General features: G+C 59.9%; 29 non-coding genes across 29 annotated transcripts; all 29 read left to right on the top strand.

Annotated features, from left to right (window-relative positions):
* The first annotated feature begins 2,380 nt into the window (after nt 1-2,380).
* LOC129459113 (5S ribosomal RNA) lies at nt 2,381-2,499 on the top strand. The gene has a single exon (XR_008649917.1). It is a non-coding gene; the product is annotated as a 5S ribosomal RNA (ribosomal RNA).
* A 3,165-nt stretch (nt 2,500-5,664) lies between these two features.
* LOC129459112 (5S ribosomal RNA) lies at nt 5,665-5,783 on the top strand. Its single transcript, XR_008649916.1, has one exon. It is a non-coding gene; the product is annotated as a 5S ribosomal RNA (ribosomal RNA).
* Nucleotides 5,784-8,962: 3,179 nt separating this feature from the next.
* On the top strand, nt 8,963-9,081 carry LOC129459111 (5S ribosomal RNA). Its single transcript, XR_008649915.1, has one exon. It is a non-coding gene; the product is annotated as a 5S ribosomal RNA (ribosomal RNA).
* Nucleotides 9,082-12,238: 3,157 nt separating this feature from the next.
* Nucleotides 12,239-12,357, top strand: LOC129459110 (5S ribosomal RNA). Its single transcript, XR_008649914.1, has one exon. It is a non-coding gene; the product is annotated as a 5S ribosomal RNA (ribosomal RNA).
* A 3,179-nt stretch (nt 12,358-15,536) lies between these two features.
* Nucleotides 15,537-15,655, top strand: LOC129459108 (5S ribosomal RNA). The gene has a single exon (XR_008649912.1). It is a non-coding gene; the product is annotated as a 5S ribosomal RNA (ribosomal RNA).
* A 3,159-nt stretch (nt 15,656-18,814) lies between these two features.
* LOC129459107 (5S ribosomal RNA) lies at nt 18,815-18,933 on the top strand. The gene has a single exon (XR_008649911.1). It is a non-coding gene; the product is annotated as a 5S ribosomal RNA (ribosomal RNA).
* A 3,169-nt stretch (nt 18,934-22,102) lies between these two features.
* Nucleotides 22,103-22,221, top strand: LOC129459106 (5S ribosomal RNA). The gene has a single exon (XR_008649910.1). It is a non-coding gene; the product is annotated as a 5S ribosomal RNA (ribosomal RNA).
* Nucleotides 22,222-25,380: 3,159 nt separating this feature from the next.
* Nucleotides 25,381-25,499, top strand: LOC129459105 (5S ribosomal RNA). The gene has a single exon (XR_008649909.1). It is a non-coding gene; the product is annotated as a 5S ribosomal RNA (ribosomal RNA).
* Nucleotides 25,500-28,658: 3,159 nt separating this feature from the next.
* Nucleotides 28,659-28,777, top strand: LOC129459104 (5S ribosomal RNA). Its single transcript, XR_008649908.1, has one exon. It is a non-coding gene; the product is annotated as a 5S ribosomal RNA (ribosomal RNA).
* A 3,179-nt stretch (nt 28,778-31,956) lies between these two features.
* LOC129459103 (5S ribosomal RNA) lies at nt 31,957-32,075 on the top strand. Its single transcript, XR_008649907.1, has one exon. It is a non-coding gene; the product is annotated as a 5S ribosomal RNA (ribosomal RNA).
* Nucleotides 32,076-35,254: 3,179 nt separating this feature from the next.
* Nucleotides 35,255-35,373, top strand: LOC129459096 (5S ribosomal RNA). Its single transcript, XR_008649903.1, has one exon. It is a non-coding gene; the product is annotated as a 5S ribosomal RNA (ribosomal RNA).
* Nucleotides 35,374-38,544: 3,171 nt separating this feature from the next.
* Nucleotides 38,545-38,663, top strand: LOC129459085 (5S ribosomal RNA). The gene has a single exon (XR_008649893.1). It is a non-coding gene; the product is annotated as a 5S ribosomal RNA (ribosomal RNA).
* A 3,175-nt stretch (nt 38,664-41,838) lies between these two features.
* On the top strand, nt 41,839-41,957 carry LOC129459074 (5S ribosomal RNA). Its single transcript, XR_008649883.1, has one exon. It is a non-coding gene; the product is annotated as a 5S ribosomal RNA (ribosomal RNA).
* A 3,175-nt stretch (nt 41,958-45,132) lies between these two features.
* On the top strand, nt 45,133-45,251 carry LOC129459062 (5S ribosomal RNA). Its single transcript, XR_008649874.1, has one exon. It is a non-coding gene; the product is annotated as a 5S ribosomal RNA (ribosomal RNA).
* A 3,169-nt stretch (nt 45,252-48,420) lies between these two features.
* On the top strand, nt 48,421-48,539 carry LOC129459049 (5S ribosomal RNA). Its single transcript, XR_008649865.1, has one exon. It is a non-coding gene; the product is annotated as a 5S ribosomal RNA (ribosomal RNA).
* Nucleotides 48,540-51,720: 3,181 nt separating this feature from the next.
* LOC129459038 (5S ribosomal RNA) lies at nt 51,721-51,839 on the top strand. The gene has a single exon (XR_008649854.1). It is a non-coding gene; the product is annotated as a 5S ribosomal RNA (ribosomal RNA).
* Nucleotides 51,840-55,012: 3,173 nt separating this feature from the next.
* LOC129459027 (5S ribosomal RNA) lies at nt 55,013-55,131 on the top strand. The gene has a single exon (XR_008649845.1). It is a non-coding gene; the product is annotated as a 5S ribosomal RNA (ribosomal RNA).
* Nucleotides 55,132-58,312: 3,181 nt separating this feature from the next.
* On the top strand, nt 58,313-58,431 carry LOC129459015 (5S ribosomal RNA). The gene has a single exon (XR_008649835.1). It is a non-coding gene; the product is annotated as a 5S ribosomal RNA (ribosomal RNA).
* Nucleotides 58,432-61,592: 3,161 nt separating this feature from the next.
* Nucleotides 61,593-61,711, top strand: LOC129458949 (5S ribosomal RNA). The gene has a single exon (XR_008649777.1). It is a non-coding gene; the product is annotated as a 5S ribosomal RNA (ribosomal RNA).
* Nucleotides 61,712-64,894: 3,183 nt separating this feature from the next.
* Nucleotides 64,895-65,013, top strand: LOC129459003 (5S ribosomal RNA). Its single transcript, XR_008649825.1, has one exon. It is a non-coding gene; the product is annotated as a 5S ribosomal RNA (ribosomal RNA).
* Nucleotides 65,014-68,196: 3,183 nt separating this feature from the next.
* LOC129458993 (5S ribosomal RNA) lies at nt 68,197-68,315 on the top strand. Its single transcript, XR_008649819.1, has one exon. It is a non-coding gene; the product is annotated as a 5S ribosomal RNA (ribosomal RNA).
* A 3,183-nt stretch (nt 68,316-71,498) lies between these two features.
* On the top strand, nt 71,499-71,617 carry LOC129458990 (5S ribosomal RNA). Its single transcript, XR_008649818.1, has one exon. It is a non-coding gene; the product is annotated as a 5S ribosomal RNA (ribosomal RNA).
* Nucleotides 71,618-74,796: 3,179 nt separating this feature from the next.
* On the top strand, nt 74,797-74,915 carry LOC129458979 (5S ribosomal RNA). The gene has a single exon (XR_008649808.1). It is a non-coding gene; the product is annotated as a 5S ribosomal RNA (ribosomal RNA).
* Nucleotides 74,916-78,096: 3,181 nt separating this feature from the next.
* On the top strand, nt 78,097-78,215 carry LOC129458967 (5S ribosomal RNA). The gene has a single exon (XR_008649796.1). It is a non-coding gene; the product is annotated as a 5S ribosomal RNA (ribosomal RNA).
* Nucleotides 78,216-81,395: 3,180 nt separating this feature from the next.
* On the top strand, nt 81,396-81,514 carry LOC129458955 (5S ribosomal RNA). The gene has a single exon (XR_008649784.1). It is a non-coding gene; the product is annotated as a 5S ribosomal RNA (ribosomal RNA).
* Nucleotides 81,515-84,699: 3,185 nt separating this feature from the next.
* On the top strand, nt 84,700-84,818 carry LOC129459132 (5S ribosomal RNA). Its single transcript, XR_008649935.1, has one exon. It is a non-coding gene; the product is annotated as a 5S ribosomal RNA (ribosomal RNA).
* Nucleotides 84,819-88,001: 3,183 nt separating this feature from the next.
* On the top strand, nt 88,002-88,120 carry LOC129459120 (5S ribosomal RNA). Its single transcript, XR_008649924.1, has one exon. It is a non-coding gene; the product is annotated as a 5S ribosomal RNA (ribosomal RNA).
* A 3,185-nt stretch (nt 88,121-91,305) lies between these two features.
* Nucleotides 91,306-91,424, top strand: LOC129459109 (5S ribosomal RNA). The gene has a single exon (XR_008649913.1). It is a non-coding gene; the product is annotated as a 5S ribosomal RNA (ribosomal RNA).
* A 3,181-nt stretch (nt 91,425-94,605) lies between these two features.
* Nucleotides 94,606-94,724, top strand: LOC129459055 (5S ribosomal RNA). The gene has a single exon (XR_008649868.1). It is a non-coding gene; the product is annotated as a 5S ribosomal RNA (ribosomal RNA).
* The last annotated feature ends 23,856 nt before the right edge of the window (nt 94,725-118,580 follow it).

Genomic DNA, 118,580 nt, shown 5'->3' with positions numbered 1-118,580 from the left:
CCAGGACAACCGTCCCTGTGCACCCGGATTCCCAATGCCCCCCACTTCGTGTCAACTCCAGTCCCGAGGACACGCCAGAGCCCCAGGCCTCCGGCCGCGCCCGGTGCCAGGGCTCCCGCCAAACGGGCGGGCGCACTCTGCAAATCTCGGGGCGCCCCCGCAAGGCAGCGAGAGCACGGGGAGCTGCCAAGAAAGGAAGGAGCCTACGAAACCCACCTGCAAAGCAAGCAGTTCATCCAGGAAGCAGCCCGTCTCAGCGCTCCGTTGGTCCTCTCGCATGGACCTCCTGGCCCCCATGTTCTGGCGCAGCCCAAGCCCCCTCCACCCTCTCCCGGCCTGCTCAAAAGGGCGCCGCCTACTACGGGAGCCCGGCGCCTCCCCTCTAAGGCTCTATCGCGCTCTCTCGCTCTCTAGCTCCCTCCGCCTCTATCTTCTAGGTTTCCCCCTGGACCTCGCGCTACTTCTGTCGTCTTCCCTCGGCCTCTCTGTCTCTCGCTCTTTCTCCGTCCCTCTCTCTCAGCCTCTCCGTCTGTCTCTTACCGCCTCCCCTGAGGGCGGCAAGCCACCCAGGCGCCGAGGCAAGAGATCGACGACACGAACTGTTCCAGGGTAATAACATACAAAACAAGAAGAGTTATACCAGATACAGATCTCCGATACGAGGAGATGTGAATAGCAGTCATCATTAGTTTGTAGCAATTACTCTTTATTCCAATATTCTAATAATCCTCGCTGTATACTCATAACCTAGGAAAAACCAGGCCATGCAGAGTTAGGAGCTGAGAGGGCACAGTGAGGCGTGACCAGAAGACAAGTGTGAGAGCCTTCTGTGATGCCCAGACAGGGCCACCAGAAGGGCTCCTTGCTCTAGCGGTGACGCCGGCGTCTGGGAAGACGCCCGTTGCCAGGCGGACCGTGGTCTACCGGTAGCGAAAAGTGTCAAGGAACAACACGCGCTGCTTAGCAGACCGGGAAAGGGAGTCTCCTTTCCCCCGGGGGAGTATAGAGAAGACTCTGCCCCTCCACCTCTGCTGCAGGGCCTGACAGCAGTCACTTATCCAGATGCGTAACCGTCTCCCGGTGATGTTCTGCTTCAGTGGTCACGCTCCTAGTCCGCCTTCACGTTCCGTCCTCTACACCTGGCTCTGCCTTCTACGTAGCAGTAGAGACTTAGTGAAATTACTAAAAGTCTGTAATATGCATAAATCATGGCGTAAGCTGTCTTTCTCTTTGTCTCCTCTCTCTCTCTCTCTGCCTCAGTTCCCCGGCAGGGAAGGGCCCCCCCGTCCAGTGGACACGTGACCCACGTGATCTTACCTATCATTGGAGATGACTCACACTCTTTACCCCGCTCCTTTTCTTTGGATCCAATAAATAACAGCGCAGCCAGACATTCGGGGACACTACCGGTCTCCGCGCATTGGTAGTGGTGGAACCCCGGGGCCAGCTGTCTTTTCTTTGATCTCTTTGTCTTGTGTCTTTATTTCTACAACCTCTGGTCTCCACACACGGGGAGAGACCCTGTGGGGCTGGACCCTACACTCCCCCTCCACTGTCTTTCTCGATGGCTGTCTCTCTCATGCCCTCGGTTTCTATCTCTCCATCCATCTCGTCCATGCTCTCCTTCAAGCCGTGTGTGTGTGTGTGTGTGTGTGTGTGTGTGTGTGCGTGTGTGCGGGCGTGTGTGGGTGTCTCTGTGTCTTTGTGTGTGTGTCTGTGCCTGTGTCTCTGTGTGTGTGTGTGTGTGTGTGCGTGTGTGTGTGTGTGCCGGTGCGCGAGCCCGCGTGCGAGGGCCCCCGTGTGTGTCTGTGTGTGGGCGAGTGGATTTGAGCCTGGTGGTGGTGGGGTGTGTCTGGGTTTCTCTCAGCCCCTCTCACCCAGGATCAGGCCGCCGCCTCTAGTGCCAGCCCGGGGCAAAGCAGGGCAACCCACCGACCCGCTACGCCCCACGCCCTCTTGTCCACCGGCCGGGTCTTGGTCGGGACAAGCGAGCGCGGTCGGGGCGTTGTGAGAGAAAGGCCCCGCGCGGCTGGGCCGGCTGTTCGACCTTGGCCAGCCCTGACGGCTCTGGGTGGGTGGGGCAAGAGGGGACCTCGCAGGAGCCCCTGAGCGGCGAGGGATCCAAAACGCTACCTCCGCGGCAGGGCGGAGGACCGGAGCGTGTCGCAGGATCGTGGGCCCTGGGCCCTGACGCCTCGGAGCACTCCCTGTTCGGAGCGGGCCCGATGTGGTGGAAGCGCGGGAGCCTGGGGTAGGCCGCGAGCGAGCGGCCCTCGGGTTCCGCGATCCTAGCCCCGCGGCCCCGGGCTGGCGGTGACGGCTGGCATCCGGCGGGCGTGGCTGGGCCGGGCTCTTGGGGCAGCCGGGCGCCTCTCTCGGCGTCTACGGCCATACCACCCTGAACGCGCCCGATCTCGTCTGATCTCGGAAGCTAAGCAGGGTCGGGCCTGGTTAGTACTTGGATGGGAGACCGCCTGGGAATACCGGGTGCTGTAGGCCTTTTCCTTGGCTTTTTGCTTTTTCTTTCCTTTTCTTCCAGACGGGGAGTCTCGCTCTGTCGCCCAGGCTGGAGTGCAGTGGCGCCATCTCGGCTCGCTGCAAGCTCCGCCTCCCGGGTTCACGCCATTCTCCTGCCTCAGCCTCCCGAGTAGCTGGGACTGCAGGCGCCCGCCACCACGCCCGGCTCATTTTTGGTAGTTTCCGTAGAGACGGGGTTTCACCCCGTTAGCCGGGATGGTCTCCATCTCCTGACCTCGTGATCCACCCGCCTCGGCCTCCCAGAGTGCTGGGAATACTGGCGGGAGCCACCGTGCCCGCCCGGCCTGCTGTAGGCTTGTTTGGCTTCCCCGTGGCCTCCCTTCCCATTACAGTCGCCATGCTTCCCAACCTCCCCTGACTCTGCTCAACCTTCATCGCCCTCCTACACCCCCGCCGCCGCCGGGGACCTCCCGCAGGGGGTCCGCCCCTACTGCACGCCGGGCAGCAGCATCCCACCGCTTGCGCCTCGCCGCCGCCCCGCCAGGAGCCCGGCTCCAGCCTGGGAGGGCAGGGGGCCGGACCCCAAAGGCGCAGACGCGGGTTCCCTGCCCTTCGCGGTGCCTTCCCGCTCCCGGAACGCCCAGGCGATTCGATTCACTCATCGAGCGCCAGCGCCGTCGTCGCAACCTTCCGAACCGGGGGAAGGGGCGGCCAGGGGCAGCGGGTGCCACAGACGCCAGCCGAGACCTCGGCTCCAGAACGCATGGGCTGCTTTCTCCGGGGGAAGGACATTCCTTGGCCAGCCACCAGGACAACCGTCCCTGTGCACCCGGATTCCCAATGCCCCCCACTTCGTGTCAACTCCAGTCCCGAGGACACGCCAGAGCCCCAGGCCTCCGGCCGCGCCCGGTGCCAGGGCTCCCGCCAAACGGGCGGGCGCACTCTGCAAATCTCGGGGCGCCCCCGCAAGGCAGCGAGAGCACGGGGAGCTGCCAAGAAAGGAAGGAGCCTACGAAACCCACCTGCAAAGCAAGCAGTTCATCCAGGAAGCAGCCCGTCTCAGCGCTCCGTTGGTCCTCTCGCATGGACCTCCTGGCCCCCATGTTCTGGCGCAGCCCAAGCCCCCTCCACCCTCTCCCGGCCTGCTCAAAAGGGCGCCGCCTACTACGGGAGCCCGGCGCCTCCCCTCTAAGGCTCTATCGCGCTCTCTCGCTCTCTAGCTCCCTCCGCCTCTATCTTCTAGGTTTCCCCCTGGACCTCGCGCTACTTCTGTCGTCTTCCCTCGGCCTCTCTGTCTCTCGCTCTTTCTCCGTCCCTCTCTCTCAGCCTCTCCGTCTGTCTCTTACCGCCTCCCCTGAGGGCGGCAAGCCACCCAGGCGCCGAGGCAAGAGATCGACGACACGAACTGTTCCAGGGTAATAACATACAAAACAAGAAGAGTTATACCAGATACAGATCTCCGATACGAGGAGATGTGAATAGCAGTCATCATTAGTTTGTAGCAATTACTCTTTATTCCAATATTCTAATAATCCTCGCTGTATACTCATAACCTAGGAAAAACCAGGCCATGCAGAGTTAGGAGCTGAGAGGGCACAGTGAGGCGTGACCAGAAGACAAGTGTGAGAGCCTTCTGTGATGCCCAGACAGGGCCACCAGAAGGGCTCCTTGCTCTAGCGGTGACGCCGGCGTCTGGGAAGACGCCCGTTGCCAGGCGGACCGTGGTCTACCGGTAGCGAAAAGTGTCAAGGAACAACACGCGCTGCTTAGCAGACCGGGAAAGGGAGTCTCCTTTCCCCCGGGGGAGTATAGAGAAGACTCTGCCCCTCCACCTCTGCTGCAGGGCCTGACAGCAGTCACTTATCCAGATGCGTAACCGTCTCCCGGTGATGTTCTGCTTCAGTGGTCACGCTCCTAGTCCGCCTTCACGTTCCGTCCTCTACACCTGGCTCTGCCTTCTACGTAGCAGTAGAGACTTAGTGAAATTACTAAAAGTCTGTAATATGCATAAATCATGGCGTAAGCTGTCTTTCTCTTTGTCTCCTCTCTCTCTCTCTCTGCCTCAGTTCCCCGGCAGGGAAGGGCCCCCCCGTCCAGTGGACACGTGACCCACGTGATCTTACCTATCATTGGAGATGACTCACACTCTTTACCCCGCTCCTTTTCTTTGGATCCAATAAATAACAGCGCAGCCAGACATTCGGGGACACTACCGGTCTCCGCGCATTGGTAGTGGTGGAACCCCGGGGCCAGCTGTCTTTTCTTTGATCTCTTTGTCTTGTGTCTTTATTTCTACAACCTCTGGTCTCCACACACGGGGAGAGACCCTGTGGGGCTGGACCCTACACTCCCCCTCCACTGTCTTTCTCGATGGCTGTCTCTCTCATGCCCTCGGTTTCTATCTCTCCATCCATCTCGTCCATGCTCTCCTTCAAGCCGTGTGTGTGTGTGTGTGTGTGTGTGTGTGTGTGTGCGGGCGTGTGTGGGTGTCTCTGTGTCTTTGTGTGTGTGTCTGTGCCTGTGTCTCTGTGTGTGTGTGTGTGTGTGTGTGTGTGCGTGTGTGTGTGTGTGTGCCGGTGCGCGAGCCCGCGTGCGAGGGCCCCCGTGTGTGTCTGTGTGTGGGCGAGTGGATTTGAGCCTGGTGGTGGTGGGGTGTGTCTGGGTTTCTCTCAGCCCCTCTCACCCAGGATCAGGCCGCCGCCTCTAGTGCCAGCCCGGGGCAAAGCAGGGCAACCCACCGACCCGCTACGCCCCACGCCCTCTTGTCCACCGGCCGGGTCTTGGTCGGGACAAGCGAGCGCGGTCGGGGCGTTGTGAGAGAAAGGCCCCGCGCGGCTGGGCCGGCTGTTCGACCTTGGCCAGCCCTGACGGCTCTGGGTGGGTGGGGCAAGAGGGGACCTCGCAGGAGCCCCTGAGCGGCGAGGGATCCAAAACGCTACCTCCGCGGCAGGGCGGAGGACCGGAGCGTGTCGCAGGATCGTGGGCCCTGGGCCCTGACGCCTCGGAGCACTCCCTGTTCGGAGCGGGCCCGATGTGGTGGAAGCGCGGGAGCCTGGGGTAGGCCGCGAGCGAGCGGCCCTCGGGTTCCGCGATCCTAGCCCCGCGGCCCCGGGCTGGCGGTGACGGCTGGCATCCGGCGGGCGTGGCTGGGCCGGGCTCTTGGGGCAGCCGGGCGCCTCTCTCGGCGTCTACGGCCATACCACCCTGAACGCGCCCGATCTCGTCTGATCTCGGAAGCTAAGCAGGGTCGGGCCTGGTTAGTACTTGGATGGGAGACCGCCTGGGAATACCGGGTGCTGTAGGCCTTTTCCTTGGCTTTTTGCTTTTTCTTTCCTTTTCTTCCAGACGGGGAGTCTCGCTCTGTCGCCCAGGCTGGAGTGCAGTGGCGCCATCTCGGCTCGCTGCAAGCTCCGCCTCCCGGGTTCACGCCATTCTCCTGCCTCAGCCTCCCGAGTAGCTGGGACTGCAGGCGCCCGCCACCACGCCCGGCTCATTTTTGGTAGTTTCCGTAGAGACGGGGTTTCACCCCGTTAGCCGGGATGGTCTCCATCTCCTGACCTCGTGATCCACCCGCCTCGGCCTCCCAGAGTGCTGGGAATACTGGCGGGAGCCACCGTGCCCGCCCGGCCTGCTGTAGGCTTGTTTGGCTTCCCCGTGGCCTCCCTTCCCATTACAGTCGCCATGCTTCCCAACCTCCCCTGACTCTGCTCAACCTTCATCGCCCTCCTACACCCCCGCCGCCGCCGGGGACCTCCCGCAGGGGGTCCGCCCCTACTGCACGCCGGGCAGCAGCATCCCACCGCTTGCGCCTCGCCGCCGCCCCGCCAGGAGCCCGGCTCCAGCCTGGGAGGGCAGGGGGCCGGACCCCAAAGGCGCAGACGCGGGTTCCCTGCCCTTCGCGGTGCCTTCCCGCTCCCGGAACGCCCAGGCGATTCGATTCACTCATCGAGCGCCAGCGCCGTCGTCGCAACCTTCCGAACCGGGGGAAGGGGCGGCCAGGGGCAGCGGGTGCCACAGACGCCAGCCGAGACCTCGGCTCCAGAACGCATGGGCTGCTTTCTCCGGGGGAAGGACATTCCTTGGCCAGCCACCAGGACAACCGTCCCTGTGCACCCGGATTCCCAATGCCCCCCACTTCGTGTCAACTCCAGTCCCGAGGACACGCCAGAGCCCCAGGCCTCCGGCCGCGCCCGGTGCCAGGGCTCCCGCCAAACGGGCGGGCGCACTCTGCAAATCTCGGGGCGCCCCCGCAAGGCAGCGAGAGCACGGGGAGGTGCCAAGAAAGGAAGGAGCCTACGAAACCCACCTGCAAAGCAAGCAGTTCATCCAGGAAGCAGCCCGTCTCAGCGCTCCGTTGGTCCTCTCGCATGGACCTCCTGGCCCCCATGTTCTGGCGCAGCCCAAGCCCCCTCCACCCTCTCCCGGCCTGCTCAAAAGGGCGCCGCCTACTACGGGAGCCCGGCGCCTCCCCTCTAAGGCTCTATCGCGCTCTCTCGCTCTCTAGCTCCCTCCGCCTCTATCTTCTAGGTTTCCCCCTGGACCTCGCGCTACTTCTGTCGTCTTCCCTCGGCCTCTCTGTCTCTCGCTCTTTCTCCGTCCCTCTCTCTCAGCCTCTCCGTCTGTCTCTTACCGCCTCCCCTGAGGGCGGCAAGCCACCCAGGCGCCGAGGCAAGAGATCGACGACACGAACTGTTCCAGGGTAATAACATACAAAACAAGAAGAGTTATACCAGATACAGATCTCCGATACGAGGAGATGTGAATAGCAGTCATCATTAGTTTGTAGCAATTACTCTTTATTCCAATATTCTAATAATCCTCGCTGTATACTCATAACCTAGGAAAAACCAGGCCATGCAGAGTTAGGAGCTGAGAGGGCACAGTGAGGCGTGACCAGAAGACAAGTGTGAGAGCCTTCTGTGATGCCCAGACAGGGCCACCAGAAGGGCTCCTTGCTCTAGCGGTGACGCCGGCGTCTGGGAAGACGCCCGTTGCCAGGCGGACCGTGGTCTACCGGTAGCGAAAAGTGTCAAGGAACAACACGCGCTGCTTAGCAGACCGGGAAAGGGAGTCTCCTTTCCCCCGGGGGAGTATAGAGAAGACTCTGCCCCTCCACCTCTGCTGCAGGGCCTGACAGCAGTCACTTATCCAGATGCGTAACCGTCTCCCGGTGATGTTCTGCTTCAGTGGTCACGCTCCTAGTCCGCCTTCACGTTCCGTCCTCTACACCTGGCTCTGCCTTCTACGTAGCAGTAGAGACTTAGTGAAATTACTAAAAGTCTGTAATATGCATAAATCATGGCGTAAGCTGTCTTTCTCTTTGTCTCCTCTCTCTCTCTCTCTGCCTCAGTTCCCCGGCAGGGAAGGGCCCCCCCGTCCAGTGGACACGTGACCCACGTGATCTTACCTATCATTGGAGATGACTCACACTCTTTACCCCGCTCCTTTTCTTTGGATCCAATAAATAACAGCGCAGCCAGACATTCGGGGACACTACCGGTCTCCGCGCATTGGTAGTGGTGGAACCCCGGGGCCAGCTGTCTTTTCTTTGATCTCTTTGTCTTGTGTCTTTATTTCTACAACCTCTGGTCTCCACACACGGGGAGAGACCCTGTGGGGCTGGACCCTACACTCCCCCTCCACTGTCTTTCTCGATGGCTGTCTCTCTCATGCCCTCGGTTTCTATCTCTCCATCCATCTCGTCCATGCTCTCCTTCAAGCCGTGTGTGTGTGTGTGTGTGTGTGTGTGTGTGTGTGTGTGTGTGTGCGTGTGTGCGGGCGTGTGTGGGTGTCTCTGTGTCTTTGTGTGTGTGTCTGTGCCTGTGTCTCTGTGTGTGTGTGTGTGTGTGTGTGTGCGTGTGTGTGTGTGTGCCGGTGCGCGAGCCCGCGTGCGAGGGCCCCCGTGTGTGTCTGTGTGTGGGCGAGTGGATTTGAGCCTGGTGGTGGTGGGGTGTGTCTGGGTTTCTCTCAGCCCCTCTCACCCAGGATCAGGCCGCCGCCTCTAGTGCCAGCCCGGGGCAAAGCAGGGCAACCCACCGACCCGCTACGCCCCACGCCCTCTTGTCCACCGGCCGGGTCTTGGTCGGGACAAGCGAGCGCGGTCGGGGCGTTGTGAGAGAAAGGCCCCGCGCGGCTGGGCCGGCTGTTCGACCTTGGCCAGCCCTGACGGCTCTGGGTGGGTGGGGCAAGAGGGGACCTCGCAGGAGCCCCTGAGCGGCGAGGGATCCAAAACGCTACCTCCGCGGCAGGGCGGAGGACCGGAGCGTGTCGCAGGATCGTGGGCCCTGGGCCCTGACGCCTCGGAGCACTCCCTGTTCGGAGCGGGCCCGATGTGGTGGAAGCGCGGGAGCCTGGGGTAGGCCGCGAGCGAGCGGCCCTCGGGTTCCGCGATCCTAGCCCCGCGGCCCCGGGCTGGCGGTGACGGCTGGCATCCGGCGGGCGTGGCTGGGCCGGGCTCTTGGGGCAGCCGGGCGCCTCTCTCGGCGTCTACGGCCATACCACCCTGAACGCGCCCGATCTCGTCTGATCTCGGAAGCTAAGCAGGGTCGGGCCTGGTTAGTACTTGGATGGGAGACCGCCTGGGAATACCGGGTGCTGTAGGCCTTTTCCTTGGCTTTTTGCTTTTTCTTTCCTTTTCTTCCAGACGGGGAGTCTCGCTCTGTCGCCCAGGCTGGAGTGCAGTGGCGCCATCTCGGCTCGCTGCAAGCTCCGCCTCCCGGGTTCACGCCATTCTCCTGCCTCAGCCTCCCGAGTAGCTGGGACTGCAGGCGCCCGCCACCACGCCCGGCTCATTTTTGGTAGTTTCCGTAGAGACGGGGTTTCACCCCGTTAGCCGGGATGGTCTCCATCTCCTGACCTCGTGATCCACCCGCCTCGGCCTCCCAGAGTGCTGGGAATACTGGCGGGAGCCACCGTGCCCGCCCGGCCTGCTGTAGGCTTGTTTGGCTTCCCCGTGGCCTCCCTTCCCATTACAGTCGCCATGCTTCCCAACCTCCCCTGACTCTGCTCAACCTTCATCGCCCTCCTACACCCCCGCCGCCGCCGGGGACCTCCCGCAGGGGGTCCGCCCCTACTGCACGCCGGGCAGCAGCATCCCACCGCTTGCGCCTCGCCGCCGCCCCGCCAGGAGCCCGGCTCCAGCCTGGGAGGGCAGGGGGCCGGACCCCAAAGGCGCAGACGCGGGTTCCCTGCCCTTCGCGGTGCCTTCCCGCTCCCGGAACGCCCAGGCGATTCGATTCACTCATCGAGCGCCAGCGCCGTCGTCGCAACCTTCCGAACCGGGGGAAGGGGCGGCCAGGGGCAGCGGGTGCCACAGACGCCAGCCGAGACCTCGGCTCCAGAACGCATGGGCTGCTTTCTCCGGGGGAAGGACATTCCTTGGCCAGCCACCAGGACAACCGTCCCTGTGCACCCGGATTCCCAATGCCCCCCACTTCGTGTCAACTCCAGTCCCGAGGACACGCCAGAGCCCCAGGCCTCCGGCCGCGCCCGGTGCCAGGGCTCCCGCCAAACGGGCGGGCGCACTCTGCAAATCTCGGGGCGCCCCCGCAAGGCAGCGAGAGCACGGGGAGGTGCCAAGAAAGGAAGGAGCCTACGAAACCCACCTGCAAAGCAAGCAGTTCATCCAGGAAGCAGCCCGTCTCAGCGCTCCGTTGGTCCTCTCGCATGGACCTCCTGGCCCCCATGTTCTGGCGCAGCCCAAGCCCCCTCCACCCTCTCCCGGCCTGCTCAAAAGGGCGCCGCCTACTACGGGAGCCCGGCGCCTCCCCTCTAAGGCTCTATCGCGCTCTCTCGCTCTCTAGCTCCCTCCGCCTCTATCTTCTAGGTTTCCCCCTGGACCTCGCGCTACTTCTGTCGTCTTCCCTCGGCCTCTCTGTCTCTCGCTCTTTCTCCGTCCCTCTCTCTCAGCCTCTCCGTCTGTCTCTTACCGCCTCCCCTGAGGGCGGCAAGCCACCCAGGCGCCGAGGCAAGAGATCGACGACACGAACTGTTCCAGGGTAATAACATACAAAACAAGAAGAGTTATACCAGATACAGATCTCCGATACGAGGAGATGTGAATAGCAGTCATCATTAGTTTGTAGCAATTACTCTTTATTCCAATATTCTAATAATCCTCGCTGTATACTCATAACCTAGGAAAAACCAGGCCATGCAGAGTTAGGAGCTGAGAGGGCACAGTGAGGCGTGACCAGAAGACAAGTGTGAGAGCCTTCTGTGATGCCCAGACAGGGCCACCAGAAGGGCTCCTTGCTCTAGCGGTGACGCCGGCGTCTGGGAAGACGCCCGTTGCCAGGCGGACCGTGGTCTACCGGTAGCGAAAAGTGTCAAGGAACAACACGCGCTGCTTAGCAGACCGGGAAAGGGAGTCTCCTTTCCCCCGGGGGAGTATAGAGAAGACTCTGCCCCTCCACCTCTGCTGCAGGGCCTGACAGCAGTCACTTATCCAGATGCGTAACCGTCTCCCGGTGATGTTCTGCTTCAGTGGTCACGCTCCTAGTCCGCCTTCACGTTCCGTCCTCTACACCTGGCTCTGCCTTCTACGTAGCAGTAGAGACTTAGTGAAATTACTAAAAGTCTGTAATATGCATAAATCATGGCGTAAGCTGTCTTTCTCTTTGTCTCCTCTCTCTCTCTCTCTGCCTCAGTTCCCCGGCAGGGAAGGGCCCCCCCGTCCAGTGGACACGTGACCCACGTGATCTTACCTATCATTGGAGATGACTCACACTCTTTACCCCGCTCCTTTTCTTTGGATCCAATAAATAACAGCGCAGCCAGACATTCGGGGACACTACCGGTCTCCGCGCATTGGTAGTGGTGGAACCCCGGGGCCAGCTGTCTTTTCTTTGATCTCTTTGTCTTGTGTCTTTATTTCTACAACCTCTGGTCTCCACACACGGGGAGAGACCCTGTGGGGCTGGACCCTACACTCCCCCTCCACTGTCTTTCTCGATGGCTGTCTCTCTCATGCCCTCGGTTTCTATCTCTCCATCCATCTCGTCCATGCTCTCCTTCAAGCCGTGTGTGTGTGTGTGTGTGTGTGTGTGCGTGTGCGGGCGTGTGTGGGTGTCTCTGTGTCTTTGTGTGTGTGTCTGTGCCTGTGTCTCTGTGTGTGTGTGTGTGTGTGTGCGTGTGTGTGTGTGTGTGCCGGTGCGCGAGCCCGCGTGCGAGGGCCCCCGTGTGTGTCTGTGTGTGGGCGAGTGGATTTGAGCCTGGTGGTGGTGGGGTGTGTCTGGGTTTCTCTCAGCCCCTCTCACCCAGGATCAGGCCGCCGCCTCTAGTGCCAGCCCGGGGCAAAGCAGGGCAACCCACCGACCCGCTACGCCCCACGCCCTCTTGTCCACCGGCCGGGTCTTGGTCGGGACAAGCGAGCGCGGTCGGGGCGTTGTGAGAGAAAGGCCCCGCGCGGCTGGGCCGGCTGTTCGACCTTGGCCAGCCCTGACGGCTCTGGGTGGGTGGGGCAAGAGGGGACCTCGCAGGAGCCCCTGAGCGGCGAGGGATCCAAAACGCTACCTCCGCGGCAGGGCGGAGGACCGGAGCGTGTCGCAGGATCGTGGGCCCTGGGCCCTGACGCCTCGGAGCACTCCCTGTTCGGAGCGGGCCCGATGTGGTGGAAGCGCGGGAGCCTGGGGTAGGCCGCGAGCGAGCGGCCCTCGGGTTCCGCGATCCTAGCCCCGCGGCCCCGGGCTGGCGGTGACGGCTGGCATCCGGCGGGCGTGGCTGGGCCGGGCTCTTGGGGCAGCCGGGCGCCTCTCTCGGCGTCTACGGCCATACCACCCTGAACGCGCCCGATCTCGTCTGATCTCGGAAGCTAAGCAGGGTCGGGCCTGGTTAGTACTTGGATGGGAGACCGCCTGGGAATACCGGGTGCTGTAGGCCTTTTCCTTGGCTTTTTGCTTTTTCTTTCCTTTTCTTCCAGACGGGGAGTCTCGCTCTGTCGCCAAGGCTGGAGTGCAGTGGCGCCATCTCGGCTCACTGCAAGCTCCGCCTCCCGGGTTCACGCCATTCTCCTGCCTCAGCCTCCCGAGTAGCTGGGACTGCAGGCGCCCGCCACCACGCCCGGCTCATTTTTGGTAGTTTCCGTAGAGACGGGGTTTCACCCCGTTAGCCGGGATGGTCTCCATCTCCTGACCTCGTGATCCACCCGCCTCGGCCTCCCAGAGTGCTGGGAATACTGGCGGGAGCCACCGTGCCCGCCCGGCCTGCTGTAGGCTTGTTTGGCTTCCCCGTGGCCTCCCTTCCCATTACAGTCGCCATGCTTCCCAACCTCCCCTGACTCTGCTCAACCTTCATCGCCCTCCTACACCCCCGCCGCCGCCGGGGACCTCCCGCAGGGGGTCCGCCCCTACTGCACGCCGGGCAGCAGCATCCCACCGCTTGCGCCTCGCCGCCGCCCCGCCAGGAGCCCGGCTCCAGCCTGGGAGGGCAGGGGGCCGGACCCCAAAGGCGCAGACGCGGGTTCCCTGCCCTTCGCGGTGCCTTCCCGCTCCCGGAACGCCCAGGCGATTCGATTCACTCATCGAGCGCCAGCGCCGTCGTCGCAACCTTCCGAACCGGGGGAAGGGGCGGCCAGGGGCAGCGGGTGCCACAGACGCCAGCCGAGACCTCGGCTCCAGAACGCATGGGCTGCTTTCTCCGGGGGAAGGACATTCCTTGGCCAGCCACCAGGACAACCGTCCCTGTGCACCCGGATTCCCAATGCCCCCCACTTCGTGTCAACTCCAGTCCCGAGGACACGCCAGAGCCCCAGGCCTCCGGCCGCGCCCGGTGCCAGGGCTCCCGCCAAACGGGCGGGCGCACTCTGCAAATCTCGGGGCGCCCCCGCAAGGCAGCGAGAGCACGGGGAGCTGCCAAGAAAGGAAGGAGCCTACGAAACCCACCTGCAAAGCAAGCAGTTCATCCAGGAAGCAGCCCGTCTCAGCGCTCCGTTGGTCCTCTCGCATGGACCTCCTGGCCCCCATGTTCTGGCGCAGCCCAAGCCCCCTCCACCCTCTCCCGGCCTGCTCAAAAGGGCGCCGCCTACTACGGGAGCCCGGCGCCTCCCCTCTAAGGCTCTATCGCGCTCTCTCGCTCTCTAGCTCCCTCCGCCTCTATCTTCTAGGTTTCCCCCTGGACCTCGCGCTACTTCTGTCGTCTTCCCTCGGCCTCTCTGTCTCTCGCTCTTTCTCCGTCCCTCTCTCTCAGCCTCTCCGTCTGTCTCTTACCGCCTCCCCTGAGGGCGGCAAGCCACCCAGGCGCCGAGGCAAGAGATCGACGACACGAACTGTTCCAGGGTAATAACATACAAAACAAGAAGAGTTATACCAGATACAGATCTCCGATACGAGGAGATGTGAATAGCAGTCATCATTAGTTTGTAGCAATTACTCTTTATTCCAATATTCTAATAATCCTCGCTGTATACTCATAACCTAGGAAAAACCAGGCCATGCAGAGTTAGGAGCTGAGAGGGCACAGTGAGGCGTGACCAGAAGACAAGTGTGAGAGCCTTCTGTGATGCCCAGACAGGGCCACCAGAAGGGCTCCTTGCTCTAGCGGTGACGCCGGCGTCTGGGAAGACGCCCGTTGCCAGGCGGACCGTGGTCTACCGGTAGCGAAAAGTGTCAAGGAACAACACGCGCTGCTTAGCAGACCGGGAAAGGGAGTCTCCTTTCCCCCGGGGGAGTATAGAGAAGACTCTGCCCCTCCACCTCTGCTGCAGGGCCTGACAGCAGTCACTTATCCAGATGCGTAACCGTCTCCCGGTGATGTTCTGCTTCAGTGGTCACGCTCCTAGTCCGCCTTCACGTTCCGTCCTCTACACCTGGCTCTGCCTTCTACGTAGCAGTAGAGACTTAGTGAAATTACTAAAAGTCTGTAATATGCATAAATCATGGCGTAAGCTGTCTTTCTCTTTGTCTCCTCTCTCTCTCTCTCTGCCTCAGTTCCCCGGCAGGGAAGGGCCCCCCCGTCCAGTGGACACGTGACCCACGTGATCTTACCTATCATTGGAGATGACTCACACTCTTTACCCCGCTCCTTTTCTTTGGATCCAATAAATAACAGCGCAGCCAGACATTCGGGGACACTACCGGTCTCCGCGCATTGGTAGTGGTGGAACCCCGGGGCCAGCTGTCTTTTCTTTGATCTCTTTGTCTTGTGTCTTTATTTCTACAACCTCTGGTCTCCACACACGGGGAGAGACCCTGTGGGGCTGGACCCTACACTCCCCCTCCACTGTCTTTCTCGATGGCTGTCTCTCTCATGCCCTCGGTTTCTATCTCTCCATCCATCTCGTCCATGCTCTCCTTCAAGCCGTGTGTGTGTGTGTGTGTGTGTGTGTGTGTGTGTGTGTGTGTGTGCGTGTGTGCGGGCGTGTGTGGGTGTCTCTGTGTCTTTGTGTGTGTGTCTGTGCCTGTGTCTCTGTGTGTGTGTGTGTGTGTGTGTGTGCGTGTGTGTGTGTGTGCCGGTGCGCGAGCCCGCGTGCGAGGGCCCCCGTGTGTGTCTGTGTGTGGGCGAGTGGATTTGAGCCTGGTGGTGGTGGGGTGTGTCTGGGTTTCTCTCAGCCCCTCTCACCCAGGATCAGGCCGCCGCCTCTAGTGCCAGCCCGGGGCAAAGCAGGGCAACCCACCGACCCGCTACGCCCCACGCCCTCTTGTCCACCGGCCGGGTCTTGGTCGGGACAAGCGAGCGCGGTCGGGGCGTTGTGAGAGAAAGGCCCCGCGCGGCTGGGCCGGCTGTTCGACCTTGGCCAGCCCTGACGGCTCTGGGTGGGTGGGGCAAGAGGGGACCTCGCAGGAGCCCCTGAGCGGCGAGGGATCCAAAACGCTACCTCCGCGGCAGGGCGGAGGACCGGAGCGTGTCGCAGGATCGTGGGCCCTGGGCCCTGACGCCTCGGAGCACTCCCTGTTCGGAGCGGGCCCGATGTGGTGGAAGCGCGGGAGCCTGGGGTAGGCCGCGAGCGAGCGGCCCTCGGGTTCCGCGATCCTAGCCCCGCGGCCCCGGGCTGGCGGTGACGGCTGGCATCCGGCGGGCGTGGCTGGGCCGGGCTCTTGGGGCAGCCGGGCGCCTCTCTCGGCGTCTACGGCCATACCACCCTGAACGCGCCCGATCTCGTCTGATCTCGGAAGCTAAGCAGGGTCGGGCCTGGTTAGTACTTGGATGGGAGACCGCCTGGGAATACCGGGTGCTGTAGGCCTTTTCCTTGGCTTTTTGCTTTTTCTTTCCTTTTCTTCCAGACGGGGAGTCTCGCTCTGTCGCCCAGGCTGGAGTGCAGTGGCGCCATCTCGGCTCGCTGCAAGCTCCGCCTCCCGGGTTCACGCCATTCTCCTGCCTCAGCCTCCCGAGTAGCTGGGACTGCAGGCGCCCGCCACCACGCCCGGCTCATTTTTGGTAGTTTCCGTAGAGACGGGGTTTCACCCCGTTAGCCGGGATGGTCTCCATCTCCTGACCTCGTGATCCACCCGCCTCGGCCTCCCAGAGTGCTGGGAATACTGGCGGGAGCCACCGTGCCCGCCCGGCCTGCTGTAGGCTTGTTTGGCTTCCCCGTGGCCTCCCTTCCCATTACAGTCGCCATGCTTCCCAACCTCCCCTGACTCTGCTCAACCTTCATCGCCCTCCTACACCCCCGCCGCCGCCGGGGACCTCCCGCAGGGGGTCCGCCCCTACTGCACGCCGGGCAGCAGCATCCCACCGCTTGCGCCTCGCCGCCGCCCCGCCAGGAGCCCGGCTCCAGCCTGGGAGGGCAGGGGGCCGGACCCCAAAGGCGCAGACGCGGGTTCCCTGCCCTTCGCGGTGCCTTCCCGCTCCCGGAACGCCCAGGCGATTCGATTCACTCATCGAGCGCCAGCGCCGTCGTCGCAACCTTCCGAACCGGGGGAAGGGGCGGCCAGGGGCAGCGGGTGCCACAGACGCCAGCCGAGACCTCGGCTCCAGAACGCATGGGCTGCTTTCTCCGGGGGAAGGACATTCCTTGGCCAGCCACCAGGACAACCGTCCCTGTGCACCCGGATTCCCAATGCCCCCCACTTCGTGTCAACTCCAGTCCCGAGGACACGCCAGAGCCCCAGGCCTCCGGCCGCGCCCGGTGCCAGGGCTCCCGCCAAACGGGCGGGCGCACTCTGCAAATCTCGGGGCGCCCCCGCAAGGCAGCGAGAGCACGGGGAGCTGCCAAGAAAGGAAGGAGCCTACGAAACCCACCTGCAAAGCAAGCAGTTCATCCAGGAAGCAGCCCGTCTCAGCGCTCCGTTGGTCCTCTCGCATGGACCTCCTGGCCCCCATGTTCTGGCGCAGCCCAAGCCCCCTCCACCCTCTCCCGGCCTGCTCAAAAGGGCGCCGCCTACTACGGGAGCCCGGCGCCTCCCCTCTAAGGCTCTATCGCGCTCTCTCGCTCTCTAGCTCCCTCCGCCTCTATCTTCTAGGTTTCCCCCTGGACCTCGCGCTACTTCTGTCGTCTTCCCTCGGCCTCTCTGTCTCTCGCTCTTTCTCCGTCCCTCTCTCTCAGCCTCTCCGTCTGTCTCTTACCGCCTCCCCTGAGGGCGGCAAGCCACCCAGGCGCCGAGGCAAGAGATCGACGACACGAACTGTTCCAGGGTAATAACATACAAAACAAGAAGAGTTATACCAGATACAGATCTCCGATACGAGGAGATGTGAATAGCAGTCATCATTAGTTTGTAGCAATTACTCTTTATTCCAATATTCTAATAATCCTCGCTGTATACTCATAACCTAGGAAAAACCAGGCCATGCAGAGTTAGGAGCTGAGAGGGCACAGTGAGGCGTGACCAGAAGACAAGTGTGAGAGCCTTCTGTGATGCCCAGACAGGGCCACCAGAAGGGCTCCTTGCTCTAGCGGTGACGCCGGCGTCTGGGAAGACGCCCGTTGCCAGGCGGACCGTGGTCTACCGGTAGCGAAAAGTGTCAAGGAACAACACGCGCTGCTTAGCAGACCGGGAAAGGGAGTCTCCTTTCCCCCGGGGGAGTATAGAGAAGACTCTGCCCCTCCACCTCTGCTGCAGGGCCTGACAGCAGTCACTTATCCAGATGCGTAACCGTCTCCCGGTGATGTTCTGCTTCAGTGGTCACGCTCCTAGTCCGCCTTCACGTTCCGTCCTCTACACCTGGCTCTGCCTTCTACGTAGCAGTAGAGACTTAGTGAAATTACTAAAAGTCTGTAATATGCATAAATCATGGCGTAAGCTGTCTTTCTCTTTGTCTCCTCTCTCTCTCTCTCTGCCTCAGTTCCCCGGCAGGGAAGGGCCCCCCCGTCCAGTGGACACGTGACCCACGTGATCTTACCTATCATTGGAGATGACTCACACTCTTTACCCCGCTCCTTTTCTTTGGATCCAATAAATAACAGCGCAGCCAGACATTCGGGGACACTACCGGTCTCCGCGCATTGGTAGTGGTGGAACCCCGGGGCCAGCTGTCTTTTCTTTGATCTCTTTGTCTTGTGTCTTTATTTCTACAACCTCTGGTCTCCACACACGGGGAGAGACCCTGTGGGGCTGGACCCTACACTCCCCCTCCACTGTCTTTCTCGATGGCTGTCTCTCTCATGCCCTCGGTTTCTATCTCTCCATCCATCTCGTCCATGCTCTCCTTCAAGCCGTGTGTGTGTGTGTGTGTGTGTGTGCGTGTGTGCGGGCGTGTGTGGGTGTCTCTGTGTCTTTGTGTGTGTGTCTGTGCCTGTGTCTCTGTGTGTGTGTGTGTGTGTGTGTGCGTGTGTGTGTGTGTGTGCCGGTGCGCGAGCCCGCGTGCGAGGGCCCCCGTGTGTGTCTGTGTGTGGGCGAGTGGATTTGAGCCTGGTGGTGGTGGGGTGTGTCTGGGTTTCTCTCAGCCCCTCTCACCCAGGATCAGGCCGCCGCCTCTAGTGCCAGCCCGGGGCAAAGCAGGGCAACCCACCGACCCGCTACGCCCCACGCCCTCTTGTCCACCGGCCGGGTCTTGGTCGGGACAAGCGAGCGCGGTCGGGGCGTTGTGAGAGAAAGGCCCCGCGCGGCTGGGCCGGCTGTTCGACCTTGGCCAGCCCTGACGGCTCTGGGTGGGTGGGGCAAGAGGGGACCTCGCAGGAGCCCCTGAGCGGCGAGGGATCCAAAACGCTACCTCCGCGGCAGGGCGGAGGACCGGAGCGTGTCGCAGGATCGTGGGCCCTGGGCCCTGACGCCTCGGAGCACTCCCTGTTCGGAGCGGGCCCGATGTGGTGGAAGCGCGGGAGCCTGGGGTAGGCCGCGAGCGAGCGGCCCTCGGGTTCCGCGATCCTAGCCCCGCGGCCCCGGGCTGGCGGTGACGGCTGGCATCCGGCGGGCGTGGCTGGGCCGGGCTCTTGGGGCAGCCGGGCGCCTCTCTCGGCGTCTACGGCCATACCACCCTGAACGCGCCCGATCTCGTCTGATCTCGGAAGCTAAGCAGGGTCGGGCCTGGTTAGTACTTGGATGGGAGACCGCCTGGGAATACCGGGTGCTGTAGGCCTTTTCCTTGGCTTTTTGCTTTTTCTTTCCTTTTCTTCCAGACGGGGAGTCTCGCTCTGTCGCCCAGGCTGGAGTGCAGTGGCGCCATCTCGGCTCGCTGCAAGCTCCGCCTCCCGGGTTCACGCCATTCTCCTGCCTCAGCCTCCCGAGTAGCTGGGACTGCAGGCGCCCGCCACCACGCCCGGCTCATTTTTGGTAGTTTCCGTAGAGACGGGGTTTCACCCCGTTAGCCGGGATGGTCTCCATCTCCTGACCTCGTGATCCACCCGCCTCGGCCTCCCAGAGTGCTGGGAATACTGGCGGGAGCCACCGTGCCCGCCCGGCCTGCTGTAGGCTTGTTTGGCTTCCCCGTGGCCTCCCTTCCCATTACAGTCGCCATGCTTCCCAACCTCCCCTGACTCTGCTCAACCTTCATCGCCCTCCTACACCCCCGCCGCCGCCGGGGACCTCCCGCAGGGGGTCCGCCCCTACTGCACGCCGGGCAGCAGCATCCCACCGCTTGCGCCTCGCCGCCGCCCCGCCAGGAGCCCGGCTCCAGCCTGGGAGGGCAGGGGGCCGGACCCCAAAGGCGCAGACGCGGGTTCCCTGCCCTTCGCGGTGCCTTCCCGCTCCCGGAACGCCCAGGCGATTCGATTCACTCATCGAGCGCCAGCGCCGTCGTCGCAACCTTCCGAACCGGGGGAAGGGGCGGCCAGGGGCAGCGGGTGCCACAGACGCCAGCCGAGACCTCGGCTCCAGAACGCATGGGCTGCTTTCTCCGGGGGAAGGACATTCCTTGGCCAGCCACCAGGACAACCGTCCCTGTGCACCCGGATTCCCAATGCCCCCCACTTCGTGTCAACTCCAGTCCCGAGGACACGCCAGAGCCCCAGGCCTCCGGCCGCGCCCGGTGCCAGGGCTCCCGCCAAACGGGCGGGCGCACTCTGCAAATCTCGGGGCGCCCCCGCAAGGCAGCGAGAGCACGGGGAGCTGCCAAGAAAGGAAGGAGCCTACGAAACCCACCTGCAAAGCAAGCAGTTCATCCAGGAAGCAGCCCGTCTCAGCGCTCCGTTGGTCCTCTCGCATGGACCTCCTGGCCCCCATGTTCTGGCGCAGCCCAAGCCCCCTCCACCCTCTCCCGGCCTGCTCAAAAGGGCGCCGCCTACTACGGGAGCCCGGCGCCTCCCCTCTAAGGCTCTATCGCGCTCTCTCGCTCTCTAGCTCCCTCCGCCTCTATCTTCTAGGTTTCCCCCTGGACCTCGCGCTACTTCTGTCGTCTTCCCTCGGCCTCTCTGTCTCTCGCTCTTTCTCCGTCCCTCTCTCTCAGCCTCTCCGTCTGTCTCTTACCGCCTCCCCTGAGGGCGGCAAGCCACCCAGGCGCCGAGGCAAGAGATCGACGACACGAACTGTTCCAGGGTAATAACATACAAAACAAGAAGAGTTATACCAGATACAGATCTCCGATACGAGGAGATGTGAATAGCAGTCATCATTAGTTTGTAGCAATTACTCTTTATTCCAATATTCTAATAATCCTCGCTGTATACTCATAACCTAGGAAAAACCAGGCCATGCAGAGTTAGGAGCTGAGAGGGCACAGTGAGGCGTGACCAGAAGACAAGTGTGAGAGCCTTCTGTGATGCCCAGACAGGGCCACCAGAAGGGCTCCTTGCTCTAGCGGTGACGCCGGCGTCTGGGAAGACGCCCGTTGCCAGGCGGACCGTGGTCTACCGGTAGCGAAAAGTGTCAAGGAACAACACGCGCTGCTTAGCAGACCGGGAAAGGGAGTCTCCTTTCCCCCGGGGGAGTATAGAGAAGACTCTGCCCCTCCACCTCTGCTGCAGGGCCTGACAGCAGTCACTTATCCAGATGCGTAACCGTCTCCCGGTGATGTTCTGCTTCAGTGGTCACGCTCCTAGTCCGCCTTCACGTTCCGTCCTCTACACCTGGCTCTGCCTTCTACGTAGCAGTAGAGACTTAGTGAAATTACTAAAAGTCTGTAATATGCATAAATCATGGCGTAAGCTGTCTTTCTCTTTGTCTCCTCTCTCTCTCTCTCTGCCTCAGTTCCCCGGCAGGGAAGGGCCCCCCCGTCCAGTGGACACGTGACCCACGTGATCTTACCTATCATTGGAGATGACTCACACTCTTTACCCCGCTCCTTTTCTTTGGATCCAATAAATAACAGCGCAGCCAGACATTCGGGGACACTACCGGTCTCCGCGCATTGGTAGTGGTGGAACCCCGGGGCCAGCTGTCTTTTCTTTGATCTCTTTGTCTTGTGTCTTTATTTCTACAACCTCTGGTCTCCACACACGGGGAGAGACCCTGTGGGGCTGGACCCTACACTCCCCCTCCACTGTCTTTCTCGATGGCTGTCTCTCTCATGCCCTCGGTTTCTATCTCTCCATCCATCTCGTCCATGCTCTCCTTCAAGCCGTGTGTGTGTGTGTGTGTGTGTGTGTGTGTGTGTGTGTGTGCGGGCGTGTGTGGGTGTCTCTGTGTCTTTGTGTGTGTGTCTGTGCCTGTGTCTCTGTGTGTGTGTGTGTGTGTGTGTGTGCGTGTGTGTGTGTGTGTGCCGGTGCGCGAGCCCGCGTGCGAGGGCCCCCGTGTGTGTCTGTGTGTGGGCGAGTGGATTTGAGCCTGGTGGTGGTGGGGTGTGTCTGGGTTTCTCTCAGCCCCTCTCACCCAGGATCAGGCCGCCGCCTCTAGTGCCAGCCCGGGGCAAAGCAGGGCAACCCACCGACCCGCTACGCCCCACGCCCTCTTGTCCACCGGCCGGGTCTTGGTCGGGACAAGCGAGCGCGGTCGGGGCGTTGTGAGAGAAAGGCCCCGCGCGGCTGGGCCGGCTGTTCGACCTTGGCCAGCCCTGACGGCTCTGGGTGGGTGGGGCAAGAGGGGACCTCGCAGGAGCCCCTGAGCGGCGAGGGATCCAAAACGCTACCTCCGCGGCAGGGCGGAGGACCGGAGCGTGTCGCAGGATCGTGGGCCCTGGGCCCTGACGCCTCGGAGCACTCCCTGTTCGGAGCGGGCCCGATGTGGTGGAAGCGCGGGAGCCTGGGGTAGGCCGCGAGCGAGCGGCCCTCGGGTTCCGCGATCCTAGCCCCGCGGCCCCGGGCTGGCGGTGACGGCTGGCATCCGGCGGGCGTGGCTGGGCCGGGCTCTTGGGGCAGCCGGGCGCCTCTCTCGGCGTCTACGGCCATACCACCCTGAACGCGCCCGATCTCGTCTGATCTCGGAAGCTAAGCAGGGTCGGGCCTGGTTAGTACTTGGATGGGAGACCGCCTGGGAATACCGGGTGCTGTAGGCCTTTTCCTTGGCTTTTTGCTTTTTCTTTCCTTTTCTTCCAGACGGGGAGTCTCGCTCTGTCGCCCAGGCTGGAGTGCAGTGGCGCCATCTCGGCTCGCTGCAAGCTCCGCCTCCCGGGTTCACGCCATTCTCCTGCCTCAGCCTCCCGAGTAGCTGGGACTGCAGGCGCCCGCCACCACGCCCGGCTCATTTTTGGTAGTTTCCGTAGAGACGGGGTTTCACCCCGTTAGCCGGGATGGTCTCCATCTCCTGACCTCGTGATCCACCCGCCTCGGCCTCCCAGAGTGCTGGGAATACTGGCGGGAGCCACCGTGCCCACCCGGCCTGCTGTAGGCTTGTTTGGCTTCCCCGTGGCCTCCCTTCCCATTACAGTCGCCATGCTTCCCAACCTCCCCTGACTCTGCTCAACCTTCATCGCCCTCCTACACCCCCGCCGCCGCCGGGGACCTCCCGCAGGGGGTCCGCCCCTACTGCACGCCGGGCAGCAGCATCCCACCGCTTGCGCCTCGCCGCCGCCCCGCCAGGAGCCCGGCTCCAGCCTGGGAGGGCAGGGGGCCGGACCCCAAAGGCGCAGACGCGGGTTCCCTGCCCTTCGCGGTGCCTTCCCGCTCCCGGAACGCCCAGGCGATTCGATTCACTCATCGAGCGCCAGCGCCGTCGTCGCAACCTTCCGAACCGGGGGAAGGGGCGGCCAGGGGCAGCGGGTGCCACAGACGCCAGCCGAGACCTCGGCTCCAGAACGCATGGGCTGCTTTCTCCGGGGGAAGGACATTCCTTGGCCAGCCACCAGGACAACCGTCCCTGTGCACCCGGATTCCCAATGCCCCCCACTTCGTGTCAACTCCAGTCCCGAGGACACGCCAGAGCCCCAGGCCTCCGGCCGCGCCCGGTGCCAGGGCTCCCGCCAAACGGGCGGGCGCACTCTGCAAATCTCGGGGCGCCCCCGCAAGGCAGCGAGAGCACGGGGAGGTGCCAAGAAAGGAAGGAGCCTACGAAACCCACCTGCAAAGCAAGCAGTTCATCCAGGAAGCAGCCCGTCTCAGCGCTCCGTTGGTCCTCTCGCATGGACCTCCTGGCCCCCATGTTCTGGCGCAGCCCAAGCCCCCTCCACCCTCTCCCGGCCTGCTCAAAAGGGCGCCGCCTACTACGGGAGCCCGGCGCCTCCCCTCTAAGGCTCTATCGCGCTCTCTCGCTCTCTAGCTCCCTCCGCCTCTATCTTCTAGGTTTCCCCCTGGACCTCGCGCTACTTCTGTCGTCTTCCCTCGGCCTCTCTGTCTCTCGCTCTTTCTCCGTCCCTCTCTCTCAGCCTCTCCGTCTGTCTCTTACCGCCTCCCCTGAGGGCGGCAAGCCACCCAGGCGCCGAGGCAAGAGATCGACGACACGAACTGTTCCAGGGTAATAACATACAAAACAAGAAGAGTTATACCAGATACAGATCTCCGATACGAGGAGATGTGAATAGCAGTCATCATTAGTTTGTAGCAATTACTCTTTATTCCAATATTCTAATAATCCTCGCTGTATACTCATAACCTAGGAAAAACCAGGCCATGCAGAGTTAGGAGCTGAGAGGGCACAGTGAGGCGTGACCAGAAGACAAGTGTGAGAGCCTTCTGTGATGCCCAGACAGGGCCACCAGAAGGGCTCCTTGCTCTAGCGGTGACGCCGGCGTCTGGGAAGACGCCCGTTGCCAGGCGGACCGTGGTCTACCGGTAGCGAAAAGTGTCAAGGAACAACACGCGCTGCTTAGCAGACCGGGAAAGGGAGTCTCCTTTCCCCCGGGGGAGTATAGAGAAGACTCTGCCCCTCCACCTCTGCTGCAGGGCCTGACAGCAGTCACTTATCCAGATGCGTAACCGTCTCCCGGTGATGTTCTGCTTCAGTGGTCACGCTCCTAGTCCGCCTTCACGTTCCGTCCTCTACACCTGGCTCTGCCTTCTACGTAGCAGTAGAGACTTAGTGAAATTACTAAAAGTCTGTAATATGCATAAATCATGGCGTAAGCTGTCTTTCTCTTTGTCTCCTCTCTCTCTCTCTCTGCCTCAGTTCCCCGGCAGGGAAGGGCCCCCCCGTCCAGTGGACACGTGACCCACGTGATCTTACCTATCATTGGAGATGACTCACACTCTTTACCCCGCTCCTTTTCTTTGGATCCAATAAATAACAGCGCAGCCAGACATTCGGGGACACTACCGGTCTCCGCGCATTGGTAGTGGTGGAACCCCGGGGCCAGCTGTCTTTTCTTTGATCTCTTTGTCTTGTGTCTTTATTTCTACAACCTCTGGTCTCCACACACGGGGAGAGACCCTGTGGGGCTGGACCCTACACTCCCCCTCCACTGTCTTTCTCGATGGCTGTCTCTCTCATGCCCTCGGTTTCTATCTCTCCATCCATCTCGTCCATGCTCTCCTTCAAGCCGTGTGTGTGTGTGTGTGTGTGTGTGCGTGTGTGCGGGCGTGTGTGGGTGTCTCTGTGTCTTTGTGTGTGTGTCTGTGCCTGTGTCTCTGTGTGTGTGTGTGTGTGTGTGTGCGTGTGTGTGTGTGTGTGCCGGTGCGCGAGCCCGCGTGCGAGGGCCCCCGTGTGTGTCTGTGTGTGGGCGAGTGGATTTGAGCCTGGTGGTGGTGGGGTGTGTCTGGGTTTCTCTCAGCCCCTCTCACCCAGGATCAGGCCGCCGCCTCTAGTGCCAGCCCGGGGCAAAGCAGGGCAACCCACCGACCCGCTACGCCCCACGCCCTCTTGTCCACCGGCCGGGTCTTGGTCGGGACAAGCGAGCGCGGTCGGGGCGTTGTGAGAGAAAGGCCCCGCGCGGCTGGGCCGGCTGTTCGACCTTGGCCAGCCCTGACGGCTCTGGGTGGGTGGGGCAAGAGGGGACCTCGCAGGAGCCCCTGAGCGGCGAGGGATCCAAAACGCTACCTCCGCGGCAGGGCGGAGGACCGGAGCGTGTCGCAGGATCGTGGGCCCTGGGCCCTGACGCCTCGGAGCACTCCCTGTTCGGAGCGGGCCCGATGTGGTGGAAGCGCGGGAGCCTGGGGTAGGCCGCGAGCGAGCGGCCCTCGGGTTCCGCGATCCTAGCCCCGCGGCCCCGGGCTGGCGGTGACGGCTGGCATCCGGCGGGCGTGGCTGGGCCGGGCTCTTGGGGCAGCCGGGCGCCTCTCTCGGCGTCTACGGCCATACCACCCTGAACGCGCCCGATCTCGTCTGATCTCGGAAGCTAAGCAGGGTCGGGCCTGGTTAGTACTTGGATGGGAGACCGCCTGGGAATACCGGGTGCTGTAGGCCTTTTCCTTGGCTTTTTGCTTTTTCTTTCCTTTTCTTCCAGACGGGGAGTCTCGCTCTGTCGCCCAGGCTGGAGTGCAGTGGCGCCATCTCGGCTCGCTGCAAGCTCCGCCTCCCGGGTTCACGCCATTCTCCTGCCTCAGCCTCCCGAGTAGCTGGGACTGCAGGCGCCCGCCACCACGCCCGGCTCATTTTTGGTAGTTTCCGTAGAGACGGGGTTTCACCCCGTTAGCCGGGATGGTCTCCATCTCCTGACCTCGTGATCCACCCGCCTCGGCCTCCCAGAGTGCTGGGAATACTGGCGGGAGCCACCGTGCCCGCCCGGCCTGCTGTAGGCTTGTTTGGCTTCCCCGTGGCCTCCCTTCCCATTACAGTCGCCATGCTTCCCAACCTCCCCTGACTCTGCTCAACCTTCATCGCCCTCCTACACCCCCGCCGCCGCCGGGGACCTCCCGCAGGGGGTCCGCCCCTACTGCACGCCGGGCAGCAGCATCCCACCGCTTGCGCCTCGCCGCCGCCCCGCCAGGAGCCCGGCTCCAGCCTGGGAGGGCAGGGGGCCGGACCCCAAAGGCGCAGACGCGGGTTCCCTGCCCTTCGCGGTGCCTTCCCGCTCCCGGAACGCCCAGGCGATTCGATTCACTCATCGAGCGCCAGCGCCGTCGTCGCAACCTTCCGAACCGGGGGAAGGGGCGGCCAGGGGCAGCGGGTGCCACAGACGCCAGCCGAGACCTCGGCTCCAGAACGCATGGGCTGCTTTCTCCGGGGGAAGGACATTCCTTGGCCAGCCACCAGGACAACCGTCCCTGTGCACCCGGATTCCCAATGCCCCCCACTTCGTGTCAACTCCAGTCCCGAGGACACGCCAGAGCCCCAGGCCTCCGGCCGCGCCCGGTGCCAGGGCTCCCGCCAAACGGGCGGGCGCACTCTGCAAATCTCGGGGCGCCCCCGCAAGGCAGCGAGAGCACGGGGAGCTGCCAAGAAAGGAAGGAGCCTACGAAACCCACCTGCAAAGCAAGCAGTTCATCCAGGAAGCAGCCCGTCTCAGCGCTCCGTTGGTCCTCTCGCATGGACCTCCTGGCCCCCATGTTCTGGCGCAGCCCAAGCCCCCTCCACCCTCTCCCGGCCTGCTCAAAAGGGCGCCGCCTACTACGGGAGCCCGGCGCCTCCCCTCTAAGGCTCTATCGCGCTCTCTCGCTCTCTAGCTCCCTCCGCCTCTATCTTCTAGGTTTCCCCCTGGACCTCGCGCTACTTCTGTCGTCTTCCCTCGGCCTCTCTGTCTCTCGCTCTTTCTCCGTCCCTCTCTCTCAGCCTCTCCGTCTGTCTCTTACCGCCTCCCCTGAGGGCGGCAAGCCACCCAGGCGCCGAGGCAAGAGATCGACGACACGAACTGTTCCAGGGTAATAACATACAAAACAAGAAGAGTTATACCAGATACAGATCTCCGATACGAGGAGATGTGAATAGCAGTCATCATTAGTTTGTAGCAATTACTCTTTATTCCAATATTCTAATAATCCTCGCTGTATACTCATAACCTAGGAAAAACCAGGCCATGCAGAGTTAGGAGCTGAGAGGGCACAGTGAGGCGTGACCAGAAGACAAGTGTGAGAGCCTTCTGTGATGCCCAGACAGGGCCACCAGAAGGGCTCCTTGCTCTAGCGGTGACGCCGGCGTCTGGGAAGACGCCCGTTGCCAGGCGGACCGTGGTCTACCGGTAGCGAAAAGTGTCAAGGAACAACACGCGCTGCTTAGCAGACCGGGAAAGGGAGTCTCCTTTCCCCCGGGGGAGTATAGAGAAGACTCTGCCCCTCCACCTCTGCTGCAGGGCCTGACAGCAGTCACTTATCCAGATGCGTAACCGTCTCCCGGTGATGTTCTGCTTCAGTGGTCACGCTCCTAGTCCGCCTTCACGTTCCGTCCTCTACACCTGGCTCTGCCTTCTACGTAGCAGTAGAGACTTAGTGAAATTACTAAAAGTCTGTAATATGCATAAATCATGGCGTAAGCTGTCTTTCTCTTTGTCTCCTCTCTCTCTCTCTCTGCCTCAGTTCCCCGGCAGGGAAGGGCCCCCCCGTCCAGTGGACACGTGACCCACGTGATCTTACCTATCATTGGAGATGACTCACACTCTTTACCCCGCTCCTTTTCTTTGGATCCAATAAATAACAGCGCAGCCAGACATTCGGGGACACTACCGGTCTCCGCGCATTGGTAGTGGTGGAACCCCGGGGCCAGCTGTCTTTTCTTTGATCTCTTTGTCTTGTGTCTTTATTTCTACAACCTCTGGTCTCCACACACGGGGAGAGACCCTGTGGGGCTGGACCCTACACTCCCCCTCCACTGTCTTTCTCGATGGCTGTCTCTCTCATGCCCTCGGTTTCTATCTCTCCATCCATCTCGTCCATGCTCTCCTTCAAGCCGTGTGTGTGTGTGTGTGTGTGTGTGCGTGTGTGCGGGCGTGTGTGGGTGTCTCTGTGTCTTTGTGTGTGTGTCTGTGCCTGTGTCTCTGTGTGTGTGTGTGTGTGTGTGTGCGTGTGTGTGTGTGTGTGCCGGTGCGCGAGCCCGCGTGCGAGGGCCCCCGTGTGTGTCTGTGTGTGGGCGAGTGGATTTGAGCCTGGTGGTGGTGGGGTGTGTCTGGGTTTCTCTCAGCCCCTCTCACCCAGGATCAGGCCGCCGCCTCTAGTGCCAGCCCGGGGCAAAGCAGGGCAACCCACCGACCCGCTACGCCCCACGCCCTCTTGTCCACCGGCCGGGTCTTGGTCGGGACAAGCGAGCGCGGTCGGGGCGTTGTGAGAGAAAGGCCCCGCGCGGCTGGGCCGGCTGTTCGACCTTGGCCAGCCCTGACGGCTCTGGGTGGGTGGGGCAAGAGGGGACCTCGCAGGAGCCCCTGAGCGGCGAGGGATCCAAAACGCTACCTCCGCGGCAGGGCGGAGGACCGGAGCGTGTCGCAGGATCGTGGGCCCTGGGCCCTGACGCCTCGGAGCACTCCCTGTTCGGAGCGGGCCCGATGTGGTGGAAGCGCGGGAGCCTGGGGTAGGCCGCGAGCGAGCGGCCCTCGGGTTCCGCGATCCTAGCCCCGCGGCCCCGGGCTGGCGGTGACGGCTGGCATCCGGCGGGCGTGGCTGGGCCGGGCTCTTGGGGCAGCCGGGCGCCTCTCTCGGCGTCTACGGCCATACCACCCTGAACGCGCCCGATCTCGTCTGATCTCGGAAGCTAAGCAGGGTCGGGCCTGGTTAGTACTTGGATGGGAGACCGCCTGGGAATACCGGGTGCTGTAGGCCTTTTCCTTGGCTTTTTGCTTTTTCTTTCCTTTTCTTCCAGACGGGGAGTCTCGCTCTGTCGCCCAGGCTGGAGTGCAGTGGCGCCATCTCGGCTCGCTGCAAGCTCCGCCTCCCGGGTTCACGCCATTCTCCTGCCTCAGCCTCCCGAGTAGCTGGGACTGCAGGCGCCCGCCACCACGCCCGGCTCATTTTTGGTAGTTTCCGTAGAGACGGGGTTTCACCCCGTTAGCCGGGATGGTCTCCATCTCCTGACCTCGTGATCCACCCGCCTCGGCCTCCCAGAGTGCTGGGAATACTGGCGGGAGCCACCGTGCCCGCCCGGCCTGCTGTAGGCTTGTTTGGCTTCCCCGTGGCCTCCCTTCCCATTACAGTCGCCATGCTTCCCAACCTCCCCTGACTCTGCTCAACCTTCATCGCCCTCCTACACCCCCGCCGCCGCCGGGGACCTCCCGCAGGGGGTCCGCCCCTACTGCACGCCGGGCAGCAGCATCCCACCGCTTGCGCCTCGCCGCCGCCCCGCCAGGAGCCCGGCTCCAGCCTGGGAGGGCAGGGGGCCGGACCCCAAAGGCGCAGACGCGGGTTCCCTGCCCTTCGCGGTGCCTTCCCGCTCCCGGAACGCCCAGGCGATTCGATTCACTCATCGAGCGCCAGCGCCGTCGTCGCAACCTTCCGAACCGGGGGAAGGGGCGGCCAGGGGCAGCGGGTGCCACAGACGCCAGCCGAGACCTCGGCTCCAGAACGCATGGGCTGCTTTCTCCGGGGGAAGGACATTCCTTGGCCAGCCACCAGGACAACCGTCCCTGTGCACCCGGATTCCCAATGCCCCCCACTTCGTGTCAACTCCAGTCCCGAGGACACGCCAGAGCCCCAGGCCTCCGGCCGCGCCCGGTGCCAGGGCTCCCGCCAAACGGGCGGGCGCACTCTGCAAATCTCGGGGCGCCCCCGCAAGGCAGCGAGAGCACGGGGAGCTGCCAAGAAAGGAAGGAGCCTACGAAACCCACCTGCAAAGCAAGCAGTTCATCCAGGAAGCAGCCCGTCTCAGCGCTCCGTTGGTCCTCTCGCATGGACCTCCTGGCCCCCATGTTCTGGCGCAGCCCAAGCCCCCTCCACCCTCTCCCGGCCTGCTCAAAAGGGCGCCGCCTACTACGGGAGCCCGGCGCCTCCCCTCTAAGGCTCTATCGCGCTCTCTCGCTCTCTAGCTCCCTCCGCCTCTATCTTCTAGGTTTCCCCCTGGACCTCGCGCTACTTCTGTCGTCTTCCCTCGGCCTCTCTGTCTCTCGCTCTTTCTCCGTCCCTCTCTCTCAGCCTCTCCGTCTGTCTCTTACCGCCTCCCCTGAGGGCGGCAAGCCACCCAGGCGCCGAGGCAAGAGATCGACGACACGAACTGTTCCAGGGTAATAACATACAAAACAAGAAGAGTTATACCAGATACAGATCTCCGATACGAGGAGATGTGAATAGCAGTCATCATTAGTTTGTAGCAATTACTCTTTATTCCAATATTCTAATAATCCTCGCTGTATACTCATAACCTAGGAAAAACCAGGCCATGCAGAGTTAGGAGCTGAGAGGGCACAGTGAGGCGTGACCAGAAGACAAGTGTGAGAGCCTTCTGTGATGCCCAGACAGGGCCACCAGAAGGGCTCCTTGCTCTAGCGGTGACGCCGGCGTCTGGGAAGACGCCCGTTGCCAGGCGGACCGTGGTCTACCGGTAGCGAAAAGTGTCAAGGAACAACACGCGCTGCTTAGCAGACCGGGAAAGGGAGTCTCCTTTCCCCCGGGGGAGTATAGAGAAGACTCTGCCCCTCCACCTCTGCTGCAGGGCCTGACAGCAGTCACTTATCCAGATGCGTAACCGTCTCCCGGTGATGTTCTGCTTCAGTGGTCACGCTCCTAGTCCGCCTTCACGTTCCGTCCTCTACACCTGGCTCTGCCTTCTACGTAGCAGTAGAGACTTAGTGAAATTACTAAAAGTCTGTAATATGCATAAATCATGGCGTAAGCTGTCTTTCTCTTTGTCTCCTCTCTCTCTCTCTCTGCCTCAGTTCCCCGGCAGGGAAGGGCCCCCCCGTCCAGTGGACACGTGACCCACGTGATCTTACCTATCATTGGAGATGACTCACACTCTTTACCCCGCTCCTTTTCTTTGGATCCAATAAATAACAGCGCAGCCAGACATTCGGGGACACTACCGGTCTCCGCGCATTGGTAGTGGTGGAACCCCGGGGCCAGCTGTCTTTTCTTTGATCTCTTTGTCTTGTGTCTTTATTTCTACAACCTCTGGTCTCCACACACGGGGAGAGACCCTGTGGGGCTGGACCCTACACTCCCCCTCCACTGTCTTTCTCGATGGCTGTCTCTCTCATGCCCTCGGTTTCTATCTCTCCATCCATCTCGTCCATGCTCTCCTTCAAGCCGTGTGTGTGTGTGTGTGTGTGTGTGTGTGTGTGTGTGTGTGTGTGCGTGTGTGCGGGCGTGTGTGGGTGTCTCTGTGTCTTTGTGTGTGTGTCTGTGCCTGTGTCTCTGTGTGTGTGTGTGTGTGTGTGTGCGTGTGTGTGTGTGTGTGCCGGTGCGCGAGCCCGCGTGCGAGGGCCCCCGTGTGTGTCTGTGTGTGGGCGAGTGGATTTGAGCCTGGTGGTGGTGGGGTGTGTCTGGGTTTCTCTCAGCCCCTCTCACCCAGGATCAGGCCGCCGCCTCTAGTGCCAGCCCGGGGCAAAGCAGGGCAACCCACCGACCCGCTACGCCCCACGCCCTCTTGTCCACCGGCCGGGTCTTGGTCGGGACAAGCGAGCGCGGTCGGGGCGTTGTGAGAGAAAGGCCCCGCGCGGCTGGGCCGGCTGTTCGACCTTGGCCAGCCCTGACGGCTCTGGGTGGGTGGGGCAAGAGGGGACCTCGCAGGAGCCCCTGAGCGGCGAGGGATCCAAAACGCTACCTCCGCGGCAGGGCGGAGGACCGGAGCGTGTCGCAGGATCGTGGGCCCTGGGCCCTGACGCCTCGGAGCACTCCCTGTTCGGAGCGGGCCCGATGTGGTGGAAGCGCGGGAGCCTGGGGTAGGCCGCGAGCGAGCGGCCCTCGGGTTCCGCGATCCTAGCCCCGCGGCCCCGGGCTGGCGGTGACGGCTGGCATCCGGCGGGCGTGGCTGGGCCGGGCTCTTGGGGCAGCCGGGCGCCTCTCTCGGCGTCTACGGCCATACCACCCTGAACGCGCCCGATCTCGTCTGATCTCGGAAGCTAAGCAGGGTCGGGCCTGGTTAGTACTTGGATGGGAGACCGCCTGGGAATACCGGGTGCTGTAGGCCTTTTCCTTGGCTTTTTGCTTTTTCTTTCCTTTTCTTCCAGACGGGGAGTCTCGCTCTGTCGCCCAGGCTGGAGTGCAGTGGCGCCATCTCGGCTCGCTGCAAGCTCCGCCTCCCGGGTTCACGCCATTCTCCTGCCTCAGCCTCCCGAGTAGCTGGGACTGCAGGCGCCCGCCACCACGCCCGGCTCATTTTTGGTAGTTTCCGTAGAGACGGGGTTTCACCCCGTTAGCCGGGATGGTCTCCATCTCCTGACCTCGTGATCCACCCGCCTCGGCCTCCCAGAGTGCTGGGAATACTGGCGGGAGCCACCGTGCCCGCCCGGCCTGCTGTAGGCTTGTTTGGCTTCCCCGTGGCCTCCCTTCCCATTACAGTCGCCATGCTTCCCAACCTCCCCTGACTCTGCTCAACCTTCATCGCCCTCCTACACCCCCGCCGCCGCCGGGGACCTCCCGCAGGGGGTCCGCCCCTACTGCACGCCGGGCAGCAGCATCCCACCGCTTGCGCCTCGCCGCCGCCCCGCCAGGAGCCCGGCTCCAGCCTGGGAGGGCAGGGGGCCGGACCCCAAAGGCGCAGACGCGGGTTCCCTGCCCTTCGCGGTGCCTTCCCGCTCCCGGAACGCCCAGGCGATTCGATTCACTCATCGAGCGCCAGCGCCGTCGTCGCAACCTTCCGAACCGGGGGAAGGGGCGGCCAGGGGCAGCGGGTGCCACAGACGCCAGCCGAGACCTCGGCTCCAGAACGCATGGGCTGCTTTCTCCGGGGGAAGGACATTCCTTGGCCAGCCACCAGGACAACCGTCCCTGTGCACCCGGATTCCCAATGCCCCCCACTTCGTGTCAACTCCAGTCCCGAGGACACGCCAGAGCCCCAGGCCTCCGGCCGCGCCCGGTGCCAGGGCTCCCGCCAAACGGGCGGGCGCACTCTGCAAATCTCGGGGCGCCCCCGCAAGGCAGCGAGAGCACGGGGAGCTGCCAAGAAAGGAAGGAGCCTACGAAACCCACCTGCAAAGCAAGCAGTTCATCCAGGAAGCAGCCCGTCTCAGCGCTCCGTTGGTCCTCTCGCATGGACCTCCTGGCCCCCATGTTCTGGCGCAGCCCAAGCCCCCTCCACCCTCTCCCGGCCTGCTCAAAAGGGCGCCGCCTACTACGGGAGCCCGGCGCCTCCCCTCTAAGGCTCTATCGCGCTCTCTCGCTCTCTAGCTCCCTCCGCCTCTATCTTCTAGGTTTCCCCCTGGACCTCGCGCTACTTCTGTCGTCTTCCCTCGGCCTCTCTGTCTCTCGCTCTTTCTCCGTCCCTCTCTCTCAGCCTCTCCGTCTGTCTCTTACCGCCTCCCCTGAGGGCGGCAAGCCACCCAGGCGCCGAGGCAAGAGATCGACGACACGAACTGTTCCAGGGTAATAACATACAAAACAAGAAGAGTTATACCAGATACAGATCTCCGATACGAGGAGATGTGAATAGCAGTCATCATTAGTTTGTAGCAATTACTCTTTATTCCAATATTCTAATAATCCTCGCTGTATACTCATAACCTAGGAAAAACCAGGCCATGCAGAGTTAGGAGCTGAGAGGGCACAGTGAGGCGTGACCAGAAGACAAGTGTGAGAGCCTTCTGTGATGCCCAGACAGGGCCACCAGAAGGGCTCCTTGCTCTAGCGGTGACGCCGGCGTCTGGGAAGACGCCCGTTGCCAGGCGGACCGTGGTCTACCGGTAGCGAAAAGTGTCAAGGAACAACACGCGCTGCTTAGCAGACCGGGAAAGGGAGTCTCCTTTCCCCCGGGGGAGTATAGAGAAGACTCTGCCCCTCCACCTCTGCTGCAGGGCCTGACAGCAGTCACTTATCCAGATGCGTAACCGTCTCCCGGTGATGTTCTGCTTCAGTGGTCACGCTCCTAGTCCGCCTTCACGTTCCGTCCTCTACACCTGGCTCTGCCTTCTACGTAGCAGTAGAGACTTAGTGAAATTACTAAAAGTCTGTAATATGCATAAATCATGGCGTAAGCTGTCTTTCTCTTTGTCTCCTCTCTCTCTCTCTCTGCCTCAGTTCCCCGGCAGGGAAGGGCCCCCCCGTCCAGTGGACACGTGACCCACGTGATCTTACCTATCATTGGAGATGACTCACACTCTTTACCCCGCTCCTTTTCTTTGGATCCAATAAATAACAGCGCAGCCAGACATTCGGGGACACTACCGGTCTCCGCGCATTGGTAGTGGTGGAACCCCGGGGCCAGCTGTCTTTTCTTTGATCTCTTTGTCTTGTGTCTTTATTTCTACAACCTCTGGTCTCCACACACGGGGAGAGACCCTGTGGGGCTGGACCCTACACTCCCCCTCCACTGTCTTTCTCGATGGCTGTCTCTCTCATGCCCTCGGTTTCTATCTCTCCATCCATCTCGTCCATGCTCTCCTTCAAGCCGTGTGTGTGTGTGTGTGTGTGTGTGTGTGTGTGTGTGTGTGTGTGCGTGTGTGCGGGCGTGTGTGGGTGTCTCTGTGTCTTTGTGTGTGTGTCTGTGCCTGTGTCTCTGTGTGTGTGTGTGTGTGTGTGTGCGTGTGTGTGTGTGTGTGCCGGTGCGCGAGCCCGCGTGCGAGGGCCCCCGTGTGTGTCTGTGTGTGGGCGAGTGGATTTGAGCCTGGTGGTGGTGGGGTGTGTCTGGGTTTCTCTCAGCCCCTCTCACCCAGGATCAGGCCGCCGCCTCTAGTGCCAGCCCGGGGCAAAGCAGGGCAACCCACCGACCCGCTACGCCCCACGCCCTCTTGTCCACCGGCCGGGTCTTGGTCGGGACAAGCGAGCGCGGTCGGGGCGTTGTGAGAGAAAGGCCCCGCGCGGCTGGGCCGGCTGTTCGACCTTGGCCAGCCCTGACGGCTCTGGGTGGGTGGGGCAAGAGGGGACCTCGCAGGAGCCCCTGAGCGGCGAGGGATCCAAAACGCTACCTCCGCGGCAGGGCGGAGGACCGGAGCGTGTCGCAGGATCGTGGGCCCTGGGCCCTGACGCCTCGGAGCACTCCCTGTTCGGAGCGGGCCCGATGTGGTGGAAGCGCGGGAGCCTGGGGTAGGCCGCGAGCGAGCGGCCCTCGGGTTCCGCGATCCTAGCCCCGCGGCCCCGGGCTGGCGGTGACGGCTGGCATCCGGCGGGCGTGGCTGGGCCGGGCTCTTGGGGCAGCCGGGCGCCTCTCTCGGCGTCTACGGCCATACCACCCTGAACGCGCCCGATCTCGTCTGATCTCGGAAGCTAAGCAGGGTCGGGCCTGGTTAGTACTTGGATGGGAGACCGCCTGGGAATACCGGGTGCTGTAGGCCTTTTCCTTGGCTTTTTGCTTTTTCTTTCCTTTTCTTCCAGACGGGGAGTCTCGCTCTGTCGCCCAGGCTGGAGTGCAGTGGCGCCATCTCGGCTCGCTGCAAGCTCCGCCTCCCGGGTTCACGCCATTCTCCTGCCTCAGCCTCCCGAGTAGCTGGGACTGCAGGCGCCCGCCACCACGCCCGGCTCATTTTTGGTAGTTTCCGTAGAGACGGGGTTTCACCCCGTTAGCCGGGATGGTCTCCATCTCCTGACCTCGTGATCCACCCGCCTCGGCCTCCCAGAGTGCTGGGAATACTGGCGGGAGCCACCGTGCCCGCCCGGCCTGCTGTAGGCTTGTTTGGCTTCCCCGTGGCCTCCCTTCCCATTACAGTCGCCATGCTTCCCAACCTCCCCTGACTCTGCTCAACCTTCATCGCCCTCCTACACCCCCGCCGCCGCCGGGGACCTCCCGCAGGGGGTCCGCCCCTACTGCACGCCGGGCAGCAGCATCCCACCGCTTGCGCCTCGCCGCCGCCCCGCCAGGAGCCCGGCTCCAGCCTGGGAGGGCAGGGGGCCGGACCCCAAAGGCGCAGACGCGGGTTCCCTGCCCTTCGCGGTGCCTTCCCGCTCCCGGAACGCCCAGGCGATTCGATTCACTCATCGAGCGCCAGCGCCGTCGTCGCAACCTTCCGAACCGGGGGAAGGGGCGGCCAGGGGCAGCGGGTGCCACAGACGCCAGCCGAGACCTCGGCTCCAGAACGCATGGGCTGCTTTCTCCGGGGGAAGGACATTCCTTGGCCAGCCACCAGGACAACCGTCCCTGTGCACCCGGATTCCCAATGCCCCCCACTTCGTGTCAACTCCAGTCCCGAGGACACGCCAGAGCCCCAGGCCTCCGGCCGCGCCCGGTGCCAGGGCTCCCGCCAAACGGGCGGGCGCACTCTGCAAATCTCGGGGCGCCCCCGCAAGGCAGCGAGAGCACGGGGAGCTGCCAAGAAAGGAAGGAGCCTACGAAACCCACCTGCAAAGCAAGCAGTTCATCCAGGAAGCAGCCCGTCTCAGCGCTCCGTTGGTCCTCTCGCATGGACCTCCTGGCCCCCATGTTCTGGCGCAGCCCAAGCCCCCTCCACCCTCTCCCGGCCTGCTCAAAAGGGCGCCGCCTACTACGGGAGCCCGGCGCCTCCCCTCTAAGGCTCTATCGCGCTCTCTCGCTCTCTAGCTCCCTCCACCTCTATCTTCTAGGTTTCCCCCTGGACCTCGCGCTACTTCTGTCGTCTTCCCTCGGCCTCTCTGTCTCTCGCTCTTTCTCCGTCCCTCTCTCTCAGCCTCTCCGTCTGTCTCTTACCGCCTCCCCTGAGGGCGGCAAGCCACCCAGGCGCCGAGGCAAGAGATCGACGACACGAACTGTTCCAGGGTAATAACATACAAAACAAGAAGAGTTATACCAGATACAGATCTCCGATACGAGGAGATGTGAATAGCAGTCATCATTAGTTTGTAGCAATTACTCTTTATTCCAATATTCTAATAATCCTCGCTGTATACTCATAACCTAGGAAAAACCAGGCCATGCAGAGTTAGGAGCTGAGAGGGCACAGTGAGGCGTGACCAGAAGACAAGTGTGAGAGCCTTCTGTGATGCCCAGACAGGGCCACCAGAAGGGCTCCTTGCTCTAGCGGTGACGCCGGCGTCTGGGAAGACGCCCGTTGCCAGGCGGACCGTGGTCTACCGGTAGCGAAAAGTGTCAAGGAACAACACGCGCTGCTTAGCAGACCGGGAAAGGGAGTCTCCTTTCCCCCGGGGGAGTATAGAGAAGACTCTGCCCCTCCACCTCTGCTGCAGGGCCTGACAGCAGTCACTTATCCAGATGCGTAACCGTCTCCCGGTGATGTTCTGCTTCAGTGGTCACGCTCCTAGTCCGCCTTCACGTTCCGTCCTCTACACCTGGCTCTGCCTTCTACGTAGCAGTAGAGACTTAGTGAAATTACTAAAAGTCTGTAATATGCATAAATCATGGCGTAAGCTGTCTTTCTCTTTGTCTCCTCTCTCTCTCTCTCTGCCTCAGTTCCCCGGCAGGGAAGGGCCCCCCCGTCCAGTGGACACGTGACCCACGTGATCTTACCTATCATTGGAGATGACTCACACTCTTTACCCCGCTCCTTTTCTTTGGATCCAATAAATAACAGCGCAGCCAGACATTCGGGGACACTACCGGTCTCCGCGCATTGGTAGTGGTGGAACCCCGGGGCCAGCTGTCTTTTCTTTGATCTCTTTGTCTTGTGTCTTTATTTCTACAACCTCTGGTCTCCACACACGGGGAGAGACCCTGTGGGGCTGGACCCTACACTCCCCCTCCACTGTCTTTCTCGATGGCTGTCTCTCTCATGCCCTCGGTTTCTATCTCTCCATCCATCTCGTCCATGCTCTCCTTCAAGCCGTGTGTGTGTGTGTGTGTGTGTGTGTGTGTGTGTGTGTGCGTGTGTGCGGGCGTGTGTGGGTGTCTCTGTGTCTTTGTGTGTGTGTCTGTGCCTGTGTCTCTGTGTGTGTGTGTGTGTGTGTGCGTGTGTGTGTGTGTGTGCCGGTGCGCGAGCCCGCGTGCGAGGGCCCCCGTGTGTGTCTGTGTGTGGGAGAGTGGATTTGAGCCTGGTGGTGGTGGGGTGTGTCTGGGTTTCTCTCAGCCCCTCTCACCCAGGATCAGGCCGCCGCCTCTAGTGCCAGCCCGGGGCAAAGCAGGGCAACCCACCGACCCGCTACGCCCCACGCCCTCTTGTCCACCGGCCGGGTCTTGGTCGGGACAAGCGAGCGCGGTCGGGGCGTTGTGAGAGAAAGGCCCCGCGCGGCTGGGCCGGCTGTTCGACCTTGGCCAGCCCTGACGGCTCTGGGTGGGTGGGGCAAGAGGGGACCTCGCAGGAGCCCCTGAGCGGCGAGGGATCCAAAACGCTACCTCCGCGGCAGGGCGGAGGACCGGAGCGTGTCGCAGGATCGTGGGCCCTGGGCCCTGACGCCTCGGAGCACTCCCTGTTCGGAGCGGGCCCGATGTGGTGGAAGCGCGGGAGCCTGGGGTAGGCCGCGAGCGAGCGGCCCTCGGGTTCCGCGATCCTAGCCCCGCGGCCCCGGGCTGGCGGTGACGGCTGGCATCCGGCGGGCGTGGCTGGGCCGGGCTCTTGGGGCAGCCGGGCGCCTCTCTCGGCGTCTACGGCCATACCACCCTGAACGCGCCCGATCTCGTCTGATCTCGGAAGCTAAGCAGGGTCGGGCCTGGTTAGTACTTGGATGGGAGACCGCCTGGGAATACCGGGTGCTGTAGGCCTTTTCCTTGGCTTTTTGCTTTTTCTTTCCTTTTCTTCCAGACGGGGAGTCTCGCTCTGTCGCCCAGGCTGGAGTGCAGTGGCGCCATCTCGGCTCGCTGCAAGCTCCGCCTCCCGGGTTCACGCCATTCTCCTGCCTCAGCCTCCCGAGTAGCTGGGACTGCAGGCGCCCGCCACCACGCCCGGCTCATTTTTGGTAGTTTCCGTAGAGACGGGGTTTCACCCCGTTAGCCGGGATGGTCTCCATCTCCTGACCTCGTGATCCACCCGCCTCGGCCTCCCAGAGTGCTGGGAATACTGGCGGGAGCCACCGTGCCCGCCCGGCCTGCTGTAGGCTTGTTTGGCTTCCCCGTGGCCTCCCTTCCCATTACAGTCGCCATGCTTCCCAACCTCCCCTGACTCTGCTCAACCTTCATCGCCCTCCTACACCCCCGCCGCCGCCGGGGACCTCCCGCAGGGGGTCCGCCCCTACTGCACGCCGGGCAGCAGCATCCCACCGCTTGCGCCTCGCCGCCGCCCCGCCAGGAGCCCGGCTCCAGCCTGGGAGGGCAGGGGGCCGGACCCCAAAGGCGCAGACGCGGGTTCCCTGCCCTTCGCGGTGCCTTCCCGCTCCCGGAACGCCCAGGCGATTCGATTCACTCATCGAGCGCCAGCGCCGTCGTCGCAACCTTCCGAACCGGGGGAAGGGGCGGCCAGGGGCAGCGGGTGCCACAGACGCCAGCCGAGACCTCGGCTCCAGAACGCATGGGCTGCTTTCTCCGGGGGAAGGACATTCCTTGGCCAGCCACCAGGACAACCGTCCCTGTGCACCCGGATTCCCAATGCCCCCCACTTCGTGTCAACTCCAGTCCCGAGGACACGCCAGAGCCCCAGGCCTCCGGCCGCGCCCGGTGCCAGGGCTCCCGCCAAACGGGCGGGCGCACTCTGCAAATCTCGGGGCGCCCCCGCAAGGCAGCGAGAGCACGGGGAGCTGCCAAGAAAGGAAGGAGCCTACGAAACCCACCTGCAAAGCAAGCAGTTCATCCAGGAAGCAGCCCGTCTCAGCGCTCCGTTGGTCCTCTCGCATGGACCTCCTGGCCCCCATGTTCTGGCGCAGCCCAAGCCCCCTCCACCCTCTCCCGGCCTGCTCAAAAGGGCGCCGCCTACTACGGGAGCCCGGCGCCTCCCCTCTAAGGCTCTATCGCGCTCTCTCGCTCTCTAGCTCCCTCCGCCTCTATCTTCTAGGTTTCCCCCTGGACCTCGCGCTACTTCTGTCGTCTTCCCTCGGCCTCTCTGTCTCTCGCTCTTTCTCCGTCCCTCTCTCTCAGCCTCTCCGTCTGTCTCTTACCGCCTCCCCTGAGGGCGGCAAGCCACCCAGGCGCCGAGGCAAGAGATCGACGACACGAACTGTTCCAGGGTAATAACATACAAAACAAGAAGAGTTATACCAGATACAGATCTCCGATACGAGGAGATGTGAATAGCAGTCATCATTAGTTTGTAGCAATTACTCTTTATTCCAATATTCTAATAATCCTCGCTGTATACTCATAACCTAGGAAAAACCAGGCCATGCAGAGTTAGGAGCTGAGAGGGCACAGTGAGGCGTGACCAGAAGACAAGTGTGAGAGCCTTCTGTGATGCCCAGACAGGGCCACCAGAAGGGCTCCTTGCTCTAGCGGTGACGCCGGCGTCTGGGAAGACGCCCGTTGCCAGGCGGACCGTGGTCTACCGGTAGCGAAAAGTGTCAAGGAACAACACGCGCTGCTTAGCAGACCGGGAAAGGGAGTCTCCTTTCCCCCGGGGGAGTATAGAGAAGACTCTGCCCCTCCACCTCTGCTGCAGGGCCTGACAGCAGTCACTTATCCAGATGCGTAACCGTCTCCCGGTGATGTTCTGCTTCAGTGGTCACGCTCCTAGTCCGCCTTCACGTTCCGTCCTCTACACCTGGCTCTGCCTTCTACGTAGCAGTAGAGACTTAGTGAAATTACTAAAAGTCTGTAATATGCATAAATCATGGCGTAAGCTGTCTTTCTCTTTGTCTCCTCTCTCTCTCTCTCTGCCTCAGTTCCCCGGCAGGGAAGGGCCCCCCCGTCCAGTGGACACGTGACCCACGTGATCTTACCTATCATTGGAGATGACTCACACTCTTTACCCCGCTCCTTTTCTTTGGATCCAATAAATAACAGCGCAGCCAGACATTCGGGGACACTACCGGTCTCCGCGCATTGGTAGTGGTGGAACCCCGGGGCCAGCTGTCTTTTCTTTGATCTCTTTGTCTTGTGTCTTTATTTCTACAACCTCTGGTCTCCACACACGGGGAGAGACCCTGTGGGGCTGGACCCTACACTCCCCCTCCACTGTCTTTCTCGATGGCTGTCTCTCTCATGCCCTCGGTTTCTATCTCTCCATCCATCTCGTCCATGCTCTCCTTCAAGCCGTGTGTGTGTGTGTGTGTGTGTGTGTGTGTGTGTGTGTGCGTGTGTGCGGGCGTGTGTGGGTGTCTCTGTGTCTTTGTGTGTGTGTCTGTGCCTGTGTCTCTGTGTGTGTGTGTGTGTGTGTGTGTGCGTGTGTGTGTGTGTGTGCCGGTGCGCGAGCCCGCGTGCGAGGGCCCCCGTGTGTGTCTGTGTGTGGGCGAGTGGATTTGAGCCTGGTGGTGGTGGGGTGTGTCTGGGTTTCTCTCAGCCCCTCTCACCCAGGATCAGGCCGCCGCCTCTAGTGCCAGCCCGGGGCAAAGCAGGGCAACCCACCGACCCGCTACGCCCCACGCCCTCTTGTCCACCGGCCGGGTCTTGGTCGGGACAAGCGAGCGCGGTCGGGGCGTTGTGAGAGAAAGGCCCCGCGCGGCTGGGCCGGCTGTTCGACCTTGGCCAGCCCTGACGGCTCTGGGTGGGTGGGGCAAGAGGGGACCTCGCAGGAGCCCCTGAGCGGCGAGGGATCCAAAACGCTACCTCCGCGGCAGGGCGGAGGACCGGAGCGTGTCGCAGGATCGTGGGCCCTGGGCCCTGACGCCTCGGAGCACTCCCTGTTCGGAGCGGGCCCGATGTGGTGGAAGCGCGGGAGCCTGGGGTAGGCCGCGAGCGAGCGGCCCTCGGGTTCCGCGATCCTAGCCCCGCGGCCCCGGGCTGGCGGTGACGGCTGGCATCCGGCGGGCGTGGCTGGGCCGGGCTCTTGGGGCAGCCGGGCGCCTCTCTCGGCGTCTACGGCCATACCACCCTGAACGCGCCCGATCTCGTCTGATCTCGGAAGCTAAGCAGGGTCGGGCCTGGTTAGTACTTGGATGGGAGACCGCCTGGGAATACCGGGTGCTGTAGGCCTTTTCCTTGGCTTTTTGCTTTTTCTTTCCTTTTCTTCCAGACGGGGAGTCTCGCTCTGTCGCCCAGGCTGGAGTGCAGTGGCGCCATCTCGGCTCGCTGCAAGCTCCGCCTCCCGGGTTCACGCCATTCTCCTGCCTCAGCCTCCCGAGTAGCTGGGACTGCAGGCGCCCGCCACCACGCCCGGCTCATTTTTGGTAGTTTCCGTAGAGACGGGGTTTCACCCCGTTAGCCGGGATGGTCTCCATCTCCTGACCTCGTGATCCACCCGCCTCGGCCTCCCAGAGTGCTGGGAATACTGGCGGGAGCCACCGTGCCCGCCCGGCCTGCTGTAGGCTTGTTTGGCTTCCCCGTGGCCTCCCTTCCCATTACAGTCGCCATGCTTCCCAACCTCCCCTGACTCTGCTCAACCTTCATCGCCCTCCTACACCCCCGCCGCCGCCGGGGACCTCCCGCAGGGGGTCCGCCCCTACTGCACGCCGGGCAGCAGCATCCCACCGCTTGCGCCTCGCCGCCGCCCCGCCAGGAGCCCGGCTCCAGCCTGGGAGGGCAGGGGGCCGGACCCCAAAGGCGCAGACGCGGGTTCCCTGCCCTTCGCGGTGCCTTCCCGCTCCCGGAACGCCCAGGCGATTCGATTCACTCATCGAGCGCCAGCGCCGTCGTCGCAACCTTCCGAACCGGGGGAAGGGGCGGCCAGGGGCAGCGGGTGCCACAGACGCCAGCCGAGACCTCGGCTCCAGAACGCATGGGCTGCTTTCTCCGGGGGAAGGACATTCCTTGGCCAGCCACCAGGACAACCGTCCCTGTGCACCCGGATTCCCAATGCCCCCCACTTCGTGTCAACTCCAGTCCCGAGGACACGCCAGAGCCCCAGGCCTCCGGCCGCGCCCGGTGCCAGGGCTCCCGCCAAACGGGCGGGCGCACTCTGCAAATCTCGGGGCGCCCCCGCAAGGCAGCGAGAGCACGGGGAGCTGCCAAGAAAGGAAGGAGCCTACGAAACCCACCTGCAAAGCAAGCAGTTCATCCAGGAAGCAGCCCGTCTCAGCGCTCCGTTGGTCCTCTCGCATGGACCTCCTGGCCCCCATGTTCTGGCGCAGCCCAAGCCCCCTCCACCCTCTCCCGGCCTGCTCAAAAGGGCGCCGCCTACTACGGGAGCCCGGCGCCTCCCCTCTAAGGCTCTATCGCGCTCTCTCGCTCTCTAGCTCCCTCCGCCTCTATCTTCTAGGTTTCCCCCTGGACCTCGCGCTACTTCTGTCGTCTTCCCTCGGCCTCTCTGTCTCTCGCTCTTTCTCCGTCCCTCTCTCTCAGCCTCTCCGTCTGTCTCTTACCGCCTCCCCTGAGGGCGGCAAGCCACCCAGGCGCCGAGGCAAGAGATCGACGACACGAACTGTTCCAGGGTAATAACATACAAAACAAGAAGAGTTATACCAGATACAGATCTCCGATACGAGGAGATGTGAATAGCAGTCATCATTAGTTTGTAGCAATTACTCTTTATTCCAATATTCTAATAATCCTCGCTGTATACTCATAACCTAGGAAAAACCAGGCCATGCAGAGTTAGGAGCTGAGAGGGCACAGTGAGGCGTGACCAGAAGACAAGTGTGAGAGCCTTCTGTGATGCCCAGACAGGGCCACCAGAAGGGCTCCTTGCTCTAGCGGTGACGCCGGCGTCTGGGAAGACGCCCGTTGCCAGGCGGACCGTGGTCTACCGGTAGCGAAAAGTGTCAAGGAACAACACGCGCTGCTTAGCAGACCGGGAAAGGGAGTCTCCTTTCCCCCGGGGGAGTATAGAGAAGACTCTGCCCCTCCACCTCTGCTGCAGGGCCTGACAGCAGTCACTTATCCAGATGCGTAACCGTCTCCCGGTGATGTTCTGCTTCAGTGGTCACGCTCCTAGTCCGCCTTCACGTTCCGTCCTCTACACCTGGCTCTGCCTTCTACGTAGCAGTAGAGACTTAGTGAAATTACTAAAAGTCTGTAATATGCATAAATCATGGCGTAAGCTGTCTTTCTCTTTGTCTCCTCTCTCTCTCTCTCTGCCTCAGTTCCCCGGCAGGGAAGGGCCCCCCCGTCCAGTGGACACGTGACCCACGTGATCTTACCTATCATTGGAGATGACTCACACTCTTTACCCCGCTCCTTTTCTTTGGATCCAATAAATAACAGCGCAGCCAGACATTCGGGGACACTACCGGTCTCCGCGCATTGGTAGTGGTGGAACCCCGGGGCCAGCTGTCTTTTCTTTGATCTCTTTGTCTTGTGTCTTTATTTCTACAACCTCTGGTCTCCACACACGGGGAGAGACCCTGTGGGGCTGGACCCTACACTCCCCCTCCACTGTCTTTCTCGATGGCTGTCTCTCTCATGCCCTCGGTTTCTATCTCTCCATCCATCTCGTCCATGCTCTCCTTCAAGCCGTGTGTGTGTGTGTGTGTGTGTGTGTGTGTGTGTGTGTGTGCGTGTGTGCGGGCGTGTGTGGGTGTCTCTGTGTCTTTGTGTGTGTGTCTGTGCCTGTGTCTCTGTGTGTGTGTGTGTGTGTGTGTGCGTGTGTGTGTGTGTGTGCCGGTGCGCGAGCCCGCGTGCGAGGGCCCCCGTGTGTGTCTGTGTGTGGGCGAGTGGATTTGAGCCTGGTGGTGGTGGGGTGTGTCTGGGTTTCTCTCAGCCCCTCTCACCCAGGATCAGGCCGCCGCCTCTAGTGCCAGCCCGGGGCAAAGCAGGGCAACCCACCGACCCGCTACGCCCCACGCCCTCTTGTCCACCGGCCGGGTCTTGGTCGGGACAAGCGAGCGCGGTCGGGGCGTTGTGAGAGAAAGGCCCCGCGCGGCTGGGCCGGCTGTTCGACCTTGGCCAGCCCTGACGGCTCTGGGTGGGTGGGGCAAGAGGGGACCTCGCAGGAGCCCCTGAGCGGCGAGGGATCCAAAACGCTACCTCCGCGGCAGGGCGGAGGACCGGAGCGTGTCGCAGGATCGTGGGCCCTGGGCCCTGACGCCTCGGAGCACTCCCTGTTCGGAGCGGGCCCGATGTGGTGGAAGCGCGGGAGCCTGGGGTAGGCCGCGAGCGAGCGGCCCTCGGGTTCCGCGATCCTAGCCCCGCGGCCCCGGGCTGGCGGTGACGGCTGGCATCCGGCGGGCGTGGCTGGGCCGGGCTCTTGGGGCAGCCGGGCGCCTCTCTCGGCGTCTACGGCCATACCACCCTGAACGCGCCCGATCTCGTCTGATCTCGGAAGCTAAGCAGGGTCGGGCCTGGTTAGTACTTGGATGGGAGACCGCCTGGGAATACCGGGTGCTGTAGGCCTTTTCCTTGGCTTTTTGCTTTTTCTTTCCTTTTCTTCCAGACGGGGAGTCTCGCTCTGTCGCCCAGGCTGGAGTGCAGTGGCGCCATCTCGGCTCGCTGCAAGCTCCGCCTCCCGGGTTCACGCCATTCTCCTGCCTCAGCCTCCCGAGTAGCTGGGACTGCAGGCGCCCGCCACCACGCCCGGCTCATTTTTGGTAGTTTCCGTAGAGACGGGGTTTCACCCCGTTAGCCGGGATGGTCTCCATCTCCTGACCTCGTGATCCACCCGCCTCGGCCTCCCAGAGTGCTGGGAATACTGGCGGGAGCCACCGTGCCCGCCCGGCCTGCTGTAGGCTTGTTTGGCTTCCCCGTGGCCTCCCTTCCCATTACAGTCGCCATGCTTCCCAACCTCCCCTGACTCTGCTCAACCTTCATCGCCCTCCTACACCCCCGCCGCCGCCGGGGACCTCCCGCAGGGGGTCCGCCCCTACTGCACGCCGGGCAGCAGCATCCCACCGCTTGCGCCTCGCCGCCGCCCCGCCAGGAGCCCGGCTCCAGCCTGGGAGGGCAGGGGGCCGGACCCCAAAGGCGCAGACGCGGGTTCCCTGCCCTTCGCGGTGCCTTCCCGCTCCCGGAACGCCCAGGCGATTCGATTCACTCATCGAGCGCCAGCGCCGTCGTCGCAACCTTCCGAACCGGGGGAAGGGGCGGCCAGGGGCAGCGGGTGCCACAGACGCCAGCCGAGACCTCGGCTCCAGAACGCATGGGCTGCTTTCTCCGGGGGAAGGACATTCCTTGGCCAGCCACCAGGACAACCGTCCCTGTGCACCCGGATTCCCAATGCCCCCCACTTCGTGTCAACTCCAGTCCCGAGGACACGCCAGAGCCCCAGGCCTCCGGCCGCGCCCGGTGCCAGGGCTCCCGCCAAACGGGCGGGCGCACTCTGCAAATCTCGGGGCGCCCCCGCAAGGCAGCGAGAGCACGGGGAGCTGCCAAGAAAGGAAGGAGCCTACGAAACCCACCTGCAAAGCAAGCAGTTCATCCAGGAAGCAGCCCGTCTCAGCGCTCCGTTGGTCCTCTCGCATGGACCTCCTGGCCCCCATGTTCTGGCGCAGCCCAAGCCCCCTCCACCCTCTCCCGGCCTGCTCAAAAGGGCGCCGCCTACTACGGGAGCCCGGCGCCTCCCCTCTAAGGCTCTATCGCGCTCTCTCGCTCTCTAGCTCCCTCCGCCTCTATCTTCTAGGTTTCCCCCTGGACCTCGCGCTACTTCTGTCGTCTTCCCTCGGCCTCTCTGTCTCTCGCTCTTTCTCCGTCCCTCTCTCTCAGCCTCTCCGTCTGTCTCTTACCGCCTCCCCTGAGGGCGGCAAGCCACCCAGGCGCCGAGGCAAGAGATCGACGACACGAACTGTTCCAGGGTAATAACATACAAAACAAGAAGAGTTATACCAGATACAGATCTCCGATACGAGGAGATGTGAATAGCAGTCATCATTAGTTTGTAGCAATTACTCTTTATTCCAATATTCTAATAATCCTCGCTGTATACTCATAACCTAGGAAAAACCAGGCCATGCAGAGTTAGGAGCTGAGAGGGCACAGTGAGGCGTGACCAGAAGACAAGTGTGAGAGCCTTCTGTGATGCCCAGACAGGGCCACCAGAAGGGCTCCTTGCTCTAGCGGTGACGCCGGCGTCTGGGAAGACGCCCGTTGCCAGGCGGACCGTGGTCTACCGGTAGCGAAAAGTGTCAAGGAACAACACGCGCTGCTTAGCAGACCGGGAAAGGGAGTCTCCTTTCCCCCGGGGGAGTATAGAGAAGACTCTGCCCCTCCACCTCTGCTGCAGGGCCTGACAGCAGTCACTTATCCAGATGCGTAACCGTCTCCCGGTGATGTTCTGCTTCAGTGGTCACGCTCCTAGTCCGCCTTCACGTTCCGTCCTCTACACCTGGCTCTGCCTTCTACGTAGCAGTAGAGACTTAGTGAAATTACTAAAAGTCTGTAATATGCATAAATCATGGCGTAAGCTGTCTTTCTCTTTGTCTCCTCTCTCTCTCTCTCTGCCTCAGTTCCCCGGCAGGGAAGGGCCCCCCCGTCCAGTGGACACGTGACCCACGTGATCTTACCTATCATTGGAGATGACTCACACTCTTTACCCCGCTCCTTTTCTTTGGATCCAATAAATAACAGCGCAGCCAGACATTCGGGGACACTACCGGTCTCCGCGCATTGGTAGTGGTGGAACCCCGGGGCCAGCTGTCTTTTCTTTGATCTCTTTGTCTTGTGTCTTTATTTCTACAACCTCTGGTCTCCACACACGGGGAGAGACCCTGTGGGGCTGGACCCTACACTCCCCCTCCACTGTCTTTCTCGATGGCTGTCTCTCTCATGCCCTCGGTTTCTATCTCTCCATCCATCTCGTCCATGCTCTCCTTCAAGCCGTGTGTGTGTGTGTGTGTGTGTGTGTGTGTGTGTGTGCGTGTGTGCGGGCGTGTGTGGGTGTCTCTGTGTCTTTGTGTGTGTGTCTGTGCCTGTGTCTCTGTGTGTGTGTGTGTGTGTGTGCGTGTGTGTGTGTGTGTGCCGGTGCGCGAGCCCGCGTGCGAGGGCCCCCGTGTGTGTCTGTGTGTGGGCGAGTGGATTTGAGCCTGGTGGTGGTGGGGTGTGTCTGGGTTTCTCTCAGCCCCTCTCACCCAGGATCAGGCCGCCGCCTCTAGTGCCAGCCCGGGGCAAAGCAGGGCAACCCACCGACCCGCTACGCCCCACGCCCTCTTGTCCACCGGCCGGGTCTTGGTCGGGACAAGCGAGCGCGGTCGGGGCGTTGTGAGAGAAAGGCCCCGCGCGGCTGGGCCGGCTGTTCGACCTTGGCCAGCCCTGACGGCTCTGGGTGGGTGGGGCAAGAGGGGACCTCGCAGGAGCCCCTGAGCGGCGAGGGATCCAAAACGCTACCTCCGCGGCAGGGCGGAGGACCGGAGCGTGTCGCAGGATCGTGGGCCCTGGGCCCTGACGCCTCGGAGCACTCCCTGTTCGGAGCGGGCCCGATGTGGTGGAAGCGCGGGAGCCTGGGGTAGGCCGCGAGCGAGCGGCCCTCGGGTTCCGCGATCCTAGCCCCGCGGCCCCGGGCTGGCGGTGACGGCTGGCATCCGGCGGGCGTGGCTGGGCCGGGCTCTTGGGGCAGCCGGGCGCCTCTCTCGGCGTCTACGGCCATACCACCCTGAACGCGCCCGATCTCGTCTGATCTCGGAAGCTAAGCAGGGTCGGGCCTGGTTAGTACTTGGATGGGAGACCGCCTGGGAATACCGGGTGCTGTAGGCCTTTTCCTTGGCTTTTTGCTTTTTCTTTCCTTTTCTTCCAGACGGGGAGTCTCGCTCTGTCGCCCAGGCTGGAGTGCAGTGGCGCCATCTCGGCTCGCTGCAAGCTCCGCCTCCCGGGTTCACGCCATTCTCCTGCCTCAGCCTCCCGAGTAGCTGGGACTGCAGGCGCCCGCCACCACGCCCGGCTCATTTTTGGTAGTTTCCGTAGAGACGGGGTTTCACCCCGTTAGCCGGGATGGTCTCCATCTCCTGACCTCGTGATCCACCCGCCTCGGCCTCCCAGAGTGCTGGGAATACTGGCGGGAGCCACCGTGCCCGCCCGGCCTGCTGTAGGCTTGTTTGGCTTCCCCGTGGCCTCCCTTCCCATTACAGTCGCCATGCTTCCCAACCTCCCCTGACTCTGCTCAACCTTCATCGCCCTCCTACACCCCCGCCGCCGCCGGGGACCTCCCGCAGGGGGTCCGCCCCTACTGCACGCCGGGCAGCAGCATCCCACCGCTTGCGCCTCGCCGCCGCCCCGCCAGGAGCCCGGCTCCAGCCTGGGAGGGCAGGGGGCCGGACCCCAAAGGCGCAGACGCGGGTTCCCTGCCCTTCGCGGTGCCTTCCCGCTCCCGGAACGCCCAGGCGATTCGATTCACTCATCGAGCGCCAGCGCCGTCGTCGCAACCTTCCGAACCGGGGGAAGGGGCGGCCAGGGGCAGCGGGTGCCACAGACGCCAGCCGAGACCTCGGCTCCAGAACGCATGGGCTGCTTTCTCCGGGGGAAGGACATTCCTTGGCCAGCCACCAGGACAACCGTCCCTGTGCACCCGGATTCCCAATGCCCCCCACTTCGTGTCAACTCCAGTCCCGAGGACACGCCAGAGCCCCAGGCCTCCGGCCGCGCCCGGTGCCAGGGCTCCCGCCAAACGGGCGGGCGCACTCTGCAAATCTCGGGGCGCCCCCGCAAGGCAGCGAGAGCACGGGGAGCTGCCAAGAAAGGAAGGAGCCTACGAAACCCACCTGCAAAGCAAGCAGTTCATCCAGGAAGCAGCCCGTCTCAGCGCTCCGTTGGTCCTCTCGCATGGACCTCCTGGCCCCCATGTTCTGGCGCAGCCCAAGCCCCCTCCACCCTCTCCCGGCCTGCTCAAAAGGGCGCCGCCTACTACGGGAGCCCGGCGCCTCCCCTCTAAGGCTCTATCGCGCTCTCTCGCTCTCTAGCTCCCTCCGCCTCTATCTTCTAGGTTTCCCCCTGGACCTCGCGCTACTTCTGTCGTCTTCCCTCGGCCTCTCTGTCTCTCGCTCTTTCTCCGTCCCTCTCTCTCAGCCTCTCCGTCTGTCTCTTACCGCCTCCCCTGAGGGCGGCAAGCCACCCAGGCGCCGAGGCAAGAGATCGACGACACGAACTGTTCCAGGGTAATAACATACAAAACAAGAAGAGTTATACCAGATACAGATCTCCGATACGAGGAGATGTGAATAGCAGTCATCATTAGTTTGTAGCAATTACTCTTTATTCCAATATTCTAATAATCCTCGCTGTATACTCATAACCTAGGAAAAACCAGGCCATGCAGAGTTAGGAGCTGAGAGGGCACAGTGAGGCGTGACCAGAAGACAAGTGTGAGAGCCTTCTGTGATGCCCAGACAGGGCCACCAGAAGGGCTCCTTGCTCTAGCGGTGACGCCGGCGTCTGGGAAGACGCCCGTTGCCAGGCGGACCGTGGTCTACCGGTAGCGAAAAGTGTCAAGGAACAACACGCGCTGCTTAGCAGACCGGGAAAGGGAGTCTCCTTTCCCCCGGGGGAGTATAGAGAAGACTCTGCCCCTCCACCTCTGCTGCAGGGCCTGACAGCAGTCACTTATCCAGATGCGTAACCGTCTCCCGGTGATGTTCTGCTTCAGTGGTCACGCTCCTAGTCCGCCTTCACGTTCCGTCCTCTACACCTGGCTCTGCCTTCTACGTAGCAGTAGAGACTTAGTGAAATTACTAAAAGTCTGTAATATGCATAAATCATGGCGTAAGCTGTCTTTCTCTTTGTCTCCTCTCTCTCTCTCTCTGCCTCAGTTCCCCGGCAGGGAAGGGCCCCCCCGTCCAGTGGACACGTGACCCACGTGATCTTACCTATCATTGGAGATGACTCACACTCTTTACCCCGCTCCTTTTCTTTGGATCCAATAAATAACAGCGCAGCCAGACATTCGGGGACACTACCGGTCTCCGCGCATTGGTAGTGGTGGAACCCCGGGGCCAGCTGTCTTTTCTTTGATCTCTTTGTCTTGTGTCTTTATTTCTACAACCTCTGGTCTCCACACACGGGGAGAGACCCTGTGGGGCTGGACCCTACACTCCCCCTCCACTGTCTTTCTCGATGGCTGTCTCTCTCATGCCCTCGGTTTCTATCTCTCCATCCATCTCGTCCATGCTCTCCTTCAAGCCGTGTGTGTGTGTGTGTGTGTGTGTGTGTGTGTGTGTGTGTGTGTGCGTGTGTGCGGGCGTGTGTGGGTGTCTCTGTGTCTTTGTGTGTGTGTCTGTGCCTGTGTCTCTGTGTGTGTGTGTGTGTGTGTGTGTGCGTGTGTGTGTGTGTGTGCCGGTGCGCGAGCCCGCGTGCGAGGGCCCCCGTGTGTGTCTGTGTGTGGGCGAGTGGATTTGAGCCTGGTGGTGGTGGGGTGTGTCTGGGTTTCTCTCAGCCCCTCTCACCCAGGATCAGGCCGCCGCCTCTAGTGCCAGCCCGGGGCAAAGCAGGGCAACCCACCGACCCGCTACGCCCCACGCCCTCTTGTCCACCGGCCGGGTCTTGGTCGGGACAAGCGAGCGCGGTCGGGGCGTTGTGAGAGAAAGGCCCCGCGCGGCTGGGCCGGCTGTTCGACCTTGGCCAGCCCTGACGGCTCTGGGTGGGTGGGGCAAGAGGGGACCTCGCAGGAGCCCCTGAGCGGCGAGGGATCCAAAACGCTACCTCCGCGGCAGGGCGGAGGACCGGAGCGTGTCGCAGGATCGTGGGCCCTGGGCCCTGACGCCTCGGAGCACTCCCTGTTCGGAGCGGGCCCGATGTGGTGGAAGCGCGGGAGCCTGGGGTAGGCCGCGAGCGAGCGGCCCTCGGGTTCCGCGATCCTAGCCCCGCGGCCCCGGGCTGGCGGTGACGGCTGGCATCCGGCGGGCGTGGCTGGGCCGGGCTCTTGGGGCAGCCGGGCGCCTCTCTCGGCGTCTACGGCCATACCACCCTGAACGCGCCCGATCTCGTCTGATCTCGGAAGCTAAGCAGGGTCGGGCCTGGTTAGTACTTGGATGGGAGACCGCCTGGGAATACCGGGTGCTGTAGGCCTTTTCCTTGGCTTTTTGCTTTTTCTTTCCTTTTCTTCCAGACGGGGAGTCTCGCTCTGTCGCCCAGGCTGGAGTGCAGTGGCGCCATCTCGGCTCGCTGCAAGCTCCGCCTCCCGGGTTCACGCCATTCTCCTGCCTCAGCCTCCCGAGTAGCTGGGACTGCAGGCGCCCGCCACCACGCCCGGCTCATTTTTGGTAGTTTCCGTAGAGACGGGGTTTCACCCCGTTAGCCGGGATGGTCTCCATCTCCTGACCTCGTGATCCACCCGCCTCGGCCTCCCAGAGTGCTGGGAATACTGGCGGGAGCCACCGTGCCCGCCCGGCCTGCTGTAGGCTTGTTTGGCTTCCCCGTGGCCTCCCTTCCCATTACAGTCGCCATGCTTCCCAACCTCCCCTGACTCTGCTCAACCTTCATCGCCCTCCTACACCCCCGCCGCCGCCGGGGACCTCCCGCAGGGGGTCCGCCCCTACTGCACGCCGGGCAGCAGCATCCCACCGCTTGCGCCTCGCCGCCGCCCCGCCAGGAGCCCGGCTCCAGCCTGGGAGGGCAGGGGGCCGGACCCCAAAGGCGCAGACGCGGGTTCCCTGCCCTTCGCGGTGCCTTCCCGCTCCCGGAACGCCCAGGCGATTCGATTCACTCATCGAGCGCCAGCGCCGTCGTCGCAACCTTCCGAACCGGGGGAAGGGGCGGCCAGGGGCAGCGGGTGCCACAGACGCCAGCCGAGACCTCGGCTCCAGAACGCATGGGCTGCTTTCTCCGGGGGAAGGACATTCCTTGGCCAGCCACCAGGACAACCGTCCCTGTGCACCCGGATTCCCAATGCCCCCCACTTCGTGTCAACTCCAGTCCCGAGGACACGCCAGAGCCCCAGGCCTCCGGCCGCGCCCGGTGCCAGGGCTCCCGCCAAACGGGCGGGCGCACTCTGCAAATCTCGGGGCGCCCCCGCAAGGCAGCGAGAGCACGGGGAGCTGCCAAGAAAGGAAGGAGCCTACGAAACCCACCTGCAAAGCAAGCAGTTCATCCAGGAAGCAGCCCGTCTCAGCGCTCCGTTGGTCCTCTCGCATGGACCTCCTGGCCCCCATGTTCTGGCGCAGCCCAAGCCCCCTCCACCCTCTCCCGGCCTGCTCAAAAGGGCGCCGCCTACTACGGGAGCCCGGCGCCTCCCCTCTAAGGCTCTATCGCGCTCTCTCGCTCTCTAGCTCCCTCCGCCTCTATCTTCTAGGTTTCCCCCTGGACCTCGCGCTACTTCTGTCGTCTTCCCTCGGCCTCTCTGTCTCTCGCTCTTTCTCCGTCCCTCTCTCTCAGCCTCTCCGTCTGTCTCTTACCGCCTCCCCTGAGGGCGGCAAGCCACCCAGGCGCCGAGGCAAGAGATCGACGACACGAACTGTTCCAGGGTAATAACATACAAAACAAGAAGAGTTATACCAGATACAGATCTCCGATACGAGGAGATGTGAATAGCAGTCATCATTAGTTTGTAGCAATTACTCTTTATTCCAATATTCTAATAATCCTCGCTGTATACTCATAACCTAGGAAAAACCAGGCCATGCAGAGTTAGGAGCTGAGAGGGCACAGTGAGGCGTGACCAGAAGACAAGTGTGAGAGCCTTCTGTGATGCCCAGACAGGGCCACCAGAAGGGCTCCTTGCTCTAGCGGTGACGCCGGCGTCTGGGAAGACGCCCGTTGCCAGGCGGACCGTGGTCTACCGGTAGCGAAAAGTGTCAAGGAACAACACGCGCTGCTTAGCAGACCGGGAAAGGGAGTCTCCTTTCCCCCGGGGGAGTATAGAGAAGACTCTGCCCCTCCACCTCTGCTGCAGGGCCTGACAGCAGTCACTTATCCAGATGCGTAACCGTCTCCCGGTGATGTTCTGCTTCAGTGGTCACGCTCCTAGTCCGCCTTCACGTTCCGTCCTCTACACCTGGCTCTGCCTTCTACGTAGCAGTAGAGACTTAGTGAAATTACTAAAAGTCTGTAATATGCATAAATCATGGCGTAAGCTGTCTTTCTCTTTGTCTCCTCTCTCTCTCTCTCTGCCTCAGTTCCCCGGCAGGGAAGGGCCCCCCCGTCCAGTGGACACGTGACCCACGTGATCTTACCTATCATTGGAGATGACTCACACTCTTTACCCCGCTCCTTTTCTTTGGATCCAATAAATAACAGCGCAGCCAGACATTCGGGGACACTACCGGTCTCCGCGCATTGGTAGTGGTGGAACCCCGGGGCCAGCTGTCTTTTCTTTGATCTCTTTGTCTTGTGTCTTTATTTCTACAACCTCTGGTCTCCACACACGGGGAGAGACCCTGTGGGGCTGGACCCTACACTCCCCCTCCACTGTCTTTCTCGATGGCTGTCTCTCTCATGCCCTCGGTTTCTATCTCTCCATCCATCTCGTCCATGCTCTCCTTCAAGCCGTGTGTGTGTGTGTGTGTGTGTGTGTGTGTGTGTGTGTGCGTGTGTGCGGGCGTGTGTGGGTGTCTCTGTGTCTTTGTGTGTGTGTCTGTGCCTGTGTCTCTGTGTGTGTGTGTGTGTGTGTGTGCGTGTGTGTGTGTGTGTGCCGGTGCGCGAGCCCGCGTGCGAGGGCCCCCGTGTGTGTCTGTGTGTGGGCGAGTGGATTTGAGCCTGGTGGTGGTGGGGTGTGTCTGGGTTTCTCTCAGCCCCTCTCACCCAGGATCAGGCCGCCGCCTCTAGTGCCAGCCCGGGGCAAAGCAGGGCAACCCACCGACCCGCTACGCCCCACGCCCTCTTGTCCACCGGCCGGGTCTTGGTCGGGACAAGCGAGCGCGGTCGGGGCGTTGTGAGAGAAAGGCCCCGCGCGGCTGGGCCGGCTGTTCGACCTTGGCCAGCCCTGACGGCTCTGGGTGGGTGGGGCAAGAGGGGACCTCGCAGGAGCCCCTGAGCGGCGAGGGATCCAAAACGCTACCTCCGCGGCAGGGCGGAGGACCGGAGCGTGTCGCAGGATCGTGGGCCCTGGGCCCTGACGCCTCGGAGCACTCCCTGTTCGGAGCGGGCCCGATGTGGTGGAAGCGCGGGAGCCTGGGGTAGGCCGCGAGCGAGCGGCCCTCGGGTTCCGCGATCCTAGCCCCGCGGCCCCGGGCTGGCGGTGACGGCTGGCATCCGGCGGGCGTGGCTGGGCCGGGCTCTTGGGGCAGCCGGGCGCCTCTCTCGGCGTCTACGGCCATACCACCCTGAACGCGCCCGATCTCGTCTGATCTCGGAAGCTAAGCAGGGTCGGGCCTGGTTAGTACTTGGATGGGAGACCGCCTGGGAATACCGGGTGCTGTAGGCCTTTTCCTTGGCTTTTTGCTTTTTCTTTCCTTTTCTTCCAGACGGGGAGTCTCGCTCTGTCGCCCAGGCTGGAGTGCAGTGGCGCCATCTCGGCTCGCTGCAAGCTCCGCCTCCCGGGTTCACGCCATTCTCCTGCCTCAGCCTCCCGAGTAGCTGGGACTGCAGGCGCCCGCCACCACGCCCGGCTCATTTTTGGTAGTTTCCGTAGAGACGGGGTTTCACCCCGTTAGCCGGGATGGTCTCCATCTCCTGACCTCGTGATCCACCCGCCTCGGCCTCCCAGAGTGCTGGGAATACTGGCGGGAGCCACCGTGCCCGCCCGGCCTGCTGTAGGCTTGTTTGGCTTCCCCGTGGCCTCCCTTCCCATTACAGTCGCCATGCTTCCCAACCTCCCCTGACTCTGCTCAACCTTCATCGCCCTCCTACACCCCCGCCGCCGCCGGGGACCTCCCGCAGGGGGTCCGCCCCTACTGCACGCCGGGCAGCAGCATCCCACCGCTTGCGCCTCGCCGCCGCCCCGCCAGGAGCCCGGCTCCAGCCTGGGAGGGCAGGGGGCCGGACCCCAAAGGCGCAGACGCGGGTTCCCTGCCCTTCGCGGTGCCTTCCCGCTCCCGGAACGCCCAGGCGATTCGATTCACTCATCGAGCGCCAGCGCCGTCGTCGCAACCTTCCGAACCGGGGGAAGGGGCGGCCAGGGGCAGCGGGTGCCACAGACGCCAGCCGAGACCTCGGCTCCAGAACGCATGGGCTGCTTTCTCCGGGGGAAGGACATTCCTTGGCCAGCCACCAGGACAACCGTCCCTGTGCACCCGGATTCCCAATGCCCCCCACTTCGTGTCAACTCCAGTCCCGAGGACACGCCAGAGCCCCAGGCCTCCGGCCGCGCCCGGTGCCAGGGCTCCCGCCAAACGGGCGGGCGCACTCTGCAAATCTCGGGGCGCCCCCGCAAGGCAGCGAGAGCACGGGGAGCTGCCAAGAAAGGAAGGAGCCTACGAAACCCACCTGCAAAGCAAGCAGTTCATCCAGGAAGCAGCCCGTCTCAGCGCTCCGTTGGTCCTCTCGCATGGACCTCCTGGCCCCCATGTTCTGGCGCAGCCCAAGCCCCCTCCACCCTCTCCCGGCCTGCTCAAAAGGGCGCCGCCTACTACGGGAGCCCGGCGCCTCCCCTCTAAGGCTCTATCGCGCTCTCTCGCTCTCTAGCTCCCTCCGCCTCTATCTTCTAGGTTTCCCCCTGGACCTCGCGCTACTTCTGTCGTCTTCCCTCGGCCTCTCTGTCTCTCGCTCTTTCTCCGTCCCTCTCTCTCAGCCTCTCCGTCTGTCTCTTACCGCCTCCCCTGAGGGCGGCAAGCCACCCAGGCGCCGAGGCAAGAGATCGACGACACGAACTGTTCCAGGGTAATAACATACAAAACAAGAAGAGTTATACCAGATACAGATCTCCGATACGAGGAGATGTGAATAGCAGTCATCATTAGTTTGTAGCAATTACTCTTTATTCCAATATTCTAATAATCCTCGCTGTATACTCATAACCTAGGAAAAACCAGGCCATGCAGAGTTAGGAGCTGAGAGGGCACAGTGAGGCGTGACCAGAAGACAAGTGTGAGAGCCTTCTGTGATGCCCAGACAGGGCCACCAGAAGGGCTCCTTGCTCTAGCGGTGACGCCGGCGTCTGGGAAGACGCCCGTTGCCAGGCGGACCGTGGTCTACCGGTAGCGAAAAGTGTCAAGGAACAACACGCGCTGCTTAGCAGACCGGGAAAGGGAGTCTCCTTTCCCCCGGGGGAGTATAGAGAAGACTCTGCCCCTCCACCTCTGCTGCAGGGCCTGACAGCAGTCACTTATCCAGATGCGTAACCGTCTCCCGGTGATGTTCTGCTTCAGTGGTCACGCTCCTAGTCCGCCTTCACGTTCCGTCCTCTACACCTGGCTCTGCCTTCTACGTAGCAGTAGAGACTTAGTGAAATTACTAAAAGTCTGTAATATGCATAAATCATGGCGTAAGCTGTCTTTCTCTTTGTCTCCTCTCTCTCTCTCTCTGCCTCAGTTCCCCGGCAGGGAAGGGCCCCCCCGTCCAGTGGACACGTGACCCACGTGATCTTACCTATCATTGGAGATGACTCACACTCTTTACCCCGCTCCTTTTCTTTGGATCCAATAAATAACAGCGCAGCCAGACATTCGGGGACACTACCGGTCTCCGCGCATTGGTAGTGGTGGAACCCCGGGGCCAGCTGTCTTTTCTTTGATCTCTTTGTCTTGTGTCTTTATTTCTACAACCTCTGGTCTCCACACACGGGGAGAGACCCTGTGGGGCTGGACCCTACACTCCCCCTCCACTGTCTTTCTCGATGGCTGTCTCTCTCATGCCCTCGGTTTCTATCTCTCCATCCATCTCGTCCATGCTCTCCTTCAAGCCGTGTGTGTGTGTGTGTGTGTGTGTGTGTGTGTGTGTGCGTGCGTGCGTGTGTGCGGGCGTGTGTGGGTGTCTCTGTGTCTTTGTGTGTGTGTCTGTGCCTGTGTCTCTGTGTGTGTGTGTGTGTGTGTGTGTGCGTGTGTGTGTGTGTGTGCCGGTGCGCGAGCCCGCGTGCGAGGGCCCCCGTGTGTGTCTGTGTGTGGGCGAGTGGATTTGAGCCTGGTGGTGGTGGGGTGTGTCTGGGTTTCTCTCAGCCCCTCTCACCCAGGATCAGGCCGCCGCCTCTAGTGCCAGCCCGGGGCAAAGCAGGGCAACCCACCGACCCGCTACGCCCCACGCCCTCTTGTCCACCGGCCGGGTCTTGGTCGGGACAAGCGAGCGCGGTCGGGGCGTTGTGAGAGAAAGGCCCCGCGCGGCTGGGCCGGCTGTTCGACCTTGGCCAGCCCTGACGGCTCTGGGTGGGTGGGGCAAGAGGGGACCTCGCAGGAGCCCCTGAGCGGCGAGGGATCCAAAACGCTACCTCCGCGGCAGGGCGGAGGACCGGAGCGTGTCGCAGGATCGTGGGCCCTGGGCCCTGACGCCTCGGAGCACTCCCTGTTCGGAGCGGGCCCGATGTGGTGGAAGCGCGGGAGCCTGGGGTAGGCCGCGAGCGAGCGGCCCTCGGGTTCCGCGATCCTAGCCCCGCGGCCCCGGGCTGGCGGTGACGGCTGGCATCCGGCGGGCGTGGCTGGGCCGGGCTCTTGGGGCAGCCGGGCGCCTCTCTCGGCGTCTACGGCCATACCACCCTGAACGCGCCCGATCTCGTCTGATCTCGGAAGCTAAGCAGGGTCGGGCCTGGTTAGTACTTGGATGGGAGACCGCCTGGGAATACCGGGTGCTGTAGGCCTTTTCCTTGGCTTTTTGCTTTTTCTTTCCTTTTCTTCCAGACGGGGAGTCTCGCTCTGTCGCCCAGGCTGGAGTGCAGTGGCGCCATCTCGGCTCGCTGCAAGCTCCGCCTCCCGGGTTCACGCCATTCTCCTGCCTCAGCCTCCCGAGTAGCTGGGACTGCAGGCGCCCGCCACCACGCCCGGCTCATTTTTGGTAGTTTCCGTAGAGACGGGGTTTCACCCCGTTAGCCGGGATGGTCTCCATCTCCTGACCTCGTGATCCACCCGCCTCGGCCTCCCAGAGTGCTGGGAATACTGGCGGGAGCCACCGTGCCCGCCCGGCCTGCTGTAGGCTTGTTTGGCTTCCCCGTGGCCTCCCTTCCCATTACAGTCGCCATGCTTCCCAACCTCCCCTGACTCTGCTCAACCTTCATCGCCCTCCTACACCCCCGCCGCCGCCGGGGACCTCCCGCAGGGGGTCCGCCCCTACTGCACGCCGGGCAGCAGCATCCCACCGCTTGCGCCTCGCCGCCGCCCCGCCAGGAGCCCGGCTCCAGCCTGGGAGGGCAGGGGGCCGGACCCCAAAGGCGCAGACGCGGGTTCCCTGCCCTTCGCGGTGCCTTCCCGCTCCCGGAACGCCCAGGCGATTCGATTCACTCATCGAGCGCCAGCGCCGTCGTCGCAACCTTCCGAACCGGGGGAAGGGGCGGCCAGGGGCAGCGGGTGCCACAGACGCCAGCCGAGACCTCGGCTCCAGAACGCATGGGCTGCTTTCTCCGGGGGAAGGACATTCCTTGGCCAGCCACCAGGACAACCGTCCCTGTGCACCCGGATTCCCAATGCCCCCCACTTCGTGTCAACTCCAGTCCCGAGGACACGCCAGAGCCCCAGGCCTCCGGCCGCGCCCGGTGCCAGGGCTCCCGCCAAACGGGCGGGCGCACTCTGCAAATCTCGGGGCGCCCCCGCAAGGCAGCGAGAGCACGGGGAGCTGCCAAGAAAGGAAGGAGCCTACGAAACCCACCTGCAAAGCAAGCAGTTCATCCAGGAAGCAGCCCGTCTCAGCGCTCCGTTGGTCCTCTCGCATGGACCTCCTGGCCCCCATGTTCTGGCGCAGCCCAAGCCCCCTCCACCCTCTCCCGGCCTGCTCAAAAGGGCGCCGCCTACTACGGGAGCCCGGCGCCTCCCCTCTAAGGCTCTATCGCGCTCTCTCGCTCTCTAGCTCCCTCCGCCTCTATCTTCTAGGTTTCCCCCTGGACCTCGCGCTACTTCTGTCGTCTTCCCTCGGCCTCTCTGTCTCTCGCTCTTTCTCCGTCCCTCTCTCTCAGCCTCTCCGTCTGTCTCTTACCGCCTCCCCTGAGGGCGGCAAGCCACCCAGGCGCCGAGGCAAGAGATCGACGACACGAACTGTTCCAGGGTAATAACATACAAAACAAGAAGAGTTATACCAGATACAGATCTCCGATACGAGGAGATGTGAATAGCAGTCATCATTAGTTTGTAGCAATTACTCTTTATTCCAATATTCTAATAATCCTCGCTGTATACTCATAACCTAGGAAAAACCAGGCCATGCAGAGTTAGGAGCTGAGAGGGCACAGTGAGGCGTGACCAGAAGACAAGTGTGAGAGCCTTCTGTGATGCCCAGACAGGGCCACCAGAAGGGCTCCTTGCTCTAGCGGTGACGCCGGCGTCTGGGAAGACGCCCGTTGCCAGGCGGACCGTGGTCTACCGGTAGCGAAAAGTGTCAAGGAACAACACGCGCTGCTTAGCAGACCGGGAAAGGGAGTCTCCTTTCCCCCGGGGGAGTATAGAGAAGACTCTGCCCCTCCACCTCTGCTGCAGGGCCTGACAGCAGTCACTTATCCAGATGCGTAACCGTCTCCCGGTGATGTTCTGCTTCAGTGGTCACGCTCCTAGTCCGCCTTCACGTTCCGTCCTCTACACCTGGCTCTGCCTTCTACGTAGCAGTAGAGACTTAGTGAAATTACTAAAAGTCTGTAATATGCATAAATCATGGCGTAAGCTGTCTTTCTCTTTGTCTCCTCTCTCTCTCTCTCTGCCTCAGTTCCCCGGCAGGGAAGGGCCCCCCCGTCCAGTGGACACGTGACCCACGTGATCTTACCTATCATTGGAGATGACTCACACTCTTTACCCCGCTCCTTTTCTTTGGATCCAATAAATAACAGCGCAGCCAGACATTCGGGGACACTACCGGTCTCCGCGCATTGGTAGTGGTGGAACCCCGGGGCCAGCTGTCTTTTCTTTGATCTCTTTGTCTTGTGTCTTTATTTCTACAACCTCTGGTCTCCACACACGGGGAGAGACCCTGTGGGGCTGGACCCTACACTCCCCCTCCACTGTCTTTCTCGATGGCTGTCTCTCTCATGCCCTCGGTTTCTATCTCTCCATCCATCTCGTCCATGCTCTCCTTCAAGCCGTGTGTGTGTGTGTGTGTGTGTGCGTGTGTGCGGGCGTGTGTGGGTGTCTCTGTGTCTTTGTGTGTGTGTCTGTGCCTGTGTCTCTGTGTGTGTGTGTGTGTGTGTGTGTGTGCGTGTGTGTGTGTGTGTGCCGGTGCGCGAGCCCGCGTGCGAGGGCCCCCGTGTGTGTCTGTGTGTGGGCGAGTGGATTTGAGCCTGGTGGTGGTGGGGTGTGTCTGGGTTTCTCTCAGCCCCTCTCACCCAGGATCAGGCCGCCGCCTCTAGTGCCAGCCCGGGGCAAAGCAGGGCAACCCACCGACCCGCTACGCCCCACGCCCTCTTGTCCACCGGCCGGGTCTTGGTCGGGACAAGCGAGCGCGGTCGGGGCGTTGTGAGAGAAAGGCCCCGCGCGGCTGGGCCGGCTGTTCGACCTTGGCCAGCCCTGACGGCTCTGGGTGGGTGGGGCAAGAGGGGACCTCGCAGGAGCCCCTGAGCGGCGAGGGATCCAAAACGCTACCTCCGCGGCAGGGCGGAGGACCGGAGCGTGTCGCAGGATCGTGGGCCCTGGGCCCTGACGCCTCGGAGCACTCCCTGTTCGGAGCGGGCCCGATGTGGTGGAAGCGCGGGAGCCTGGGGTAGGCCGCGAGCGAGCGGCCCTCGGGTTCCGCGATCCTAGCCCCGCGGCCCCGGGCTGGCGGTGACGGCTGGCATCCGGCGGGCGTGGCTGGGCCGGGCTCTTGGGGCAGCCGGGCGCCTCTCTCGGCGTCTACGGCCATACCACCCTGAACGCGCCCGATCTCGTCTGATCTCGGAAGCTAAGCAGGGTCGGGCCTGGTTAGTACTTGGATGGGAGACCACCTGGGAATACCGGGTGCTGTAGGCCTTTTCCTTGGCTTTTTGCTTTTTCTTTCCTTTTCTTCCAGACGGGGAGTCTCGCTCTGTCGCCCAGGCTGGAGTGCAGTGGCGCCATCTCGGCTCGCTGCAAGCTCCGCCTCCCGGGTTCACGCCATTCTCCTGCCTCAGCCTCCCGAGTAGCTGGGACTGCAGGCGCCCGCCACCACGCCCGGCTCATTTTTGGTAGTTTCCGTAGAGACGGGGTTTCACCCCGTTAGCCGGGATGGTCTCCATCTCCTGACCTCGTGATCCACCCGCCTCGGCCTCCCAGAGTGCTGGGAATACTGGCGGGAGCCACCGTGCCCGCCCGGCCTGCTGTAGGCTTGTTTGGCTTCCCCGTGGCCTCCCTTCCCATTACAGTCGCCATGCTTCCCAACCTCCCCTGACTCTGCTCAACCTTCATCGCCCTCCTACACCCCCGCCGCCGCCGGGGACCTCCCGCAGGGGGTCCGCCCCTACTGCACGCCGGGCAGCAGCATCCCACCGCTTGCGCCTCGCCGCCGCCCCGCCAGGAGCCCGGCTCCAGCCTGGGAGGGCAGGGGGCCGGACCCCAAAGGCGCAGACGCGGGTTCCCTGCCCTTCGCGGTGCCTTCCCGCTCCCGGAACGCCCAGGCGATTCGATTCACTCATCGAGCGCCAGCGCCGTCGTCGCAACCTTCCGAACCGGGGGAAGGGGCGGCCAGGGGCAGCGGGTGCCACAGACGCCAGCCGAGACCTCGGCTCCAGAACGCATGGGCTGCTTTCTCCGGGGGAAGGACATTCCTTGGCCAGCCACCAGGACAACCGTCCCTGTGCACCCGGATTCCCAATGCCCCCCACTTCGTGTCAACTCCAGTCCCGAGGACACGCCAGAGCCCCAGGCCTCCGGCCGCGCCCGGTGCCAGGGCTCCCGCCAAACGGGCGGGCGCACTCTGCAAATCTCGGGGCGCCCCCGCAAGGCAGCGAGAGCACGGGGAGGTGCCAAGAAAGGAAGGAGCCTACGAAACCCACCTGCAAAGCAAGCAGTTCATCCAGGAAGCAGCCCGTCTCAGCGCTCCGTTGGTCCTCTCGCATGGACCTCCTGGCCCCCATGTTCTGGCGCAGCCCAAGCCCCCTCCACCCTCTCCCGGCCTGCTCAAAAGGGCGCCGCCTACTACGGGAGCCCGGCGCCTCCCCTCTAAGGCTCTATCGCGCTCTCTCGCTCTCTAGCTCCCTCCGCCTCTATCTTCTAGGTTTCCCCCTGGACCTCGCGCTACTTCTGTCGTCTTCCCTCGGCCTCTCTGTCTCTCGCTCTTTCTCCGTCCCTCTCTCTCAGCCTCTCCGTCTGTCTCTTACCGCCTCCCCTGAGGGCGGCAAGCCACCCAGGCGCCGAGGCAAGAGATCGACGACACGAACTGTTCCAGGGTAATAACATACAAAACAAGAAGAGTTATACCAGATACAGATCTCCGATACGAGGAGATGTGAATAGCAGTCATCATTAGTTTGTAGCAATTACTCTTTATTCCAATATTCTAATAATCCTCGCTGTATACTCATAACCTAGGAAAAACCAGGCCATGCAGAGTTAGGAGCTGAGAGGGCACAGTGAGGCGTGACCAGAAGACAAGTGTGAGAGCCTTCTGTGATGCCCAGACAGGGCCACCAGAAGGGCTCCTTGCTCTAGCGGTGACGCCGGCGTCTGGGAAGACGCCCGTTGCCAGGCGGACCGTGGTCTACCGGTAGCGAAAAGTGTCAAGGAACAACACGCGCTGCTTAGCAGACCGGGAAAGGGAGTCTCCTTTCCCCCGGGGGAGTATAGAGAAGACTCTGCCCCTCCACCTCTGCTGCAGGGCCTGACAGCAGTCACTTATCCAGATGCGTAACCGTCTCCCGGTGATGTTCTGCTTCAGTGGTCACGCTCCTAGTCCGCCTTCACGTTCCGTCCTCTACACCTGGCTCTGCCTTCTACGTAGCAGTAGAGACTTAGTGAAATTACTAAAAGTCTGTAATATGCATAAATCATGGCGTAAGCTGTCTTTCTCTTTGTCTCCTCTCTCTCTCTCTCTGCCTCAGTTCCCCGGCAGGGAAGGGCCCCCCCGTCCAGTGGACACGTGACCCACGTGATCTTACCTATCATTGGAGATGACTCACACTCTTTACCCCGCTCCTTTTCTTTGGATCCAATAAATAACAGCGCAGCCAGACATTCGGGGACACTACCGGTCTCCGCGCATTGGTAGTGGTGGAACCCCGGGGCCAGCTGTCTTTTCTTTGATCTCTTTGTCTTGTGTCTTTATTTCTACAACCTCTGGTCTCCACACACGGGGAGAGACCCTGTGGGGCTGGACCCTACACTCCCCCTCCACTGTCTTTCTCGATGGCTGTCTCTCTCATGCCCTCGGTTTCTATCTCTCCATCCATCTCGTCCATGCTCTCCTTCAAGCCGTGTGTGTGTGTGTGTGTGTGTGTGTGTGTGTGTGTGTGTGTGTGCGTGTGTGCGGGCGTGTGTGGGTGTCTCTGTGTCTTTGTGTGTGTGTCTGTGCCTGTGTCTCTGTGTGTGTGTGTGTGTGTGTGTGTGTGCGTGTGTGTGTGTGTGTGCCGGTGCGCGAGCCCGCGTGCGAGGGCCCCCGTGTGTGTCTGTGTGTGGGCGAGTGGATTTGAGCCTGGTGGTGGTGGGGTGTGTCTGGGTTTCTCTCAGCCCCTCTCACCCAGGATCAGGCCGCCGCCTCTAGTGCCAGCCCGGGGCAAAGCAGGGCAACCCACCGACCCGCTACGCCCCACGCCCTCTTGTCCACCGGCCGGGTCTTGGTCGGGACAAGCGAGCGCGGTCGGGGCGTTGTGAGAGAAAGGCCCCGCGCGGCTGGGCCGGCTGTTCGACCTTGGCCAGCCCTGACGGCTCTGGGTGGGTGGGGCAAGAGGGGACCTCGCAGGAGCCCCTGAGCGGCGAGGGATCCAAAACGCTACCTCCGCGGCAGGGCGGAGGACCGGAGCGTGTCGCAGGATCGTGGGCCCTGGGCCCTGACGCCTCGGAGCACTCCCTGTTCGGAGCGGGCCCGATGTGGTGGAAGCGCGGGAGCCTGGGGTAGGCCGCGAGCGAGCGGCCCTCGGGTTCCGCGATCCTAGCCCCGCGGCCCCGGGCTGGCGGTGACGGCTGGCATCCGGCGGGCGTGGCTGGGCCGGGCTCTTGGGGCAGCCGGGCGCCTCTCTCGGCGTCTACGGCCATACCACCCTGAACGCGCCCGATCTCGTCTGATCTCGGAAGCTAAGCAGGGTCGGGCCTGGTTAGTACTTGGATGGGAGACCGCCTGGGAATACCGGGTGCTGTAGGCCTTTTCCTTGGCTTTTTGCTTTTTCTTTCCTTTTCTTCCAGACGGGGAGTCTCGCTCTGTCGCCCAGGCTGGAGTGCAGTGGCGCCATCTCGGCTCGCTGCAAGCTCCGCCTCCCGGGTTCACGCCATTCTCCTGCCTCAGCCTCCCGAGTAGCTGGGACTGCAGGCGCCCGCCACCACGCCCGGCTCATTTTTGGTAGTTTCCGTAGAGACGGGGTTTCACCCCGTTAGCCGGGATGGTCTCCATCTCCTGACCTCGTGATCCACCCGCCTCGGCCTCCCAGAGTGCTGGGAATACTGGCGGGAGCCACCGTGCCCGCCCGGCCTGCTGTAGGCTTGTTTGGCTTCCCCGTGGCCTCCCTTCCCATTACAGTCGCCATGCTTCCCAACCTCCCCTGACTCTGCTCAACCTTCATCGCCCTCCTACACCCCCGCCGCCGCCGGGGACCTCCCGCAGGGGGTCCGCCCCTACTGCACGCCGGGCAGCAGCATCCCACCGCTTGCGCCTCGCCGCCGCCCCGCCAGGAGCCCGGCTCCAGCCTGGGAGGGCAGGGGGCCGGACCCCAAAGGCGCAGACGCGGGTTCCCTGCCCTTCGCGGTGCCTTCCCGCTCCCGGAACGCCCAGGCGATTCGATTCACTCATCGAGCGCCAGCGCCGTCGTCGCAACCTTCCGAACCGGGGGAAGGGGCGGCCAGGGGCAGCGGGTGCCACAGACGCCAGCCGAGACCTCGGCTCCAGAACGCATGGGCTGCTTTCTCCGGGGGAAGGACATTCCTTGGCCAGCCACCAGGACAACCGTCCCTGTGCACCCGGATTCCCAATGCCCCCCACTTCGTGTCAACTCCAGTCCCGAGGACACGCCAGAGCCCCAGGCCTCCGGCCGCGCCCGGTGCCAGGGCTCCCGCCAAACGGGCGGGCGCACTCTGCAAATCTCGGGGCGCCCCCGCAAGGCAGCGAGAGCACGGGGAGCTGCCAAGAAAGGAAGGAGCCTACGAAACCCACCTGCAAAGCAAGCAGTTCATCCAGGAAGCAGCCCGTCTCAGCGCTCCGTTGGTCCTCTCGCATGGACCTCCTGGCCCCCATGTTCTGGCGCAGCCCAAGCCCCCTCCACCCTCTCCCGGCCTGCTCAAAAGGGCGCCGCCTACTACGGGAGCCCGGCGCCTCCCCTCTAAGGCTCTATCGCGCTCTCTCGCTCTCTAGCTCCCTCCGCCTCTATCTTCTAGGTTTCCCCCTGGACCTCGCGCTACTTCTGTCGTCTTCCCTCGGCCTCTCTGTCTCTCGCTCTTTCTCCGTCCCTCTCTCTCAGCCTCTCCGTCTGTCTCTTACCGCCTCCCCTGAGGGCGGCAAGCCACCCAGGCGCCGAGGCAAGAGATCGACGACACGAACTGTTCCAGGGTAATAACATACAAAACAAGAAGAGTTATACCAGATACAGATCTCCGATACGAGGAGATGTGAATAGCAGTCATCATTAGTTTGTAGCAATTACTCTTTATTCCAATATTCTAATAATCCTCGCTGTATACTCATAACCTAGGAAAAACCAGGCCATGCAGAGTTAGGAGCTGAGAGGGCACAGTGAGGCGTGACCAGAAGACAAGTGTGAGAGCCTTCTGTGATGCCCAGACAGGGCCACCAGAAGGGCTCCTTGCTCTAGCGGTGACGCCGGCGTCTGGGAAGACGCCCGTTGCCAGGCGGACCGTGGTCTACCGGTAGCGAAAAGTGTCAAGGAACAACACGCGCTGCTTAGCAGACCGGGAAAGGGAGTCTCCTTTCCCCCGGGGGAGTATAGAGAAGACTCTGCCCCTCCACCTCTGCTGCAGGGCCTGACAGCAGTCACTTATCCAGATGCGTAACCGTCTCCCGGTGATGTTCTGCTTCAGTGGTCACGCTCCTAGTCCGCCTTCACGTTCCGTCCTCTACACCTGGCTCTGCCTTCTACGTAGCAGTAGAGACTTAGTGAAATTACTAAAAGTCTGTAATATGCATAAATCATGGCGTAAGCTGTCTTTCTCTTTGTCTCCTCTCTCTCTCTCTCTGCCTCAGTTCCCCGGCAGGGAAGGGCCCCCCCGTCCAGTGGACACGTGACCCACGTGATCTTACCTATCATTGGAGATGACTCACACTCTTTACCCCGCTCCTTTTCTTTGGATCCAATAAATAACAGCGCAGCCAGACATTCGGGGACACTACCGGTCTCCGCGCATTGGTAGTGGTGGAACCCCGGGGCCAGCTGTCTTTTCTTTGATCTCTTTGTCTTGTGTCTTTATTTCTACAACCTCTGGTCTCCACACACGGGGAGAGACCCTGTGGGGCTGGACCCTACACTCCCCCTCCACTGTCTTTCTCGATGGCTGTCTCTCTCATGCCCTCGGTTTCTATCTCTCCATCCATCTCGTCCATGCTCTCCTTCAAGCCGTGTGTGTGTGTGTGTGTGTGTGTGTGTGTGTGTGTGTGTGTGCGTGTGTGCGGGCGTGTGTGGGTGTCTCTGTGTCTTTGTGTGTGTGTCTGTGCCTGTGTCTCTGTGTGTGTGTGTGTGTGTGTGTGTGTGTGCGTGTGTGTGTGTGTGTGCCGGTGCGCGAGCCCGCGTGCGAGGGCCCCCGTGTGTGTCTGTGTGTGGGCGAGTGGATTTGAGCCTGGTGGTGGTGGGGTGTGTCTGGGTTTCTCTCAGCCCCTCTCACCCAGGATCAGGCCGCCGCCTCTAGTGCCAGCCCGGGGCAAAGCAGGGCAACCCACCGACCCGCTACGCCCCACGCCCTCTTGTCCACCGGCCGGGTCTTGGTCGGGACAAGCGAGCGCGGTCGGGGCGTTGTGAGAGAAAGGCCCCGCGCGGCTGGGCCGGCTGTTCGACCTTGGCCAGCCCTGACGGCTCTGGGTGGGTGGGGCAAGAGGGGACCTCGCAGGAGCCCCTGAGCGGCGAGGGATCCAAAACGCTACCTCCGCGGCAGGGCGGAGGACCGGAGCGTGTCGCAGGATCGTGGGCCCTGGGCCCTGACGCCTCGGAGCACTCCCTGTTCGGAGCGGGCCCGATGTGGTGGAAGCGCGGGAGCCTGGGGTAGGCCGCGAGCGAGCGGCCCTCGGGTTCCGCGATCCTAGCCCCGCGGCCCCGGGCTGGCGGTGACGGCTGGCATCCGGCGGGCGTGGCTGGGCCGGGCTCTTGGGGCAGCCGGGCGCCTCTCTCGGCGTCTACGGCCATACCACCCTGAACGCGCCCGATCTCGTCTGATCTCGGAAGCTAAGCAGGGTCGGGCCTGGTTAGTACTTGGATGGGAGACCGCCTGGGAATACCGGGTGCTGTAGGCCTTTTCCTTGGCTTTTTGCTTTTTCTTTCCTTTTCTTCCAGACGGGGAGTCTCGCTCTGTCGCCCAGGCTGGAGTGCAGTGGCGCCATCTCGGCTCGCTGCAAGCTCCGCCTCCCGGGTTCACGCCATTCTCCTGCCTCAGCCTCCCGAGTAGCTGGGACTGCAGGCGCCCGCCACCACGCCCGGCTCATTTTTGGTAGTTTCCGTAGAGACGGGGTTTCACCCCGTTAGCCGGGATGGTCTCCATCTCCTGACCTCGTGATCCACCCGCCTCGGCCTCCCAGAGTGCTGGGAATACTGGCGGGAGCCACCGTGCCCGCCCGGCCTGCTGTAGGCTTGTTTGGCTTCCCCGTGGCCTCCCTTCCCATTACAGTCGCCATGCTTCCCAACCTCCCCTGACTCTGCTCAACCTTCATCGCCCTCCTACACCCCCGCCGCCGCCGGGGACCTCCCGCAGGGGGTCCGCCCCTACTGCACGCCGGGCAGCAGCATCCCACCGCTTGCGCCTCGCCGCCGCCCCGCCAGGAGCCCGGCTCCAGCCTGGGAGGGCAGGGGGCCGGACCCCAAAGGCGCAGACGCGGGTTCCCTGCCCTTCGCGGTGCCTTCCCGCTCCCGGAACGCCCAGGCGATTCGATTCACTCATCGAGCGCCAGCGCCGTCGTCGCAACCTTCCGAACCGGGGGAAGGGGCGGCCAGGGGCAGCGGGTGCCACAGACGCCAGCCGAGACCTCGGCTCCAGAACGCATGGGCTGCTTTCTCCGGGGGAAGGACATTCCTTGGCCAGCCACCAGGACAACCGTCCCTGTGCACCCGGATTCCCAATGCCCCCCACTTCGTGTCAACTCCAGTCCCGAGGACACGCCAGAGCCCCAGGCCTCCGGCCGCGCCCGGTGCCAGGGCTCCCGCCAAACGGGCGGGCGCACTCTGCAAATCTCGGGGCGCCCCCGCAAGGCAGCGAGAGCACGGGGAGCTGCCAAGAAAGGAAGGAGCCTACGAAACCCACCTGCAAAGCAAGCAGTTCATCCAGGAAGCAGCCCGTCTCAGCGCTCCGTTGGTCCTCTCGCATGGACCTCCTGGCCCCCATGTTCTGGCGCAGCCCAAGCCCCCTCCACCCTCTCCCGGCCTGCTCAAAAGGGCGCCGCCTACTACGGGAGCCCGGCGCCTCCCCTCTAAGGCTCTATCGCGCTCTCTCGCTCTCTAGCTCCCTCCGCCTCTATCTTCTAGGTTTCCCCCTGGACCTCGCGCTACTTCTGTCGTCTTCCCTCGGCCTCTCTGTCTCTCGCTCTTTCTCCGTCCCTCTCTCTCAGCCTCTCCGTCTGTCTCTTACCGCCTCCCCTGAGGGCGGCAAGCCACCCAGGCGCCGAGGCAAGAGATCGACGACACGAACTGTTCCAGGGTAATAACATACAAAACAAGAAGAGTTATACCAGATACAGATCTCCGATACGAGGAGATGTGAATAGCAGTCATCATTAGTTTGTAGCAATTACTCTTTATTCCAATATTCTAATAATCCTCGCTGTATACTCATAACCTAGGAAAAACCAGGCCATGCAGAGTTAGGAGCTGAGAGGGCACAGTGAGGCGTGACCAGAAGACAAGTGTGAGAGCCTTCTGTGATGCCCAGACAGGGCCACCAGAAGGGCTCCTTGCTCTAGCGGTGACGCCGGCGTCTGGGAAGACGCCCGTTGCCAGGCGGACCGTGGTCTACCGGTAGCGAAAAGTGTCAAGGAACAACACGCGCTGCTTAGCAGACCGGGAAAGGGAGTCTCCTTTCCCCCGGGGGAGTATAGAGAAGACTCTGCCCCTCCACCTCTGCTGCAGGGCCTGACAGCAGTCACTTATCCAGATGCGTAACCGTCTCCCGGTGATGTTCTGCTTCAGTGGTCACGCTCCTAGTCCGCCTTCACGTTCCGTCCTCTACACCTGGCTCTGCCTTCTACGTAGCAGTAGAGACTTAGTGAAATTACTAAAAGTCTGTAATATGCATAAATCATGGCGTAAGCTGTCTTTCTCTTTGTCTCCTCTCTCTCTCTCTCTGCCTCAGTTCCCCGGCAGGGAAGGGCCCCCCCGTCCAGTGGACACGTGACCCACGTGATCTTACCTATCATTGGAGATGACTCACACTCTTTACCCCGCTCCTTTTCTTTGGATCCAATAAATAACAGCGCAGCCAGACATTCGGGGACACTACCGGTCTCCGCGCATTGGTAGTGGTGGAACCCCGGGGCCAGCTGTCTTTTCTTTGATCTCTTTGTCTTGTGTCTTTATTTCTACAACCTCTGGTCTCCACACACGGGGAGAGACCCTGTGGGGCTGGACCCTACACTCCCCCTCCACTGTCTTTCTCGATGGCTGTCTCTCTCATGCCCTCGGTTTCTATCTCTCCATCCATCTCGTCCATGCTCTCCTTCAAGCCGTGTGTGTGTGTGTGTGTGTGTGTGTGTGTGTGTGTGTGTGTGCGTGTGTGCGGGCGTGTGTGGGTGTCTCTGTGTCTTTGTGTGTGTGTCTGTGCCTGTGTCTCTGTGTGTGTGTGTGTGTGTGTGTGTGTGCGCGTGTGTGTGTGTGTGTGCCGGTGCGCGAGCCCGCGTGCGAGGGCCCCCGTGTGTGTCTGTGTGTGGGCGAGTGGATTTGAGCCTGGTGGTGGTGGGGTGTGTCTGGGTTTCTCTCAGCCCCTCTCACCCAGGATCAGGCCGCCGCCTCTAGTGCCAGCCCGGGGCAAAGCAGGGCAACCCACCGACCCGCTACGCCCCACGCCCTCTTGTCCACCGGCCGGGTCTTGGTCGGGACAAGCGAGCGCGGTCGGGGCGTTGTGAGAGAAAGGCCCCGCGCGGCTGGGCCGGCTGTTCGACCTTGGCCAGCCCTGACGGCTCTGGGTGGGTGGGGCAAGAGGGGACCTCGCAGGAGCCCCTGAGCGGCGAGGGATCCAAAACGCTACCTCCGCGGCAGGGCGGAGGACCGGAGCGTGTCGCAGGATCGTGGGCCCTGGGCCCTGACGCCTCGGAGCACTCCCTGTTCGGAGCGGGCCCGATGTGGTGGAAGCGCGGGAGCCTGGGGTAGGCCGCGAGCGAGCGGCCCTCGGGTTCCGCGATCCTAGCCCCGCGGCCCCGGGCTGGCGGTGACGGCTGGCATCCGGCGGGCGTGGCTGGGCCGGGCTCTTGGGGCAGCCGGGCGCCTCTCTCGGCGTCTACGGCCATACCACCCTGAACGCGCCCGATCTCGTCTGATCTCGGAAGCTAAGCAGGGTCGGGCCTGGTTAGTACTTGGATGGGAGACCGCCTGGGAATACCGGGTGCTGTAGGCCTTTTCCTTGGCTTTTTGCTTTTTCTTTCCTTTTCTTCCAGACGGGGAGTCTCGCTCTGTCGCCCAGGCTGGAGTGCAGTGGCGCCATCTCGGCTCGCTGCAAGCTCCGCCTCCCGGGTTCACGCCATTCTCCTGCCTCAGCCTCCCGAGTAGCTGGGACTGCAGGCGCCCGCCACCACGCCCGGCTCATTTTTGGTAGTTTCCGTAGAGACGGGGTTTCACCCCGTTAGCCGGGATGGTCTCCATCTCCTGACCTCGTGATCCACCCGCCTCGGCCTCCCAGAGTGCTGGGAATACTGGCGGGAGCCACCGTGCCCGCCCGGCCTGCTGTAGGCTTGTTTGGCTTCCCCGTGGCCTCCCTTCCCATTACAGTCGCCATGCTTCCCAACCTCCCCTGACTCTGCTCAACCTTCATCGCCCTCCTACACCCCCGCCGCCGCCGGGGACCTCCCGCAGGGGGTCCGCCCCTACTGCACGCCGGGCAGCAGCATCCCACCGCTTGCGCCTCGCCGCCGCCCCGCCAGGAGCCCGGCTCCAGCCTGGGAGGGCAGGGGGCCGGACCCCAAAGGCGCAGACGCGGGTTCCCTGCCCTTCGCGGTGCCTTCCCGCTCCCGGAACGCCCAGGCGATTCGATTCACTCATCGAGCGCCAGCGCCGTCGTCGCAACCTTCCGAACCGGGGGAAGGGGCGGCCAGGGGCAGCGGGTGCCACAGACGCCAGCCGAGACCTCGGCTCCAGAACGCATGGGCTGCTTTCTCCGGGGGAAGGACATTCCTTGGCCAGCCACCAGGACAACCGTCCCTGTGCACCCGGATTCCCAATGCCCCCCACTTCGTGTCAACTCCAGTCCCGAGGACACGCCAGAGCCCCAGGCCTCCGGCCGCGCCCGGTGCCAGGGCTCCCGCCAAACGGGCGGGCGCACTCTGCAAATCTCGGGGCGCCCCCGCAAGGCAGCGAGAGCACGGGGAGCTGCCAAGAAAGGAAGGAGCCTACGAAACCCACCTGCAAAGCAAGCAGTTCATCCAGGAAGCAGCCCGTCTCAGCGCTCCGTTGGTCCTCTCGCATGGACCTCCTGGCCCCCATGTTCTGGCGCAGCCCAAGCCCCCTCCACCCTCTCCCGGCCTGCTCAAAAGGGCGCCGCCTACTACGGGAGCCCGGCGCCTCCCCTCTAAGGCTCTATCGCGCTCTCTCGCTCTCTAGCTCCCTCCGCCTCTATCTTCTAGGTTTCCCCCTGGACCTCGCGCTACTTCTGTCGTCTTCCCTCGGCCTCTCTGTCTCTCGCTCTTTCTCCGTCCCTCTCTCTCAGCCTCTCCGTCTGTCTCTTACCGCCTCCCCTGAGGGCGGCAAGCCACCCAGGCGCCGAGGCAAGAGATCGACGACACGAACTGTTCCAGGGTAATAACATACAAAACAAGAAGAGTTATACCAGATACAGATCTCCGATACGAGGAGATGTGAATAGCAGTCATCATTAGTTTGTAGCAATTACTCTTTATTCCAATATTCTAATAATCCTCGCTGTATACTCATAACCTAGGAAAAACCAGGCCATGCAGAGTTAGGAGCTGAGAGGGCACAGTGAGGCGTGACCAGAAGACAAGTGTGAGAGCCTTCTGTGATGCCCAGACAGGGCCACCAGAAGGGCTCCTTGCTCTAGCGGTGACGCCGGCGTCTGGGAAGACGCCCGTTGCCAGGCGGACCGTGGTCTACCGGTAGCGAAAAGTGTCAAGGAACAACACGCGCTGCTTAGCAGACCGGGAAAGGGAGTCTCCTTTCCCCCGGGGGAGTATAGAGAAGACTCTGCCCCTCCACCTCTGCTGCAGGGCCTGACAGCAGTCACTTATCCAGATGCGTAACCGTCTCCCGGTGATGTTCTGCTTCAGTGGTCACGCTCCTAGTCCGCCTTCACGTTCCGTCCTCTACACCTGGCTCTGCCTTCTACGTAGCAGTAGAGACTTAGTGAAATTACTAAAAGTCTGTAATATGCATAAATCATGGCGTAAGCTGTCTTTCTCTTTGTCTCCTCTCTCTCTCTCTCTGCCTCAGTTCCCCGGCAGGGAAGGGCCCCCCCGTCCAGTGGACACGTGACCCACGTGATCTTACCTATCATTGGAGATGACTCACACTCTTTACCCCGCTCCTTTTCTTTGGATCCAATAAATAACAGCGCAGCCAGACATTCGGGGACACTACCGGTCTCCGCGCATTGGTAGTGGTGGAACCCCGGGGCCAGCTGTCTTTTCTTTGATCTCTTTGTCTTGTGTCTTTATTTCTACAACCTCTGGTCTCCACACACGGGGAGAGACCCTGTGGGGCTGGACCCTACACTCCCCCTCCACTGTCTTTCTCGATGGCTGTCTCTCTCATGCCCTCGGTTTCTATCTCTCCATCCATCTCGTCCATGCTCTCCTTCAAGCCGTGTGTGTGTGTGTGTGTGTGTGTGTGTGTGTGTGTGTGTGCGTGTGTGCGGGCGTGTGTGGGTGTCTCTGTGTCTTTGTGTGTGTGTCTGTGCCTGTGTCTCTGTGTGTGTGTGTGTGTGTGTGTGTGTGCGTGTGTGTGTGTGTGTGCCGGTGCGCGAGCCCGCGTGCGAGGGCCCCCGTGTGTGTCTGTGTGTGGGCGAGTGGATTTGAGCCTGGTGGTGGTGGGGTGTGTCTGGGTTTCTCTCAGCCCCTCTCACCCAGGATCAGGCCGCCGCCTCTAGTGCCAGCCCGGGGCAAAGCAGGGCAACCCACCGACCCGCTACGCCCCACGCCCTCTTGTCCACCGGCCGGGTCTTGGTCGGGACAAGCGAGCGCGGTCGGGGCGTTGTGAGAGAAAGGCCCCGCGCGGCTGGGCCGGCTGTTCGACCTTGGCCAGCCCTGACGGCTCTGGGTGGGTGGGGCAAGAGGGGACCTCGCAGGAGCCCCTGAGCGGCGAGGGATCCAAAACGCTACCTCCGCGGCAGGGCGGAGGACCGGAGCGTGTCGCAGGATCGTGGGCCCTGGGCCCTGACGCCTCGGAGCACTCCCTGTTCGGAGCGGGCCCGATGTGGTGGAAGCGCGGGAGCCTGGGGTAGGCCGCGAGCGAGCGGCCCTCGGGTTCCGCGATCCTAGCCCCGCGGCCCCGGGCTGGCGGTGACGGCTGGCATCCGGCGGGCGTGGCTGGGCCGGGCTCTTGGGGCAGCCGGGCGCCTCTCTCGGCGTCTACGGCCATACCACCCTGAACGCGCCCGATCTCGTCTGATCTCGGAAGCTAAGCAGGGTCGGGCCTGGTTAGTACTTGGATGGGAGACCGCCTGGGAATACCGGGTGCTGTAGGCCTTTTCCTTGGCTTTTTGCTTTTTCTTTCCTTTTCTTCCAGACGGGGAGTCTCGCTCTGTCGCCCAGGCTGGAGTGCAGTGGCGCCATCTCGGCTCGCTGCAAGCTCCGCCTCCCGGGTTCACGCCATTCTCCTGCCTCAGCCTCCCGAGTAGCTGGGACTGCAGGCGCCCGCCACCACGCCCGGCTCATTTTTGGTAGTTTCCGTAGAGACGGGGTTTCACCCCGTTAGCCGGGATGGTCTCCATCTCCTGACCTCGTGATCCACCCGCCTCGGCCTCCCAGAGTGCTGGGAATACTGGCGGGAGCCACCGTGCCCGCCCGGCCTGCTGTAGGCTTGTTTGGCTTCCCCGTGGCCTCCCTTCCCATTACAGTCGCCATGCTTCCCAACCTCCCCTGACTCTGCTCAACCTTCATCGCCCTCCTACACCCCCGCCGCCGCCGGGGACCTCCCGCAGGGGGTCCGCCCCTACTGCACGCCGGGCAGCAGCATCCCACCGCTTGCGCCTCGCCGCCGCCCCGCCAGGAGCCCGGCTCCAGCCTGGGAGGGCAGGGGGCCGGACCCCAAAGGCGCAGACGCGGGTTCCCTGCCCTTCGCGGTGCCTTCCCGCTCCCGGAACGCCCAGGCGATTCGATTCACTCATCGAGCGCCAGCGCCGTCGTCGCAACCTTCCGAACCGGGGGAAGGGGCGGCCAGGGGCAGCGGGTGCCACAGACGCCAGCCGAGACCTCGGCTCCAGAACGCATGGGCTGCTTTCTCCGGGGGAAGGACATTCCTTGGCCAGCCACCAGGACAACCGTCCCTGTGCACCCGGATTCCCAATGCCCCCCACTTCGTGTCAACTCCAGTCCCGAGGACACGCCAGAGCCCCAGGCCTCCGGCCGCGCCCGGTGCCAGGGCTCCCGCCAAACGGGCGGGCGCACTCTGCAAATCTCGGGGCGCCCCCGCAAGGCAGCGAGAGCACGGGGAGCTGCCAAGAAAGGAAGGAGCCTACGAAACCCACCTGCAAAGCAAGCAGTTCATCCAGGAAGCAGCCCGTCTCAGCGCTCCGTTGGTCCTCTCGCATGGACCTCCTGGCCCCCATGTTCTGGCGCAGCCCAAGCCCCCTCCACCCTCTCCCGGCCTGCTCAAAAGGGCGCCGCCTACTACGGGAGCCCGGCGCCTCCCCTCTAAGGCTCTATCGCGCTCTCTCGCTCTCTAGCTCCCTCCGCCTCTATCTTCTAGGTTTCCCCCTGGACCTCGCGCTACTTCTGTCGTCTTCCCTCGGCCTCTCTGTCTCTCGCTCTTTCTCCGTCCCTCTCTCTCAGCCTCTCCGTCTGTCTCTTACCGCCTCCCCTGAGGGCGGCAAGCCACCCAGGCGCCGAGGCAAGAGATCGACGACACGAACTGTTCCAGGGTAATAACATACAAAACAAGAAGAGTTATACCAGATACAGATCTCCGATACGAGGAGATGTGAATAGCAGTCATCATTAGTTTGTAGCAATTACTCTTTATTCCAATATTCTAATAATCCTCGCTGTATACTCATAACCTAGGAAAAACCAGGCCATGCAGAGTTAGGAGCTGAGAGGGCACAGTGAGGCGTGACCAGAAGACAAGTGTGAGAGCCTTCTGTGATGCCCAGACAGGGCCACCAGAAGGGCTCCTTGCTCTAGCGGTGACGCCGGCGTCTGGGAAGACGCCCGTTGCCAGGCGGACCGTGGTCTACCGGTAGCGAAAAGTGTCAAGGAACAACACGCGCTGCTTAGCAGACCGGGAAAGGGAGTCTCCTTTCCCCCGGGGGAGTATAGAGAAGACTCTGCCCCTCCACCTCTGCTGCAGGGCCTGACAGCAGTCACTTATCCAGATGCGTAACCGTCTCCCGGTGATGTTCTGCTTCAGTGGTCACGCTCCTAGTCCGCCTTCACGTTCCGTCCTCTACACCTGGCTCTGCCTTCTACGTAGCAGTAGAGACTTAGTGAAATTACTAAAAGTCTGTAATATGCATAAATCATGGCGTAAGCTGTCTTTCTCTTTGTCTCCTCTCTCTCTCTCTCTGCCTCAGTTCCCCGGCAGGGAAGGGCCCCCCCGTCCAGTGGACACGTGACCCACGTGATCTTACCTATCATTGGAGATGACTCACACTCTTTACCCCGCTCCTTTTCTTTGGATCCAATAAATAACAGCGCAGCCAGACATTCGGGGACACTACCGGTCTCCGCGCATTGGTAGTGGTGGAACCCCGGGGCCAGCTGTCTTTTCTTTGATCTCTTTGTCTTGTGTCTTTATTTCTACAACCTCTGGTCTCCACACACGGGGAGAGACCCTGTGGGGCTGGACCCTACACTCCCCCTCCACTGTCTTTCTCGATGGCTGTCTCTCTCATGCCCTCGGTTTCTATCTCTCCATCCATCTCGTCCATGCTCTCCTTCAAGCCGTGTGTGTGTGTGTGTGTGTGTGTGTGTGTGTGTGTGTGTGCGTGTGTGCGGGCGTGTGTGGGTGTCTCTGTGTCTTTGTGTGTGTGTCTGTGCCTGTGTCTCTGTGTGTGTGTGTGTGTGTGTGTGTGTGTGCGTGTGTGTGTGTGTGTGCCGGTGCGCGAGCCCGCGTGCGAGGGCCCCCGTGTGTGTCTGTGTGTGGGCGAGTGGATTTGAGCCTGGTGGTGGTGGGGTGTGTCTGGGTTTCTCTCAGCCCCTCTCACCCAGGATCAGGCCGCCGCCTCTAGTGCCAGCCCGGGGCAAAGCAGGGCAACCCACCGACCCGCTACGCCCCACGCCCTCTTGTCCACCGGCCGGGTCTTGGTCGGGACAAGCGAGCGCGGTCGGGGCGTTGTGAGAGAAAGGCCCCGCGCGGCTGGGCCGGCTGTTCGACCTTGGCCAGCCCTGACGGCTCTGGGTGGGTGGGGCAAGAGGGGACCTCGCAGGAGCCCCTGAGCGGCGAGGGATCCAAAACGCTACCTCCGCGGCAGGGCGGAGGACCGGAGCGTGTCGCAGGATCGTGGGCCCTGGGCCCTGACGCCTCGGAGCACTCCCTGTTCGGAGCGGGCCCGATGTGGTGGAAGCGCGGGAGCCTGGGGTAGGCCGCGAGCGAGCGGCCCTCGGGTTCCGCGATCCTAGCCCCGCGGCCCCGGGCTGGCGGTGACGGCTGGCATCCGGCGGGCGTGGCTGGGCCGGGCTCTTGGGGCAGCCGGGCGCCTCTCTCGGCGTCTACGGCCATACCACCCTGAACGCGCCCGATCTCGTCTGATCTCGGAAGCTAAGCAGGGTCGGGCCTGGTTAGTACTTGGATGGGAGACCGCCTGGGAATACCGGGTGCTGTAGGCCTTTTCCTTGGCTTTTTGCTTTTTCTTTCCTTTTCTTCCAGACGGGGAGTCTCGCTCTGTCGCCCAGGCTGGAGTGCAGTGGCGCCATCTCGGCTCGCTGCAAGCTCCGCCTCCCGGGTTCACGCCATTCTCCTGCCTCAGCCTCCCGAGTAGCTGGGACTGCAGGCGCCCGCCACCACGCCCGGCTCATTTTTGGTAGTTTCCGTAGAGACGGGGTTTCACCCCGTTAGCCGGGATGGTCTCCATCTCCTGACCTCGTGATCCACCCGCCTCGGCCTCCCAGAGTGCTGGGAATACTGGCGGGAGCCACCGTGCCCGCCCGGCCTGCTGTAGGCTTGTTTGGCTTCCCCGTGGCCTCCCTTCCCATTACAGTCGCCATGCTTCCCAACCTCCCCTGACTCTGCTCAACCTTCATCGCCCTCCTACACCCCCGCCGCCGCCGGGGACCTCCCGCAGGGGGTCCGCCCCTACTGCACGCCGGGCAGCAGCATCCCACCGCTTGCGCCTCGCCGCCGCCCCGCCAGGAGCCCGGCTCCAGCCTGGGAGGGCAGGGGGCCGGACCCCAAAGGCGCAGACGCGGGTTCCCTGCCCTTCGCGGTGCCTTCCCGCTCCCGGAACGCCCAGGCGATTCGATTCACTCATCGAGCGCCAGCGCCGTCGTCGCAACCTTCCGAACCGGGGGAAGGGGCGGCCAGGGGCAGCGGGTGCCACAGACGCCAGCCGAGACCTCGGCTCCAGAACGCATGGGCTGCTTTCTCCGGGGGAAGGACATTCCTTGGCCAGCCACCAGGACAACCGTCCCTGTGCACCCGGATTCCCAATGCCCCCCACTTCGTGTCAACTCCAGTCCCGAGGACACGCCAGAGCCCCAGGCCTCCGGCCGCGCCCGGTGCCAGGGCTCCCGCCAAACGGGCGGGCGCACTCTGCAAATCTCGGGGCGCCCCCGCAAGGCAGCGAGAGCACGGGGAGCTGCCAAGAAAGGAAGGAGCCTACGAAACCCACCTGCAAAGCAAGCAGTTCATCCAGGAAGCAGCCCGTCTCAGCGCTCCGTTGGTCCTCTCGCATGGACCTCCTGGCCCCCATGTTCTGGCGCAGCCCAAGCCCCCTCCACCCTCTCCCGGCCTGCTCAAAAGGGCGCCGCCTACTACGGGAGCCCGGCGCCTCCCCTCTAAGGCTCTATCGCGCTCTCTCGCTCTCTAGCTCCCTCCGCCTCTATCTTCTAGGTTTCCCCCTGGACCTCGCGCTACTTCTGTCGTCTTCCCTCGGCCTCTCTGTCTCTCGCTCTTTCTCCGTCCCTCTCTCTCAGCCTCTCCGTCTGTCTCTTACCGCCTCCCCTGAGGGCGGCAAGCCACCCAGGCGCCGAGGCAAGAGATCGACGACACGAACTGTTCCAGGGTAATAACATACAAAACAAGAAGAGTTATACCAGATACAGATCTCCGATACGAGGAGATGTGAATAGCAGTCATCATTAGTTTGTAGCAATTACTCTTTATTCCAATATTCTAATAATCCTCGCTGTATACTCATAACCTAGGAAAAACCAGGCCATGCAGAGTTAGGAGCTGAGAGGGCACAGTGAGGCGTGACCAGAAGACAAGTGTGAGAGCCTTCTGTGATGCCCAGACAGGGCCACCAGAAGGGCTCCTTGCTCTAGCGGTGACGCCGGCGTCTGGGAAGACGCCCGTTGCCAGGCGGACCGTGGTCTACCGGTAGCGAAAAGTGTCAAGGAACAACACGCGCTGCTTAGCAGACCGGGAAAGGGAGTCTCCTTTCCCCCGGGGGAGTATAGAGAAGACTCTGCCCCTCCACCTCTGCTGCAGGGCCTGACAGCAGTCACTTATCCAGATGCGTAACCGTCTCCCGGTGATGTTCTGCTTCAGTGGTCACGCTCCTAGTCCGCCTTCACGTTCCGTCCTCTACACCTGGCTCTGCCTTCTACGTAGCAGTAGAGACTTAGTGAAATTACTAAAAGTCTGTAATATGCATAAATCATGGCGTAAGCTGTCTTTCTCTTTGTCTCCTCTCTCTCTCTCTCTGCCTCAGTTCCCCGGCAGGGAAGGGCCCCCCCGTCCAGTGGACACGTGACCCACGTGATCTTACCTATCATTGGAGATGACTCACACTCTTTACCCCGCTCCTTTTCTTTGGATCCAATAAATAACAGCGCAGCCAGACATTCGGGGACACTACCGGTCTCCGCGCATTGGTAGTGGTGGAACCCCGGGGCCAGCTGTCTTTTCTTTGATCTCTTTGTCTTGTGTCTTTATTTCTACAACCTCTGGTCTCCACACACGGGGAGAGACCCTGTGGGGCTGGACCCTACACTCCCCCTCCACTGTCTTTCTCGATGGCTGTCTCTCTCATGCCCTCGGTTTCTATCTCTCCATCCATCTCGTCCATGCTCTCCTTCAAGCGTGTGTGTGTGTGTGTGTGTGTGTGTGTGTGTGTGTGTGTGTGTGCGTGTGTGCGGGCGTGTGTGGGTGTCTCTGTGTCTTTGTGTGTGTGTCTGTGCCTGTGTCTCTGTGTGTGTGTGTGTGTGTGTGTGTGCGTGTGTGTGTGTGTGTGCCGGTGCGCGAGCCCGCGTGCGAGGGCCCCCGTGTGTGTCTGTGTGTGGGCGAGTGGATTTGAGCCTGGTGGTGGTGGGGTGTGTCTGGGTTTCTCTCAGCCCCTCTCACCCAGGATCAGGCCGCCGCCTCTAGTGCCAGCCCGGGGCAAAGCAGGGCAACCCACCGACCCGCTACGCCCCACGCCCTCTTGTCCACCGGCCGGGTCTTGGTCGGGACAAGCGAGCGCGGTCGGGGCGTTGTGAGAGAAAGGCCCCGCGCGGCTGGGCCGGCTGTTCGACCTTGGCCAGCCCTGACGGCTCTGGGTGGGTGGGGCAAGAGGGGACCTCGCAGGAGCCCCTGAGCGGCGAGGGATCCAAAACGCTACCTCCGCGGCAGGGCGGAGGACCGGAGCGTGTCGCAGGATCGTGGGCCCTGGGCCCTGACGCCTCGGAGCACTCCCTGTTCGGAGCGGGCCCGATGTGGTGGAAGCGCGGGAGCCTGGGGTAGGCCGCGAGCGAGCGGCCCTCGGGTTCCGCGATCCTAGCCCCGCGGCCCCGGGCTGGCGGTGACGGCTGGCATCCGGCGGGCGTGGCTGGGCCGGGCTCTTGGGGCAGCCGGGCGCCTCTCTCGGCGTCTACGGCCATACCACCCTGAACGCGCCCGATCTCGTCTGATCTCGGAAGCTAAGCAGGGTCGGGCCTGGTTAGTACTTGGATGGGAGACCGCCTGGGAATACCGGGTGCTGTAGGCCTTTTCCTTGGCTTTTTGCTTTTTCTTTCCTTTTCTTCCAGACGGGGAGTCTCGCTCTGTCGCCCAGGCTGGAGTGCAGTGGCGCCATCTCGGCTCGCTGCAAGCTCCGCCTCCCGGGTTCACGCCATTCTCCTGCCTCAGCCTCCCGAGTAGCTGGGACTGCAGGCGCCCGCCACCACGCCCGGCTCATTTTTGGTAGTTTCCGTAGAGACGGGGTTTCACCCCGTTAGCCGGGATGGTCTCCATCTCCTGACCTCGTGATCCACCCGCCTCGGCCTCCCAGAGTGCTGGGAATACTGGCGGGAGCCACCGTGCCCGCCCGGCCTGCTGTAGGCTTGTTTGGCTTCCCCGTGGCCTCCCTTCCCATTACAGTCGCCATGCTTCCCAACCTCCCCTGACTCTGCTCAACCTTCATCGCCCTCCTACACCCCCGCCGCCGCCGGGGACCTCCCGCAGGGGGTCCGCCCCTACTGCACGCCGGGCAGCAGCATCCCACCGCTTGCGCCTCGCCGCCGCCCCGCCAGGAGCCCGGCTCCAGCCTGGGAGGGCAGGGGGCCGGACCCCAAAGGCGCAGACGCGGGTTCCCTGCCCTTCGCGGTGCCTTCCCGCTCCCGGAACGCCCAGGCGATTCGATTCACTCATCGAGCGCCAGCGCCGTCGTCGCAACCTTCCGAACCGGGGGAAGGGGCGGCCAGGGGCAGCGGGTGCCACAGACGCCAGCCGAGACCTCGGCTCCAGAACGCATGGGCTGCTTTCTCCGGGGGAAGGACATTCCTTGGCCAGCCACCAGGACAACCGTCCCTGTGCACCCGGATTCCCAATGCCCCCCACTTCGTGTCAACTCCAGTCCCGAGGACACGCCAGAGCCCCAGGCCTCCGGCCGCGCCCGGTGCCAGGGCTCCCGCCAAACGGGCGGGCGCACTCTGCAAATCTCGGGGCGCCCCCGCAAGGCAGCGAGAGCACGGGGAGCTGCCAAGAAAGGAAGGAGCCTACGAAACCCACCTGCAAAGCAAGCAGTTCATCCAGGAAGCAGCCCGTCTCAGCGCTCCGTTGGTCCTCTCGCATGGACCTCCTGGCCCCCATGTTCTGGCGCAGCCCAAGCCCCCTCCACCCTCTCCCGGCCTGCTCAAAAGGGCGCCGCCTACTACGGGAGCCCGGCGCCTCCCCTCTAAGGCTCTATCGCGCTCTCTCGCTCTCTAGCTCCCTCCGCCTCTATCTTCTAGGTTTCCCCCTGGACCTCGCGCTACTTCTGTCGTCTTCCCTCGGCCTCTCTGTCTCTCGCTCTTTCTCCGTCCCTCTCTCTCAGCCTCTCCGTCTGTCTCTTACCGCCTCCCCTGAGGGCGGCAAGCCACCCAGGCGCCGAGGCAAGAGATCGACGACACGAACTGTTCCAGGGTAATAACATACAAAACAAGAAGAGTTATACCAGATACAGATCTCCGATACGAGGAGATGTGAATAGCAGTCATCATTAGTTTGTAGCAATTACTCTTTATTCCAATATTCTAATAATCCTCGCTGTATACTCATAACCTAGGAAAAACCAGGCCATGCAGAGTTAGGAGCTGAGAGGGCACAGTGAGGCGTGACCAGAAGACAAGTGTGAGAGCCTTCTGTGATGCCCAGACAGGGCCACCAGAAGGGCTCCTTGCTCTAGCGGTGACGCCGGCGTCTGGGAAGACGCCCGTTGCCAGGCGGACCGTGGTCTACCGGTAGCGAAAAGTGTCAAGGAACAACACGCGCTGCTTAGCAGACCGGGAAAGGGAGTCTCCTTTCCCCCGGGGGAGTATAGAGAAGACTCTGCCCCTCCACCTCTGCTGCAGGGCCTGACAGCAGTCACTTATCCAGATGCGTAACCGTCTCCCGGTGATGTTCTGCTTCAGTGGTCACGCTCCTAGTCCGCCTTCACGTTCCGTCCTCTACACCTGGCTCTGCCTTCTACGTAGCAGTAGAGACTTAGTGAAATTACTAAAAGTCTGTAATATGCATAAATCATGGCGTAAGCTGTCTTTCTCTTTGTCTCCTCTCTCTCTCTCTCTGCCTCAGTTCCCCGGCAGGGAAGGGCCCCCCCGTCCAGTGGACACGTGACCCACGTGATCTTACCTATCATTGGAGATGACTCACACTCTTTACCCCGCTCCTTTTCTTTGGATCCAATAAATAACAGCGCAGCCAGACATTCGGGGACACTACCGGTCTCCGCGCATTGGTAGTGGTGGAACCCCGGGGCCAGCTGTCTTTTCTTTGATCTCTTTGTCTTGTGTCTTTATTTCTACAACCTCTGGTCTCCACACACGGGGAGAGACCCTGTGGGGCTGGACCCTACACTCCCCCTCCACTGTCTTTCTCGATGGCTGTCTCTCTCATGCCCTCGGTTTCTATCTCTCCATCCATCTCGTCCATGCTCTCCTTCAAGCCGTGTGTGTGTGTGTGTGTGTGTGTGTGTGTGTGTGTGTGTGTGTGTGCGTGTGTGCGGGCGTGTGTGGGTGTCTCTGTGTCTTTGTGTGTGTGTCTGTGCCTGTGTCTCTGTGTGTGTGTGTGTGTGTGTGTGTGTGCGTGTGTGTGTGTGTGTGCCGGTGCGCGAGCCCGCGTGCGAGGGCCCCCGTGTGTGTCTGTGTGTGGGCGAGTGGATTTGAGCCTGGTGGTGGTGGGGTGTGTCTGGGTTTCTCTCAGCCCCTCTCACCCAGGATCAGGCCGCCGCCTCTAGTGCCAGCCCGGGGCAAAGCAGGGCAACCCACCGACCCGCTACGCCCCACGCCCTCTTGTCCACCGGCCGGGTCTTGGTCGGGACAAGCGAGCGCGGTCGGGGCGTTGTGAGAGAAAGGCCCCGCGCGGCTGGGCCGGCTGTTCGACCTTGGCCAGCCCTGACGGCTCTGGGTGGGTGGGGCAAGAGGGGACCTCGCAGGAGCCCCTGAGCGGCGAGGGATCCAAAACGCTACCTCCGCGGCAGGGCGGAGGACCGGAGCGTGTCGCAGGATCGTGGGCCCTGGGCCCTGACGCCTCGGAGCACTCCCTGTTCGGAGCGGGCCCGATGTGGTGGAAGCGCGGGAGCCTGGGGTAGGCCGCGAGCGAGCGGCCCTCGGGTTCCGCGATCCTAGCCCCGCGGCCCCGGGCTGGCGGTGACGGCTGGCATCCGGCGGGCGTGGCTGGGCCGGGCTCTTGGGGCAGCCGGGCGCCTCTCTCGGCGTCTACGGCCATACCACCCTGAACGCGCCCGATCTCGTCTGATCTCGGAAGCTAAGCAGGGTCGGGCCTGGTTAGTACTTGGATGGGAGACCGCCTGGGAATACCGGGTGCTGTAGGCCTTTTCCTTGGCTTTTTGCTTTTTCTTTCCTTTTCTTCCAGACGGGGAGTCTCGCTCTGTCGCCCAGGCTGGAGTGCAGTGGCGCCATCTCGGCTCGCTGCAAGCTCCGCCTCCCGGGTTCACGCCATTCTCCTGCCTCAGCCTCCCGAGTAGCTGGGACTGCAGGCGCCCGCCACCACGCCCGGCTCATTTTTGGTAGTTTCCGTAGAGACGGGGTTTCACCCCGTTAGCCGGGATGGTCTCCATCTCCTGACCTCGTGATCCACCCGCCTCGGCCTCCCAGAGTGCTGGGAATACTGGCGGGAGCCACCGTGCCCGCCCGGCCTGCTGTAGGCTTGTTTGGCTTCCCCGTGGCCTCCCTTCCCATTACAGTCGCCATGCTTCCCAACCTCCCCTGACTCTGCTCAACCTTCATCGCCCTCCTACACCCCCGCCGCCGCCGGGGACCTCCCGCAGGGGGTCCGCCCCTACTGCACGCCGGGCAGCAGCATCCCACCGCTTGCGCCTCGCCGCCGCCCCGCCAGGAGCCCGGCTCCAGCCTGGGAGGGCAGGGGGCCGGACCCCAAAGGCGCAGACGCGGGTTCCCTGCCCTTCGCGGTGCCTTCCCGCTCCCGGAACGCCCAGGCGATTCGATTCACTCATCGAGCGCCAGCGCCGTCGTCGCAACCTTCCGAACCGGGGGAAGGGGCGGCCAGGGGCAGCGGGTGCCACAGACGCCAGCCGAGACCTCGGCTCCAGAACGCATGGGCTGCTTTCTCCGGGGGAAGGACATTCCTTGGCCAGCCACCAGGACAACCGTCCCTGTGCACCCGGATTCCCAATGCCCCCCACTTCGTGTCAACTCCAGTCCCGAGGACACGCCAGAGCCCCAGGCCTCCGGCCGCGCCCGGTGCCAGGGCTCCCGCCAAACGGGCGGGCGCACTCTGCAAATCTCGGGGCGCCCCCGCAAGGCAGCGAGAGCACGGGGAGCTGCCAAGAAAGGAAGGAGCCTACGAAACCCACCTGCAAAGCAAGCAGTTCATCCAGGAAGCAGCCCGTCTCAGCGCTCCGTTGGTCCTCTCGCATGGACCTCCTGGCCCCCATGTTCTGGCGCAGCCCAAGCCCCCTCCACCCTCTCCCGGCCTGCTCAAAAGGGCGCCGCCTACTACGGGAGCCCGGCGCCTCCCCTCTAAGGCTCTATCGCGCTCTCTCGCTCTCTAGCTCCCTCCGCCTCTATCTTCTAGGTTTCCCCCTGGACCTCGCGCTACTTCTGTCGTCTTCCCTCGGCCTCTCTGTCTCTCGCTCTTTCTCCGTCCCTCTCTCTCAGCCTCTCCGTCTGTCTCTTACCGCCTCCCCTGAGGGCGGCAAGCCACCCAGGCGCCGAGGCAAGAGATCGACGACACGAACTGTTCCAGGGTAATAACATACAAAACAAGAAGAGTTATACCAGATACAGATCTCCGATACGAGGAGATGTGAATAGCAGTCATCATTAGTTTGTAGCAATTACTCTTTATTCCAATATTCTAATAATCCTCGCTGTATACTCATAACCTAGGAAAAACCAGGCCATGCAGAGTTAGGAGCTGAGAGGGCACAGTGAGGCGTGACCAGAAGACAAGTGTGAGAGCCTTCTGTGATGCCCAGACAGGGCCACCAGAAGGGCTCCTTGCTCTAGCGGTGACGCCGGCGTCTGGGAAGACGCCCGTTGCCAGGCGGACCGTGGTCTACCGGTAGCGAAAAGTGTCAAGGAACAACACGCGCTGCTTAGCAGACCGGGAAAGGGAGTCTCCTTTCCCCCGGGGGAGTATAGAGAAGACTCTGCCCCTCCACCTCTGCTGCAGGGCCTGACAGCAGTCACTTATCCAGATGCGTAACCGTCTCCCGGTGATGTTCTGCTTCAGTGGTCACGCTCCTAGTCCGCCTTCACGTTCCGTCCTCTACACCTGGCTCTGCCTTCTACGTAGCAGTAGAGACTTAGTGAAATTACTAAAAGTCTGTAATATGCATAAATCATGGCGTAAGCTGTCTTTCTCTTTGTCTCCTCTCTCTCTCTCTCTGCCTCAGTTCCCCGGCAGGGAAGGGCCCCCCCGTCCAGTGGACACGTGACCCACGTGATCTTACCTATCATTGGAGATGACTCACACTCTTTACCCCGCTCCTTTTCTTTGGATCCAATAAATAACAGCGCAGCCAGACATTCGGGGACACTACCGGTCTCCGCGCATTGGTAGTGGTGGAACCCCGGGGCCAGCTGTCTTTTCTTTGATCTCTTTGTCTTGTGTCTTTATTTCTACAACCTCTGGTCTCCACACACGGGGAGAGACCCTGTGGGGCTGGACCCTACACTCCCCCTCCACTGTCTTTCTCGATGGCTGTCTCTCTCATGCCCTCGGTTTCTATCTCTCCATCCATCTCGTCCATGCTCTCCTTCAAGCCGTGTGTGTGTGTGTGTGTGTGTGTGTGTGTGTGTGTGTGTGTGTGCGTGTGTGCGGGCGTGTGTGGGTGTCTCTGTGTCTTTGTGTGTGTGTCTGTGCCTGTGTCTCTGTGTGTGTGTGTGTGTGTGTGTGTGTGCGTGTGTGTGTGTGTGTGCCGGTGCGCGAGCCCGCGTGCGAGGGCCCCCGTGTGTGTCTGTGTGTGGGCGAGTGGATTTGAGCCTGGTGGTGGTGGGGTGTGTCTGGGTTTCTCTCAGCCCCTCTCACCCAGGATCAGGCCGCCGCCTCTAGTGCCAGCCCGGGGCAAAGCAGGGCAACCCACCGACCCGCTACGCCCCACGCCCTCTTGTCCACCGGCCGGGTCTTGGTCGGGACAAGCGAGCGCGGTCGGGGCGTTGTGAGAGAAAGGCCCCGCGCGGCTGGGCCGGCTGTTCGACCTTGGCCAGCCCTGACGGCTCTGGGTGGGTGGGGCAAGAGGGGACCTCGCAGGAGCCCCTGAGCGGCGAGGGATCCAAAACGCTACCTCCGCGGCAGGGCGGAGGACCGGAGCGTGTCGCAGGATCGTGGGCCCTGGGCCCTGACGCCTCGGAGCACTCCCTGTTCGGAGCGGGCCCGATGTGGTGGAAGCGCGGGAGCCTGGGGTAGGCCGCGAGCGAGCGGCCCTCGGGTTCCGCGATCCTAGCCCCGCGGCCCCGGGCTGGCGGTGACGGCTGGCATCCGGCGGGCGTGGCTGGGCCGGGCTCTTGGGGCAGCCGGGCGCCTCTCTCGGCGTCTACGGCCATACCACCCTGAACGCGCCCGATCTCGTCTGATCTCGGAAGCTAAGCAGGGTCGGGCCTGGTTAGTACTTGGATGGGAGACCGCCTGGGAATACCGGGTGCTGTAGGCCTTTTCCTTGGCTTTTTGCTTTTTCTTTCCTTTTCTTCCAGACGGGGAGTCTCGCTCTGTCGCCCAGGCTGGAGTGCAGTGGCGCCATCTCGGCTCGCTGCAAGCTCCGCCTCCCGGGTTCACGCCATTCTCCTGCCTCAGCCTCCCGAGTAGCTGGGACTGCAGGCGCCCGCCACCACGCCCGGCTCATTTTTGGTAGTTTCCGTAGAGACGGGGTTTCACCCCGTTAGCCGGGATGGTCTCCATCTCCTGACCTCGTGATCCACCCGCCTCGGCCTCCCAGAGTGCTGGGAATACTGGCGGGAGCCACCGTGCCCGCCCGGCCTGCTGTAGGCTTGTTTGGCTTCCCCGTGGCCTCCCTTCCCATTACAGTCGCCATGCTTCCCAACCTCCCCTGACTCTGCTCAACCTTCATCGCCCTCCTACACCCCCGCCGCCGCCGGGGACCTCCCGCAGGGGGTCCGCCCCTACTGCACGCCGGGCAGCAGCATCCCACCGCTTGCGCCTCGCCGCCGCCCCGCCAGGAGCCCGGCTCCAGCCTGGGAGGGCAGGGGGCCGGACCCCAAAGGCGCAGACGCGGGTTCCCTGCCCTTCGCGGTGCCTTCCCGCTCCCGGAACGCCCAGGCGATTCGATTCACTCATCGAGCGCCAGCGCCGTCGTCGCAACCTTCCGAACCGGGGGAAGGGGCGGCCAGGGGCAGCGGGTGCCACAGACGCCAGCCGAGACCTCGGCTCCAGAACGCATGGGCTGCTTTCTCCGGGGGAAGGACATTCCTTGGCCAGCCACCAGGACAACCGTCCCTGTGCACCCGGATTCCCAATGCCCCCCACTTCGTGTCAACTCCAGTCCCGAGGACACGCCAGAGCCCCAGGCCTCCGGCCGCGCCCGGTGCCAGGGCTCCCGCCAAACGGGCGGGCGCACTCTGCAAATCTCGGGGCGCCCCCGCAAGGCAGCGAGAGCACGGGGAGCTGCCAAGAAAGGAAGGAGCCTACGAAACCCACCTGCAAAGCAAGCAGTTCATCCAGGAAGCAGCCCGTCTCAGCGCTCCGTTGGTCCTCTCGCATGGACCTCCTGGCCCCCATGTTCTGGCGCAGCCCAAGCCCCCTCCACCCTCTCCCGGCCTGCTCAAAAGGGCGCCGCCTACTACGGGAGCCCGGCGCCTCCCCTCTAAGGCTCTATCGCGCTCTCTCGCTCTCTAGCTCCCTCCGCCTCTATCTTCTAGGTTTCCCCCTGGACCTCGCGCTACTTCTGTCGTCTTCCCTCGGCCTCTCTGTCTCTCGCTCTTTCTCCGTCCCTCTCTCTCAGCCTCTCCGTCTGTCTCTTACCGCCTCCCCTGAGGGCGGCAAGCCACCCAGGCGCCGAGGCAAGAGATCGACGACACGAACTGTTCCAGGGTAATAACATACAAAACAAGAAGAGTTATACCAGATACAGATCTCCGATACGAGGAGATGTGAATAGCAGTCATCATTAGTTTGTAGCAATTACTCTTTATTCCAATATTCTAATAATCCTCGCTGTATACTCATAACCTAGGAAAAACCAGGCCATGCAGAGTTAGGAGCTGAGAGGGCACAGTGAGGCGTGACCAGAAGACAAGTGTGAGAGCCTTCTGTGATGCCCAGACAGGGCCACCAGAAGGGCTCCTTGCTCTAGCGGTGACGCCGGCGTCTGGGAAGACGCCCGTTGCCAGGCGGACCGTGGTCTACCGGTAGCGAAAAGTGTCAAGGAACAACACGCGCTGCTTAGCAGACCGGGAAAGGGAGTCTCCTTTCCCCCGGGGGAGTATAGAGAAGACTCTGCCCCTCCACCTCTGCTGCAGGGCCTGACAGCAGTCACTTATCCAGATGCGTAACCGTCTCCCGGTGATGTTCTGCTTCAGTGGTCACGCTCCTAGTCCGCCTTCACGTTCCGTCCTCTACACCTGGCTCTGCCTTCTACGTAGCAGTAGAGACTTAGTGAAATTACTAAAAGTCTGTAATATGCATAAATCATGGCGTAAGCTGTCTTTCTCTTTGTCTCCTCTCTCTCTCTCTCTGCCTCAGTTCCCCGGCAGGGAAGGGCCCCCCCGTCCAGTGGACACGTGACCCACGTGATCTTACCTATCATTGGAGATGACTCACACTCTTTACCCCGCTCCTTTTCTTTGGATCCAATAAATAACAGCGCAGCCAGACATTCGGGGACACTACCGGTCTCCGCGCATTGGTAGTGGTGGAACCCCGGGGCCAGCTGTCTTTTCTTTGATCTCTTTGTCTTGTGTCTTTATTTCTACAACCTCTGGTCTCCACACACGGGGAGAGACCCTGTGGGGCTGGACCCTACACTCCCCCTCCACTGTCTTTCTCGATGGCTGTCTCTCTCATGCCCTCGGTTTCTATCTCTCCATCCATCTCGTCCATGCTCTCCTTCAAGCCGTGTGTGTGTGTGTGTGTGTGTGTGTGTGTGTGTGTGTGTGTGTGTGCGTGTGTGCGGGCGTGTGTGGGTGTCTCTGTGTCTTTGTGTGTGTGTCTGTGCCTGTGTCTCTGTGTGTGTGTGTGTGTGTGTGTGTGTGCGTGTGTGTGTGTGTGTGCCGGTGCGCGAGCCCGCGTGCGAGGGCCCCCGTGTGTGTCTGTGTGTGGGCGAGTGGATTTGAGCCTGGTGGTGGTGGGGTGTGTCTGGGTTTCTCTCAGCCCCTCTCACCCAGGATCAGGCCGCCGCCTCTAGTGCCAGCCCGGGGCAAAGCAGGGCAACCCACCGACCCGCTACGCCCCACGCCCTCTTGTCCACCGGCCGGGTCTTGGTCGGGACAAGCGAGCGCGGTCGGGGCGTTGTGAGAGAAAGGCCCCGCGCGGCTGGGCCGGCTGTTCGACCTTGGCCAGCCCTGACGGCTCTGGGTGGGTGGGGCAAGAGGGGACCTCGCAGGAGCCCCTGAGCGGCGAGGGATCCAAAACGCTACCTCCGCGGCAGGGCGGAGGACCGGAGCGTGTCGCAGGATCGTGGGCCCTGGGCCCTGACGCCTCGGAGCACTCCCTGTTCGGAGCGGGCCCGATGTGGTGGAAGCGCGGGAGCCTGGGGTAGGCCGCGAGCGAGCGGCCCTCGGGTTCCGCGATCCTAGCCCCGCGGCCCCGGGCTGGCGGTGACGGCTGGCATCCGGCGGGCGTGGCTGGGCCGGGCTCTTGGGGCAGCCGGGCGCCTCTCTCGGCGTCTACGGCCATACCACCCTGAACGCGCCCGATCTCGTCTGATCTCGGAAGCTAAGCAGGGTCGGGCCTGGTTAGTACTTGGATGGGAGACCGCCTGGGAATACCGGGTGCTGTAGGCCTTTTCCTTGGCTTTTTGCTTTTTCTTTCCTTTTCTTCCAGACGGGGAGTCTCGCTCTGTCGCCCAGGCTGGAGTGCAGTGGCGCCATCTCGGCTCGCTGCAAGCTCCGCCTCCCGGGTTCACGCCATTCTCCTGCCTCAGCCTCCCGAGTAGCTGGGACTGCAGGCGCCCGCCACCACGCCCGGCTCATTTTTGGTAGTTTCCGTAGAGACGGGGTTTCACCCCGTTAGCCGGGATGGTCTCCATCTCCTGACCTCGTGATCCACCCGCCTCGGCCTCCCAGAGTGCTGGGAATACTGGCGGGAGCCACCGTGCCCGCCCGGCCTGCTGTAGGCTTGTTTGGCTTCCCCGTGGCCTCCCTTCCCATTACAGTCGCCATGCTTCCCAACCTCCCCTGACTCTGCTCAACCTTCATCGCCCTCCTACACCCCCGCCGCCGCCGGGGACCTCCCGCAGGGGGTCCGCCCCTACTGCACGCCGGGCAGCAGCATCCCACCGCTTGCGCCTCGCCGCCGCCCCGCCAGGAGCCCGGCTCCAGCCTGGGAGGGCAGGGGGCCGGACCCCAAAGGCGCAGACGCGGGTTCCCTGCCCTTCGCGGTGCCTTCCCGCTCCCGGAACGCCCAGGCGATTCGATTCACTCATCGAGCGCCAGCGCCGTCGTCGCAACCTTCCGAACCGGGGGAAGGGGCGGCCAGGGGCAGCGGGTGCCACAGACGCCAGCCGAGACCTCGGCTCCAGAACGCATGGGCTGCTTTCTCCGGGGGAAGGACATTCCTTGGCCAGCCACCAGGACAACCGTCCCTGTGCACCCGGATTCCCAATGCCCCCCACTTCGTGTCAACTCCAGTCCCGAGGACACGCCAGAGCCCCAGGCCTCCGGCCGCGCCCGGTGCCAGGGCTCCCGCCAAACGGGCGGGCGCACTCTGCAAATCTCGGGGCGCCCCCGCAAGGCAGCGAGAGCACGGGGAGCTGCCAAGAAAGGAAGGAGCCTACGAAACCCACCTGCAAAGCAAGCAGTTCATCCAGGAAGCAGCCCGTCTCAGCGCTCCGTTGGTCCTCTCGCATGGACCTCCTGGCCCCCATGTTCTGGCGCAGCCCAAGCCCCCTCCACCCTCTCCCGGCCTGCTCAAAAGGGCGCCGCCTACTACGGGAGCCCGGCGCCTCCCCTCTAAGGCTCTATCGCGCTCTCTCGCTCTCTAGCTCCCTCCGCCTCTATCTTCTAGGTTTCCCCCTGGACCTCGCGCTACTTCTGTCGTCTTCCCTCGGCCTCTCTGTCTCTCGCTCTTTCTCCGTCCCTCTCTCTCAGCCTCTCCGTCTGTCTCTTACCGCCTCCCCTGAGGGCGGCAAGCCACCCAGGCGCCGAGGCAAGAGATCGACGACACGAACTGTTCCAGGGTAATAACATACAAAACAAGAAGAGTTATACCAGATACAGATCTCCGATACGAGGAGATGTGAATAGCAGTCATCATTAGTTTGTAGCAATTACTCTTTATTCCAATATTCTAATAATCCTCGCTGTATACTCATAACCTAGGAAAAACCAGGCCATGCAGAGTTAGGAGCTGAGAGGGCACAGTGAGGCGTGACCAGAAGACAAGTGTGAGAGCCTTCTGTGATGCCCAGACAGGGCCACCAGAAGGGCTCCTTGCTCTAGCGGTGACGCCGGCGTCTGGGAAGACGCCCGTTGCCAGGCGGACCGTGGTCTACCGGTAGCGAAAAGTGTCAAGGAACAACACGCGCTGCTTAGCAGACCGGGAAAGGGAGTCTCCTTTCCCCCGGGGGAGTATAGAGAAGACTCTGCCCCTCCACCTCTGCTGCAGGGCCTGACAGCAGTCACTTATCCAGATGCGTAACCGTCTCCCGGTGATGTTCTGCTTCAGTGGTCACGCTCCTAGTCCGCCTTCACGTTCCGTCCTCTACACCTGGCTCTGCCTTCTACGTAGCAGTAGAGACTTAGTGAAATTACTAAAAGTCTGTAATATGCATAAATCATGGCGTAAGCTGTCTTTCTCTTTGTCTCCTCTCTCTCTCTCTCTGCCTCAGTTCCCCGGCAGGGAAGGGCCCCCCCGTCCAGTGGACACGTGACCCACGTGATCTTACCTATCATTGGAGATGACTCACACTCTTTACCCCGCTCCTTTTCTTTGGATCCAATAAATAACAGCGCAGCCAGACATTCGGGGACACTACCGGTCTCCGCGCATTGGTAGTGGTGGAACCCCGGGGCCAGCTGTCTTTTCTTTGATCTCTTTGTCTTGTGTCTTTATTTCTACAACCTCTGGTCTCCACACACGGGGAGAGACCCTGTGGGGCTGGACCCTACACTCCCCCTCCACTGTCTTTCTCGATGGCTGTCTCTCTCATGCCCTCGGTTTCTATCTCTCCATCCATCTCGTCCATGCTCTCCTTCAAGCCGTGTGTGTGTGTGTGTGTGTGTGTGTGTGTGTGTGTGTGTGTGCGTGTGTGCGGGCGTGTGTGGGTGTCTCTGTGTCTTTGTGTGTGTGTCTGTGCCTGTGTCTCTGTGTGTGTGTGTGTGTGTGTGTGTGTGCGTGTGTGTGTGTGTGTGCCGGTGCGCGAGCCCGCGTGCGAGGGCCCCCGTGTGTGTCTGTGTGTGGGCGAGTGGATTTGAGCCTGGTGGTGGTGGGGTGTGTCTGGGTTTCTCTCAGCCCCTCTCACCCAGGATCAGGCCGCCGCCTCTAGTGCCAGCCCGGGGCAAAGCAGGGCAACCCACCGACCCGCTACGCCCCACGCCCTCTTGTCCACCGGCCGGGTCTTGGTCGGGACAAGCGAGCGCGGTCGGGGCGTTGTGAGAGAAAGGCCCCGCGCGGCTGGGCCGGCTGTTCGACCTTGGCCAGCCCTGACGGCTCTGGGTGGGTGGGGCAAGAGGGGACCTCGCAGGAGCCCCTGAGCGGCGAGGGATCCAAAACGCTACCTCCGCGGCAGGGCGGAGGACCGGAGCGTGTCGCAGGATCGTGGGCCCTGGGCCCTGACGCCTCGGAGCACTCCCTGTTCGGAGCGGGCCCGATGTGGTGGAAGCGCGGGAGCCTGGGGTAGGCCGCGAGCGAGCGGCCCTCGGGTTCCGCGATCCTAGCCCCGCGGCCCCGGGCTGGCGGTGACGGCTGGCATCCGGCGGGCGTGGCTGGGCCGGGCTCTTGGGGCAGCCGGGCGCCTCTCTCGGCGTCTACGGCCATACCACCCTGAACGCGCCCGATCTCGTCTGATCTCGGAAGCTAAGCAGGGTCGGGCCTGGTTAGTACTTGGATGGGAGACCGCCTGGGAATACCGGGTGCTGTAGGCCTTTTCCTTGGCTTTTTGCTTTTTCTTTCCTTTTCTTCCAGACGGGGAGTCTCGCTCTGTCGCCCAGGCTGGAGTGCAGTGGCGCCATCTCGGCTCGCTGCAAGCTCCGCCTCCCGGGTTCACGCCATTCTCCTGCCTCAGCCTCCCGAGTAGCTGGGACTGCAGGCGCCCGCCACCACGCCCGGCTCATTTTTGGTAGTTTCCGTAGAGACGGGGTTTCACCCCGTTAGCCGGGATGGTCTCCATCTCCTGACCTCGTGATCCACCCGCCTCGGCCTCCCAGAGTGCTGGGAATACTGGCGGGAGCCACCGTGCCCGCCCGGCCTGCTGTAGGCTTGTTTGGCTTCCCCGTGGCCTCCCTTCCCATTACAGTCGCCATGCTTCCCAACCTCCCCTGACTCTGCTCAACCTTCATCGCCCTCCTACACCCCCGCCGCCGCCGGGGACCTCCCGCAGGGGGTCCGCCCCTACTGCACGCCGGGCAGCAGCATCCCACCGCTTGCGCCTCGCCGCCGCCCCGCCAGGAGCCCGGCTCCAGCCTGGGAGGGCAGGGGGCCGGACCCCAAAGGCGCAGACGCGGGTTCCCTGCCCTTCGCGGTGCCTTCCCGCTCCCGGAACGCCCAGGCGATTCGATTCACTCATCGAGCGCCAGCGCCGTCGTCGCAACCTTCCGAACCGGGGGAAGGGGCGGCCAGGGGCAGCGGGTGCCACAGACGCCAGCCGAGACCTCGGCTCCAGAACGCATGGGCTGCTTTCTCCGGGGGAAGGACATTCCTTGGCCAGCCACCAGGACAACCGTCCCTGTGCACCCGGATTCCCAATGCCCCCCACTTCGTGTCAACTCCAGTCCCGAGGACACGCCAGAGCCCCAGGCCTCCGGCCGCGCCCGGTGCCAGGGCTCCCGCCAAACGGGCGGGCGCACTCTGCAAATCTCGGGGCGCCCCCGCAAGGCAGCGAGAGCACGGGGAGCTGCCAAGAAAGGAAGGAGCCTACGAAACCCACCTGCAAAGCAAGCAGTTCATCCAGGAAGCAGCCCGTCTCAGCGCTCCGTTGGTCCTCTCGCATGGACCTCCTGGCCCCCATGTTCTGGCGCAGCCCAAGCCCCCTCCACCCTCTCCCGGCCTGCTCAAAAGGGCGCCGCCTACTACGGGAGCCCGGCGCCTCCCCTCTAAGGCTCTATCGCGCTCTCTCGCTCTCTAGCTCCCTCCGCCTCTATCTTCTAGGTTTCCCCCTGGACCTCGCGCTACTTCTGTCGTCTTCCCTCGGCCTCTCTGTCTCTCGCTCTTTCTCCGTCCCTCTCTCTCAGCCTCTCCGTCTGTCTCTTACCGCCTCCCCTGAGGGCGGCAAGCCACCCAGGCGCCGAGGCAAGAGATCGACGACACGAACTGTTCCAGGGTAATAACATACAAAACAAGAAGAGTTATACCAGATACAGATCTCCGATACGAGGAGATGTGAATAGCAGTCATCATTAGTTTGTAGCAATTACTCTTTATTCCAATATTCTAATAATCCTCGCTGTATACTCATAACCTAGGAAAAACCAGGCCATGCAGAGTTAGGAGCTGAGAGGGCACAGTGAGGCGTGACCAGAAGACAAGTGTGAGAGCCTTCTGTGATGCCCAGACAGGGCCACCAGAAGGGCTCCTTGCTCTAGCGGTGACGCCGGCGTCTGGGAAGACGCCCGTTGCCAGGCGGACCGTGGTCTACCGGTAGCGAAAAGTGTCAAGGAACAACACGCGCTGCTTAGCAGACCGGGAAAGGGAGTCTCCTTTCCCCCGGGGGAGTATAGAGAAGACTCTGCCCCTCCACCTCTGCTGCAGGGCCTGACAGCAGTCACTTATCCAGATGCGTAACCGTCTCCCGGTGATGTTCTGCTTCAGTGGTCACGCTCCTAGTCCGCCTTCACGTTCCGTCCTCTACACCTGGCTCTGCCTTCTACGTAGCAGTAGAGACTTAGTGAAATTACTAAAAGTCTGTAATATGCATAAATCATGGCGTAAGCTGTCTTTCTCTTTGTCTCCTCTCTCTCTCTCTCTGCCTCAGTTCCCCGGCAGGGAAGGGCCCCCCCGTCCAGTGGACACGTGACCCACGTGATCTTACCTATCATTGGAGATGACTCACACTCTTTACCCCGCTCCTTTTCTTTGGATCCAATAAATAACAGCGCAGCCAGACATTCGGGGACACTACCGGTCTCCGCGCATTGGTAGTGGTGGAACCCCGGGGCCAGCTGTCTTTTCTTTGATCTCTTTGTCTTGTGTCTTTATTTCTACAACCTCTGGTCTCCACACACGGGGAGAGACCCTGTGGGGCTGGACCCTACACTCCCCCTCCACTGTCTTTCTCGATGGCTGTCTCTCTCATGCCCTCGGTTTCTATCTCTCCATCCATCTCGTCCATGCTCTCCTTCAAGCCGTGTGTGTGTGTGTGTGTGTGTGTGCCCCCCGGCCCCAGGAAGTTCCAGCAGGATCCCTGCGTCCTGGGGCAGGAGCGCTTTTTGACTGGGAGGTATCACTGGGAGGTGGAGGTGGGCGACACCAAGGCCTGGATGCTGGGTGTGTGTGTAGAGGGCTTTGATTGAAAAGGCAGGATTCCCAGGGCCCGGCAGCATGGAATCTGGGTGCTGTAGCTGTACCAGAAGCGCTGCCGGGCCCTGTCCTACCCCAGGACGCATCTCCAGCTCACCTAGCCCCTCCAGCGGGTGTCCATCACCCTGGACTGCAATGCCAGCAAGGTCTCCTTCCACAGCGGGACTGACGGCTCCCTGCTCTACACTTTCTCTGGACTCTCCCCTGGGCCCCTGCGGCCATTCCTCTGCCTCTGGACCCGTGACCCCTGTCCCCTGGCCATCTGCCCAGTGGCAATTGAGACCCAGGAAGGTACCGCCGTCCCTGGAGGCCTACGGCTTTTCCCAGGAAACACCAGTCCGGGAGACAGCAGAGTCCTTCTCGAGAGACAAGGATGATCCCCGGGTGAGGCTCGCATTCTCACCCAGCCCTGTCCAGCTCCAGGAGGAACATCTAGCCCCTAAATCCCAACAGGACTATGTCTAAAGACGTAGCTCGGGGCCATGATCCCCCATCTGAGCTCCATACTTCTCCTGTAAAATGATGACAATATGGTAAGCACTGAATTGTGCCCCGTTCATAGGTTGAAGTCCTAACCCCCAGGACCTCAGACTGTGGCTGTGTTTGGAGATAATGCCTTTAAAGAGGGATGTAAGATCAAATTAGGTCACGATGTGGGTCCTAATCCCATAGGACTGGTGTCTTCGTAAGAAATGAGATCAAGACACAGGCACAGGGGGATGGCCCTGAGAGGTTCCAGGGAGAAGCCCAGGAGAGAGGCTCAGGAGCAACCAGCCCTGCCAACCGACACCTTGGCCTCGGCCACCAGCCTCCAGGACTAGGAGACAATCAATGTCTGCCTTTAAGCCACGGCCTGCGGTCCTTTGTTATGGAGGCCCAGGCAGATTAATAATAAGCAATAATCAGTACACCCCTGGGCTCCTCTGTGACAGGCAGAACTCAGGGGCACGTGCAGAACCAGCAGCCCAGTGCCCAAGAAGCGCTGCTCTGTAAACAGCAGTCCTCCACCTCCTCCTTCTCCTGCTCCTCCTCCTCCTCCTTTCTCTTCCCCCTCCTCCCCCTCCTCTTTCTCTCCTTCCTCCTTCTTCCTCCTCCCCCTCCTCCCTCTCTTCCTCCTCCTCCCTCCTCCTCCTTCCTCCTCCCTTTCCTCCTCTTCCTCCTCCTCCTCCCCCCTTCTACCTCCTCCTCCCCAACTTCCTTTCTCCACCCTTCCTCTTCTTCCTCCACCCCTCCCCTTTCCTCATCACCCTGACAATCCCCCCAGACATCTGGTCTACCTGGGATCTCTAGACAGAGAAATGCCCTCCAGCTTATGACAAAGAGCAAATACAAACAATGTAGAAAACACCAAGGAGACCTTGGACAGAATGAAACTCTCAAACACGCAAAAGTCCCCAAGGCCTAACGTCACGACTTAGGAGGGCAGTCTTTCTGCAAGTATAAGCAGAAGATGCACAATCAGCGTGCTGCAGTGTTGGGTGCGCCACCTCCCCTCAACCCAGGAGCTGAGCTGTTGGCAGGGTAACCAGCAGTGGCCCTGATAAGGATGGATTATCACAGGCCACGCAGAGGCCCCACCGAAGACCCCAGGCCTCCTCGACTTGCCTTGGCATCAGTCTCTACTAAAAATACAAAATTTAGCTGGGTGTGGTGGTGGGTGCCTGTAATCCCAGCTACTCAGGAGGCTGAGGTAAGAGAATCGCTTGAACCTGGGAGGCAGAGGTTGCAGCGAGCCGAGATTGTGCCACTGCACTCCAGCCTGGGCGACTAGAGCAAGACTCTGTCTCAAAACAAAAACAACAACAAAAAAAAACAATGAGCAGCTTCCTCTGGATCTTTGAGTCTTCATTCTGAAGGCCCCCCTGTCCATAATAGTTATTCGGGCCACATTTTTTTGCTTTGTTTTGTTTTTAATCTGGATATAAATTGTAAACGGAATAGCAAAGAACACTCTGTAGTTCCCTTTTCTTCCAAAGAGGGCGCCCAATCCAAAGGGCAGTGTTAGGCCAGGAACTTCGGACCTTGGGTTTTTGGTTTCCAATTTGGTCCGATAGTTACAAAGTAAGGCCATGGGGCGCTGTCCCTGACATTCCCACGCAGTTTCCGTGCCTGTTTTTTTTTGTGGTTTTGTTGTTTTTCTGTTTTTTCTGGTGTTCAACCCTATGTATTGGGAAGCCTGACGGCACCTGAAGTTTCCATGTGAAGACGTTCTTGGCATCACTGAGCGTTCAGGACGCGCTGTCCTCCGGGTCTTCTCAGAGGACGTGGCTTGGGACTCTGAGATCGCTGAGCGCGCCCAGTGCAAGACACCCTCTGCCGGCGAGTGGCTGCGCACTCAGCCCGGGCGCACGCTCTGCGCTGTGGGGCACCCCAAGAACCATCCTTATCAGGGCCACTGCTGGTTACCCTGCCAACAGCTCAGCTCCTGGGTTGAGGGGAGGTGGCGCACCCAACACTGCAGCACGCTGATTGTGCATCTTCTGCTTATACTTGCAGAAAGACTGCCCTCCTAAGTCGTGACGTTAGGCCTTGGGGACTTTTGCGTGTTTGAGAGTTTCATTCTGTCCAAGGTCTCCTTGGTGTTTTCTACATTGTTTGTATTTGCTCTTTGTCATAAGCTGGAGGGCATTTCTCTGTCTAGAATTAGTCACCAAGTGGATTTGCCACCACCTGCAGTCGGCTCCCACCCTTGGCCGTAGTGCAGCCAGTGTGAGTGCTTGGGCTATTTCAAGTCGTATTGGTCAAGCCGCTCTTGCCCCAGCCAATTTAGGTTTATACATTAGCTTTTATACAATTTAGCTTTTTACATTCCTAACAAAGTCTGCAGGAATGGAAATGAAGTTTCAAGTAGAAGGTAACCCATCAAGGGGAAGAGCATCGTTTTAAACGTGTGGACACAGAAGCAGTGAGGTGGACACACCAGCATCTCTCAGGTGGGACCTGAGGCCACCCACCGTGGCAACGGCACCCTCTCCAAGCTGGGCTGCTGCCCTTAGAGGAGCCAACGCCACAGCCCGGGGTTAGTGGAGCCCATAAAAAGCCAAACTGAAGAGTGAAAGTCAAGTGCAAAAGCTCTAGGTGGAGGTATCTGCACATGTAAAATTCTTAAAATGTGTTGATTTACAGATATACGCAGGGGAATTTTTTTAAGCAAAGAAGGCACCACCAACTGTGTTTGTGGGGATGCAAGACAGGCAAAGCCTGGGTACAGTGTGACAAGCACAGCAGCTGCTTCCTGTTCACAGGGAAAATAAAGAACCAGGCCATTAATCGGCTCTCTGGTACCAACCCCATGATACATTCTTTTTTTTATTCCAGTTGGTGAATTACTAATGTGCTGGTTGAGCAAAAGTCACAATTTATTTGTTCCCCAGACACTAACCTAAACGAAGACTCCAGATGTGTTGTACAAAGGGATATTGTGGACTCCATTTAAAATAAGCATCTTTCTCTAGGTCAGATCCATAGGAAGACTTCAGACCCAGCAGCCCTGGCCAAGGGATTCACTGGTCCAACTGAGCAAAGGGTGTGGCTTCATCCATCAGCAAGGAGGAGGGGAGTAGAAGCCGGCAGCATTAGGCTCTGACCATATCCAACCTTACCCAGGCATGGGAGAGAAAAGGGAGTTCAGATGACACTTCCCTCCACTGAGAAATCTGTGCAATGCCTCTGGCTGGAGAGCATAGCTGTTTGCCTGGCTACAGAGAACCCCTCCTAGGAAGGCATGAAGAGCAGCCGCCCCATGTCTAAGGGTGATGCTTGGGACATCTGTGTGTGAACTAAGCATCTGCCTCATCCCTGGGGACACCACCACAAATGTTAATGTTATTTATGGAGCAAATACTCAGAAATGTGCCTGTGCTGTTCTTTATTCCTGGAACTCCTTTTTTTTCCTCCTCCCTTTATTGTCTCACAGTTCTTTGTATTCTTCACTGAAATCTTTCCTGATATTCGCAGACACAAGCCAGCTGCCTCTTTTCTGAACACTGAAAGTTCCACATTGCACTGAGGACCTGGCAGTGGAGGGTCAATTGCTTTTAAACTTGGCATGTTGCTGACTCACTACGCACACCCCATCCTCCCACTTGGACTGTTGAGAAGATCACCATGCAGACGATAGCTTCTGCTGAGTGTTTCCCACCCACCTTGCTGAGTTCCCTGCCAGGCACAGAGTGGGAATGGAGTGGGCACTGGGACTGTTCCCGGCTCCAGCACTCTTGCTCCATCTCACTCCCTGTCCCTGTGCTTGCTGAAGGAACCCAACAAGCAGCCTAGGGAAATGTCAGCAGTTACCTACTTTTATTTTCCTTTATTTTCATTTTTCTTATTTATTTATTTTTGGAGACAGCGTCACCCAGCCTGGAGTGCAGTGTTGCAAACATGGCAAACCGCAGCATCAGCCTCCTAGGCTCAAGCGATTCTCCCACTTTAGTCTCCCAAGCAGCTGGGACCACAGATGCATGCCACCACACCTGACTAATTTTTTTATTTTTCTTTTTGTAGCACCATGTTTCCCAGGCTCAAGTAATCCTCCCACCTCACCCCTGCCCCCAAAGTACTGGGATCACAGGTGTGAGCCACCTTGCCTAGCCCTGCTTTTAAACACTGAAAACTCAAATCACCCAGCAATGCAGGAATTTCCTAGCCCCAAGTTTAGTTGCAGTTCTGATTTGCATAATTTTTCTTCCACTGGCCAGCAAATCAAAAAGTGGCTTCCATTATCTGGCTTGTAAGAGCAGAGACATGAAAGGAACCCTGAAATCCATGACACGTTATTGTTTCTAGTTTTTCAACATTTCTTGGTTTCTCAAATACATAGTAAAATATGAACTTATTTGTCTGTTTTATTGGCATGACCATAGCACAAATTGTAATTGCACATTCACAGAACTAGGGTTGTAATGTTGGATAAATATTGCATTTCCTGTGTGGCACTACTAATTTGCTAGTGATAAAAACACAATTTCTTAAACAAATCAAGCCCATGGGAAAGAGATTGCTGTGCTAGCGAGGCAAGCAGAAACGCTAAGATGTGCAAGCCAGTGCAGAGGGCATGGGATGGAGGGCAACAGAGTAGGGAAGCAGATGCTTAAAAAGCAGCTGATTGAAAAAAGAAAGAGGAAACAGCCACTGAGATAAAGACAGCAGTTTTGTGTTGTATGAAGAGATCAAAGTAGCTTGCTCCTGTCACTTAGGAGGAAACCTCAGCAAGGTGATCTGAGAAGCCAGGAATGTTGGCCTTCACCTAGAAAGTAATTGCATATGTACGTATGAGTACAAACACCTACAATTGGCTCTTGACCAACTGGGGGTTAGGGGCACTGACCCCCAGCGCAGTCAAAAATCCCGCATAGCTTTGGACTGCCCCAAAACTTAGCTGCTAACAGCCTCTTGTTGACTGGAAGCCTTACCAATAACATAAGCAGTCAATTAACACATATTTTGTATGTTATATGTATTATTTACTGTGTTCCTACAATACAGTAGACCAGAGAAAATAAAATGTAATTAAAATCATAAGGAAGAAAAAAGGTAGTTCCTCTTCACTGAGGGGAAGTGGATCATCATAAAGGTCTTCATCCTTGTGGTCTTCATATTCAGTGGCTGAGGAGGAGGAGGGAGAAGATGGCTTGGTCTCGCTGTCTCAGGGGTGGCAGAGGTATACAATTTTTTTTTTTTTTTTTTTTTTTTTTTTTTTTGAGAAGGAGTCTCGCCCTTTCACCCAGGCTGGAGTGCAGTGGCGCGATCTCGGCTCACTGCAGGCTCCGCCCCCCGGGGTTCACGCCATTCTCCTGCCTCAGCCTCCCGAGTAGCTGGGACTACAGGCGCCCGCCACCACGCCCGGCTAATTTTTTTTTGTATTTTTAGTAGAGACGGGGTTTCACCGTGTTAGCCAGGATGGTCTCGATCTCCTGACCTCGTGATCCGCCTGCCTTGGCCTCCCACAGTGCTGGGATTACAGGCGTGAGCCACCGCGCCCGGCCGAGGTATACAATTTTGTATCAAGAACCTGAGCCATTAGAACCTGTATTGCTCAAGGGTCAGCTGTATACATAGATGTGTGTATGTGTGTGTGTGCATTTGTGTTTGTGTGTGTGTGTGCGTGTGTGTGTGTGAATGACTGGGTAGCTTCTGAGGCTGTCAACCTGGACTGGATCTCATTCCTGAGTGTAGTTTTCAGTCCAGTGGGAGAATGTGCTCCACCCTTGGGCAGGAGCATCAAGCAATGGGCCAAGCTCAGGTTCTGCTAGGCCCTGCGGTGATTCTCCCAAGACTGCAAACCCAGGCACACAAGACAGTTCGCTTCATACATTGGGAGTGATTCTGTTTTTCTTGGCACTAAGATTTATGAATTAAACTTCCTTGTCAGTTCTTGAAAAGTGCATCCATCACCTGACATATTTAGCTTTTCTTTCAACTGGGAACATCCCAATTCCTCTCTCCTAGCTATTTTGAAATATATAATAAATCATCATTAACTACAGTCACGCTTCTGATTTATGGAACACTTCGTCTTATTTCATCTGTCTACTGTATTTTTTTACACATTAATGAATTTTTCTTCATCCCACCTCCCTCCTACTCTTCCTGGATCTCATGAAGATAGTAGACTGGTGGTTACCAGAGGCCTGTCTATGTTTCAGGCCCTATGGGAGGCCAAAAGCGTGAAGCCATCAGAGGGGATGGCCACTGTACATGTGCTCCAGCTCCCTATTTCATCATGGCAGCTGTGCGTTGGTAAAATGAGTCCCAATTTGACCTTGAATGTACAACATCAAGAACATTTCTCCATCTTTCAGAGCCTTCATTTCTTCATCTATAAACTAAGTGGATTTTGCCTTGGGGAGATGCCCAATGTCTCTAATATTTATATTTTATTTATTTTATTTTATTTATTTTTATTTTATTTTATTTTATTTTATTTTATTTTATTTTATTATTTTATTTTATTTTATTTTATTTTAGAGGCCAGGTCTGGCCCTGTTGCCCAGGCTGGAGTACAGTGGTGCAATCATGGCTCACTGCAGCCTTGAACTCCTGGGCTCAAGCGATCCTCCCACCTCAGTGTGCCAAAGAGCCAATGGCTTGAACCTGTAATCCCAGGGGTAAGTTGAGGGCAAACTGAGTGGGCATTGCTTTTGCACCACGGTAAAGGTGAAAAACTGCAAGTTGAACCATTATAAGTTGGGGGTCATCTGTATACCCACACATAAAGTACATGTGAAATGCATAATGATATGTTCTATGTCTCAATGGAGATCTGTGTGCGTGTACATATGTGTATCTCAGTTGATATCACCACAGCTCAAGCTGGTTGGAGACAGCAGCTTTGTTCATGTGTCAGTGGATTGGGCTGATGTTCAGACCCATTGTCCAGACACAAAACAGGCCTCCTGCTCCTGCTCTAAGCCACACCCACTCTCTCGTTCCAGTCCAACTCTCTGCTTTCCTTCACAGAAGGCAACAGGAAACCTGCAGGTCCCTAAAGAGACTCACCAGGTGAGAGCCTTGAGCCACTCCTGCCTCCTGTGGAAAATTCCCCAAGCAGACACTGATCTTTCCCCCACAGGCAAGAAGACAACAAACTGCCCTTCCCACAAGCCCAAAGCAGGTTTCCATTAGTGTATAGGCCAGCAGGAATACAAAGACCCCAAGTGACCCAACATACAGGGTGAGTGGCTTCACCCCAGACTTAAGGAACTCACTGCCTCAGGATGCATAGTGAGTGACCAACCCCAAATCCAGCCTGGATCTCACCCTGTAAGGATGAAATTACAATTGCAGTAATGACCCCTCCAGGGCACATGCAAAGGCCACTGCTCCTTCATTCTAACCTCACAGAAAGCTTGCAGAAGAGCAATAGGATCCCCTGCACAGAAAGAGAGCCTAAGAAGCATCAGACTAGCTCGGGGCCCAACTCTGGGACCCCCAAATCCACCAGTTTCCCCTGCAGTTCCATCTGCAGCCAGCCATGCTGCTAGGTATAATTCCATGGCTGACACATCTCTATCCTATAACAGTTTCCCATTCTCTGTGCTGTGGTTGGGATTCTTTTAAGCAGCACTTTCGTTGTGAAGTGCATAATGATATGTTCTATGTCTCAATGGAGATTTGCGTGTGTGTGTGCATATGTGTACATATGCATACAAAAAAGTTGACAGCAATTCTTGTTCTATTTTATGCATTCTCTGTGGGAATGACATGCCTCCCCAGGGGGTAAGAATTCATTCTCAGGGGCTAAAGGCATCGCAGTGGCTGGCAGCCTCTGAAGGAGCTGACACATAAACAGATACACACTGTGTCTGTGCTGTGGAAGCTGCACGGTCTTGGTGACAACGAGGAAATAAAAAGTCTTAAAAAGGCTCCTTCTGGGGGGCACAGTGAAATGAAGTTTGAGAAACTCTGTTCTCTCCTCACTTCTTTGCTGTTGTGAGACTAAACTGGAATTAGTGTTTCTCAGTGTGGATTCTAAGAACCTTAGAGCAGGGTCCTGTCCTGCAGATTTCTGGGCCCCAATGCAGACTTAGGAAGTCAGTTCCATGGAGTGGCAGAAATGTGCATTTTTCATCAGCTCTTCTATCCATTTCCTAGAGCTGCCTAACACAGCACTGCAAACTGGGTGGCTCAAACAACAGGCGTATGTTTCTTTCCTTGATCTGGAAGTCCAAGATCAAGGTGTAGACAGCATTGGTTTACCCTCAGGCCTCACTCCATGGCTACCAGATAGTCCTCTCCTCCCGGTGTCCTCACATGGTCCTCCCTCTGGGTGTCTCTGCATCCTAATCTCCTCTTGTTGTAAGGACACCAGTCCTACTGGATTAGGGCCCACCCTAATAAACTTACTTAACCTTAATTACTTCTCAAAAGACCCTATCTCCAAATATCATAGTCCTCCTCACCCGCAGTTTCAGTTACCCATGGTCCACTGTAGTTATTTTTATTAAGATATTTTGCAGGACAGACAGACCATATTCACACAACTTTTATTACAGTATATTATCATAATCATCCTAGTTTATTTACCTTTTTCAAATTTTTATATATTTTTTACACACAGTATCTCACTTTGTTGCCCAGGCTGGTCTCTACCTCCTTGGCTCAAGTGATCCTCCTGCCTCAGCCTCCCACGTAGATGAAACTACAGGCAGGCACCACCACACTCCACTAATTTTATTATTAGTTATTGTTGTTAATCTCTTACTGTGCCAAATGTATAAACTTTACCATAGCTATGTATGTATGGGAAAAAGCACAGGCTGTGTAGGATTGAGTACTATCCTCAATTTCAGGCATCCATTGGGGGTCATGGAATGTATCCCCCAAGGATAAGCGGGGGCTTATTAGAGTCACATTCTGAGGTCCCGGGAGTCAGAACTTCAACAGATGACTAGGGGGTGGTGGATACAAAATGGAACCCATAACAATTCTCAAAATGCTTTTTCCTCAAACCTGAAAGTGTAAAACCTGCTCTGAGGGGTAGGGAGAAAGACCCCATCACCTGCTAGGATAAGCAGAGCGTGGGGTGATGCAGTCACTCCCTCACTGAAGACATTTATGGGGCACCTCCCTATGCACCAGACAGGAAGGAAGGAATTACAGAAACAAAACCCCACAAATACGTACAATTATTATGTGTCAATTAAAAATATATGTAAAGCAAAAATAAAATCCAGAGAAAAGAAGAGGGGAGCATTTGGTGGAGGTGGGGCCAGGAACCTCCCCAGGTAGCCTATGGCATCACACAGTAAAGGGCAACCCCAGTGGCATATGGCCCACCCTGGGAGCCAGGGCTGCAGGTTCCCTCATCCTGAAAGTGCCCGCAGGGAGCCAGCCGCCTCTGTAGCTCCATTCACCTCTACTGCGCTATCTACTGCGGTTAATCTACCTGTAGTTAATCCATTTCCTCAGTCCAGCTGCCACCCCCACATTTCTCTTAATTGCACAGGGGTCCTTCAGTGGGCTTCAGTCCTGACTTTGCAGCCCCTAGCTGTGGGACGCGGGGCTGCTTAATGTCCCTGAGCCTCTATCTCCTCATCTGTAACATGGATATTTGATGCACATACACACTTCTCAACAGATGGCCTCCAAGAGGATTGAAGTTAAGACACCCTGCAGAGAGGACTAAATGGTAACCCTCCAAAATGACACTTCTGCGAATTTACGAATGTGATCCAATTTGAAAAACAGGTCTTCCTGTTTGCAGACTTGATTAGGAATCTTGGATTGAGATAATCCTGGATTTCAGGTGGGCCCTAAATCCAGTCACTGGGGTTAGAGTCTGAATATTTGTGTTCCACCCTCCAAATTCATATATTGAAATCTTTACCCCCAAGGTGATGGTATTAAGAGGTGGGGCCTTTGGGAGGTGATTGGGTCATGAGAGTGGAGCCTCACAAATGGGATTAGTTTCCTTATAACAGGGACCTGTCAATAGGGGAAAATTACAAGGCAAGTCTCAATCACCTTAGAAAATATATTTGCCAAAGTTAAGGATGAGCCCAGAAGACAGGTCTATGCCTTTCTCTGAAGATGATTTTGAGGGCTCAAAATTTAAAGGGGAAAGGGCAGGATATAGAGAAGCACACACTTTTCACATAAACAAAAGAGACAGAGGAAAAATGCGGGGGATCTGCATTTTACATAAGATAACACAGACAAAATGGGGTAGGGGAACAATCAGTTATACATTTGTGTCTGGCAGGGAGGCCAGGGTGACTGCACCTGTAAAGACAAGCTATCAATTTGCATTGACTGCCATGGTGAAGTTTTAACAGCTCACCAGGACTCTCCTTGTGGCCAAAATGTCGGGGAGGCAGGTAGCTTTTCATCTTGTAGCCATCTGATTTAGGAACCAAAAGGGGGAGGCAGGTTTGTGTGACCCAGTTTCCAGCTTGACTTTTCTCTTTGGCTACATGAGTTTGGGGGTCCTAAAATTTAATTTTTTTAAATTAAATTTTTAAAAAATTTAAAGGGAAGAGGGCTCCCTTGCTCCTTCCACCTTACAAGGATGCAGGAAGGGAAGCCACGTATGATCCAGGAAATGAGCCCCAATTTTTTATAGCTGGATAATATTGTGTATATACACATTTTCCTTATCCATTCATCTGTTGTTAGACACCTGGGTTGATTCCATATCTTGACTGTAAGTCCTCGCATTCTACAGCACTATGGGGTGATTATATTAACCACTATATATTACAGAGTTTCAAACAGCTAGAAGGAGATATTGAATGGTCCCGCACAAAGAAATGATGAACGTTTCAGATGATGGACATGCTAATTACCCTGACCTGATCACTCCACATTGTACGTATTTGGTGAAATATCACTAAGTATCCAACAAATATGTACAATTATTATGTGTCAATTAAACATACACATATATAAAGAAAAACAAAATAAAATCCGGACAAAAAATGGTGAAATGAGCCTGTGGTGGTGCGGGGCAGCGGGCAGCCTCACTGACCCTTGGCCTTGTGGTGGCTCCCTGTCTTCTTGGGCAGCAGCGCCGCCTGGATGTGGGGCAGGACGCGCTGTGTGCGATGGTCACACGCCGAGTAGCTTGTCGAGCTCCCCCTGGTTGCGGATGGCCAACTGCAGGTGGCACAGGAAGATGCGCATCTTCCTGTCCGGCGCCATGTTGCCTGCCAACAGCAGGCCAGGAGACCCACGCACCAGCGCCCACCCTCCTGGAACAGCCGCCCTGGCAGAGCAGCAGACGCACGCGCGCCTGGGCATTATACCTCGGGAGGGCGCCACGGGAGACTCTGCACGGTGCTGTGGATGCTGCACCCACAAATGAGGTGAAGGCACTGTGCAGCCTGGGAGCCCCATTGGCTGCTCCAGGGAGCGATTTGTCCTATCAAAAGAGACCTAGAAAGTCACCTCGTTTGCATACAGCACCAAGTATCTGAGCAGATGAGATCTGGGTTCTCCCTGCACTTGGCCCAGGCGGCCCTCACGGGCTGCAAATGGGTCATTCTGGAGGCCGATAGCTTCCTTGACTGCCCCAGGGTTGCCCTGTTGCCCCTGCTTGTTGGAGGGTAGAGCAGCCCGCCTTTCAGCTCAGCTTAAGGTCTTAGGTCCCTTGGAGAGGAAACTACTTTTATCCAATTCCTCTGAGCTCGGATAACTGGGTCAGCAATAAGCTGACAGTAGGCAGATTCGCAGGAGAAAGGCATGCAAACTAACACGTGCACAGGGGCCTCACAGGGAAAAAAAATACCCGAAAAAGGGTGAGAATTAGGAGCTTATGTGCCATCTGCAGCAGGGAGACAGGAGGAGGCTGTTTGCAATTCAGGAGAGAGTAAATGATTTTTAGGAAAGATGAACAGGTCTGTAGCAGAATAGATGAAAGCTATGATACTTGTGACATGATTTGTCTGAGTGGAGTCCACTTCTAGTCACTCTCCTGTCATGAGTTTATCTTCCTGGGTTGAGGAAGCTCCAGCAGAAGGGGCTGATGACACTTGAGCGTCTTCTGGAATATCTGTCTGTATTTAGGCAGATAAGGGGAGTTCAAAGATAGCCTCTCCTGCACTTGCTGATTTTCAAGTGGCTTCAGCTCAAAACAATCAATATACCAGAGCGGTGTATTCAGAGTGGCATATGCTATCACACTCTGGGGTCCTCCAAGGCTGGTGGCACTGAGAAACAGGGAGAGCCACACACCTACCCACTCCCCAGGGCCCAGGGTCCTCCTGTCCCCTTAGGGTTACAGGCAGGTACTGAGCTCTGCCTGCCATGCCCCTCCAGTTGAGAGGGGACCATGACCTTCCCCCAGGAACCACAGAAATGCCGAACTCAAGACGAGTTGGCCTTTCCCAGTGGACCTTAATTTGCCCAAGAGAAACTATCATTAGTGGCTTGCCTAACCCAGGAGGTGGCCAGGCACGCAGGTTACCAAGCATCCCAGAGCTCAAGGTCGAGCACCGCGCACCGGATCACTCTGCCTCCCAACCTCTTTGTGCCAGCACCTGACTGGCCCACCCCAGGAGCAACGTGCTGGGGCCAAGCGGCCTGGCAACTCCTTCAGACCAGGAAGCAGAGTGACCTGAAAGCCTGTTTGGCTTCAGGAGGCCGAGGAGTGCATTCCAGAGCCGAGCCATGAGAGTGCCAAGCTTTACAATTAACAAAAGAATCCTGCAAAGGTAACCAGAAGTCGCCCATGCAAAGGGAGAAACACACTCATTCACAAAAAACCAATTCAGTGGCTGCTCCAAGGTGTGGAACTGAAAACTTTCACAAGAGGATAGTCTTGTTCTGTCAAATAAGAGACATGAGGAGTACTTATAGCTATTTCCAACGTGTTTGGCTGTTTTTTTTTTTTAATCTGTAGATTCTTATTTGTACAAAAATGCCTTTAAAAAAGACATTTTAGAGATTGTTCTTTTGTTCAGTAACATTTGCATCTGACTGGCTGATTTAAGCATGCACTGCATTGCTGACAGTTGACATTTCATTTTTTGATGGTTTTATAAACATTTAGATTTATTTGTCAAATAAACCATCTCTACAAAAATAAAAAATGAGCCAGGCGTGGTGACGCATGCCTGTAGTTCCAGCTACTCAAGGGCTGAGGCAATGAGAGGACTGCTTCAGCCCAGGAGGTCGAGGCTGCAGTGAGCTGCGATCATGCCTCTGCACTCCAGCCTGGGTGACAGAGTGAGATGCTGTCTCAAAAAAAGCAAGAACTCACGAGCACACCCCTCTTTATGAATGTAGGTTTAATAAAGGCTCAGAATCCAAAAGATAATCTCTCCAAAAGAAAAAAAGTCTTCAAAGAGTATTTGTCTCATTTAAATTATCTGTGTCCAATTGAGTAAGATTCCTGTTAGGAAATAAAACACCTCATCCAGGCATCCTTTGAGTGATCTGATTTGTAGAACACAGGTGGTGTGGGCACTTCTCTTTGCCCCACGGTGAAACCCCACTTTCCCTGTAACTTCCCCAGGTCTTTATTTTGTTGCTTTCTATCCCCTCTTTGAGAAAATTCCTACCTGGTGCTCTGCCATAAAGAGAATTCCTGAACCAGGACAGCCCTACATGGGCTGACTAGGGAGCAGCTGGGCGGTTTTCCCCACTTTTCCCACCGTGCAAGCCTTGATGAGTTATACTTCGTTTTTCCCTTTCTTCCCCCTCACTAACCAATCGTCTCCCCCATTTCCCACCCCACAGGCAGCTATTCCAATGGGTCCCATTTGTCTTATCTGTTTGAAGTGTCCTTTTAAAGCATGACTGGTCGTTTGGTGCGCAAGCATTTTCCATTTCAGTAAATGGCCTGGTGTTTTTATCCTTCACTTGGTTTCTCATTTGGGGGTACTTGGCTTCCTGCCCTACAGTCCCACCCACCTGTGTTACGATGAGTCTGGCTCATCTGCTTTTTCCAAGGGCTGTAGCATATTCCAAGGTCTCCATCCCCCCATTGTACCTTCCACCCCTGCAGGGAAGGGAGCTGGATGCCCGCCCTACCTGCCACCACCCACAATGGTGCAGCTGACACCGAACATGTATTCCCTTGTGGGCTGGGAGGGGACATCTTTGGAATATAACAAATCCAGGGGTGGGACTCCCAGGTCCTCAGGTAATTATGTCCTTAGTTGACAAAGTCAGCTAGACAGTGCTGCCGAACCATGCCCAATGCAGGAGGTGGGGGGCAGGAAGGTGGCAGGGAACGGGTGTCTCATCTCCACGAATCTAACATGCCAATAACAAGTCATTACTCTTGTGGGTGTACAATTTTTTTCTTTTGTTCTATTTTTTTTTCTTTTGTTCTTTGAGACCCTGACGGGGTCTTGGCTCTGCCACCCAAGCTGGAGTGCAGTGGCACAATAACGGCTCACTGCAGCCTCGACCTCCCAGACTCAAGCGATCCTCCTGAGTTACTGGGACCACCACGCCCAGCTAATTTTTGTATTTTCTGTAGAGACAGGGTCTCACTATGTTGCCCAGGCTGGTCTCAAATTCCTGGCCTCAAGCAATCTTCCGGCCTCAGCCTCCCAAAGTGCTGGGATTACAGGCATGAGCACCACACCTAGCCAGCATACAATTTTCATTGCTCCAAAAACTAATGAGTTTGAAAGTCTCCTCCAAGGCTTCAAAGCCTTTTTAGCTTCTGCTATAGACTGAATGTTTGTGACTGAATGTTCTCCCAAATTCTCATGTTGAAATCCTCACCCACAAAGTGATGGTGTTAGGAGGTGGGGCCTTTGGGAGGTGGTTGGGTCATGAGGGTGGGACCCTCATGGATGGGATTAGTGTCCTTATAAAAGTGACCCCAAAGAGCTCCCAGGCCCCTTCCACCATGTAGGGACACAGCAAGAAACTGTCGTCTATGAACCAGAAAGTGGGGCCTCACCAGACACTGAATCCGCCATGCCTTGATTTCAGACTTCCAGCCTCCATAACTCTGAGAACTACATTTCTGTGGTTTATAAGGTACCCAGTCAATGGTATTGTTGTAGCAGCCCCATGGACTACGACAGCTGCTTCTGTTGCCATTCCTTCTCATACCCTGCCCATCTTCTCTTTCATTCCAGCGACTTTTTGCTCCTCCTGACCTGCAAGGGTTCTTTGCAAAGTCTAGGTTTTAACCGTGTCAATTTGGACACTACAGACATCCTCCACAACTCTGTATCTCTTCATTAACTCTGGCCATGGGACACTTGGTTGGGTAAACGCCTTAACCGTTTTTTTCTTTTTAAAAGAAGCCTGACTGGCCAGACACAGTAGCTCACGCCTGTAATCCCAGCACTTTGGGAGTCTGAGGCAGGTGGATCACCTGACATGAGGAGTTTGAGACCAGCCTGGGCAACATGGCAAAACACCGTTTCTAATAAAACTACAAAAATTAGCCGGGTGTGGTGGCACACTCCTGTAGTCCCAGCTACTCGGGAGGCTAAGGCAAGAGAATCGCTTGAACCCAAGAGGTGGAGGTTGCAGTCAGCCAAGATCACACCACTGCACTCCAGCCTGGGCGAAAGAGCGAGACTCTGCCTCAAAAAAAGTAAAAATAAATAAGCCTGACCACCTCGCCTGTGGAAACCAAGTGGTGCCCAGCCTGTCTGCTGGGAAAAGGAGATTGTGGCCAGGCACAATGGTTTGTGCCTATAATCCCAGCACTTTGAGAGACCAAGGTCACAGGATCACTTGAGGCCAGGAATTTGAGACTAGCTTGAGCAACAGAGTGAGATCCCCATCTTTATAAAAAAATAAATAAATAATTAAAAAGAAGGCTGGAAGGCAGAAGAATAGACCTTTTAGCTCATCCACACTTCTTAGGTCTGTTAGAGAGGGAACTACCGTCGCTCTACCTCTGACTCTGGTTAACTGTGTCTATGGAATAAACTGGCAGAAGGCTGATTCACAGGAGAAAGGCATGCACACTCAGTGTGGCTGAGCTGAAAGGCCGGCTCCTCTGCCTCCCAACCAGCAGGGGCTACAGAGCAATCCTCAGGCATCCAAAGAAGTGACTGGTCTAGAGTGACCCACTACAGCACATCCTCAGTCCCTAAGGGTGGCCAAGGCCAAGGGCACAGAGAACAACGCTGGAAGCTGCTCTGCACTCCAGCCCTAGGTGCTGTATGCAAATGAGGTGACTTTTCAGATCTCTTTGGATTGGACAAACTACACTCTGGCACAGCCAATGAGGCTCCTGAGCTGCAAAGTCCTTCAGCCCATTGGTGGGTGCAGTATCCACAGCCCTGTGCTTGCCAGACAGCCTCTGCAGCTGTAGATAGCTCTGTGTTCAGTGACCCCACTCTTCCGCAGCAGAACGAGACTTGGGGGCATCCTACCACCAACAGCGATTGGGTGGGCAGTCTATCCACAGGTTTCCATAAAGGTAAGCCCGGTTCTCAGGAATGGCAATAGCCTGTTGGCCTGCCCGCCCTCTTCTGCACGTTGCATCTTGGAAGAAGTCGCATTTGCGTTTAGGAAATCAATCGTCAGCAAAACGGGCTCTTCCTGGAGTTCTCTGATCCATGCACACACACACACAACCTAGGGCACCACCATGTGCAAATCTCATGTGCACATCTCTTGTCAAGGGCACCCCATGTGCAGGTCCTTGTAGCAGAACAACTTTTACTCAGTTCAGTTCCCACTGAGGCCTCCACCATATTCACCTTTCCACATCCTCAGCAGTGAGGACCTGTCACCACAGCAACCAGTGGCTCTGTAACCATCCCATGCCTGTGCCCTCATGGAACCCTGCTGGCATATCTTTGGCATAACAGCCCAGGGGTGGAACTGATGCAATACAGAGTATCCCAGTCTATGTGGACAGCCTGGGCAGCTTAGAAACCACCAAAGTGTGCTGCTTGCAGCTCTGAAGGCCAGAAGTCCAAGATCAAGGCACCAGCATATCCAGTGGCTGGTGAGGTCGATTCCTGGTTCATAGACAGCGCCTTCTCACTGAGTCCTCACGTGGTGTAAGAGATGAGGGAGTTCTCTGGGGTCCCTTTTATAAGGGCAGTAATCCCATTCATGAACTCATCACCTCCCAAATGCTCCACCTCATAACACCATCATCTTGAAGGTGAGGATTTCAACATTCTAATGTGGAGGGTGGGTCACCTTCAGACCATAGTGTGGGCATGCAAATCGCGTAGTCCACAACTGAGCCGTTCCCAAGAAGACCCCCTGCCCTTACACTCTGCTGCTGGGAAGCGACCTCAAAGCCCTTGGGATGCCATGCCTGATAGGAGGGTCTTTGTTTGCCTGGTGGCCTTGGGTCACACTGGACAGTCCCATAATGTGGTTTAGGGTAGATTGGCCGCACTGAAGAGAACACTGTTACACGGGGGTGGGAGTCCCTGAGCCAAGCCCAGCGGGAGCAATGTGATTTGGGGTAGGGGTCTTTGAGTCCTGCAGTTCGACCTCCTCTGAGGCTGGAGACTAAGACTGGCCATGTGGGAAGTCAGCCATCCCTAGGTGCTGGATGCCAGAAGAGACTCAGGATAGCAGTGTCCCTGGTTGGCAGAACTCCCCGTGCACAGTCACACAGGGTGCCCAGAAGGTAGCACAGCCCAGACTCCACGGGGACAGGACAGTGGAAGCTCTGTTACCTCTCCCGGACTCCCCCACGGGTTTCCTCCCTTGGCTGACTTAAAGTTGTCTCCGTTCCCCATAATAAACTGTAACGGAAAGCGCAGCAGCTTTCAGTGGGTTCTGGGGGCTTTTCTAGTGAGTTATAGAACCGGAGGTGGTTTTGGGAACAACTCACCCCACAGACATGCAGCTGGTATGAGAAACAAGCCCGGTGTTGGGGACTGGCTCCCCCTAGCGTCCGGTTGGTCTAACTGCCTTTCATATACAGCCTATACCTCATGTTACTGCGCTTCGCATACTGTATTTGTCAAAAATTGAAGGTGAGTGGCAACCATGCGTTGAGCAAGCTGACCTGTGGCATTTTCGCAGCAGCATGTGCTCACTTGGTGTCTGTGTCGCATTTTGGTAACTCCTGAAATATTTCAAGCTTTTTTGTTATTGTTAGTTTTGTTCTGGTGATCTGTGATCAGGGATCTTTCATGTTACCTTTGAAATTCTTTAGGGATGCCAAGAACTGCGTCCATACAAGGCAGCAAACTTAATAGAAAAATGGCATGTACATCCTCACTGCTCACCAGACCAGCCATTCCCCTGTCTCTCTCTCTCAACCACAAGGCCTCCCTATCCCCTGGCACACAGTAATACTGAAATTAGGCCAATTAATGACCCTATAATGGCCCCTAAGTGTTGAAGTGAAAGGAAGAGTCACACACCTCTCACTTTAAGGCAAAAGCTAGAGATGATTAATCTTAGTGAGGAAGGTACGTCCAAAGCAGAAAGATGCTACTTGTGCCAAAGTCAGCCAAGCTGTGAATGCAAAGGAGAAGTTCTTGAAGGAAATTAAAAGTACTCCAGTGAACACACAAATGATAAAAAAGCAAAACAGTCTTATTGCAGATACGCAGAAAGTGTGCATGGTCTGAATAGAAAATCAAACCAGCCACAACATTTCCTTAATCCAAAGCCTAATCCAGAGCAAGATCCTCTCTTCAATTCTCTGAAGGTTGAGAGAAGCAAGGAAGCTGCAGAAGAAAAGGTTGAAGCTGGCAGAGGTTGGTTCATGTGGTTTAAGGAAAGAAGCCATCACTGTAACATAAAAGTGCAAGGTGAAGCAGCAAGAGCTGATGAAGACGCTACAGCAAGTTCTCCAGCAGATCCCGCTAAGATCACTGATGAAGGGGGCCACGCTAACAACAGATTTTCAATGCACACAAAACAGCCCTCTATTAGAAGCAGATGCCATCCAGAACTCTCATAGCTAGAAAGAAGTCAATGCCTGGCTTCAAAGCTTCAAAGGACAGGGTGACTCTCTTGTTAGGGGCTCATGCAGCTAGTGACTTCAAATTAAAGAAAATGCTCATTCACCAATTACAACAATTCTAAGGCCCTTAGGAATCATGTTCAATCTACTCTACCTGTGCCGTATAAATGAAACAACAAAGCCTACATGACAGCACATCTGTTTACTGCATGATTTACTATTTTAAGTCCATTAAAATATTAAAATAGCCATTAACACAACATTCAAGTCTTATTAACTTTCAAGTTAACTTCCATAATTAACTTTCAAGTCTTATTATTTAAGACATTTCATAAGGCTACAGCTGCCTTAGTCAGTGATCCCTCTGATGGATCTGGGAAAAAATTTTTTAAAAACCTGCTGGAAAGGATTCACCATTCTAGATGCCTTAAGAACATTCATGATTCACGGGAGGAGGTCAAAACAGCAACATGAACAGGAGTTTGGAAGATGTTGATTCCAGCCCTCATGGATGACTCTGAGGGATCCCAGACTTCAGGGGAGGAAGTCACTGCAGATGTGGTGGAAACAGCAAGAGAACGAGAATTGGAAGTGGAGCCTGGAGATGGGACTGAATTGCTGCAGTCTCATGAGTAAACATGAATGGATGACAAGCTGCTTCTTACGGATGAACAAAGAAAGTGTTTTCTTGAGATGGACTCTACTTCTGGTGAAGACGCTGCACACACGGTTGAAATGACAACAAAGGATTTAGAATTGACATCAACTTAGTTGATAAAGCAGTGGCAGGGTTTGAGAAGAGTGACTCTAATTTTTAAAGATGTTATGTGGGTAAAATGCTATCAAACAGCAACACATGCTACAGAGAAGTCTTTTGAATGGAAGAGTCAATTGATGTGACAAACTTCATTGTCTTATTTTAAGAAATTGCCACAGCAACCCCAAACTCCAGCAGCCACCACCCTAATTAGTCAGCAGCCACCAACATTGAGGCAAGACCCTCCCCCAGCAAAAAGATGGCAACTCACTGAACACTCAGATGATCATTAGCATTTTTTAGCAACAAAGTATTTTAAAATTAAGGTACATACATTGGCTTTTTTAGACATAATGCTACTGCACACTTAGTAGACTACAGTACAGCCTATAAAAGCATTTTAGATCCACTTGGAAACCAGACATTTCATGGGACTTGCTTTATTGCAGTACCTGCTGTATTGCAATGGTCTAGAACAAACCCATGGTTTCTCCAAGGTATGCCTTTTAGTTTGACCCCAGACTGCACTCCAAAGCAGCGGCCTTAGTCTACACTCCTCACAGCACCTCTGGGCTCACCTAATGTGCCATCGTCACTCAGACTTCAACATCACCCAGTGCTGTAGTTCCCATCACCTGTCCGAATCACCCCCGCCCCAACCCGCCCCGAGCTAAAGCAGTATCTCATTATGGTTTTAATTATGATTCTCCAGTTACTAAATAGTTTAAGCATCTCCTTATATTTTGCTGTTGTCAACCTCATGAAATAATAGCTACTCAATTAGGTAATGTAGAAGGTAAAATGGCCCCAAACATTTTTATCTCCTCTCTTTGGCCACAGGATCCTGAAACTGAAAACGACTTTTGGGTCCCAACTATCCATGGCTTTCCCACAAAGCTCTGAAAATAAGAGTTGAGAAAAAAGTATTGAGGTACTGGACAAATACATCAGTGCCTTGAGAATGTGTCCCCTACCTTCCAGCAAACAAACTGTTGCTTCTCTATGCAGTGCCTGGCCTCAGTTTCCTTCCACATGTCACCCACTTCCCACGGCCAGCCACGGAGATCCTCCTGCCTAGGGCTGCCCTTGACCAGAGAGATCTGGTTGCGGCAAAGCCACAGGGACACAAGTGGCTCCTCAGAGCTTGCATGGTCAAGGGCTGAGGAAGGGCGTCTGTTTCAAGCCATTTCTATAACA

The sequence above is a fragment of the Symphalangus syndactylus genome, chromosome 19 (genome assembly GCF_028878055.3).
Source record: "Symphalangus syndactylus isolate Jambi chromosome 19, NHGRI_mSymSyn1-v2.1_pri, whole genome shotgun sequence".
Taxonomy (NCBI): Eukaryota; Metazoa; Chordata; class Mammalia; order Primates; family Hylobatidae; genus Symphalangus; species Symphalangus syndactylus.
Note: the sequence above shows the minus strand (reverse complement) of the source record. Positions and strands in the feature narration are given on the sequence as shown.